This window comes from Chenopodium album, chromosome 3, assembly GCF_948465745.1.
Source record: "Chenopodium album chromosome 3, dcCheAlbu1.1, whole genome shotgun sequence".
Lineage (NCBI taxonomy): Eukaryota > Viridiplantae > Streptophyta > Magnoliopsida > Caryophyllales > Amaranthaceae > Chenopodium > Chenopodium album.
In genome coordinates, this window is record NC_137836.1 from 64,505,711 (window position 1) to 64,615,886 (window position 110,176).

Sequence of the window (110,176 nt, forward strand, 5' to 3'; positions counted from 1 at the left end):
CCGGTCAGGGGTTACTTGGTACGATCGGGGGATATTTGGGGGTTACTTAAATGAAGTTACTTGGGGGTTACTTAAGGGGTTACTTTGGAGGTTACTTGGGGGGTTACTTAAGTGGGGTTACTTGGGGGGTTATTTGAGAGGTTACTTTGGAGGTTACTAGAGGGGTTACTTGGGGGGTTACTTAAGGGGTTACTTTTAGGACACCCTGCCGGCCAGACGCACCAGAAACGCACTGCCCAAATAAAGATGGAAAGATACAAAATGTATTATTAGATAACAGACTTCTCACAAATACAGCCACCCAATAACCAAATTCTGGCCAAATGATTTCAACCATACACTCTATGCCAAGTTTGAAATGACAAGATAGGGACTATAAATAACATAATATCAGGGTATGCATTCTAGAAATTCCAGGACTTACAACATGTTATGCATAAACTCTCCTTTTTGGAGGGTGAACTTCTTTATGTTGTCAGCAGAGGCAGATGCAAACATATTCCTGCATTGCCACAAAGCATAGCAAGGTTAAAGAAGCAAACAAAAAACAAAAAAATCATGTTCAATTACCCACAAGACAATGAAGAGCCAGAATTCACAGCAAAAAGAAATAGATACTTTAAGTAAAAGAAACAAATATTAGGAACGCACTCTTTAGGATGCAACGCCATTGCTCGTACAGACTTCTTATGATGCTTGAGTGTTGTCATTGTTTTTCTTGCATGTCTCTAGTCCCAAAATTTTATGGTTGAATCATGTGAACCCGTCACCTAGCCAGTTGAGGGTCCTAGCAAAAAGAGCTTCTTCATAAGATTCAAATAGCAATATAAGCCTTAAAAAATCTGAAGGGAATATAACAACAAAAAGGAAAAACTTACACTGTGTAAGGGTGAATAAGCATTTCAGAGACTTTCATGATACAGGACTTCCTCCACGTCCCCAACAACTCAACGTCGTCCACAGAACCTAAGTCATCAATAAGAAGCAATAATACATTTTTCTAGCTGTAAAGTCCAACTTGTTGAACTCATAGTGTGTTAGTGATATACCTAAACATTGCCAGAAACCTCAAGAATAATCAAAACTGTAATAAACAGGCGTGGATGTCTTGCCAGGAACACTACCAAAAGAACACTTGATATGGATCTCACTCATTTCAGTCACAACTAAAAGACCCATGTTGATGAAGCACACAGAGTTTACCTCCAACCAGTCAATGCAAGCATAAAGGTAACCTCTAACAAAGTAACAAATATCAGAAGCCAGAAGGCTGTGCAGCCTGTGCTTACAGATTCCTTATCTCATTTTACTTTTCTGGTTATTCTGCTCTCTGTCCTCTTCTGAACCTCTCTCAAACACTTGTATCATATACACTGCTATGTAAGAGAGAAATAACCCAAACTCACACATTGAAGGCACTAGGGCAGTGGGACCAGGTTTTTTGCATACAGGTTTACATGGAGGATCAGGACATAGAGACAAGGAAAGTTATAAAACTACCAATTCAGGACAAATCATATATTTTAGCAAGGAAAGAAGTCAAGTCGATATTGCTACCCCCTATATCCCTTGAGATTAAAAAAAAAAATCACTGTCTCATTAGACCTTCCACTAATTTCTTTATTAAAATAACAATTGGTAACTAAAAAGCTTATCACCTAAAACTATCTGCCATGTTAAGTGAAACAATATGGGAGTATTAGGATGGAGTATATCTGAATTATACTTTGAATTATACTTCGCTCTCAGCTAAGTTTGAACAAAACTATTGTGATAATACCATTTTTTCAATCAAAAAATAATAATTTACCCAAACATCAGCTAAAATCAGTCCCAAAGTCACAAGCTCAATGAAAAATATACTTTACCCAAACATCAGCTAGAAATTGAACTTGCAATTTTTTTATGAAAAAAAAAAAAGCAAAATCTATCCCTTAAACGCAACATTCATCCTTGCATAAATTAATCAGAAATTAAATTCATGATATATAAAAACATTAGAGCTAAAGGATTTCAAATTGTATCACAACACAAATATTTGCATATTTTTCAATTGTAATCCATTTTTATCAAAAGTTTTACAAAAAGTATATACTAATACTCAAACAGTCAAACAATTTGAAAATGGTTTACTACATTGTACCAAAACATATTATGCCACATAAAGAGGTAAAATTAGAGAAAAAATGTAACAGCAAGTATCTACTACAATAAAGATTTCTTACAAAATTGTTCATTATTCATTACTAATATGCCATTCCAACTACATGTGTCATACTGTCATGCCACAAGCATTCCAACAACAATATACGAGTGTTGGCAAAAACTATATACAATTGACACTCATACTCCATTACTCCATATACTGCATACTATTATATCAAAACTTCTCTGTTCATCTCTATATTATATACCATATACTCTAGTATTATATACCATTTACTATGTACTCTTACCATATAGCATATACTAATAAGCACATGCTCCATACACTACACTAATATGTTGTATACCATATACTCCGTACACTACTATATACCAAGCACGCATGCTCCATATACTAATGTGCCGTATAATTCTCCTAGGTATGAAGAATACTCCATATACCATATACTATATACTTTTGTACCTCTGCTATCATGCTATGAATCCTCAAACAAATCAGGAGATTATGAACATCTCTAAGGGGCCAAACATAAAAAAAAGATTAAGAGTTTCAGCAGCAGATAAGATTTCCCCGACCAATGCAGCATCGTCGATGTTATTATCCATGATCAACGACTTGGCGAAACCTCTGCGAGCTACTTTACGCGCCATAAGAAGTGTTTCCTTACTCTCAATAGGCAGAGTAGAATATGCACAAGCTTTTTCAACCAAACAATTGTACATATTCATCACCATTGCCTTTAAATTGACTGCAACATTAAGCATCTTCTTCAATTCGGTCCGAGAAACGCAAGAAATTCTAGAAATCTTTTTGTTCCACGATTTCATATAATTGAGCCGCTTCTTGAACAAGCCTCTCACAATTGCAAGCTTTTTCACGGAAAAGCATTTAGTCCGCCGAATCTCTTTCTTGATTGATTTGATAAGCTTGTCAAACTATGTAATTAGACCAAAATTTACGCTCATGTCGCGCATCACTTCAATTGCAGACCAACTTTGGATTTTGTTTTCAAAAACATTAGTAGTTCGAACGATCAATTCCGAATTCTCATCAACAGTGTTCTTCATCATAGTCTTAAACAATCTTTTTGGCTTTCCTCTAATGCCTTTAACCCTGATTATATATTTATAGAAATAAAATCAACATTTTCCACCATCAAAATTACAATTGAAAAACTACTTTCAACAAAATTACAATTGAAAAACTACTTTCAACGATTTATTACAACAAAAAAACAAATTAGAAGTTTAGATTTTTTGTTCTTACCCTAGATTCCTGGAATTGTTCGCCATTTCTTTCCTCTTCAGTTTCCTTTCTCTTCAATTTTTTTTCTATTGCTTAGTTTCTCACTCTGATTAGATTTTTTTTTTTTTTTTTTTTTAAGCTTGTGAATAATAACCCTCTTTTGCTCCTATATATAGAGAACTAATATTCAAGTGTAGAAAACCCGCGTATTCAGTATTTTAAAAGAGCTAAAAGTAGTTAAAATGGTGTGAGTCTAAATTTGTGTTAAAAGTGCAAAAATTTTCATTTGTGTTAAAAGAGTAGCTAGTTTCTAAATAGGTTTGACGGATTACAGCTGGAGTGGAGGTTTTATTTTTTTATTACTAGTTGTTGGAGCTAGAGCTGTCAATTCGGGTAAACGGGTCGGGTTTAAGTCGGGTTAGTGTGAGTCAGATCATCTCGGGTCGGGTCAATACGGGGTAATGTCATAACATATGCGGGTTGGGTTCGGGTTGGTTCATGCTTGAGTTGGGTCACGTCGGGTCATACATCTTATCAAGTTTGGGTCGGGTTTAGGTCGGGTTAGTAAAAGGTCGGGTTACATCCGGGTCGGGTGAAAGATAGGTCGGGTTAAATTCGGATCTTTACGGGTTTAAACGAGTTAGGGTCGTTCTCGGGTTTGAGTCGGGTTTGGTTCAAGTCAATTATTTACGGGTTATAATCAGATTGGGTCATTCTCGGGTTCAAGTTGAGTTCGGTTCAAGTCAATAATTTGCGGATTATAATTAAGTCGGGTCATTTTCGGGTTCGAGTCGGGTTCGGTTCAAGTCAATAATTTGCGGAAAACATGTTTCGTCCCTAAAAACATTTTGTGAAACTAACCTCTTAAAATTCAAAGTGAAATATTGAAGAAATAGAGTTAGGATTCAATTTCCATTCCAATACCAACATGAGATAACGACCTATACATATCGATTCAATAACAAGTCGGGTTGAATTTGGGTCGGGTCAATAACAAGTCGAGTTGATTCGGGTCCGGTTTGTAACAGGTCGGGTTGAAATTCAAATCGGGTTTGTAGCAGGTCGGGTTAAATCCGGGTCGGGTTGAATCCGGGTCGGGTTAGGAATAGGTCGGGTTGAATTCGGGTTTTGACGGGTTAAAACGGGTTTGGGTCTATTTCGGTTCAGGTCGGGTTCGGTTCAGATTAATAATTTACGGGTTACATTCGGGTCGGTTCGTCTCTAGGTCGATTAATGTTCGGGTTCGAGTCTCAAATACTCGGGTCAACTTAAGTCAACTCGGGTCTAGGGTTGGTTTTAGGTCGGGTTAGGTCGGGTTCGGGTCACCATTTTTTTCGGGTTAGGGTGGTATTTCGGGTCGGGTCAGCTTTTGACAGCTCTAATTAAGGCTGACTTCAAGTCTTCAAAAGCTTTTTGAGCTTGTTCAGTCCATGCAAAACCATTCTTCGTGAGTTAATCTGTCAGTGGTTTTCAAATAATGGAATAACTCATGACAAACTTCCTGTAGTATCTAGTTAAGCTTAGGAAACTCCTCAATTCCTTGACGTTAGTTGATACAGGCCAATTGCTTACTGCAGAAACCTTCTTAGGATCAGTCTCCATTCCCTCCTGAGTGATGTAGTGACCCAAATACTCCACCTTAGAAGTAGCAAAAATGCACTTGCTCTCTTTTACAAACATGCTATTCTCTTACATTAGCTCAAAAACTTCAGCTAAATTCTTCCAATGCTCCTACAATGATGATGTGCTATACAACAAAATGTCATAAAAAAAAACACAAGCACACACTTCCTAAGCAATGGTCTGAACACATTGTTCATCCAGCCTGAAAAGAGGCAGGAGCATTAGTTAAGCCAAAAGGCATGCTTAACTAAGAACTCATAGTGCCCTGTATTAGTTTTAAAAGTTGTGTTGTACACATCACTTGCACTAAGTCTGTAAGGTCCAGCTTACTGAAAACACAAGCACCAACTAACTCATTAATGAGTTCTTAATTAATGAGGAAAATATTCTTGACTATACTATTGTTGAGTTCCCTATAATCAACACATAACCTCCAAGTCCCATCTTTCTTCCCCACCAAAACCACTGAAAAAGCAAAAGGGCTTGAACTATTCTAAATGTCCAGCATCTCTTGAAATAGTTGTTCAATAATGTCTCTCTACTTCAAAGGGTATCTGTATATCCTGGTATTGACTAGAGTGCTGCCGGGTTTTGACTGGAGTGCTGCCAGGTATCCCTCTTTCTAAAGGCAAATCAGTAGGCTCATCAAAAACCACCTTTTATTGATGCTTGAGACTAACAAACTCAAGACATAACAAGATATCTTTGTTATCCTGTTCCAACTACATCAAGGAAGTTGTACTCCCAGTCACTTGTAAGAGACATAGTTGAATAACAGAATTCAACATCTTAACAGTTGGATTACCATCTGTAACTAATAGCTTCCTAAAAGGTAATCCCTTAAGAACAAAATATTTACCCTGCAGAGTAAACTCCATTCTCAGTTTCAAGAAATCCCAGTGAATAGGCCCGAATTGTATCAACCATTAGATTCCCAATACCATGTCACAACTTCCCAAGGGAATTAATAGGACATCTGCATCAAAGTTATGTCCACTCATTTCCCAAGTAAAACCCTTGCACATATGTTGACAGGGAATTGAATATGATTCCCATCAGCAACTGAAATAGACTGAAAAGGAATTTGATCTAATTGACACCCTAGCTTGTTTGCTATATTCACATCCACAAAATCGTGAGTGCTACCAAAATCAATCAGAATATGCAAATCTTTGACATTGACCCTTCCTATAACCCTTATAGTTTATAAATACTGGCTCCCAGCAAGAGCATTGACAAAAATTTAAGGTTCAGAACCAGATTCAGCAACTAAATCATGGTCCTCCTCTTCATCATCAGAATCCAAGGACCTTGGTAATTCTACTGTAAATAATTGAGGCTTATTAAACCGACACTGATGCTCTCCAGAGTAGGGTTGATCACAATAGTAACATAAACCCTTAGTAATTTTCTCCTGTCTAACATCAACTAGAATGTGCCTATAGTTTCTTGTATTGTAAGGTAGGGTTAAAGCTGGTAAGGTGGGTTTAGTTTTGGGAGTTGGTAATAGGGGAGGTAAAGTGTTTGGGGTTAATGTGTTTGTGGTTAATGTGTTTTGGGTTTATGTTTTTAAGGATAGGAATAGGGTTAATTTTTCTTATAGTTGACAAAAGTTGAACTCAGTGATTCTTCTTGCAGTCTTTCATACTCCACTGCCTGAGCAATTATCATAGGTTTAAAGGCTTTGAAAAATGGTTTAACAGCTGGTTTAAGGCCACCCACAAAGCTTTCAAGAAAATATGAGTCTGGTAATATGTGATTATTCATCAACATTATAGACCTCAAATTCTCAAAACCATCAATATAATCCTCAATTGATCCCAATTGTTGCAATCGATTAAATTGCTCAACAACATCTAGCACATAATTATCTTTAAATCGAGCATACAAATCTACCACAAAATCATTCCAATCAACAACAACAGACCTCCTTATAGACAAGTAATTCATAACCCAATTCTCAACCGTATTAGTCATATTCCATGAAGCTAAAAATCAACCTTCTGATCATCAGCAATTTTGCATAGATTGAAATATTTGCAACATTTCTTAACCCATATTCTCGGATTAGACCCATTAAACTTAGAAAATTCGAGTTTAGGGTTCATACCTAAGGTCATAGTAGGATTGGACCTGGATAAACTATTGAGTGAAGAAGTTGGAAAATAAGGTTCAGAAGGCGAGCTCGAAGCAACCGTAACCTTTTCAGCTTGTAACGCCTGCATCATCTTCAACATCTTATCAAATTTTTGATCTAATTTCGAATTATGATCATCAATTCGTTTCTCCAAATTCTTGAATTAAGTTTCCATTGCAACTACTCTTCTCGTAACAAGAGGAGCGGCCAAAATTGCTTACTGAAGAAGAACAGTAAGTAATGCTCTGATTCCAATGATAAGGGAGAGCTTGAAGCTCCTTTAATGGCGAAAGATTCCAGAAGAAAGAGAAGGAAGAAGAAGGAGATAGAAATCAAAGGAGAAGAGGGAAATCAGAGAGGAAGAGAGAAAAATAGGATTGGTATTAGTTGTTGGTTCAAGTAACAATTATTACAATATTTATAATAGTGGATTCCACGTCAGAATTCCACTTGCAACTTGGCTAGCTAACTAACTCTTCCACTAGCTAACTAACACCTCCACTAACGGGTTTGTAAACAACTAATTAATTTTGTAACAAACTCTTTTTTTTTTGACATAATTTTGTAACAAACTCTTAACATGACAAATGTGTGATTAATTCCAAATTAATCTACCTATATTAGAATGAGGGGAGGTTGTAGGGAAGGGATTCGGCAAGGGCAGGGGTGGCTGGACAGGGAGGTGCAGCAGGGAGGGGGAAAGAGAAAGGAAGAAGAAAGAATTATGGAGGGGGAAAGAGAAATGATGAAGAAGGAATTGGTTATATAAGGGGTAGTTAGGTCTTTTTGTAGTGCAATAGTTAACCATAGTTAAGGAATTAAGAAATTGTTTAACTTACGTTATCATTGGCTTAGTAATATTAATTCATTATTACCATTGATAATAAAAATATTCAGACTTTACCACTGAGAAAAAATTAAAGTTCGTGATTAGCGGAGAGAATTTTCCTATAAATTTTCACTTCATATTCTATTCAACTAAAAAAACTGTCTTAAACTTTTTTTTACCCGCCAACTCTGCCCCTAGCCTTGACTAATTCTCTTGTAAAGTAGTTATTCTATTCTCATTAGGTTTCCTTACTTGTACTATGTATAAATCGATATGTCGATCAATAATATTCATTCAAGATATAAAAAACATATCTTTTCTTCACCTTTCCTAATTTTTTTCCTCAATCTCGCTATCTTCAATCCTCATGGCCATGCCTTATTGCCAACCCTTCCGATTCTTCGAAACCCTTCACTCTAATACAAATTCCCAATGCCATCAAACTCACTTCAAAAAATTACGTTGCCTGGAAATTAAAACTCAACTTTAGGCTACACTTCTTGGATACAATCTTTGGAAATTTGTGGATGGTTCCCATCCATCTCCCCCTACATCGATTGTTCAAGACAGACGAACAATTTGTCACAAACCCCCATGCTTTGCCATTGCTTCACCAAGATTTTTTGGTCTTCGGTACTATTGTTGGCACTCTCTCATAGGACATCGTTCCTCTTATTTTTCAAACTGTATCATCTAAAGATGCATGGAATGTGTAGGCTAGCTAAGACTTACGCCAATCCCTCTCGAGGCCACCTTAAATATATTAAAAATAACCTTGCTAATATCACTCACACAAGTCAGTCCATTTCTTCCAACATGCAATCGATAAAGGCTTGTACTAATTGAGTTGCTACAATCGATATATTTATGTAGGACCGGGTTATAATGAGAACCTATTCTAGAATAGGAACTAGGAACAAATCTGGACCGTCAGATGTAAGAGAAGAGGCGCGCGATCTGAAGGCCCATATTTGTCCAGACAAATTAAATGAGAATTCAATTCAAGCGCGGTTTTCTCTCTCCTCTCTCTCTCTCTCTCTCCGCGATTTTCTCTCTCTTCGAAAAACCTTCGAAAACCGCCATTTTCAACTGCCTAAACCTTTGAAAAACCGCCATAACCGTCAATTCAACTCCTCAATTTTGCTATATAATCAAACATTTAAGTTCCATAATCTTCATTTTTCAATTTCGGAACAAAAATTTTCAAAAATTGGCGAAAATTGACGAATATTAGGTATTATATCACAACTTCGAAGTTCATACTATTTTGTTCATTTTTGTTGCAATTTTTTTTACTTATATTTATGTTTTTTACTTGATTATGTTAGAATTGAAGTAGCAGAACTTGAATCGGAGTAATTCGAAGTTTAATTTTAGTGTTTTCAGTTGGATTTCTTCATAATCAGGTATTTTCGCATATTAGTTGATTTTTGTTCAAATTATGTTTAATTTACTTATCGTTTCTTTGCTAATTCGTTGTAATTTAGGCTAAAATCGACATGCATGAGACAATTATTCGAAGTTTTATATAAATTAATATTAGGTTTTTCATAAATTTTGGTATAAAACTTTAGATCTGTTTATATATATGAACTTAAGTAATTTTACTTCAGTTAATACTAATTTAGAATAATTTTGGTTAATTTAGGAGTAATTTTTGAGTGCATTATTGTTGCTATGGTACTTCTGCTCTGCTATTTGCTGTTGAAAATGTTGCTACGGAGTTCTAGAAATTTGCTAAAAGTAGATAGAAATTTGCTAAAAGTAGATAGAAATTAACTAAAAGTAACTTAAATAGTTTGTTTTGACTTTCTATAGTTTTGAGTGCATAATTTTTTAAAAGTAGATAACATTTTTACAATTAGATAGAAATTAACTAAAAGTAGCTTTAAATTGATTCAATGTTACTGAATTACTATGAGATCTATAGAAATTGTGGCTTATGTATAAATCAATAAACTGATGTGACTTTTGTATTATGGCTTTTTTTATAGCATATCAAACAAGATGATAATCCTTGCTCATTACATTACCCTATACATTATCCTTGCTCATTTCATTTTTGTTTTGAATTGCAGACAGATTAAAATGACCAAAACTACAAAGAAAAAACCTCCAACACAATCAGATCCAGCAAAGGAAATTCCTGCAGCAAAGAAGGCTGCTGCAAGTAAAAAAGTTACTGCAACCAAGAAATCTCCTGCAGCCAAAATGACTCTTGCAGCCAAGAAAGTCCCTGCAAATACAAAGCAATATCCAATTAAAGGTATACAATATTGAAATACAATGATTATTTGATAAAGTAAATCATTTATCTGTATAAGTCTGTGTTACAAATTTAAAGATGCATACTATTACATAATTGAATATAAAAGTAAATGGTTAGTTTAGTAAAGTAAATAAAAAAAGCTTATAAAGTAAATATATATGTTTTAAAAGTTCTTTAACATGTCTATAGTTATAAACAGATTGTGCAAACTAAATGTATTAGGTGCTAAGCTTCAAAGGATTTCAAAAAAGCAAATATTGATAAAGAGAAGGATTAAGGAACTAGAAGAATCAAAAGGTTCATAAAAGTTTATTAAATTAAATTCATATGTTATGTATTAAATTTATATAGTAAAGAATCTATTACACCAAGGTATTAATCTGTTATAAAGTAAATGGAGATTATTATAAAGTAAATAGGAATTGTTATAAAGTAAATAGAAACTTTTATAAAGTAAATAGAAACTGTTATAAAGTAAATTGTTATAAAGTAAATGGAGACTGTTATAAAGTAAATAGGAATTGTTATAAAGTAAATAGAAACTCTTATAAAATAAATAGAAATTGTTATAAAGTAAACTAGTTACTATTATATGTCTATGATGTCTATTGATAAGTTTAATAAAGTTAATAAAAATGCTTATAAAGTAAATATAAATTATTTTCTAAGTTAGTTAACATGTTTTAACAAATTATAGGAACAAAGAAAAGGATAAAATCTGAAGTGAAAGATAGCAATTATGAACCAGAAGAAGATCAGAATGAGGATTCTGATGGATCATCAGAAGAAGACAGAAAAAAGGAAAAAGGTCATTTAAAGAAAAAAATGAAGCTTGACAATTCTGACCTTGATGTACATGAAGTTATTGATGTTAATGATGATGATGATGGTAATTTGGAAATCAAGAAACCACACTGCAGACCCAATGCAGTTGTTGATTTGATCAAGGATTTTAGTGAGCAGCAAAAAAAAGATGTCATACGTATTGGTTTTGGAGGGCTGCTTGAACTAAAGTTAACAAGAATTTCGACAAAGATGCTTCCATGGCTTTGTCACCATTTCAATGAAAGCAGCTGCATGTTCAAGATTGACATGATGAAGGAATTTTTAGTTAGTTCCTATGATGTTGAAGATATTCTTGCTTCCACATGTAAATGAGAACAAGGTCAGTTTTTAGTTAAGGGCGCAACCTTTATCAAACTTGTTGATTCAAAATGAATGGAAGAAGAAGCTAGGATTTCCAGAAGATGATGAGATAATTGTGGATAATTTAGAGAACAAATTAAAGACTCTGAAGGAAGGAGGGGATCGGAGGATTTTAAAAGATTCTTTGTGATGTATGTTTGCAGCACATTCTTTGCCCCTGTTGCAAACAGAGTGATTGATTACAAGATAATCAACTATGGAGACAATGTGAAAGAGATACATAAGCTAGATTGGTGTGGTTATGTGATGAATAACCTGTGGAAAGCAGTGGGAAGCTTCAAGAACAACAAAAACAAGGAATCAAGATCAGGAATCAGTGGATGTGTCCTGATTCTTCAGCTTGTTTACTTTCATCATCTGGCATACAGAGGGCAGCCTGAACCTACAACACTGCCATTGATCCAACATTGGTCAGATGAGAAAGTCAAAGAAAGAATTGCAAATGAGGCAAAGGCATCTTTTGGTCAAGGAGAACTCCAAAAGGATGATTATCCAGTTTGTAGAAGAAAAGGAAAGCAAGCATTCTTGGGAGATGTAATTGAGAATGCTTATAGAAACTTTGCTGATAGAGAGAGAAGATTGGTGTCATTAAACCTACTAGAAGGTGTCATGATAGATAATGAAATACATGAAGCTGGAGAAGATGTGAGTAAATTTTTTTATAAGTTACAATGATTTCTTGTATTTACGTTAAAATGAAATGTGTTTACCTTAATCTCATATTTGTTTACTTTTATTATATTGAATTGATCTGCTTCTAGTAGTAATAATATATAGTAAATGATACACATAAAGTAAATAATGTAGACTTAAAAGTAAACAAATTAACTTAAAAAGTAAATAGTATTTCTGTTAAAAAATAATGTATTAATAAATTGTTATTTATTTTGAAGGAAATTGAATAAGAACTACATTTGTTGACTACAGATTCACAACTCTTTGCAATGATACATGCTGAGCGTATAGCTACCTTAGGAGAGAAGATGAAACAACAACAAATGAATGTGTCTACATCAAATTCTCAACACGTTTCTGAAACACAAAGGCTAATGGAAGATCCTAAAGTACAAATGGCTATGGATGAAATAGTCAGGCTTTATGATGATTTAAGATATGTATTTAGTGTGTTTCTGTCAACATGGGAGGAGCAACATAAAAATTCTGAAACAGATCCTAAAACTAATCAAGAAGATGATGCATTTGATCTTAAAACTGTCAATTCGAATGATGATGATGAAGATTTGAAAATAGAGGATCTGGATGATGAAAAAAAAGAGGAAGATGAAAAAAAGAGGAGAATGACAACAAAGAGCAGGATGAGGAAGAAGAGGAGGATGAGGAAGAAGAGGAGGATGAAAAGGAGAAAAAGAAGGATGAGGAAGAAAAGAAGGATGAGGAAGAAAAGGAACAAAAGAAGGATGAGGAAGAAGAGGAGGATGAGAAAAGGAGAAAAAGAAGGATGAGGAAGAAGAGGAGGATGAGAAAGAAGAGGAAGAGGGGGAAGAAAAGGATAAAAAGAAGGATGAGGAAGAAAAGGAACAAAAGGAGAAGGATGAAAACAAAGAAAAGGAGCAGGAAGAAGACAACAAAGAGCAGGAACAAGTGAATGAACCAGAGAAGGAACAAGAGAAAAAGGAAGATGAGAAGCAGAAAGAGAAAACTGAAAAGAAAGAAGAGAAGAAGGATGTTGATAACCAGAAAATTGATGCTGATATTAGTAGTGTAGTACACTCAGTCAATGAGAATATGCTAAATCAGCCAACACTTACAAAGAAAGAAACACAAAAAACAATTGAAAGTAAGTTGTTAACTTTAGTAAATATTTAATCAATCCATAGTCAATAGTGTATGATTGTTTTAAAGCTATATCTGCTATTTTATTTCAGGTGATGCTGAAAAACAACTCCAGGCAGAGTCAACCATTGAGCTTAATGACATTCACCGGGAGATAGTTTCAAAAGTTAAAATCAATTTGGATTGTGGAGAAAAAGACGTTGGAATTGATTTTGTTTCAAAGACAATGAAAGGAAACAAATCAAGAATGCATGAAATGCCAGAGCTTTATCAATTAGTGGCTAATTACTGCTTTGTGAAGTACATCCCATTCAAACAATAAGTAATGTATTATTTAATTTCAAACATATTATATCTACTTTAGATAATATTTTGTTTACTTTAAATAATATTTTATTTACTATAAATATTTAATTTTGCATAGTGAAGAGATTGTGAAATTTGAAGGTCCTCTCATGATAACAAGAGATGACACAACATCCCTAGCTCCAACAGCCCCTGCTCAAATGATGAAATCTAATATAGTTCAATGTTGGTCATTTCTTATGAATGACTCTCGATTGAAAGAAGATCCTTCATGCTTTTTCTTTGGCATTGACCACAGTGTAAGAGTTAAATTATGACATACCAACTGAGTTGTCATAAGACTTACCAACTGAGTTGTCTATTTTATATAGTATTTTACCCCCGTCTCTTAGTCATAATTAGTAGTGTTTTTGGCTCTTTAGAGCCACTTTTATTACTAATTGGTGTTTTCTAGTGTTTTCGTAGATTTGGTTGACTTTTGCAGGGATTTGCACTTTTGGAGAATTTTCCCGAGATATTATGGAGCAATTACGAGCATTGGAGAAGCACGACCAGATTCTATAGCCCAGGGCCGGTTAGAGCCATCGAACCGGTGATTAAGGGCTCAGTGTATGTGATACCGGGGTATTTGGACCAAGTATTCAAGACCCGAAGAGGAAACCCAGATTGGCCCGAATAATTGGAGCCCAATCGAAGTCCAAATAGTGGCCCAAGAGAGCCGCCCGGCCGGGCTAGGGAAGCAAGGCTGGCGCCCGAACTCGCGCCCGACCGGGCACGAGAAATGTACCTGATGGAGAAAAGGCGCGCTAGATCGGGTGGTGCCTCACCCGATCGGGCGCGTGTTACTATTAGATGTTAATTATTCGTCGTTTAAGTTTGTTTTAGTTTAGGATTCTTGCTTAGTATAAACAGTTTTCCGTTAAGCGAGTTTAGGATCTTCTCTTTAATCTTTCTTAATTCTTTCTTAGATTTCTCTCTCTACTTAGCTTTTAGATTAGTTTTCTCTCTCTCATATACTTTGTTCTTAACTTTATTCTTAATTTCAGATTTCTTTGGTAACGATTTCTCTTCTCTTAATCTTAGTTATTTATTTTATTCCTTTGATCATGTCTTGTTTTATTGCTTTGATTAGTTTAGTTTTTATTATGTGTGAGTAGTTCTATTTCTAGGGTTTATGGGGATCCATAAATAATATGAAGGGGTAATTTATGGTTGTTGATTATCAATGCTACATTAATTTCCTATTGAATGATTTAATGCTCTGTGACTAGATTTGCGCAGATCTTTTATGCATGAGTTTAACAATATTGATTCGAGATTCGACAGATGAGAATTGATGTTTAGGTCTAGTTTCAATAGGCAGGTTAATTTATAAATGGTTTAGTCGAGATTCGAGAGATGAGATTTGATACCGGTAAATTAATTGTGTGATTGTAATACGTAGCGAAAGCCCTTTATGATCTGGTTAATGTATGCATTGATGTTTGATTATTATGTTTTACCCTAGAATATTATTTATTGGTGAACCTATGCCCTATGCCTTTTATTCATTGTTTTCTCCTTATTCTTAATCTCCGTAGTTTAGTTTCATATCCAAATTTACATATTGGTTACTTTATAATTTAGATTATATTAATTAATTAGGAATAGAAAGACTCGTTTCTTTGTGGATTCGACCCTACTTCCCTATATACATTAGTTAGAGGATTTAGGAATTACTTTTGATTGGGGGGTACGACTTTTGATTGGGCAAAGGCTGCTTGGTCCCAGTCCTAATACACCAGTGGGGTGTCTGCTCACTATCCGGTCGTACCCACCCCAACTCCTCAAAATACCTAGCAGTCATATAGGTATCCGGTGGGGTGGGTACGACCGGATAGTGAGCAGACACCCCACTGGTGTATTAGGACTGGGACCAAGCAGCCTTTTCCCAATCAAAAGTCGTATCCCTTAATCATAAGTAATTCCTAAATCCTCTAACTAATGTAGATAGGGAAGTAGGGTCGAATCCACAGAGAAACGAGCCTTTCTATTCCTAATTAATTAATATAATCTAAATTATAAAGTAACCAATATGTAAATTTGGATATAAAACTAAACTACGGAGATTAAGAATAAGGAGAAAACAATGAATAAAAGGCCTAGGGCATAGGTTCACCAATAAATAATATACCAGGGTAAAACATAATAATCAAACATCAATGCATACATTAACCAGATCATAAAGGGCTTTCGATACATATTACAATCACACAATTAATTTACCGGTATCAAATCTCATCTCTCGAATCTCGACTTAACCATTTATAAATTAACCTCCCTATTGAAACTAGACCTAAACATCAATTCTTATTTGTCGAATCTCGAATCAATATTGTTAAACTCATGCATAAAAGATTTGCGCAAATCTAGTCACAGAGCATTAAATCAATCAATAGGAAATTAATCTAGCATTGATAATCAACAACCATAAATTACCCCTTTATATTATTTATGGATCCCCATAAACCCTAGAAATAGAACTACTCACACATAATAAAAACTAAATTAATCAAAGCAATAAAACAAGACATGATCAAAGAAATAAAATAAATAACTAAGATTAAGAGAAGAGAAATCGTTACCAAAGAAATCTGAAATGAAGAATAAAGTTAAGAACAAAGTATATGAGAGAGAGAAAACTAATCTAAAAGCTAAGTAGAGAGAGAAATCTAAGAAAGAATTAAGAAAGAGTAAAGAGAAGATCCTAAACTCGCTTAACGGAAAACTATTTATACTAAGCAAGAATCCTAAACTAAAACAAACTTAAACGACGAATAATTAACATCTAATAATAACACGCGCTCGATCGGGCTAGGCACTGCCCGATTGGGCGCGCCTTTTCTCCATCAGGTACATTTCTCGCGCCCGGCCGGGCGCGAGTTCGGGCGCCCAGCCTCTTTGGCCGGGCGGCTCTCTTGGGCCACTATTTGGACTTCGATTGGGCTCCAATTATTCGGGCCAATCTGGGTTTCCTCTTCGGGTCTTGAATACTTGGTCCAAATGCCCCGGTATCACATACACCGAGCCCTTAATCACCGGTTCGATGGCTCTGTCCGGCCCTGGGCTATAGAATCTGGTCGTGCTTCTCCAATGCTCGTAATTGCTCCATAATATCTCGGGAAAATGCTCCAAAAGTGTAAATCCCTGCAAAAGTCAACCAAATCTACGAAAACACTAGAACCCCAATAAGTAATAAAAGTGGCTCTAAAGAGCCAAAAACAATACTAATTATGACCAAGGGACGGGGGTAAAATACTATATAAAATAGACACATCAAACTCCCCCAAGCCAAACCTTTGCTTGTCCCTAAGCAAAGATCTCATCAATGAATAAATAAATATGCTTCACCCCAAAAAGTAAAAAGCAAGCACAAACAATTCAGGGTAAATCCAATAAACATGCTTCAAAGTCAACCAATCAAATCCATCTAATTGCCCTTCTTCCCTAACAATTGTCAAATAGAGCAAACCACAAGAGCATATAGAATTCAAGACTAGTGCTCACACATTCAACTCTCATTTATGTGGCGAGTAAAAGATGTACTCGATCGCTCTCCAACCAACCCCTTTATGTGAACAATGCCCTCCCAACTCACACTCTCGTGTGTATAAAAAGATGTACGCTCAACCTACTAGTCGACTCGAAATACGTCAAATCATAACTTGCATTGATAAACAACACTTTCACATTCATACAACTTTATGCACAAAGGTCAGAAGGTCTTTAAAGCTTGTAATGTAAGGCTAGGGTAAAGGGTAGGAATCATTTGGGAACAAGTGAGAGAAAAGCTATGCTTAAGGGAGCAAATCCTAGTAAAACCCATGATCAAAATAAATAATGATCAACATCTCCTACATAACCAACTCTAACATCCACCAAATATACTCCAAACAATATAAATAATCCCAACTCTTACAATTTCACTCATAAGATATAATAATGAAGAAGTGGAGTGAATAAACAACTTTATTTCCAAACTTAACTTTTTCATTGAAGCTCAATTTTTCCTTCCTTTTGATCAACCTCTAACTAGAAAATTTGAACATTGAACACTTTTTTTTTTCTTTTTGCTTTTTCTATAGAAGTTCACTTTTTTTTCATAACATCATACTTTATTTTTTCTAAGAAAATCTAACTTTCAAACTCATCAAAAATAAACACGATCAAGAATAAAATAACTTCTCAAAACCCACCCAAATTGTGCAAATAATAAGCACACTACAAACTCCCTCGCCTCACTCACTAATAGCTCCCCCAAGCCTAGCTTGGGACTAGTAACCAATGGGGCAAATCGGCTTGTAATGTGGCTAATAAACAACAAAAAGTCAAGGCAACAACATGGGTAGCAAGAAGGGAACAAAAGTATCTACAATAATCTGGAGGCAACCTAAATGAATGAACGCTTTCGTCCTCCTCAATGTGCATAATAATGAGTCATACAAACATTACTTATAGTTGCAAACCAATACTCAAATTCATTGACATACCAGGAACTAACACACATTCCTAACCAAATCAACTAGTCAAGAACTATATTCACAAGTAGTTGGGCATAATTGACGCATGTTAAGGTTCCAAGGCAATCAAACATCAAAAGGGAATATGTAATTGAAAATCACGCCTAATAAGATAATTTGGACAGCCGGTTTAGGTTCCTTTTTAATCTTGTTGTTTAATCAAGTGATCACAATATTTTAGAATTATATGTCGCATTAATATTCAACTAATTTAGCTTGATAATAGTTTGGAGCAAATTGAATATTTTATTTGCATGCCTTTGAGATCGCATGAATCACTTTTCACTATAGGAATCGAGTAGAGGCCAATACGGGCGAATCTAACTCCATGACTCACTTCGTACCATCATCCCCGATCCTCCTTTCGTGGTTCCGAACCATATGGAGTTAGTAATCTCATGGATTATGAATGGGGTGTAACCTTCACGGGTCAATCGTTTTTGCCTATCGTTGTCCCTTAATTGTGGTTGCCTTTTATGATCCGTGAACGGTTTACAAGTTCCTTAAAAACTTGGTGGCGGCTCCCTACTTTGCTTTATCCCTAATCGTATTATGTCAATTTCCAACTTCCTATGAGTGCCAAGCATATTCACACATGCTTAATGTAGGCGCACTTCAAACGACGCCTACAACTATGTTTAAAGTAAAAGAAAAAAGTTATAAAAAAAATCTTTCTGAAATATGATGGTCGATTTTAAAGTAAAGGAAAATACTGTTAAAGTAATAGAAAATGTATCTAAAGTAGAGGTGGAGATGGAAAAAAGTATAAAAGTCAAAACAAGAAAAAAATTCAAGTAAAAAACATGTTATTTGATTATAAGTAAATAAAAATAGTGTTAAAGTAAATAACACTATGTTTAAAGTAAAAGAAAAAAAGTTTTAAAAAAAATCTTTCTAAAATATGGTGTTCGATTTTAATGTAAGGAAAAAATACTGTTAAAGTAATAGAAAATGGATCAAAAGTAGAGGTAAAAATGGGAAAAAGTATTCAAGTCAAAACAAGAAAAGAATTCAAGTCAAAAACATGTTATTCGATTATAAGTAAAGGGAATAATTAATTCTATTATAAAGGCGGGGCGAAGTGAATGTTGATGTAAGGAGGGTGATCCCATCGTAAGGGGTACTCTCCTTAAATGCCCATGGACACTTAAAAGCCTAGGACTTTACACTTTTTAGGGTGTAGTAGGATTTGAATTCCTGACTGTTTGGGGGACCTTTAATTAGAATTGATTCTATCATTACGCTTTTTTTGTAAGAAACAAGTAGGAGTCGCCAATGAGTTTTAGGAAAAACTCATAAACCTCGTTCATGCCTTTCTTCCATGTGGAGTTCATGGAATAATTAGCACAAATCATAAGTTTACCCATGCCCAAATTGGTCTATAAACCAGAATTGAGTTCGGGAGCGAGGGTACTAAAATAACATTCCTTTTAGAGGGGAATCGTTATCCTAGCCCTAGTGTGGCCTCTACTAGATCTTCTTTTTTTTACAGTTTCATCACCAAACAATATATGCAACACGACACCTAAAACTATGTTAGTTGATTTTATTTACAAGCATTAATTCACGTAGGAATTACATCGTAATGTCTTTATTCTTATTTAATCAAATTCGTGAAAAGGACAAGAAAATAAACAATATTCGCCTTGGCTTAAGTGATCAACCAACAATTATTTAATTCAATTCTAATCTTTATTTAACGCAAGATACTATGTGGAATTGATTAATTAATTATTTTAAAGGTGATCAAACAACACTAATTAATTAATTAAAGTCCTTTTAAATAAGAAAATAAATGTGATTTAACTAAGTACTCGGGAATTTACCACTTCTCTTTGCTAGATCTCCGTTTAGAACACTTATGGACTCCTTCTTGTTGGGGAACCTCCACCGTAGTAACAAAGTATCAAAAGGGTGAATGTTTAGGACAAGAGGGCGGGGCTAGGTTGCACAAGTTCACAAGTATTTCGCCAGAGTTTTAGGTTAATTTCTGTCTATTTAAGCCTCGGTCTAAGCTCGTAGTTATAGGGAATGATTATGTTTAGGGTTTCGAGCATTCTGCCGCAACAGGTGTCGCGCGCAACAGAATGAGTTGCGCGCGGCATCCCAGCGCAAGTGATTGGGTTGCACTGCTATGGGCAGCGTAACTAGTTGTCTTACGCGCGGCTTTATGGTAAGATTCGATTTTATATTTTCCGTATAATTCTGAATCTTCCGCAGCGCAACTCTTGGGGTTGCGTAGGGTGTCGCGCGCGGCAGCCCAGAGCGACTCTTTGAGATGCGTGCGGCTTTTTCTGCGGCAGCACTAAGATTTAACCTAGGCGCTCCTAAATTTGTCATGATTAGGTTTTAAGCACGGGCTTAAGCCTAATTATGATCCAGTTTAGTTAATTGGACCTTTGTTTTGGCTTTTTTTTTTTAATTTGGGCTAGTCTTTTGTGTTTTGTGGCTTAACTAGTTATCCATAAGTATTCTTCACTTTGATCCAACACGAAGGATGGTTTTATTTATCGTCATTGCACTTCCTCCGTGTAGAATTAGTTGATCCAACACGAAGATGATTCGCAAGCGCTCCACGATGATGGTTTTTTTTTTATCGTCATTGCACTTCACTTTGATCCAACACGAAGATGGTTTTATTAAAAGCGAAGTGTATACTTAGTCTTTTTTTTCCATATTCAAACTTCAAGATTGTTTGGTAGACGATAATTATGTTTATATTACTGTTATTCGTCTAGAATTAGTTGATTCTTTGAGATTTTGGAATACAATCCCTTGAATACTTAGTTGAAACTGGTATAGGATGGCTTTTGTGGGTGTTAGAAGCCCCCATTTACTGAATTTAATTGCAGGTATCGTAGCCCCCAAGTATGGGTGGCATTCTATTTTCGTGTTTTGCCCTCTCAGCAGTCGTTATGCTGCCGAAATGGGTCTAGAATACGTATATTAGTTTAGTTTAGGAAATAAAGTAAACTAATTAAGGAAACTTTATCCATCATAGCATGGACTCGCCTTTATTTGTCGATGCGGAGGAGATTCTCTATGGTCCGGACGAGGCGGTTCGCCCTCGGAAGAGGGTGACCCGTCCTCGAGAGGAGGTTCGAGAGCGACGCGTCGCTGCCGATTGACGTCGCCAGGAGGATGTGGTTTGGGAGGCTCCTCCCAACTGGGACCCTAGGGTCCTTAAGTGGGACCCAGACCATCACGTTTCAATCAGAGGGTGGCGCGGCATCGTGAGTTTTTCGCGCCTTTGTTTCTTTCTTTTTGTCTTTTGTTTCTTCTCCTTTTTAAACCATAACCGTTTTTTTTATTCTTTTATTTAGAGTGATTCTAGCATGCGTTTGTATGGCTCTGGTGACCTGCGAGCCCGTTTTGAGAGTTGGCCCGAGGTGGCAAAGGAGATTGTAGCACTTTCTGGGATTGACTCCCAGCTGGCGGCTCTTCGAAATTTATCGAGTCAGCCTGCATCGTTAGCTTTCCTCCGTGGATTGCTGGATTTTTGGTGGGATTCCACCAACAATTTCCACTTTCCATGGGGAGAGATGACGGTTACCCCTTTCGACTTCTCTATGATCACGGGTTTTCCTTTCGGAGGCGAGCCTATAGTCATAGAGTTCGTTAAGGGGTCAAACGAGAGATTACGTGACCTTGTGGGGGACCGTCTTGCGTCGGCCCTTCACGTGTACGCGCAATCTTGTCCATACTCAGTTCTTGCCGACGAGTTGTAGGCTGACAAGCTTGACCAGCAGTGTACACCTGAGAAGCTGGCTCGGATATACATTGCCCATGTTCTTTCCGTCACTATCTTGAGTGATCTAGGAGAGCGTTTCTCTATTGGGTTACTTATTTGCCTCAGCGATTTGGGGCAAGTAGGTGACCTGAGTTGGGCGGAGGTGTCGTATGCCCGTATGCTTACAGCTATGGGCAAGGCGACCCAGGTGATAGATTCCGCGACAGCTACTGAGGTGCCTCGGATCTCGCTTACGTGGCACGGTCGAATCCTTGAGGTACGTGTTTTAAGCTTCTTTCGGTTATTACTTTCGCCTTTTCTTTTAGGCTTATTTTTTCGATTTCAGGCTTAGGGATACTCGTACCTGCCTTTCTAAGCCCCCAGGGTGCTTGGGGCTGCTCGTTTTCCTATTGGCCATTGATTGGTCACGATTAAGAAGAGGCGAGCTACTTCTGCCGGCGACTTTCGCAAGAGGATCCTTTCGGCGACTCGTGCGTCGGTGAGTATTCCAACTACATGTGCTCTTTTTGTTTTTTTATTTTATTCCTTATCTAACGAATTTTCATGTGGTTGTGTTTTATAGGTCGATCTCCATCCTTGGAGTTTGATCGTTTGAGTCCCTGAGGCTATACGGTCTGGCATGGTTCGTTGTCGTTTCCGGGCCCTCTATTTGGGACTCTCGGTGTTCCAGAGGACAGACGCTTGGTTTCTAGGCGAGCGTGTTCTCTAGTAGATTTCGTCCGAGGAGCCTTTGGTTCCGGCGGATCCCCCGATCCGGATGCTGCGTCCGGACTTGCTGTCTACCGAGGATCGAGCTCAGGCGATCCTTGGTTATCCAGCGCAGCAGCTGGTGCTGCCGGATATTTCTTATCCGGCTTTTATAGCATCCAGGCTGACTCCTTTTCCGGCTTTTGTTCCGGTTAGTACTCTAACTCTCTTTTTTCCTTGTTTCTATTTATTTATTTTTTTTCGGAACTTTGACCCTTTTATCGTTTTTTGTCATATATATTTTAGCGGGTCGAGCTAGGTGGTTGGGTTCCTCCTACAGCGGAGATCACGTATACCGATGCTGTCGGATCAGTAATTAGTGAGACCCTTCCAGCATCAGACGATGACGAGGGGATACCATTTGTACCTAAGACGGTTGAGTCGGTATGTCTTTTATGTATATGTACTTAAATATATCTATTTTTTTGTTTCATATACATTTGTTTACTAACTGTCCTTGTATTCTTGGAACGGGTTCTGCGGGAAACCATGAACGGCATGGTGAGAACTTTATGTGCTTTCCGAGTTGCTTAGCGGAGAGCCCTCGTGACTTTATCATGCCGTGATCATCGGATGATCGCGGTAAGTTTTATTTCTTTTCTTTTCAACGAAGTTATTACATTTTATGTATTAATCTTCGTTTTGGATTTTGTGGGATGTACACATTTTATTATATTTTTTTTAGGAAACCGATGTGTATATATATATATATATATTTGCCTTTTTTGTACATATGACACATTTGTATATTTGTCATCATTATTTTTTGTTTCCATGTGTACATTATTATTAATGCGAAAAATTTTCGAGGGAGGGAAAGGGTTCCCGACTTACCCCCCTCGAAAAAATAACCAAACTCAAAAAAGAAGGCGAAAAGAAAAAAAAAGAAAATAATAATAAAAAAAAAAAGAAAATAAGGAAGTAGGAAAATAATAATAATAAAGAAAATAAAAAGAAAAAGAAAGTAGGAAAATAATAAGAAAAAAGAAAATAAAAAGAAAATAAGAAAATAATAAATAATAAAAAGAAAATAAGAAAGTAGGTAAGAAAAGAGACACAAATTGTTAGAAGGCAAGCGTATGATTCGTCTTAAGATTTTATGAAGATTCCGTCATTATATGAGCCAAAATACGGATTTAAACCCAACTCACATGTCGCGTCAGGGGAGACGCACGCAACTGCGTGAGTTGCGCGCGGCTGGCGCGCGCATGTAAATCAGTTGCACGCGGATGTCGCGCGCAACTCATGAGTTGCACGGGGATGTCGCGCGTAACTCATGAGTTGCGCGCGCCACCTGTTAGTGAACTTTCCTTTAAGCCGAATTTGTCGAAAAATTGCCCCTCTTAGGTCTATTTAAACGTGGTTTCATGTAGGCTTTTGATCATCTCACATTCATTCGCTTAGTAATATAAGAAACTAAAAAGAATTAATCTCTCTAAATTCTCATTCTCTCTCTTGTTTGAACAATGGTGGAGACCTTTGAACATTGTTTGAAGCAATGGGTCACTTCCCTTTCAACCGAGGACAAACTAGCTTTCAAAATTTACCACTTAATCCCTCTATTGAATTATATGCAACTAGTGGTTAACTTTGATTTTCTTCATGCCGCAGTCAACCATTGGGACTCTAACCACCATCTTTTCTTGTTTAAAGGAGACGAAATTGTCCCCCTTCCCGGTGAACTTGAGGCCTTGCTAGGTTTCACTACAAATACTTTCCCTGTGACTTATTTGCCTACCTTGTCGGATCCCAAACCTATATTCCAAAGATTTTTTGGCTTGTCCGACAATTATATGACCAACATTGGAACTGAAGAAGGCGTGAACTTGATTCAATTTATTGACCATTTTGTCGCCCCTCGCGATAACATGACTAAACAACGCTTTAAAATTCGTGCTTTATGTTATTATCTTGTTGTTAATTGTTTACTTAGGACAGGCAAAGAATACAGAGATTATTCCATGGTGTCTATAGTATAGCAAATAGAGGGATGTCATTCACCCGCTCCTTTGGTTTTGGCGGAAACCGTTTTGTGCTTGAATCTCCTTAGAGGAGATCCTAATGAAAACGGTTTCACGGGAAGTCCACTCCTATTACACGTACGTTTTTTTTGTGTTTATTTGTGCAAGTCACGAAGTTGCGCCGGCACGACCAGCGCAATCTTCTTTGCTGCGCGCAACTGGTTTGGTTGCGCGCGCCACCTGCTTGTGTAGAGAAGCGAAGGTGGAACATGCTGTAAGTTTGCGTAGACTTGACACTTCATACATTTCTTGACGTATTCGTGACAATCTCTCTCCATAGTAGTCCAATAGTAACCTTGTCGTTGAATCTTTTGGACTAACATCTTTGCATTCATGTGCGTTCCACATATACCGGCATGAAGGTTTTCCATGGTTTTATGTGCTTCTTTCTTGGCTATGCATAAGAGATTTCTTCCCATTGCAGTTCTCTTGTGGAGTTCTCCCCTGATGAGCACATACTGTGAGGCCAGGAGCCTCAAAGCACGGCGTGCCCTTTTATCAGTATTAGGAGGGTATTCTCCTCTTGTCACATAATTAAGGATGTCTGTATACCATGGCTCTTCATCTTCTTCATGTGGTTCTTGTTTGTCGTCAAGCGCGTGAACATAAGCCGGCTCATATCTTCTTTCTTTGGTCAGTGGCATTCTGATTGTATCAGTTGGAATACGCACCATTGATGCTAATTTAGCTAGTGCGTCGGCGAATTGGTTTTCTTCTCTTGGCAAATACATGTATTCCACTTCATCTAGTTGCTCCGTGAGAGTTTCTAAATGAGCTTGATACGTAGCGAGACTTTCACTTCTCACTTTCCATCTCTTGGAGATTTGATTAATGATTAGTGAAGAATCACCATAGATTCTGAGTTTCTTAATTCCCAAGGCGACAACTGTTTCTAACCCCAGAATGCATGCTTCATATTCTGCGGCATTGTTGGTGACATCAAATCGAGCTTCATGGAAATTGGGATGTGCTCTTCATTGGGTGATACGAGCAAAACTCCTACAACACATCCTTTTTGGTTTGAAGCTCCATCGAAATAGAGTGTCCAGCTATCATCTTCAGTCATGAGTAAATCTTCGTCAGGGAAATCGTACTCATCTTCTTCCTTTTCAACTTCTTCTAGCGGGAAGTCTGCTAAGAAGTCAGAAACTGCAGAACCTTTGATGGCTTTTTGTGGCACAAATCTCAAGTCAAACTGAGCAAGATTGACTATCCACCTTGATAATCTGCCATTGAGTGTTGCTTTTTCGAACAAGTATTTGAGAGGATCCATCTTGGACACGACATGCACTGTATGAGTGAGCATGTAATGTCTTAGTTTCTGTGCGGCCCATACAAGTGCGAGACACAACTTCTCAAGTGGTTTGTATCGCGTCTCATATCCTTGAAGTTTCTTGCTCAAGTAATAGATTGCATTCTCCTTGCTTTCGATCTCTTGTGCTAGCATTGCCCCCATCGTTTCTCTTGTGACCGTAAGGTAGAGTCAAAGAGGAAAGTCAGGTATTGCTGGCGCTAGCACGGGTGGGTTTGCCAAATACTCTTTGATTTTGTCGAAAGCCTTTTGGCAATCGTCATCCCATGTGACTGGGACATTTTTCTTGAGCTTCTTGAATATAGGTTCACATATCGCTGTGAGCTTTGATATGAACTTACTTATATACTGCAACCTTCCAATGAAACCTCGAATCTCCTTCTCATTTTTGGGTGGTGGCATGGCCATGATCGCCTTTACTTTTGTAGGATCTATTTCAATCCCTCGAGAAATGATCACGTATCCAAGTAATTTGCCTGACGTGACTCCGAATGCGCATTTTGCTGGATTTAATCTCATGTTGTACTTGCGAAGTCTTTCAAAGAACTTGCGAAGTGCAATAATATGGCCTGGGCGATCTTTAGACTTAATGATCATATCATCGACATAGACCTCCACCTCTTTGTGTATCATGTCATGTAACAATGCTGTAGCTGCTCTTTGGTAGGTGGCACCCGCGTTTTTTAACCCGAATGACATTACCGTATAGCAATATGTACCCCATTGCGTGATGAATGTGGTTTTCTCCATGTCTTCTTCGGCCATCAATACCTGATTATATTCGGCGTAACCGTCCATAAATGATAGGAGCGCATGGTTTGCTGTGTTATCGACCAGAATGTCAATGTGAGGTAGAGGGAACCCATCTTTTGGGCTTGCTTTATTGAGATCCCTGTAATCAACACACATTCTGACCCTTCCATCTTTCTTTGGAACTGGAACCACATTTGTTATCCATTCTGGATATTTGGATACTCTGATGAAACCTGCGGCCAACTGCTTCCTGATTTCTTCCTTGATTTTGAGAGCCACATCGGGCTTCATACGGCGCAGCTTTTGTTTGATAGGCTTCATACCTGGAATGAGTGGTATCGTATGCTGAGCTATATCCCTGTCAATTCCTGGCATGTCTTGGTACGACCAAGCAAATACATCAACAAATTCACTAAGCAAGTTAATTAGCTCTTTGCGTTCATCTTGACTTAGTGTTAATCCAATTTTTCTTCTTTAACAGTCGTATCATTGGAAATGTTAACTGTTTATGTATCTTCGATGACTGCTGTTTTATTTTCGTGTTCTTCCATTGCTTTTATTATTTCTTTGTCATTTTTATCATTAGCAAAGCAATATTGATCAGGGCTAGGGGAATGACACGCATCGTAAGCAAAGGTACTCATTTTATTGAATTCATTGGCTAATACATCAAGAGAGGCAAGGTCGGCTGCGACCTCACCAGAATCATTAGGACTAGAAATAGAGGACTCAACAAGAGACTCAGGGTTGAACTCTATATCAGAAAGAGGTTCAGCCTCAGACTCTAAGGACTCGTCTACAGACTTAGACTCAGACTCGGACTCGGACCCAGACGACTCAGACTCATCAAACATAGGACCCTCGCCAGCGGTTATTTCCAACTTCTCTCCACTTGGCGTAATGATCCTCAATGTCTTGCGCTATCCCCTTGAAATGTTGTCAGCTTGGACGATCAACTCGGAGGGGTCAAAATCCTTGTTTGCTATGACAGCTTGAACGATCTCGGAGTTATCATTGCGGACCGGCTTGGACTCATTCTTCTCCATTCCAAAAAGGAGGTTGATTCCTAGATCATCAGAGTTCGGGCTAGCTGGCTTCTCGGTTGTGAAGAGCTCTTCGTCTTCATTAACAAAGTCACAATCGAGGAATACCTCGAATCCTCGTTCACGGATCAAATCATGGACGAATGGCTCAGGGAATTCATAGCATGGGAAGTCTTCCCCTTCTTTGATGTACTGGCCATTGAGGGTGAACGGATATGGATCCATGGCCATTTCCGTCTTCGTGATTCGAGCATTATTGCGAGCCTTCATCTTCAATAAAGCTTGTTTCAGATCTTCTTTTGTTGGCTTGAATCCCAAGCTAAAAGTATCCTTCTTAAGTGCACTAGGATGGCCCCAAGATTCAGCCAGCTTCTTCTTGAGCCCAAGGGTCATTCTAGGGAAATGACCTTGCTTCTTCAGAATGGCATTGATATTGGTGTTTGAATAGGGATCGAAGTCGAGATGGCACTTTTCCTCCTCTTCAATCACGAGAACATCATCTAGTGAAAACCCCCAAAGATCTTCATCTTCTTCGTCATGTTCAACATGGACGATAGGAGTATCAATAACTTGAATAGGCATAGGAGAAGCATCAATAGTAATCGGAACCCCTCCAACTATGGCTTTCACTTTCTGGTGCAGCGATGATGGAATCGCCTTTAGCTCATGAAGCCAAGGGCGTCCTAACAACAGATTGAAAGAGGCCTTAATGTCCACCACCTGAAATTTGGTGCGACGTTCAATGGCCCCAGTAGTTATATTCAGTATGATATTACCCACGGCTTGACGGCGAGTATTATCATAAGCACGAATCCCTTGAGTAGAGGGAGTCAATTCTTCATTCTTTATGCCCAACTTCTTTGCAGTACGGAGTGGGCACACATTGATTGCGGAGCCATTATCAACCAGGCTCATAGGAACATTCATCTGCCTACACACCACAGTGAGGTGTAAGGCCTTGTTATGTTGGTCCCCTTCCGAGGGAAGATCCTTATCAGAAAACGAAATCAGATTGCTAGTACTTGGCAGCTCAGTAGTGAGAAAGTTGACCAGTCCTTGAGGAGTCATGTCATCATCAACTCCTATTTTCACCAGAGCATTCATCACAGCCTTTCGATGCTCGTGGGAAGTGGCCAAAAGCTTCCATACATTCATCTCCCCCTTGGTCTTTTACAGTTGTTTGACCACATCGCTATTCACAGGGTCGATGGGATCAACTATCGGATGTGATTGTGGTGGAGGTGGAGGCGGGTTAGGTTGTTGCAACCGTCCACTTCTGGTGAGGACCTTGACCTCAAAGTCCCCCCAAACATCTTCACTGGTGCCAAGAGATGAACAGGCTATATCCTTGAGATAGACGTCTTCATCATCACTATCCCAAATTCCATTCACTTCTTCAGTACTTGAGATAAATACAACTTCCGGCAGAGGTTCATTCACAGGTTGAATGAGTATCGACAGATCAAAGGAGACTTCATCTCCCATGATAGCCAAAGCATCAGAAAGAGGACCTGTTTGAATGTTAGGCTTCTTGCCCCCTGGAGGGACAGGAAGTTGATTAGCATCGATCAAGTCTTGAATTGCATCCTTCAGCCTCCAACACTTCTCAGTGTTATGACCCTTGCCTTGATGAAACTTGCAATAAGCATTGGGGTCATAGCTAGCGGTCCTATTCTCAGGTCGAGGTTCTGGAAATGGTCCGATTGGCATAATCAGTCCCTGACCATGAAAACGGTTCATAAGCAGCATCATAAGTTATTCCCAAAGGCGTGTAAACCCTCCTTTGCCTTTGGAATCTTTGAGGAGGAGCATTGAGGGCCAGCACATCATTGATGTTGATATTGTTGGTAGCATTATTGGGCTTAGAAGACGAAGAAGAAGGAGTGTCGTTCTTCTTGTTTTTCCAAGTGCTGTTGTTATTGTTGCTACCAACAGACTTCATTAGCTCATCCTCGATATTGATTCCAATATCGTATACAGCTTCAAAGGTACTCAGAGGCAGAAACTTCAAGTGTTGCTTGTACTTAAGAGTCAGATTGGCAATGAACAAGCGAACCATTTCTTTCTCCATGGGGGGATCCACCAGGAGCGCAGCTGTTTCCCTCCACCTGCTTAAGTAAGTGGTGAAGCCTTCATTCTCTTTTTGTTTGAGAATGGAGAGTTCACGTTCAGAAGTCTTGGCCTGGATGTTACACTTGTAACGATTCATAAAGCTTTCAGCAACATCCTCCCAGGTCGCGACATGTTTGGATTCCAATGAATAAAACCACTGTTGACATGCATGGTCTAAAGAAAGAGGGAACACCGTAGGGAAGAGTGTCACATCTACTCCCTTAAGAGCCATAGTTGCAGAAAAAGCCTTCAAATGGAAAAGCGGATTATCAGTAGGCTTGAATTTGGGAATGTAAGCAGTGGAAAACTTCTTAGGAAGCTTGTCTCTCATGGACGAAGAGGTGACAGGCTGTTCCACATAAGTGAACTCTTGAGAAATCTTGCTCATCTGTTCCTTAATCTTGTCCATTACAGCAGTAGTGACATTGTTTTGATTGTCTTGTTCTACAGTGCTGACTCTAGTGGTGAGTGTCTGCATCATGTCAGACAATCTTTCAATTGTCCTGTTGAGGTTCTCGATGTCTTACTTAGTGGCCATTGGTTGAAAGTAGACTGGAGATGGATCTTGTGGAGATGATTGAGGTGGTTTCCTTGTACGCCTCTTTGGTATAAGAGGTTGTTGAGGTATGGACTCGAACCGTAACAATCTACCCCTGCTTCTTGACCAAGTGCTGTGACACCGAAACAAACACACCTTTAATGACCAAACTTAACCTTGACCCATCCGGATTAAAAAGAAAAAAGGAAAAGGAAATTTTTTTTTTTTTATTAAAAATCTATAATTTTGAAATTCTACTTGTTTATTTTAAAAAAAAAAAAACATTTGGGAGGATACCATCCGACTTACTCCGAAAAAAAAAACGACACAAAAACAAGACTTCCCTAAAATACGGTCAAAAAAGTGGTGCACGACTTAAAGAAAAAAGTGTGTGAACACGATATGTAAGTGATTAAGTGAGGTTATAGACGCGTGTTTTGACCGTATAGATAGACACGACACAAAACTGGATACAACATTCGCAAAAAAAAATCGAAAAAAAGACTGACGGGACACTTTCCTGGGCACCGTGTCACGGTGCAGACTGTCGTGACACGGTGCAGTCTACCGTCAGACGGTAGACAGTCCTGTGTCACGGCACTGTTCACCGTGGCACGGCAGAACATGCCATGACACGGTGCGCAGTTCCAGGTCAGTTTTGTGATTTTTCCAGATTTTAACCGATTTTAGGTCCGTACTAATTACCATGTGAGAATAAAAACCCTCGGTCATGGGTTAAACAAAAGAGAAAACACATGAAGGTTAGCACCAAACAACCACATAGCATTTAGGCACGATGATGTAAAAAATGTTCGCAACCTAGAGTCAAGATCTATGTTCAACTATTGGTCAGGCTTTGGGTGTCAAAAGGGTACCATGGTTAAGAGTTTGGACGCGTTCGCAAGGCAGCCTCCCTTGAGGGTGTATGCCAACGGGCGGCTCCGCGAGTTCGTGATGAAATCGAACTCGACTCCATGATTTGGGTGGATTTAATAACTCGGGTGAACCCTTATTGCCATGAGCGTTTTTGGGTCGATAGAGCTTAAATCCCCCGGGGCTAAGACGCATGTAGAACACATACGTTTTTTCAGAAAAATCGAAGGAAGTCGACTGTGAGGAAAGAAAATAAGCCACCGGACTGATTTTAGGACTGCCGTGACACGGCGAAAATTCCCGTGTCACGGTACTGTGCACCGTCAGACGGTGCACTGTACCGTGACACGGCAGATTCTGCCGTGGCACGGCAGACAGAAGATCTGACTGGTGCCCGGTTTTCCTTCGCGCGCAACCAAGTTATCCAATTTTTCCTACGGGACAGACCTGAATGCGACGTTAAAACGTCTATGCAGATGCAAAAATGCCAAATTAATCACAGGAATATTTTTTCAAGAATATTTCAAATCTCATCCACTCATCTTAATTAAATATCGATCACTCAAATCGATAAATAATTAAGAATCCTCCCCAGTGGAGTCGCCAAATTGTAGGCGTCGCTCGAAGTGCGCCTACGTTAAAAGCATGTGTGAATATGCTTGGCACTCATAGGAAGTGGGAATTGACATATACGGTAAGGGACACGATTAGGGACAAGGAAAGTAGGGAGCCGCCAACAAGTTTTTAAGGAACTTGTAAACCGTTCACGGATCATAAAAGGCAACCACGATAAAGGGACAACGAAGGCAACAACGATTGACCCGTGAAGGTTACACCCCATTCATAATCCATTAGATTACTAACTCCATATGGTTCGGAACCACGAAAGGAGGATCGGGGATGATGGTACGAAGTGAGTCATGGAGTCACATTCGCCCGTATTGGCCTCTACTCGATTCTTATAGTGAAAAGTGATTCCTGCGATCTCAAAGGCATACAAACAAAATATTCAATTTGCTCCAAACTATTATTAGGCTAAATTGGTTTAATATTAATGCAACATATAATTCTAAAATATTGTGATCACGTGATTAAACAACAAGATTAAAAAGGATCCTAAACCGGTTGTCCAAATCATCTTATTAGGCGTGATTTTCAATTACATATTCCCTTTAACATGCAATATGGTGATCATAAAAAATATAATAGAATAAATATTAATATTGGAAGCAATTTAATCACAATTCCAACAACATAAAATCGTTAGAAAAATAATAAAAATAAAAGGAGCATGACTCTTACTTTGATTCTGTTTGTTTGCAACTACAAAATAATAAACGAGTTAGTAACTTCAAGGAAATAATAAAGCAATAATCAAATTAAATTAAATAAAGTAAAGTTGATTTTGGGGCCAAACCCTCAAACAATTCTACCTTTCACGCCTTGGCTTAAGGATAGAACCACGAGTAAAGTATGGACTCCTTTGAGTACTTGAAGAAGGAATTTTGAAGTAGAAAAGGGTAGGCTAGTGTTTAGGCTAAAGCATAGAAGAGAGAAAATAAAATCAGAGAATTACTCGGTGCCCCGTACATCAGAAATGAGGGGGTATTTATAGGGAAAATGTGCTGAGGGAGCACACGGAACCCTAAAATGATAAAAACCCTAAAAAAGTATCCCGTGACACGGCAAACTGTACCGCGACACGGGAAGCTCCACCGTCAGACGGCATACTTTCCCGTGACACAGTACATTTTTGGTGTGACGCGGGAAATTTTCAGAAAATGGGATAGAAAACACGTTAAAGTGACGAGTGGAAAACTAGGTCGTTATCTAATCTTCCCTCTGTCAAACTAAATTTATAAACAGTTAACAAACCTAAATACGAGTATAGAGGCAAGTCAAGGGTCGAACCCAAAGGAACGGTAATGTTCAAGCACTTTCAATTGTGTGCCTAAGCTAGGTCGAAGACGAAGGTAAGAGAGAATACTAACAACTAACAAAACAAGTAACCAAGGAAATAAAACACTAGGAATGGGGATCAACAAGTAATCATGTCAATTGCAACAACTTGGGAAGAGCATGCCAATCAAAGGTTGTGAGGACTAAATGATAAGAGCAATCAATAGGAATCAAAGAGCTATCTCCTAATTGTTAAGCTAGGGTTCACTATGAATAACAAACTAAGAGAATCACAATCAAAACCAATTGATAATTGCAATTCCTAAATCAATTGTTCATGTCATTAGCAATTAAAATGCAATCTAGCATAATTCTCAAGGCCTAATTGAATTACACACATGCAAACCTTCATTAATCACTTTAATCTCAACAATTAATCAACACAATTCCAAAATTAATCACAATTAATCAATCATACAAGTTTCACCCAATTCCTAGCCAACAACTACTCAAACAACATCATCATATCAACTATAGAGAACAAGAATCAACAAAATATTAAGAACAATTACTCTAATCAAACATCAAATATCAAAATAAAACAAAACAAACATCAAATTAAACAAAGCAATTGAATGAGATAGAGTTTAGAAATGCTCATTGATAATCAAGAAGATCTCCAACACAATTGTCACACTTGCATCTTCAATCTCTCAATCACCATTGAAATTCCTCACTTTCTCTCTCTAAAACTACTCCTAATCTAGCCTAATCTAGAGAGAGAAGCTCTCAACCTAAGAGAGAGAAAACTATTCTAAAACTAAAGAATTACATGAATGAAGAATAAAGGAAAGCAAAAACTATATAAACAAAAGGAGAAAAGAAGCTTAAAATCGTAAAAGACCCAGAAACCCGCGCCCGCGGAGAAATCGGCCGCGCCCGCGGAGGGGAACGGACACCTCGATAGCCGCGCCCGCGGCCCAAGACTGCGCCCGCGGGACCAAGGCCCGCGCCCTCGGGGAGCCCTCGGGACAACCGCGGGTGCTTACTGCCCAAATACGGCGGTTTTAGAGCTGCAGCAACCCCGCGCCCGCGGGTACTGTAGCCCGCGCCCGCGGCAGTTTTCCAGGACCAACTTCAGAAGGCTGTAACTTCCGATCTAAGAATTTTATGAAGGCGTGCGACCTATCATTAGAAAGCTCTTCAAGTCTAGTTTCTAACCCAACTTGAATCACCCTAATCCGATCTGTAGAACTTGAGATATGACTAAAACAATGCACAAAGGTCCTATTTGATACTTTGCAATCCTTCGTTTTCCTTTGTTTCAAACTCAAATTCAATTCCGAAAAGTGCATATTGATCCTAGTGGGTGCTATTTTCAATTCCCATGCATATAGCCCGCGACGTACCTACAAAACAAGACAAAGAAACGGAGAAGCAAGAGAAATAGCTGAGAAATGAATAAAATGATAAGGAAGCCATTAAAAGCATGCATTTCTCTAAACTAACACAAAAACACGCAAATCGAGCATTATTCTCTAAAAATACGACATAAACGACTACAAAGGAGCATAGAAATATAAAGAAAACATAGCCTAAAGGTGCCATAAATGGCACGGATCATAAGGGTTTACGCGGAAAAGACACGGAATGTCCCGTGTCACGGCAGACCTCCCGTGTCACGGGAAATCCCACCATCAGACGGGAAGGATTCCCGTGACACGGTAGATACCTGCCGTGGCGCGGGAAATTCCAGCCTGTTTTTCCGTCTAAATACATTTTTAACCCTAATTTCCTTCGGCATTTTAAGTGTCGATTGATAATTTCGGGCCTTTTCTGACTTATTATTATTTGGGCTAAAATAAGAAAATATATAAATAAAAATAAATAAAAGGTTTGGGCCAAAAATAAACAATAAAATAAAAAGGTTTGGGCTAAAATTAAAACTATGCTTTTACCAAACCTCAAGACTAGTCCATGGACTGTTCAAAAACATGAATTTAATCAAATACGATTTTTCAAGCACTCTAGGGATTAAATACTGAACCCGACCAATAGTGGCGGTGAAAGGTTGTTCATCATCGGGTTTGGTTTTGGGGAGACATTTTTAGGTGTCTACAGGCGGATAAGGGCGAATTAAACAAGGCTCGATCTCAACTTCAAGCCGCCACCGCTCGTAATCCACCTAAGCCTTTAATGCATTCAACCACTACTACTACTCCTCCGAGTGGCCAAAACAAAGGACTGAAAAGAAAATTAGACTTCTCATCCCATAAGGCTCATTCGAAGGAAACCAAAAGGAAAGCTCCCTCCATACCCGCGCAAAAAGGTGTGAAAATCAAAGAACCTTCACCAAATACTCGCAAGAAAGCTCCAATAGTCAAAGGAAAAGGAAAACAGGTTGCAAAGGCCCCAATCCCTAAATTGAAGAACAATGTTTGGGTGAAAAAGAAGAGTGTAAGGGAGAGCTCCAAGGCTTCTGAAAATACTGCGATGGAAACTACTCCTCCATCATATGTGATAATCGAGGACATAGTAAAACCTTAGACTGTTACACAATTTTATTATTAGTTTATTTTGAATAAAGTGTAATCACTACTATGTTTTTTTTTCGTTTACTATCTAGTTCAACAATGTCTCACTTTTGAATTTTGAATGAAATAAAATGAGCCTTATATTTTTATATTTTGATATGACCGAATCATAAAGATTGCCTACGTATTTGCATTACGAAATCAGGTCTTTGCGTAGTTATAATTTTTTTGTATGTATTTTTTTATTTTTCTTTAGTCTCTTAGATAGAAATTAAATGAAAAATTAATCAAACCTTGTTTAAAAGAATTAAATCAAAGTTTAATTTTATTTTCCGAGTGTATGTTATATTTAAGAGACACCCTCTTTTTGCCGCAAGTAGAAATCGCAACTTCATTCAAACGCAAAAATTCGGGTTCGCAGTTCGTCATAAGGTGGCGTGCGCAACATCTGTAGTTGTGCGAGCCTGTCGCGCGCGACGAAATCTATTGCGCGTGACATCCGCGCGCAACTCTTCCAGTTGCGCGCGACACCTGTGCTACAAATGTTTCGAAAAAATTGTTTTTAAAATTTTGTATTATTACCCCCCCCCCCAAGTGTGAAGATTTTTTCGTGATGTTCGAAAAAATTTAAACACTTAGAACGGTTTATTATTTCTAAATTATCCCCCCAAGTGTTATGTATTTTACCGTGTTATTCGGTAAAATGCATAACACTTAGAATCTTTCAATTGAATGCTAATTAAAAATTGGTTGTAGAAGTGAACGATTTTATCCGGATTTCATATGTAATATTTCTTAAGGCGATCAATGTTTATTAATTGGCGAATTTCATCTCCTCCAATATCCATTTATCTGACGGCTCCTCCTGTTAGGATTTCAATTACGCGGTTAGGACCTATCCAATCAGGTTTGAATTTCCCTCTTGGATCGGTTGGTGGACCCCTTAACCTCCTTTAGTACAAAGTCACCTTCTTTTATATTTCGAGGTTTGACTCTTTTATTGAAATGACAAGCAATGCGACTTTGGTAGACTTGTACATGATGCAAAGCTCTTAATCGTCGTTCATCGAGGAATAAAATCTCTTCATACCTCGCTCTTACCCGTTCAGCTTCCGGTAGCTTACTTTCAAGTACGATGCGTAGGGATGGTATTTCCAGTTCGACTTGTTGAACTGCGTCCATTCCGAAAACTAAGGAGTATGGAGTTACTCCTATTGATGTTCGTATAGACGTTCTATAACCCCATAATGCGAAGTGTAGTTTATTCGGTCAGTCTTTATAATTTTCTGCCATTTTCTTAATGATAATTGTTATATTTTTATTTGCCGACTCTACAGCTCCATTCATTTGAGGTCTGTATGGGGATGAATGATGATGTTTTACTTTATAACAAGTTAAGAGGGTCTCGGCTTCAACTTTGAATTGAGATCCTGATCACTAATTAGTTCATGTGGAACTCCATATCTACAAAATATGTTTCATTCGAGAAACTTTGCGACATGTTTAGAAGTGATATTCACATAAGAAGCAGCCTCAATCCACTTAGTGAAGTAATGGATGGCTACTAATACGTACTCGTGACCTCATTTTCCAGTTGGAGAGACTTTTCCAATTATGTTAATTCCCCAAGTCGAAAAAGGCCAAGGGGAAGTGAGATTGTATAGTTCAGATGGTGGAAGGTGTTGTAAATTAGCAAACATTTGGCACCCTGGACATTTTTTTACATATTGTATGCAATCATATTCCATAGTGGACCAATATTACCCTTGTCGTGAAATTATTTTTGAAAGCATTTTACCATTCATGTGAGGTCTGCAAACACCTTTGTGAGTATTTTCCATAAGGCGTGTGGCTTCCGGTTGGCCTATACATAATAAACTTTGACCATTAGGTCCTTTTTTGCATAATTGACCATTTACTATACCATATTGGGCCGCAAGTGTTCGTAAGGCTCGTTGGTCTTTCGATGAAGTATTTTCAGTATATGTGCCATGAGTAATATATTGGAGGATATGATCATACCAAGGACTGTCTCCATCGATGTCATTTATTTCCTCTATTGCGTTGCAATACGCTGGTTCTTCTCTTCTATCAACGCATAATGGCATCATATTTAAGTGATCTGGAATGTTGATCATTGAGGCTAATTTTGCTAGCGCATCGGCAAATTGATTGTCGTCCCTTGGGAGATATTTAAAATCAATATGTTCAAAATGCTTAATGAGTTGCACTAGGTGTGCTTGGTATAATATCATTGTGGAGTTCTTTATTTTCCATTTTTTTAGTATATGATTTATAATAGAACTAGAGTCTCCATATACCTTTAATTTTTGCACACCTATGCTAGTTGCTGCTTCTAATCCAATAATGCATGCTTCACATTCTGCGACATCATTAGTAACCTCAAAGTCTAGTTTAACAGAGATTGAAGTATGTGCTCCCTCTGGACTTATGAGTAATACTCCCACGCCACATCCTTTTTTATTGGACGCACCGTCGAAGTACATTACCCATTTGTCATCTTGTGTCATGAGAATCTCTTCATCCGAAAGATGAGTAGTTTCTGCACGACTTGTTTGAATTGGATGTTGTGCCAGAAAGTCAAAAATTACTTTTCCTTTTATTGATTTTTCAGGAATATATTTTAGCTCAAATTCGGCCAACATCACCAACCACTTAGATATCCTTCCTTGTATGGGTGGTTGTTCAAATAAATACTTATCGGATTTTGTTGAGAAATCATATGAGTAGTGTGTGGTAACATATAATGTTGTAATTTTTTGGTTGCCCACACTAATTCTAGGCTTGTCTTTTCCAAGGTTCTATATTTTGTTTCATATTGGATGAATTATTTACTTATGTAATATATTGCACGCTCGACTTTTTCTACCTCTTGTGCTAACATGGCACCTGTGGCTGTATCTGTAAGTGTAATGTATAGCCTAAGAGGTAGTGTGGGTATTGGTGGTGCTAAAATTGGTGGACTTTTGAGATAATCCTTTATTTTCTCGAAGGCCTTTTGGCATTGATCGTCCCATTCATGTTTCTCCTCTTATTTTAATATTTTAAATATTGGCTCGCAATTCATAGTCGATTTGTTAATAAATTGACTAATGTATTGTAGTTTGCCAAGGAATCCCCTAATTTCTTTTTCTGTTTGAGGGGGAGGCATGTCAACAATTGCCTTTATTTTAGAGGGATCGATCTTGATACCACGTGTGCTTACTACGTATCCGAGTAATTTACCAAAAGTTACTCAGAAGGCGCATTTTTGTGGATTCAATCACATTTTGTATTCTTTTATGCGAGTGAAAACTTTGCGTAAAGCTTTTATATGTCCCATTCTATCTTTGGACTTTACGATCATATCATCCACATAAACTTCTATTTCTTTATTCAGCATATCATGCAAGAGAGCCGTAGCCGTTCTTTAGTACGTAGCTCTTGCATTCTTTAAACCGAATGGCATGACTGTGTAGTAATACATACCCAAAGGGGTAATAAAGCATGTCTTTTCTTCGTCTTCTTCCATTAAAATTTGGTTGTAACCTGCGTATCCATCCATAAAGGATAACATCACAAGTTATGTCGTGTTATCTGCTAATATATCAATATGTGGTAGAAGAAAATCGTCTTTAGGGCTAGCTTTATTAAGATCCCTAAAGTCGACACACATGCAAACTCGTCCATCCTTTTTAGGAACTGGGCGATGTTCGCTACCCATTATGGGTAATTACATACGCGAATAAAACCGGCGTCCAACTGTTTTTTTACTTCTTCTTTTATTTTTAATGCAACATCAGGTTTCATTCGTCGAAGTTTTTGTTTTACTGGTTTAGGGGTAGGGTTCAAGGGAATTGTATGTTCCGCAATTTCCCTATCTATTCCAAGCATGTCCTTATATGACCAAGCAAACACGTCTTCAAATTCTTTGAGCGTCGATATGAGGGTCGATCGCTCTTCCGGATTTAGAGTTAAGCCAATTTTGACTTCTCTTTTATTTTTGTTAGTTCCTATAATAACTATTTCAGTTTCTTCAATGATAGGGTTCTTTTGTTCTAATCCATTAATTAGTTCAACCAATTTATTAATGTTATCATCTTCATTAGATTAATTTTTATAGCATTCGAAAGATTCAAGAGAAGGCATATACTCGAAAATAGAGCTTATATTATTAAAATCAAAAGAGAGTACATCAAGAGAAGAATCCTTTTTGGGATCTTCATCCTTAGAACTAGAAAATAAAGACTTAGAAATGGCCACAAGGCCTAGATTTTCAGCTTCCCTAGAGTCTATAATAGATTCATCGTCCGATTCTTCAAACATCTTCCCTTCGCCTGTGACGACTTTCAGCTTATCGCCTTTGTGATTGGTCCATTTGAAAGATTTCCTCTATCCATGCTCAAAAGTTTCGTTTGAAAGGGTGATCAACGAGGTTGGCTCAAAAGCTTCATCTTGAATGGCGTTTTGATTGGTCATTGTAGCGACATGATTTTGCTCTAGTCCATATAGCAAGTTAAATTCTTGCCCATCATAGCAACCTGGAATTGGGTGTTTTGATTTAACGATACTAAGATCGTCATCCAAGAAGTAGCAATCATGAAATATTTTAAATCCAGGCTTCTTGATTCCTTCCAGAACTAAGGGTGCTGGAAAGTCGTAGCATAGGTAATCTTCTCCCTCCCTAATGAATTGTCCATTAAGGGTTTGTTGATATGATGGGAGTAAGGTGATTATCCCTTTCTTATTATTGTCTGTACGTGGTTTTTTTTTTTTTTTTTTTTTTTTTTTTTTTTTTTTTTTTTGCATCGTAAGACTCTAATTCTTCTTTGGTTGGTTTATATCCCAATCTAAAGGAGAAGCTTTTCTTTGGGATAGGAAGTAAGAGTGATTTCTTCATTCCTATTCCCAAAGGCATCCCAGGAAAGTAACTACTCTTGAGTAAGATGTTGTTTACTATCCGAGTGGAATATGGATCAAGCTTTAAGGGTTCTTCAAAGTCTTCTTCCATTTCAAATGTGAAGATTGGATCCACGGCGAATCCCCACATGTCCTCATCATCATTATCATGGTTTATTTCTAATAGTGATTGATCATCTATTGCTATTTTGAGTGGAGAAGCATGTATAGTCATAAGAAGCCCTTGATAGTTCAACCTAATCATTTGATGAAGTGAGGATGGTATTGCACCAAGCTCATGTATCCAAGGACGTCCAAGTAAAAGGTTGAATGTAGGTTTTATGTCCATAACATGGAATTCAACCATCTTTTGGATTGGGCCTATGGTAATTGGTAGCTTAACAGTTCCACACACCGATCTTCTTGAATTGCCATAGGCCCTAATGCTTTGTGTTGTTGATTGGAAATCCTATTCTGGATTTAGGCCTAAGTATTTTGACATTCGTAATGGGCATACGTTTACCGCCGACCCATTGTCTACCAAAGTTAGAGGGATGTTGTATCCCTTGCATCCCATAGTAAAGTATAATGCATTGTTGTGGGTAGTATCTTTTGAAGGCAAATCATCATTAGTAAAAATGATTGATTTGTCGGATTTCTTGCTAGTAAGCAAGCTAACGAGATCCTGAGGGGTTGTGTCTGTGCTTACAGACAAAGTCGTTAGAGCGTTCATGAGAGAATTCCTATGTTCTTTAGAAGTACTTAGAAGTTCCCAAATGCTAACATTCGCCTTGGATTGGCGAAGTTGTTTGACCAATGGATCTTCCACCTCAAGTGGAGGTGGTATTGGATTTTGTACTTGACCTTGAGTTTAATTTTGTGTGGTCGAAGATCCATTTGGTGGTGGTGCTTGGTAGACTCACCCAGAACGAGTTAAATGATCTATCTCATTTGGGTTAGTTGTAGAACTCACAAACCAACTTTCTTCTAGAGGCTTTAGATATGCCTCCATTTTAAGATGTTCCATGAGTTGTGCTTGATGCTATTGTTCATCCAAGGAGAGATTTGATAAGTCTTGCGACTTCCCCAAGAAATGATCCCAATCAAGCGCTCCATTTGTTTCATTTTGTAAACAAGATGGAGGTGGGACGACGGCATACTTAGAGACATATAAGTCTTGAAAGTCGTCGTCCCATAGTCCACATACTTCATTAGTTGCCCCTATGAGTATTGTGGATAGAGGTTCTCCTATAGGTGTGATATAGTTCATGCTTTTAAAACCAATTCCAAAAATTAATCCAATAAATTCAAAACTCATGATTCAAAACTAATTCTCAATATTCTAATATCAATAATCAATAAAACCAATACCAATTATTTTAAAAACCAATTCCTCATAATAAACCATTAAAACCAATTCCTCTCCCAAGTGTGCACACCCCTCAAGCTAGTCTCCTTATATTATAAGGCTATTCTTGAGGAAAGACCCGGTCATACAAAGTCCAAGGCCTTATCAATAAACCAAATCCGCATAGTGGGATTACTAACATGCTTATAAAGCATTAATAATAATAATTCAATGGTTCAATAAATCCTTTTATTATCCAATAGTTCCAATATAATTCAAAAATCATTTTTAATTAATTCCACATGCTTTTAAAATCAAACCTTGTAAATAAATACTTGAGAATAAAATCTCATATTAATAGTTGTTCAAAATCAATAAATCTTATGTAACACCCCAATAATTCTCTCTTAAAAACCTGTGAGAAACCTGTATATAACCTGAACAATTTCAAGAGAATTACTGGCGTGCTACCGCCACGTGTTCAAACGTTAAGGCTATCTCAGAAATTAGCAGCGGAAAACCAAAACAGTTATAAATAAACTTCAAAACAAAAGAATTAAATCAAATAAGTATTACAAGTTGGAACCATTAAGGCCCTTATTCAAAACCCAATAAAAGTAGTAAGTGATTAAATCCAATGTTCAAATAAATTCAAACCCAAAAGAATTAGTGTCAAATAAAATCGAATTAAAATAAATTCAAACTTGCAAAAGAAATAAAATGCAAACAACCAACTCTCACTCAAGATCCCACAACCCTGATGAATGATGCATGTGTAAGAACCTGTGGTTATTCTGCTCCCCAATATTACAAGTGTAAAAATTGGATCGTCACAGGGTCATTGAAAGGCGAAAGACACACACAAAAGCACGCAGTCAACAAAGCTGAGTACATACAAGCTGCGAAATAAATTAAGAAAATACCTAACATGCTACTAATAATCAAGCACAAGCATCATTAAATACAGACTCAATTCATGACTCGATTATCAAATTTATTAAGACCTCACTAATTAATATTAATTGACTCATTTATTTATTTCATTGGATTTAGCAATAGACAAGGTTGTCCAACCCATGTCCCATTTGGAACATCAATAAAGAAAAACCCCATGCCTCCTTTCGGAAACATCAATAAACATCCAACGACCACGGGCGCGACTCCGTGACCGTAGTTAGTATGAGATCTCACCTAACTCCTAGTTTTAGAAAAATAATATTTGAAATAGGAGACTCGTAGATCAGACGGCCTCGATAAAAGTACACGGCTAATACCCCATGTACCCCAACCCCTGATTGTCATTAATCCAAATGTGCACCATTCCAGAGTTTTATTGCTCATCCATCTTGTACTTTACGTGATTTACAGGTTTAGACTTGGTGATGACTCATATACATTTCAATACAAACATCCCAAAGACAATTCAATCAAACATGGCAAATTCTCAATTTAGATTCTTGATTTATTAGTGATAAACAACATTTTTTTTAATTATTCCATTACTACCTCGGTGTATAAACACCTTGAGTGCATAAGGCACCCCAAAACCTTAACATCGTCTTACAAGACTTGAATTTCTCCTTTACTCATCCTGTTTACATAATCATGAATGAGTAATAATTTGATCTTTACACCAATCACATACCTTTGCCTTTAAGCGCACCTTGCATAATTAAAGCACAAATAATACTTGCATTATAAACTAGTGCACATCATTTGAAATTCACAATGTATAACCAGACAATTTAACCCAGTCAATCCTATACATGATACTAAGTTCTCGATCCGTCCTTAAACATGCACCTACAAGCAAGGTTTCGTAACTTGTACGTACCTTGTGTAAACAATCCGGTTGGCCACTTTAAAACTAGAAGTCGCCTTCTACAAAGTCTTCTCCTAAACCAAACAATTAGAAATAAATCAATACCAAAGCAATTAAAATTACAACAATACTAAACTACTTTAAAACCTCTTAATCATCAAAATAAAGCCCTTAAATTGTCCCCAATAATCAAAGTTAGTAATATAACATCTCAACTTTAAGTTTATATGTTAGAATTATAAAAATATAGTATTTTATATCAAATTACAGCAACTTTAAAGTGGGTAAATAAATCTGGAATTTTGTTTTAAGTATATAAAATAACCCCGTAAGCATAATTACTTGAAATAGTCATTATATAGCAAGTTAGTGTGTTAAAAACCCAAGAATATATCAATTCAATGCAATTAGAGGCTTCAAAATAACAAGTATGAAATCTGAAAAATAAAATTAAACAAAGATTGCAACTTTAGATCAATTTAATAAAATAACAAGAAATAAAGAAAAGGGAAGAAGAAGGGGCGAACTGCAGGGTGGTCGGCGGCCGGTGAGGGGCGGCGAGCAGAGGTGGTCGGCGGCTGGAAGGGTGGTGCGTCGACCTGGAAGCGGCAGCAAGCTAGGCTTCCGAATTTTTTTTTTTAGTGTGTTCGTGAAAGCAGGGAGAAGGAGGAGGAAGTGAAAGCTGTTCTCTTTTTTTTTTTTTTTACATGAGAAGGAGGAGAAGGGTAAGGGTTTTTGAGGGTTTTATTTGGGCTTTGGGTTTCCTAATTAGATTAGGAGTAATATTTGGGTTTTGGGCTATAATGTTAAAATTGTTTGTAAATTAGTAAAAACATATTAGTTTACTTAAATCTTTTCATAAAAAATAATTTATTTAATGAAACTGACATAAAAATATTTGTAAGAATAATATATAAATAAATTATAATTAAGTTCAAAATATGGGGGATTACATCTTCCTTGAAAACCCTTTATATAAATTCAACAAACCTTTTAAAATCAATTCCTTTATTTAAACACGAAAACATGATTTAAAAATCAATCATTCAAAATACTTTTATTAAAACAAATTAAATATTAAAATCAACACCTCAAAATATAATTCAAATCAATTTAATTCAATCTCCAATAAAATCATATAAAACATGTTATTCAAACCAATCACTTTCAAAGGTATCTAGCCACCTAAACGTACCTTGATCCTTGCTAGAAAAAACACAAAAAAAAAAAAAAAAGAACCTCAAGAACCTTATTGAACACACCCTACAAATACATATAATCTTAATCAATATAAAGTTAACAAATAATTAAAAACCCCCCAACTATATGTACATTAACCTTTTAAATAAATTTCTCATAAACATCATTAAAAAAAAAATTTTGATTTTATATAATTAAAACTACTCATAATAATTATATATAAATCCCCCATAATAATAGTAATAATAATTGAATAAGAGAAGAGAATAAGAAAATATAAGAAACCAAGGAAAAAAGAAGAATTGGATTTGCGTTGGAAAAAGTAGGCAGAACTTGCAGAGGCTATAACTCCTTCTATATAACTCCGAATTGGGTAATTCTTGAGCCTAAACTCAAGGATTTTTTGAGAGAAACAATCTTCTTTGAAACGTCAATTCCCCAAAACTGACCAGAAGTGCCCTAAAATTGGCTTCAAAGATAAATGGGATGATTTGTGTAAAATTGAGGAGAAGAAAAGAAGAGAATTGGTGTGAAGAATGTGAGAGGTATGAAGGGGTATTTAATTATTTATAGGCTAGCTCATGCAAGAATTATGGAAAGATAATTTGGTAAAAATTATGGTAAGTAGGGTTTAAGAGATTTCTTGGAGAAGTGAGTAAAAGAATTAAGGAAAGTTTGGATATTAAGGTGATTGTGTATACTTGAATATGGAAGGTATATGTATGTCATGAAAAATAATAAAGAAATTAGAATTACTTGGAGAATAATTAAAAAGAATGAATGGCAAGAAAATATGATGATTAGATATTAAAAAGATGGAGAATTAGAATTAAGGAAAATAAGAGATTTTGGGAGATAATTAAAAATATAATTTTACCAATTAAATTCCCCCAAAATAATTCAATAGGGCCAAAAATATTGAGCTTACCATAGCTCAAATTTTCGGAATCCTATAAATATATTTAGGAAGATTTTGCTCGGTTTTTAAGGAATAAAATAATTGTATAAATAATATAGAATAAATAAATAAATAATTAATTAATTAATTAACAATTATTCACCAATAAATAATCAAGAAAAATTAGATTTTCCATTCATGGAAAATCCGAAAATCCTAGCTATTATTGGAAAATTTCAGCCATAATTTATATAATTAATAAAATATTATTTTGCTTTAATTAAAATATTTGAAATATGTAAATAATCCGGTTTTTAAAATAGGATAAATGGATAATATATCTTATCCAAAAAAAATGATTAATTTTCAAAATACTTTTGGCGCCAAAATTCAAATATTATTTTGGCTCCAAATAATAAATTTACTAAAATACCCTTTTTATAAAATAATTCTTAATTAATTAATTAGAAAATACGTATGAAAATACGGGGTATTACAATACTTGGTTTCCTAATCATAAGAAGTTGTATGGTCTGACTCCCAATGTTCTATCGTTTAATCTTACTTTCTTTACTTAGTTTAGGTTGTAATTTTGTTTTTCATTAATAGAATTCTTTGTCAAAAAAAAAAAAAAAAGAGAGATTCACATACGACATCATCATATCAAAGCCTGACTATCTTGACTGCATAAGATTGTTTATCAATATTGTTTCGGACTAGAATCACACATCCATACCCACCAAAACTGAGGGGCTCCACTTATTTGAAATCAGTCTTGAGACAACTCCTCTAGGTCCGGTTTTTATTTCTTGAACAACTTTATTGGTCATAGGATCTAGAATCTCCATCATTAGAAAATTTTGAACGGAAAGAAGAATGAGAGATATGATGAACAATCAACAAATGATTGGTAATCGAATTAGTATATTCGCAGCTACTGCAAAGAATCATTTGCAAGATTTTATTCAAGTAGCTAGATAGCTAATCAACCTTCTATAAATAAATATTAATAAAGTAACAACTGCTTGTATCATCATTGTCTAGGTGTCATTCTCTTATTAATTTTTTTTCCGCCTAAATGCAAGGATGATGTTATTTTTTAAAAAAAAATTTAAGCTATCCTATTTAACATTAATTGCATTGAATATTATTAAGCTTCTACCATATGAAATTACAAATATTATTAATTACAAATATTATTAATCTATCTATACTATATATATTAAAAGGCGTTCCTAAAGGAACGGTGCCACGTGGCACTCTTCATAGTATGTGTGTCATGTCACAATGTCACGTCACCAATCAAAGTATATGTGCCACGTAAGCCAGCTACTTCATTTAGCAAAATAAAATATGCTTTGTATAAGATTCAAACCCTTAACCTTTGATATATACAAGTGATACATTTACCATCTTAACCAACTTATATTAATGTTTCTAATTTCAATTTTATATATTCCTTTCATTTATTAAGTAAAGAAGTAATATAATTAATTTATTTTTCATAAGATTAGAATATATAATACATATAATGTAAAAAAAGTGACACTCGAGACAATGCTTAAGCCACTATACACACTAACTATACAAATAGTCGAACATAATTATTAAATTAAAGAACTAAACAAACTAGCAACCCGGGGCATCGCCCGGGGTACACACTAGTTTATTATGTTAAAATCATGCATCGCACGGGGCTAACTTAGTACTTTATATTAAAGTAATGACTAGGATTATCCTAGAAGTACACGTTTCGTGTTCAAATTAAATATTTTCACGCCATTTTTTTTTATTTCCTGAAAAAATAATAAGATAATGGGTAAATATAAAAAATAAAGAGAGAATATACAACCTAAATAATAGAAAAATAACAACAACTTTAAACAAATAAAATGTTAAATGTATACACAATCTTTAACAAATACAAACTTATAGTAATATATAAATATAATTTTTTTTTTCTTGTAAATATTCGAGCTTTGCTCGGGGAAAAACTAATCAACCATTAAAGTAGTCATTAACAAATATCAATTAATTACCAAGATATTTATTCACTAAAAACTGTAGAGGCCCATACTAATGAAGTCAATGTTATTGCCTTATTAGGCAGTTGTTAATGGCTGAGGTCGACCTCAGCTAGTGTTGGGTGAGGTTGCTGTCAAAATGAACATTTACTATAGTAAACATGAACATTTTCTAACTGAACATATTTTATATTAATTTCGTATTCCTCAATAATCACATGTTCATTTTCATGCAGTATGATGTTCATTCATTCTTATAAAATAAATGTTCATTTTCATGCCGTATGATATGCTCATTCTTATAAAAATAAATATAATGTTCATTTTATTTTTAAATTAATACAAATTTTTGTGTTTGTTCAGTTGTATATATAAAATGTTTGTTTTTTTATAATAAAGGATGTTCAATTAACATAAGCATTTTGTTCATTATTAAAAAACATATTGTTGATTTATTTAAGGAATTTGGACCTTTTATTTTTCTCCTCTCAATAATCCCTCATTTGTCCAAAAAAAACAAAAATGTGATTTTAATGACATGGGTAAAATCTTCATCAATACTTTAGTTTCTCTCTCCTCCCAAAAATGGTGTTTTTGATTCAACTCCACTCTTTCTCTCTCTACCCTCCACTTTCCTTCCCAAACCTCCTTCTTTCAAACACACATTTTCTCTCTCTTTGAAGATGAAGACCAAGCCACAATTTACAGCTCAAACCAACAACAATGGCGGCGCTGCTGTTGTCTGGTTCAAGCATGACCTTCGTTTCGACGAGGCGACGATTATCCCGACATTGTTTCAGTCGCTTCCAACTACTCCAATGTTGTCCTTATCTACGTCTTCGATCCTCGTATTTTATATTGTTAAGTCTATTTCTCTCTCTTTTTCTACTTGATTTTTGATTTCTTTGATAAAATGAACATTTACTATAACAATTGAAATGATCATAGTCTCTTTATTTTACTCTTATATTATAAATGTTCATTTTTATATAATGCAATGTTCAGAAATAAATGTTCATTTTTTCATTGTAAATGTCATTTTTTTCAAGTAAATGTTCATTTGTTGGGCGCGACCTTGGCCAAAAATTTGCTCTTATTAGCAATGAACAAACCCAAAACAACTCCAAGGCTGATAAGCACAAAAGACAATTTTTTAACTTGGGAAGGACTATTGATGAGCATTTTGGTAGGGTCAGTACCTGAGGGGTTATTGCACCAATAGATCCAACTAAAAATTCAACACTAGAGAAAGATCCAAAAGGTGAAATACAAACATGTGCTTCAAGCATGCAAGTACCATTAAGACAACGACTATATTACTAATGCATGCTATGTTCAAAGTTACATGCTTCAAGACCTTGACGATGTTGTCTTACTTCCAGACCCACCCGGTGCCAAGCCTAGCATTCAAGATAATTCATTGGGTTAATTTGACCTCTTGGCCCAATCGAAAATTATTAAGGTAATTTTTGTACACCATTTATAAGTCCAATAGGTTGAGTTGCAGAGTCCATTCCCTAGCCCCCCCCCCCCCCCCCCACCCCTTTTTTTGAAACAAATCAATTCATTAATAAAAAGTCATCCGGCATCTACAAATGAAATCTAAATAAACAAATACATAAAACTGAATAAAATTAGGGTTTCTTTCATCAGAGCTACGATGGTTAAAAGATCTTGTATTGTGGTACACTTCTCGCACACATCGCTGGAATATACAGCCTTTGCGGAAAGACGGTCTAACAATGTGTTGTAGTTGTAAGGATGATTCTCATCTGATTCACCTGAACGCATTTGAAAATTTGACAAGCGTTGCCATCTCGAACAAATCTTTACCAAAGAACTGACAATAGGGCAAAAGATGATTACTTTTTTTACATAATTTTGACAATTACCACCTTCTGTTATGTCCATTTTAACAATTACCACATTCTTTTTTTTTTGAAAATTACCACCTTCTATTTTCAAAAAATCAAAAGTTACCACCTTCTTGCCTCCCAACTACCACATGACATCATTTTGGGCTCATTCTTTCCCTTTCCTCCCTATTTCCCTCACATTTCTCATTCATAACGCGATTCTCATCCTCCCTTTCACTTTTTTCCCCCAAACAATAAAAAACACTTCAATTCATTCCTCCAAATCAAAATTGACGAACAATTATTGGTGGTTTGGGTGAAAAAAGTGAAAGGGGGACGAGAATCCACATAGGAATGAGAAATGTGAGGGAAATAGGGAAGGGAAAGAATGAGCCCAAAATGACGTCACGTGGTAATTAAGGGGCAAGAAGGTGGTAACTTTTGATGTTTTTGAAAATAGAAGGTGGTAATTTTCAAAAAAAAAAAAAAAAATAAAAGGTGGTAATTGCTAAAATGGATATAACAAAAGGTGGTAATAGTCAAAATTTCCCTTTTTTTATAAACCCTAACACACAAACAAGTCCTAAACATAAACAAACAACTAAATTAACAAAAACTAACGACTCCATCATAGGGAGATGGACGAATATCTACACTATTTGTGTAGATTTATTGAAATCTAAATTGCAAAACTAAATAAAGTTAAGGGAAAAAGGTCGAAAATAGTCTAATTTCCAAAGAAATTAGACTATTTTCGGCCTAAACGATCAAGATTTTGGAGTAACCTTGGAAGAGAGGAGGGGAGGAGAGGAGAAGCGAGAGATATGAACTACCAAATGTCTGTCCATTCCCTAGCTTTCATTCACTTGAACTATTTTTAGTTTTTTACACCATTTTACATAATTAACTAATTTAAGGTATGTTTATTTTACCTAATTTTTCTCTAATGGAGTATTTAAACTTACTTGAACTAATCTTAACTTATAACTCATCTTGTGTGTGGCTGGCCACACTGTATAACCGCTACTAAGATGACAAAGTAACTCTTATATTACACTAGCCAAGTAACCCCAGTAATATTGACCGAGTAACTCCTTTAATATTAATCGCACCCCTGTAACACTGACCAAGTAGCTCTTGTAACACTAACCAAGTAATTCAGCCTTTAAATGATTTTATTTTTCTAAACTTATCTAATCTATCTATATTTATTTTATTTTAAATCTAATCTATACTCTTTGTTAATTAGTAATTTTATGTTTAACATTTATGCATAACATACATAATGGATGATAATATATTTCATAAATAAACAATTTAATCAAAGTGGTAATCCGGTGCAACGCCCGGGCCGCACACTAGTTTTATATTTTAAAAGGTGTTCTTAAACAAGTTAAGGTGCCACATGGCGCAATCCTTAGTTAATCGAGTTTTTTACTCCATATTTAAGCCATGATGTGACGCTCCCTCATTTAATTCGATTTTCACTCCACGTTTAAAAATATGGTTCTTACAAGACTTGAACCCACAACTTTTAGTTTAAAGTCTAATGTGTTAACCATTAGTCTATTACCATATTACATGTCTTTCTATAAAAGTTAAATATTAATAAGAATTTTTATCATGGAAAAATACAATTACTCGGGACATTGCCCAGGCCTGAGTTTTCATATTGAAATAAGTGAAAATGATGATAACAAAATAGAGTTTTTTTTTTAAACAAACAAAATAGAGTTTTGCATGCTTAATTAAGACATAAATGATTTGAGGCCTACATGGCAATAGATTTGGATAACCGACCACTCGACCACCCTCCTAAAAGCTTACTTTCCTATTTAAACAATGAGCTAAACTTATCCAGGGCCACTTAGATTTTTTTTTATTTTTTATTTTTACATAACACTTAGATTCTTAGTACAACACTATTTATTTTAACATAAAATTGAATATATTCCTTTCTTCATAAACATTATCTTAAATGTATTCTTTACACATCCCCTTTTAGGGAAATATAATTTACATTGTTATAAGAAAAAATATTGTAAGATGCAAAGGGTATAAGATTTGGTTAATAACATTAGTTTTTTTACTAAGAATTTTACTTTTTTAATTAAAAAAAAATTCTATTTTACATAATTTACTTGCACTCCAATTTACATAGGTAACATAGCTTTTTTTTTTTTTTTTTTTTTTTTTGCTTTTTTAGTAAATTACTTTTGAAAAAAGTCAATAATAAGTTGAATAAATATTTCGTCATAAGTTTAAAAATAAACTTGATTATACTATATTATGCACACGAAACAACTAACAAATTAGTTATAGTACTATGATCGTGATACAACCGATTGTACAATTAACAACGATCTTTTTACCCATAACAATTATGAGAAAATAAACATATCTATACAATATCACAAGATGCAATCTTATATATTGATCGAGAGGCATAGCATGCAGATTCATTGTACTATAAAATCTTCCTTGTCCATGACCAAATACAAATACAAGTATTATTAATTATAATCCATTGGAATATCATTTCTTCCCTTATATTCTTATCCAATAAAACTCCATTTTATTTAATTAAATTATCATTTCCCTTTACACTTTTTTGCAATAATCAAAGTCAATCCTCTACCTTTCCCACCCTATAAATAACCAATCTTATTGTTTATATCATCTCATTAACTAATACTACACTAATATATAGTATTAAGTATATATTAACCTTTACTTAAGAGAAAATCTTATTAATTAAGCTATAATACAATGGAAAGAGTGAATGAGTTAGCAAAATCAAAGGCAGTTGTTATACTTGTCAAAAGCTCAGACTGTATGTGTCATAGCATCAAGACACTACTCTATGACATGGGTGCAAGTCCTGCAGTGTACGAGATTGATCGTGATCCTAGAGGTCGGGAGCTCGAATCTGCATTGCAGAAGTTAGGGTGTAAGCCTATTGTCCCTGCAGTGTTCATTGGTGGCCGATTCGTCGGTTCTACTAAGGATGTTCTTGCATCCCATCTTACAGGCTCCCTCAAAGAAATGCTTATTGCTGCTAAGGCTATTTGGCTCTAACTATATTACTTGTTCCTAAAACTCAAACGCCTTTTTTTTTTTTTTTTTTTTTAATTGCAGCATTGTTCATAGGGCTTTTCTTTTTGTAAGCTCTTGATATAGCTGCATATATACTAAGATGAGCTAGAAATGTAACTAGGTATAATAATATCATCCGTTACGTTTATATAACATTTAAAATATTTACTACTCCCTCTGTCCCAATTTACTTGCAACATTTTGACTGGACACGCTTGTCGATGCACATGTTTGACCGTTGATATCTTTTATTATATATTTATATAAGTTATAAAAAGTTTATATTAAGAAATTATACATTAAAATAGACCCAACAACATCTTACATGATTACATTGACTTTCATATACTAGTTAAAAAAGATGGTCAAAGAGAGATGTATGAATAGTGCAAAAAGTCAAACCGTTGCGAGTAATTTGGGACGGAGGGAGTATCTCCGATCCTAAATTTATTTGACTATTTTTGAAGGGGCAAAATAGTCATTAAATTGGGTTCAATCCTAGATATATTTCGGTGATAGAGTCTTTTGAGTTGAGTTAATAATCGATTTCTATGTAAAGTCTAATCTCAACTTTTTATAATATAAGTGAGTTGATCGTGTCAACGCTATCAAATCTATATACTACGTAAAAGCATTCAATTAAACCAATAAACACTAGGTAAATTCTCATACGTTAAAAGATTATGCTTTGTACAATGGTAAAAAAAAGAATAAAAAAAATCTTCTTATAATAAGTGGAGAACAATACATTTATCAATTGAGCTCATCAGATAATACATATAGTCATTAAAAAGTATTCCCTTAAATCGATTTTGTTCTTCCAACTAAGGATCGGAGGGAGTACTTCATAATTCCATTGCTAAGTTAATTAGATATGGAGTACTACATACTTACAAATATTATAAGCTAATGTTTTATGAAAATTGAACTTCATTTTCTTTGGTGACTTGTAAATTGGAAGTCGCCAAAATTTATCGTCATTGATGAAAGAATCTGTAATGTGGGAGAATTTGGACGTAAACATCAACCAGTTAAACGTAGACTTTCTGCCACTTAGAATCACTTCACTAGAAGAAAATAAACATTATGGACCAACATATATATATATTTCTTATTGAAAGTAGCTGCAATAACAAAGTTGTTTTTCTAATATAGAAGAATCCACTTGATGATGTGTGATGATATGGATTAGGAGGCCAAAGGAGAGATTCTCTATTTTGAATAAAGGAATTTAGAGTTTTGACTATGTGTGTGATTCATGGCTTGTATACTTGTAAGTTTGTCTAACTTGTTATTACTAGCTAGATATTTTCCGAACTTTTTCAAATTAATAGTAATTGAAATATAAAAGTTTCTAGAGAAAAGTATTTAAATAATAAATAGTTAAGCATAATAATAAATACGGAGCATGAAGTAAATACACGTAGTATAATGAAGTTTTTTGGCAAATTAATGATCCTTCCCACAAAAAAAAAAAAAAAAAAACTTAAACAAATACGGAGTATAAAATTCCCCCCAAATAAACAACTACTTCGTATTTAGTATATGTAATTACAATTATTGAGTGCTTAATCTGTGGTAAGAACTTTTAAATTTTGATCATCTGTACTTTGTGGTAAGGTTACAGGATCAATGCCCACAACAATAAAGCGACTTGGGAGTAGTTATTTCCTTACCATTCCCCCCCCCCCCCACCCACCACCCGCCACCCGCTTGCCCCCCATCCCTCTTCCGATTCAAGTAACCTCGGCCGAGCTAATCTTATAGAGACTCTAGTCTAATAAGATCGACTCCTTATCTGATTTATTAGGAGATGACCTAGTAACTCTATTATATCTAGCTATTACAAAGTGTAATCACATAATTAATTCGACTTAGTTTTAGATAATTCTAAAACTATCTCTTAATAATAAGTTGAATAACCCATTGCCATATTATATATAATTATTATCTTTCTTTTTTTTCGTCCTAACACTTAAATAAACTAAAAATATATATATTTTTAATTATAATTATCAATTAATATATAACTCAGTATATAGCTAAATAAAATTTTAGCATGTTTACGAGCTTTTCAAGTCGAGCTCTAGTGCTAAAATTCCTACCCGATCTCAAATACTTCACGAGTCAGCTTGGCTAGTTTACCCCCCTAGATATGGTACAATTAAATAAAGGTGAATGTAGCTTCTGAATTGCAATTTAGAGCTTGGAATTTATGAGTCACAATGAATGGGTTGACATTCCTTTCCTTTATACTCCAATAAGCTTGCTTTTACCCCCCGCCACAAATCCATTTATATGCTAACATTATCACAAAGTCTTCCATGCTTTATATGAGCTTCTTTTAGAACTTAAAACCTCTCCTCAATCTTTTTACAACATTTGGCAAGAAAAAAATAGGGAAATTTAGAGAATATACATGGATAAAAATTGGACAAGATCGAATCTCTTAACGTGTGTACCCATGTTTTTGGTTGATATTAAAGGTTGTACCTTATCCAATTGACCATTTTGACAAACATTCTTGTGTAAGAAATTACAACTACACGTCAATCGATCCTACCCTCGAATGGTAAAGATTAATTAGATTCTCTAGCCCGAAATATATATCAATATATGAATGCATACTTTAATTTCGTTTAATTAATTGTTACATGCAAGAGATACATGATATTTTAGACGCACATCTATACATGATATGTGATGAGAACAAACACGGATATAGAGAAATAAAGAGAGACATACATGTGATAGATAAGTGAGGGATTTAGAGTGACAGAGATAAAGAGAGGAAATATGGGAAAAAAGACATGTTCTAGTATATATGAATATAATTAATCGGCAAATATAAGTTTATCTATCAGATTAACGAATTTTTGTTAATCTGACAATTCTGTAAATATATTGAAAAGGCGTGGTCATTTATCCATTAATTTTGGCGAGCTATTAAAATAAATGTTTGCAACTTGTATTTACTGTTTGGTGAGAAAATTACACACGTACCCCTCTATTAGTACATGAAAAAACGCATGTACACCTCCACTGGTATTTAAAAAGACGATTATACCCCATATAAAGGGAATTAATTAGGCACAGTTCATAATAATCAATTAACCTATACTAAAAGCGAACCTAAAGTGACACTTGTCACGATATTATAAAAAATTTTCCCGCCTTTTTATCTTTCCCTTTTTTTTTTTTTTTTTTTTTTTTGCCAAATTTTAATGACTTCCATTTTATAACCTACCATAATACTTATTTCTATTTTGACAACACATTTAATCCAATCATACTCAATTTAATTTTTTTTTTATTATTTTTCAACATATATTTTATATACTATAAATCTTTTAGTTACAAATATAATAACATAGTTTAAAATTAAGGTATTGACATATATCATCATGGAAGATTATCATAATATTATTATAATTTTTTTTCCTCCGACTTAAAATTTATTTTAATTAAAAATAGGAATAATAATTTTGGTAGGGTACTTTGTATAAATCTTACAAATATACATAACGTTTCTAAGAACAACTGAACAAAATCATTTTATTACATTATGCTCCTCCGTTTTTTATAAGTTATGGTTGAATTTGCACATTTGTTGAGACACAACTTTGACCATCAATATATTTAATTAGAGACTATTATTTTGTTACAAATATTTTTTTTTGAATTAATTTGTTGAATTAATATCATTCTTTATAAATTTTGTTGTACGAGTAAAGTTTAATTATGATCGTGCATGGCACGGGATTTAACCTAGTTAATTTCATAAACAGAAATCGTTATAATAAGATTCAAAGAACGAACATGTATCATATATGTTAGAAGCAAATTGCGATAATGAGTATGTAATTTTTGACTCTAAGCACTACATTAATATGTTAAATGGTCAATAGCAAGACTACAGGAGTAAAAGATTAGATTTTAATTTGCTTTTCCCAAGAATTTTATGCACCTCACATGTTGCAGAACAATATATATCATGCTAAATTAGCAAACCTTTAAGCATGATATTTTTGCTTTACATATAATTTATTGGTATATGGTAATATTCCTGTCATTTAGCAAGATAATGTTGCATTAAGAAGATCCTTCTTAACTAATTTTATAGTGAACAATACAGATTTCATATCTAATCACTTTGAAAAGACTAATCCATTAAAGAAAGGAATATATCCCTACTAATCCACTCGTAATATTCCGGTAAAAGGCTCACTAATTAATCTAATCATAACTAACTTAACCGATTTTTGGATTTTGTATATCTTCATTAAGACTTTAAGAGTAGTTAATATCTTCAAAAGGATCAATTATTAATTGTATGGATGTTTTGAAACATCCTACTAAGGTGTCTTTCACTTCACCTTATTTTTGTTGAAATGAAATTATTTTTACAGAACTGAAATTATTTTTCCTAATTTTTTTAATTATATTTCTTCTTATAGTTACTAAATTTTACTGAACTGAATTATTTATACCGAACTGAATTTATTTTTACTGAAATGAAATTATTTTAAATTAATATTATTTTTTTAAGGTGAAATGAACAGAGCCTAAATGTATTGATATTTGATATGATTACTTATATAAACCTTTGACCTTTCGCTAGTGTCAGTCCAATAAGTTTATCTTGTTTTGAGGATGAGTTGATGATTGTTATGAAATAAATTCAAAATAAGTAGATTTTTAAAGACAAAAGTAATATTCCCTATATATTATTTTATAAATAAATAGTATATCTGATTTTTGTGGTTAAAGTACTTTATAAACTTTAGACATTTTTTTTCTTCTGGTTATACAACATTATAATATCTATAATACATGTATTGTCTAAATTGAATATAAATTATATATATTTATAACTTCATAATAAATATACTCAATATATATACTACATTATTACCTATAATTTTTGTAAGCAATTAATAAAAAACCTTTTATGTTACAATCTATAAACACAAATGTTAGCTATTATGAAAAGACCTAACAAATATGGTATCCAAGATGCTCATGTATGTAAGTCAAAGGGCTGGGGTCATATTCAACCAAATAAAGCAATTCTATACCTTATCTTGAATCATCCTTTGCTTTTATCAACATGCATATGACCTTTTTCAACCCTTATAAATTCATGTCAACTACAAAGCAAAAATAGTCAACAAGCTAAGAAAACAAGAAGTAGAAGAGAAATAAAAAAAAACACTAATTTTATTCTAGATTGTTTCTTTAATACACAAGAAAATTAATTAAGTGTTATACATACATCAATGGATAGAGTGAGTGAGTTGGCAAGATCAAAGGCAGCAGTGATATTCACCAAAAGTTCATGTTGTATGTGTCATAGTATTAAGACACTATTCTATGATCTTGGTGCAAGCCCTGCGGTCTATGAACTAGATAGGGATCCAAGAGGTAGGGAAATGGAGTCGGCGCTACAGAAGCTAGGGTGCAACCCTACCGTTCCAGCCGTGTTCATTGGTGGCACGTACGTTGGGTCCGCTAAGGATGTGCTAGGTGCTCACCTTAATGGCTCTCTAAGGGATATGCTTATTGAAGCAAAAGCTATATGGTTTTAGTATGTAGTAATGTGTGTGAAATTGGTAACGTATGTACGTAACTTTTGATGTATGATGTCACTGATGTATGTCATGACATCAAAGCTCAAAAGCTTGTGTTTTTTTTGTATATGAGCTTTTGGTAATGCTTAGCCGCAATAGTAGTTTTATGGTATGTATGATCAATTTTGCAAGTTGCTCGTACTCTTCATTATCTTTATTTTTATGAGGTTCTACTATAGTACTAGTAAATGAAGCAATGGTATGAAAACATTGAAGAAATTCTTTACCTCAAATAATTATATTTATAACTTTAATTATTAGAGATAGAGAAATGCTAAAAAATTGATTGATGAAAGTCTTGAATTGAACTCTTGATACTATATGTAGGATTTATCAGACAAATAAAACGACTGCATGAATATTATTTTTCTAGAACCACTAATATATTCAACGTACTACCTTTATTAAAAAATAAAGTCCTAATTTCTTGTAAAAAAAAAAAAAAAACCTTATTCTACCCTATCCAATGCACAAGTCAAAGATATAGTATGGAATAGGGATATCATACCATGTAACCTTTTGTTTTACTATTTCCGTTAAATGTTATGTGCAACTTTAGAGGGGGTTGCGGTTACCTAATAAGCAAAATTTGAGGGGCAAAGATTAGCTTGTGTAATGAGAAGTAATTAAAGAAAAGGGAGAGAGAAGATGGGACCATCCCACTTAAAAAAGGTGGGGAAATATGATTTTATTACGAGGGAGAGAGAAAATGGGACCATTCCACTCAAAAAAGGGAGAGAAATAGGATCACCCCACTTAGGGTTTGTTTGACATTGCTGTGATTTTCTGTTTTTTGGTTTTTTGTTGTATAAAAGTATATGATATATGTCACATAATAGATCAAAAATTATTTAAACTTATTAAAATCATAATAATTTTGAAAACTAAAAACAAAAAAGTGGAAACACCTTTTTCTTGTTTCCTGTTTTTGATTTTTAGTTTTTAAAAAACAGAAAACTGAAAACAAAAAATGATGCCAAACGACCCCTTAATTATTCAAATTTGATTTTTTAAGTAAGGGTACATAAGTCTTTTTAAGCCTTTTTGTTTACTAAAATACGAAAAAAAAAATAGAAAGTTGTACATAACCTTGATCATCCATTTTTGGCAAAAGTTGCATATAACAATTAACAGAGGTAATATATGTTTTTCTTATGTAACCCTAACTTTTACACTATTGCCTGAGGTAACCCTAAACTTGCAAAATTTCATTAAATTGGATGGAAAAGATAACTGTTAATAATTTTCAATTTATAATGGTCATCAAAATGAAAAGAAGAGAAGAAAATTTACTCTTTGGACGTAAAATGTTAGGTTTAATTAAAGTTGAGTTTTTAAATTGTAAAGTAGAAGAAGGAGGTGATGAGAGTGTATATCGTTTGGATCCACCATTAATGGAGAGAGTGGGTTCAAATAGTGAGATTGAACTCATTGAAGTAAGGAAAAAAGAAATATCCATCCAATTTAATAATGTTTTACAAGTTTAGGGTTACTTCATGAAGTAGGGTAAAAGACATGGTTATATAGGAAAATCATGTATAACATAAGATTACCCGGTATAATTTCCGTATGGAGTGTTGGAGTAGTATAAAACTAATTAATTAAATGTTTTTTTTTTTTTTTTTTTTTTTTAGAGAGCCACAATAACGAGTTATGAAAATCGATCTCAGGATCACCTGAATTGGAAGGAGAACTCTAACCACTTGAGCTAATACTTCACTCTCATGTAGGTAAATGATATATACTTGTATTTATTTATTTTTCTTATGGCATCGGAGCAACCACTCAATCCCCTTTTAGGAATCCAATCGCCACCTAAAGTAAATTAAAGACTCGAATGATTCAATCTGTGACTCGAATTAGCTTGAAAATGACTTGAAATTGACCCAAAACCAAAGATCTACGCGACCAAGTCAGAAGTGAAGTTGACTCGATCTTGACTTGATACCCCAATGAGACCCAACCGGAATGTACCCCAACCCAAAATTAACTCGATAGACCAAATTACTTGACCTAAACCCGATTAGATTATATGCTGACCCTCACCTGGCCTAAAATAACCCAACCCGTAACGACCTAAAAGACCCGAGTCTAAAAACCCATAGGGCCTCAATATGACTCGGTTGTTGATTGTCAACTACGGAGTACCAAATTAAAATACACGGTTTCTAAACACAACCTTCACTTACTTTACACCCCCCCCCCAAAAAAAAACCCAATTATGCCCTTACCTTCTCATATTCTAATTCTTTTGTCTCTTCCCTCTCTTTCACCCTAAAATCCCAAAACATTCAGTTAAATCATACACCCAATTCATATAATGCCAATGGAATTTCATAAATTCTTTTCAAGCTAATTATCAGAAATTCGTGACTTCGTCATCTTCGCTACGAATCTTTCATTGTTGTGGTAAAGGTAACTTCACAATCTCCCTCATTTTTTCAATTAATTTTAGGGTTTATTTTTCTGGGTTTTCTGCGCTCGAGTTTGACAATTTTGGGGCTTTAAGTGTTCAATTGCATATGGAGTGTTAGTTTTTGTAATAAAGATCAAGCCAAGTTGATAGCAATTTAAGTTAAACAAAGTGAGTCGGAAAAAGAGTTTGTTCATAAGGGTATAACTGATTTCTAGGTCGGGGTTTAACACTTCTAATTAATATTAATCAGTTTCAATGGGTTCAGTTGAGTTTAAGGTTTTAATCAAATTACATATTGATTTTCAATTAGGTACGGCAAAAGCAGCAGGTGAATGTTGATGCACATGTCATGGCTGGTAATGGTGTAAGCTTTGGGGTGGTTATAAGAGGAGCAGCAGGTGAACTGATTGCGGCTGCTGTCAAGAAGATGGATGTGTGCTGGTCTTCTGATCTAGCAGAAGCAGGAGCTGCAGCATATGGGGTGAATATCGCCACCAGACTGGGGTACAATGACGTGGAGCTAGAATGTGACGCGCTAAATGTTGTTTGAGCTGTTAACAATAAGCATAGAGGAGTTGCCCCAATCTACTTGTTTTATGAGGATTTTATCAGAGTTAGTCTTGCTTTTAATTATTTTAGTTGTAAGCATGTTAAACGGGGGGAAATGTGGTTGCTCATAGTGTGGCTCGTTGGGAAACTACTTTTCATACAGAACGTATTTGTATGTCTGTTTTCCCCCAAAGCCTAGTTGCTTTGGCGGAGCTTGATCTGATTTAATAATATATTAATATTCCACCTTGTTTGCTTCAAAAAAAAAAAAGGCAAGGCAAGAAGAGAACTTAATTTATTATAGACATGCATACTAGTCAGAAGTACTGAAATTAATTCTACTATGGAGATAATTACCATTACAATATCTATTCTATATAATCACTTAGCACTTAAATATAAATTCCTAAATAGTGCAAAACAAAATACTAAATGAAAGTAATAAAATATAATTCCTGAAATCAATCAATAATGTTATAGTTGAAGCACAAAACAAACTTTTTCAAACAAGCTAAGCTACTGTTTAACGTCCTCGAACGTTTGCAACTTTGTGCCACTGATTAATTCTTGATTGCAAAGGTTTGTCCCATCCATTGACACTAGGATGATGATGGCGCCAGTATGGATATATGGGTGGAAGTGGAGAATCCTCTTTCATCTCAATCTGTTCAATAAATAAAGTTAATTAGATGCAAAGTAACATTGAATTAAATTAAATATACAACCAACACATACCATTATAAAGTGCTCAGATGACTTTAAAAACCCAAGTGTTATAATCCGTTCTGGAGAGCTTTTTCCGTATTCAGCAATTAAGGGTAGAAAGGTTAAAGATTGGTCCACTGCCCAACTAACAACTACAACATTATATTTAGTGGCAATGGTGAAACCCATATCAATCATACTCATCCAGTGAAATTTTGGTGCTGGTCCCACGTAATGTTGAACGGAATGCAAAGTCCTCTTATAGTCACGTTCCCCTAATACATCAAAATACAAGGTATATCTATTTTCAATTTCAATAGCTAGTTCATGCCTCACGGTTGGCCATCGATGTTCATCCTCGTACATCCATCAAGCAATGGCTCTATACCCACAATTTCCATCTCCAATAACATTATGGATATACTGAACGAAAGGCAGAATGGGCAAAGGTAGATCATCAGCAAATGGAGCAACATTCATAGACAGACCTTGGAAATTCTTTGAGGATTTAACACTTTTATTAGAAGAGACGTGTGTAGGAGATTTTCCACAACCACAAGAAGAAGACATACCACGTCCAGGAACAAAGGCAGATGAAGAAGATTGTCCACGACCACAACCTGTGACTGTCGTTTTAGAATATTTAGAGCACATTTGTTCAGTGTACTCCCAATTGCATGGGTCTCTTTTTGTAGAATTATTCTTTGTTGATGGACGACCTCTGTTATTTTCATTACACTCTGGCTCTTTCAAACTTGTGAATTCAGGATAAATCATTTTTTCTAATTCAGCTGCCAATTTTTTCTTCCTATCTTCAGGTTGATTCAAAATCTCCATAAAATATGAATGTAATACTTTATCAATATCATGTTGACACTCAAATTCAAATTTATCTGATGGCATATCTTGTGAAGAAGCATCATCTATATTAAGCAATTTCCAAAAAGGGTGAATATCAGAAAGTTGAATGCTCCTACCTTCACGTTCCATTGTCATCATCTCATGCACGCATGGAAGACCATGTGTCTTTCTCAAGTAACACCCACAAATAGTATCATCCACACCAACAGATTCCATCCGTTTATACTCATTGTCAAGTAAGCGTAAAGCTTTATGAGTAATTTTGCCTCTTAAAAACATAAAGAGTCGTAAGACAGTGACATGGGGATCTCTGTTTTGCAACCTTTGAAAAGTTGCCTTGATTTCGTGTGTTTGTGACTCTAAAAATGAGTGAATTTTAGGCCATATGGTATCCAAACTCCCAGTCGAGGTCTTCAACCAACATTTTAATGATGCATGCCCACTTTCCGCCCTATATAGTAAGAGAAAAATGATTAAAAAAATATTAATCTACTAGTTTCATGTATTTTCATTAAAAAAAAAAAAAAAAAAAAAAAAAAAGCAAATATAGATTTCTTATAAAATTAATTAAGTACCTGTTACTTGTTCTGCTTCCAAAATGTAGAACATTCATCGTATATGATCGAACAAATCTGTTTCTATATGGAATAATCCATGATTTATTCACATATTTGAGGATAACAGGCATTTTAGCAAAAGCGGTAGTCATTTCTTTGAACCTTTTCTCATACATAGCAATAGTGTTAGCTTCTACTACTCTTTGCCACCTTTTCACATAAGCATTCACAATAAGTCGATTTTTTGTCAACTTGCACACATAATTCTCCACATTTTTCTGAATATGCCTTGTACATAAAAGATGGGAAGAATTGGGAAATACAATGGCAATAGCATTCATAAGAGCCAATTCCCTATCAGTTACAATTGCACCTGGTAATTTATCTGGATCAAATAATTGTTTCACACAACTAAGAGCCCATTCATAACTCCCTCTTTGTTCATCTTTTAACCAAGCAAATCCAATAGCAAAATTTTTACCAGTGGGAACCATGCCAACTATTTCTAAAAAAGGCATTTTATATTTATTTGTCTTGTAGGTGCAATCAACTATCAAAACGTAGTGAAATAAACGCAGCATACTAATTACATTAGGATGTGCAAAAAATATATCCCTTACCACATCTGTGCCTACTTCTTCCCGATGCCACTGAATGTAGCCATTATCAACAATTAGTTTCATAAGTTGTTGCATCACAGATAGACCTCCCAGTGACTCTGTTTTAAACTTTTGACGGGCATTGTATATGTGCTTCACTGTAATCAGAGTCTTTTTATTCACTGTTTTCAAAATATTCATAATTTGATGTGGTTGCACATGAGACTTTGAAAGCTCATGTACTAATGATAGCTAGGTCATCTTTACTCAACTTGCCGATAATTGCACGACCCTCATTATAGTCTGGAAGTTTATGATTGTGTATACCATGGCGGACAAACACACTCCATTCACCACCAACATGCTCTTTTGCTTGAAGTCTGAAAGGACACATCATTTTTTTTGTTCCAGTAAATTTTTCCACATCCACGGGACCTCCAGACTTGCTGAGTCTATATTTTTCGGCTCTCTCACAAGTTAAGGTAGCTTTTGCCGTACCTAATCCATGACCTTCTCCATATTGTGAACGAGCAATGATAATGACCATATTGTGCATTTTACCAACTTCTATTACCCAATCAAGCATGACTTTTCTAGTAGAAAATATAGTTGTGGTTGTAAAATATTCACTATAGTCAATTGCATTCTCACATACTTTTTCAATGTATGCATCATCCTATCAAAGTTAAACAATTTAAAAAATAGTGTTATATATATGGTAAAAATTAAAAAGCCTTTTATTCATGTATGATCTCAAAATTAAAGCATATCATTTCATTAAAAGCATATAACATGCCACAACAGATAATCATGCAACTTGTGTCACAACAGATAATCATGCAACTTGTGTTAAAAGAGTACTCATCATAGTTGTTATTCGTCCATAATCTTGATATTTTGGTAATGCATATGGAACAGACAACATGACTTTGTTCAACATGTGCGAAATAAAGTATTATATATTGTTAAATTTATACGAAATTCAGTCAACGGTTTTGATTATCATTCACAATAATTGCTGCTTTATTTAGATTATCATTCACCATAATCTACTCTCACATACCAATCGTACAACTGAAGTCAAACTTGTAACACAAATTTGTTATTAGGTGATCCAAGAGCTTTCTTAATTGGTCTACATAAACATGTGAAAGTTTAATTTGTACAGTTGTGTAATTGAAAACAGAGTTAGTGTAACCGAAATAGAGCAATTGTTACACTTATATAGAATAAAGTGTACTCGAAAAAAAATTATTAAAAATCGATAAACTTACATTAATTCCAAGATCTTCTAGAATCAAATTCATCATCCATTGTAATCCCAATGAGTATTATAAATTGATTTTGGTACTCTTGTGACAAAGAAGGAGAAAAGATAACTTTTTTTTTTTTTTTTGAAGGGGAAGAGAAAAAGATAACTTTAATACTTCTATTAGGGTTAAAAAATAAGGAAAAAAGGGTGAGGAGAAAGATAACTTTTATATTTCTATTAGGATTAAAAAATAAGAAAAAAAGGGTTGCGTCAAGTAAACCTAGGTTGCGTTTAGCACCCCCTTAAAATATTACCGTTTGAGGTACCCAACTCATGCTCAACCAGTCAAACCCCCTATTGGGACAGTACAGTACAGATCAATTTTGGTGGATCATTCCGCAAATCCTAATTCAACACCGTCTCTTAAAATATTACCATTTTAAGGATATTATAACTACTGCTAAACTCAACCCAGTCAACCAAAACCTCTAACCTTCATCAATGGCGGAACAATCCTCTATTCCCGAAAACCCCCAAGATACCTCTGTTCCCGAAAATCCCCAAGATACCTCTGTTCCTGAAAATCCCCTAGATTTTGGGAAGCTTGAATTCGGGTAATTTCAATTTTATATACTTCATTTTTTCTAAAATTTTCAACTCTTCTGCAAATATCCCCAATTATTTTTTCGAATTTGTTATGCAGCTGCGAGCATTACAGGAGACGATGCCGAATTCGAGCACCATGTTGCAATCGTATTTTCACCTGTCGGCATTGTCACAACGAAGCTATAGTACGCTTCAACAAATTCTCGTTCTTAATTATTTGTATTTGTTTTTCGAATTTTGATAAATTAATGATTTGGGATTTTGTTGATTGAAATTAGAACTCTTTGACCAATGTTAAGGAGCATCATGAGATTAATCGGCGTGATATCAAGCAAGTAAAATTTCCCACCTTTTTATTTTATTTTATTTTTATAATTTCTTAACTACGTAGTATTTATTTTTGGATTGAGGGTTTGATTGTTTGGGGATTTATTGCAGGTTGTTTGTGCAGTTTGTGAATTTGAACAACCGGTTAGTTTTTCAGTCTCTTTTGAGTGCTTATTTAATAGGAAGGTTTAACAAGAAATGAGCAACTATGGTTGGCAAAACAAAGATTATTCCAATTTGCAATTATGATTTGTATACTGATGGGAAGAAATCAATATGATTTGTAACGATTTTTGAGCCGGGGTTTGTATTAATTGGTGTGTTATAAGATGAGGGATATATAGAGAAATAAAGACATAGCCGAATTTGATGAGTGGAGAGATAGAGATAAAGGATGTACAAAAAAAGAAATGTTGCCATATAGGTAAAACATCTTAAAATAGTAATGGTTGCAAACTTGCAATATTAGGTGAATGGAAGAAATATATTTCCTCCGTTCCTTTTTAGTTGACACGTTTTTTAGTCACATTTTCTAATGCACAAATTCAACCGTGAATATTTTTAATTACTGAAAAACAAAAATTATGAAAAGTTGATATGGAGTTTTGAAAATGTATATCGTTATGAATTTAACAAAATCCCACTGACTATAATTTTCATTACGTATAAATCACAAAACACGGTCAAAGGGAATTGTGTAAAAAAAAATGGAAGTATTATTATATTAACTATAAATAAGAAGGTTATTATAACATAATTTTATGAATTCGATAATTAGTTTTTCATTTCTTTTTTTTTTGACAATAGCAAAACATAGTTTTTCATTTCTATCGTATTGGTAAAAAACAGAAAAAAAAAAAAGATACAAATTGTTTGTTTTCTGCTGTATTGGTGTACAGGTAGCAAAGGTCTGCTGTAGTTGTGGGGTTAACATGGGTGAGTATTTTTGTGAGGTGTGCAACTTTTATGATGATGAGGTATGAACTAGTTGCTTTTCACCCTCTTCCTCATCTTCTTTTTGTTTATTTATGGCAAAAGCTTTGAAATAGTGATCTACATTGCCTTTCTATAAATGATTTATCTTTTCACAGATTGAAAAAAAACAATTTCATTGCACCGAGTGTGGAATTTGTAGGTCAGCATCGTTAGCTAGCTCAAAATTTTTTTTTCTCTGTTTCTGTGCTGTTTTTAACTTTTGACTGTTATTGTCAACCGCAATGCTCATTCAAATTTCAGGGTTGGTGGTCGTGAGAACTTCTTTCACTGTCCAAAGTGTGGTATGCCTTAATAGCCCTTTTTGGTAAATTCTGACATTTAGTGTCTTACCATATTATTGCTCGTGCGTTGAGTGCATTTCTACTTTTCCTTGCTTTGTTCATTCACACTGTTATTTTTCTTATTTGTTATCTTCTTTATTTTTAGTGCAAAATTATACCACTCCCGATGGTTTAAGCTGGTATAGGGCCCTTAGCTTACTGATTGGTCATGAAGCATGTTGGGGAGCACATACACCATACAAGCTTTGGTGATACGATGCTTGTGTTCTAATAAGTATTAACTTAACTAATACTCTCTTTGCTTTGTAATAATCACAACAATTCTCTTTACGTTTGTTTCATAATAATTGCAACACTTGCTTATTTGGTATGGACCACTCCATCTAGTTTTCTTAGTTGATAGTTCCAAGCATTATTCATAAACTTATAAGTTTTAATTATATTAAACTCTATTGATAATCACAAAGAAAACAAGCACTGGCTGTTCACTTCACTGGTTGAGTGCTTTGGCTTTTGCCTTTTGTTTGTCCATGTACCAGACAATCAATGTGGTGGTGCACTGGTTGTTCGTGTTCAAAGTGTTTTCCCTACCTTATTTGAAGTTTAACCAAACACTTATGAATAGTGTATGCCAATTATATCCCTGAAAATGTCTATTTACATATATACCCCAATTTATGTATGTGAATCACATGTGTGGCATTTTTTTCCCTTCCTTCTTATTTGCCCTTATTAATGTTAGTTGAGTCTTCTATTGAACTCTAAGAAATAGTGTGCAGACAATTATACCTTTTAAAAAATTTTGTTTACATATTTTTCCTAATTATTGTTACCAACAACTAAAGTTATGCATGATTAAATTGATTATAACATAAACCAAACTGAGATTCCGAACATGGCTAGCTATGTGAGCACATCGCGCGCATTAGCTACCTTAGTAAATATACAGTTTAGGAAGAATGTGTTCTGTGGGATGGATTAGTTGAGGGGATCTATACACATATATTTATTAATCTATTATAAACATCAATATACTGCAAGAGTGCAAGTAGCATGCTTCCTTAGACAATTCTATTGGGTTACATATGAGTATCAATTAAAGCTCCTTTATTGGTGGGCACACACATGATCAAACTGTGGCAAGAGATGACAACTTAGATCAACTAGTAGGAAGAGTTTTCTTCTCTCTTTCTATTTTATATTAAATTTGAAATAAAATTACAAGTATATATTTACTGATTTTATTTCTACACTAAACACATTAATTAAGGAAATTCTAGACAAAGTCTTTCTTTTCTTATCTTCCTCCTTTGGCCCGCCATCATGGAGCTACATTCCCAACTTGGACTATGCTTGAGGTGGTTTACCAGTCAACCTCGCTTTGAGCTCGGCTCATGTTTGTGGTTTGGTTCAACCCATGCTTATGTGTGCGACCCTATAAGGTTACTTCACACTTCCTCCATTTTTCTTTAGTTGCGCCATTTGGGTTGGACACAAAGATTAAGAAAGGAATTAAATAACCAAAATACCCATCTGATTACAAACAAAGGAAAGAGAGTAAAGTGAGGTAACAAAGGTAATTATCAAACGTAAGGGTAAGATGAGTATTTGGTATGTGAACACAAACAAATAGTATTATGTGAGCATACCTAAAATAGAATTAGTGCAGCTTTATAAAGAGGAAAATGATGAATTAAAAATAAGGAAGAACTATTTAGTTGCAAGCCCATTTACACTAAACTGGCTAATCGATAGCGACTCCTAGCTAAACCTGTTGATTACTTAATATAAATGATTAATTGTCATTTGTAATTGATCCTATAAACATTCATTTAGAGTAATGCACATTGTTTTAAGGACACACTTCCAAAAACTTTTAACTGATATGATGATTTTTAAAGCTTGATGATGACACTTGGATCATCAGTTGATGCTGTTTCTTTTTTTCCTTTACCACTAAAAGGCTGATCATTCAAATTCCTTTGAAGGTAAAAGTAGTATAATTTCGAGAAATGGCCATGACCATGTTTTCATTATTGTGGCCACTTTAAAGTAATGATTATAACCTTGATGATTGACTATGAGTTGTAATATGTAAATTAGGTCCATGCCTTAAATGTTATCCCCCCCCCCACAATTAATGATCACTCATATTAATCTGTAAGAGAGAGAATTCTGTATCATCAAGTGAGGTTTAGTTATATAGATTTTCCTTATTTAGTGTTAAGCTAGTGCTTTTGGTCCTTTACTAGCTGGTCTTTGGATCCATAAGCTTATTTTATGACCTTTCTAGTCAAACTTTAGTTGCATTAGAGATTCTCAGATTCATATAACTTGGATTTCTTCCTAATTAATTTATCCTCTCTTTATTCTTCTTCTTTTCTTTCCCATCTAACTCAGAGTAGAGCTCCACTGGTCTCTTAGTGCCAAATAGTACTTGGGGGTTTAGTGTCTTGGAGAGGGTGGTAAAGCAATCAGGTGCAACTTTAGGCTTCAAAACCTCTGGATTATGTGACCATTACTCTTGTATGGTAGTGAGGGGACATGAAGGTCTGTTTGTTTGTGTTTAAAGCAATTCGTAAATTTCTTAAGTTGCCTTCCCCAAAATAATTTTTGCCAAGTGAAATGTCTTTCTTAAGCCTTTAGTGAAGCTTGCATGTATTTTTATTTTTATTTTATTTTTTTTCATGAAATTTCATTTTGTTCCTGTGAGTTCAATTTCAGTGTGTTATAATTTTGTTTTTGAACAAGTGTATTGGTTATCTCTTCTCACTTTTCCTAATTGTCAAGGTCCCCATCAGTTGCTATACTTCTGAGATTTGAATAGCGTTCCATTACTTTTCTTTAACTTGCATATTTTCTATAGCTGCTATTTCTCGCAACATTCATAATTCAATCTTTAAGAAATCAGAATTTTAACACCATGTTTCTTGCATGCAAGGCATTCTTTTTCTTGTCCTCATCTCTCTTCCATGGCTTGCTTTGTAATTAACTCCCTACCCCTAACTTTTGTTTTATCATTTTGGCTATCACTATATTGTAAATATGTGATAGCCAATTACTTGTCATATGTGTTATAAATGTAAATGCTTGTTGAGATGACTGATCATTAGGTTATAGAAGAGTGACATGGGTGGAATGTTGGTACTAATTTGGGTTATTTGCATTGGTGCCATTTCAATTGGTTTGGCAAGGTGAGAGATTTACTCCCTTTTTTTTTTTTTTTTTTTTTTTTTTTTTACTGCAATTGCAGGTTCTTGCTATACTGTGAGCCTGCGTGACAACCATGAGTGTGTGGAAGACTCTATGAAGAACTCTTGCCCTATCTGCTATGAGGTCTGATACCCAGTTGTTAAATATGTATAGTTAAGGAAAATAAGTATTTGTTGTGTTGTCCTGATCATGTTGCATCGTGTTGACACTTGACAGTACCTTTTTGACTCAACCAAAAGCACACTAGTTATGAGATGTGGACATACAATACACAGGGGTTGCTATGAAGAGATGTTGAATCAGCAGCAGTAAGCCCATTGCATCTTCTTTATTCCCATGTCATTTGCTAAAATTTTTTCCTTTTCCCAGTGTAAGAATGTCATCCCACCCTCCTCTTCTGAATGAAGTTTGTCATAAGTTGGTAACTTTAATTTTTCATGATATCGATTTGAGACATCGCTGCAGTAATTTTGTTCCAAGTAGATCTAGGAGAGTAGAGATTTGAGGAGTACAAACTATAAAGAAAATAAGCAAAAGGCTACTAAATGATTGGTCTGATGACAACTAGTTCAGCAGGGCTGTTACTTTGCTTGTTTATCATAAGCTATTAGCATGTCTCCAAGAAAGACTTCTAAGTGCTGCTTCACAGCCGCCTTGCTCTGATGAATATTTGTAAATTCTCTGTACTATGTAGTAAAAAATTTATCTATATTGTAAAAATTTCTTGCCAAAAGCCCAAAACTTAAGCTCATTAAATTTTTATATACCATATTACCATGACACAAGCTTTTTCTTTGTTACTTTAAAGATGGACCATGGTCTTTCATTGTTGAAGTGAGAAGCCTTACTGCGTTAGTGGGAAGACTATTAGCATTTATGTCAAGTCCAGATACATTAATAGGAGATCATAAAATATGCCATATTTTCCTTTAATTGTTATTCTGAAAATAACTGCAGCTTTCTTGTAATATCCAATGAATGTCATGGCTTTTCAATCCATTCTGTATTGCCTTTTGTGAATAGTGACTGCCTATTTGTAAATTATGGTGCAAATAGAACTTTGAAGTTCATTTAGTTGATATAAATGCTATTTATAATTTACCAAAATCAATTATTTGTAATCAATATAGTGTGTAGATGTGTTTCTGCTTGTCTTTCAGGAAAGATAAATGAAGAACAAACATGAACACATAGGATTTTTTGGCTCACTAACAATGTGTTAGTTATGTCATGGATAGGTGTAAGAAAGTTTTTATTAATCTCAAGGAAAAATGGGTTAACTTAAATCCTACGGATTTAATATATTAGTCCCAGAAGCAGGAACAGAATATGCCCTCTTTAATAGGCCAAAATAGAAACATAATGGATAATGTTGTTCGTATGACTGTATGAGGCAAATATATTGAAGGCGTATATTGAAAGAACAGAATATACCCTCTTTTAGATGGAGCAGAGACTTGATCTGCCTTCACTTATCTATTTTTCTTCCCGTCCATATTTTAATATTTTTTTGTCGAAAATGATGGGATCTTTACACATTGGTTGAATTGAAATTGTTTTCCTGTCTTTTGCATTCCTTCTTTTTAAATAGATTTTGATTATATGTATCATTTTCTTTATTTTGATGATAGTATCCTATATGGATCAGGTATCGATGCCCCTTATGCTCCAAGTCAAGTATGGACATGGCACTGAACTGGGAAAAATTGGATGAGGAGGTCGCAAGTTATTTAATTTGTTTAATTTTCATATTTCATTTTCTTCCTTGAAATTTGAAATTCTATTAACTTGATTCTGCTGTTGTTGAAATTAATGTGCATACATATCTATCTACTGAAAGCATATACATGAACATGCACTGTATTGGTATTTGAAGTGGAGCCAGAATACGGTATAAGAAAATAGAATATTGGTCCTTTATTATTGTGCTTGTTAGTAACAATATTAGATGCGAAACTGTGTAAGTATACAATCTCAGAGATAGTAACGTAAAAGAGACATTGGCAGATAGATAATGAAGTGACGTAAGAATTACTCTGTGTTTTCTAGGGCACCTTTATACTGATTTCATGGTGTAGTTATAATTGCATCTGTCATTTTGTAAGCTTATTTCTGCTGTAATGGCATGGTTGAACTTGTGATTGGTGCTGTTTTCTTCTCAAAGGGAATATTTGTATCCTGATAGAGATGTTTAAGGTCTCTTTCAAGTTCAAGGCTATAAAGCTTGCTACTAGGAAAATTGATTTTACTGGAAGAATTATCCGGAATGATAGTTTTAAAGAGTGTCTTAAGTTGCTATGAGTAGTTCCCCACTCCCCCCCCCCTCCCCCGATATCAGCTTTTAAGCTGCTGTGAGTAATTCCCCACTCCCCCCCCCCCTTTAAACTCTTTATTGGTTCTGGCCAATGCAATCTGCTGATTGCTACTGCTCATTGCACTGCTAATTGTTGGTTGTTGTTGACCTCATGTGTATAACTGTTAACATTTTAGCAGATAGGTCTGAAAATTCCATATTTAGTGATAATATCCATAGAAATGGGGCTTGAGGTTTTGGTCGCTCGATTGTAAAAAGCTATCATTATGATGTGGTGTGCGGTTTAAGGGATGGTTAATCTCCATTCATTTTTTAATTTTCTTGAAAACATGGCTTGTAAAACAATATAATACGCCACCGTTTTATTTTAGTGGTATCTTGAAAAGACTACAGTAATGTGACATGTTCATCATGATTTATCTAAAGGTTTTGGCCAGTTGATCGCTGCATGACACTTTATTTTACTGGTGCATTTCCAAGCTACCAGCCATGGCTGAATCATTCTTCAATTGCACTTCTCAATCATTTTTTTTTTTTGGGTCTGTTTTTTGTGGATGGATTCTTCATAAACAATTTCTCTGCCTATTTATCCAAATTAGAGGAAAGGTATATATGTCAATTGTGGATCTTCTCTGTTGGATTCTTGTTCATAGCTAATTCTTACTGGATGCATTTTGTTGTCATTATCTTGTTATTGTGTACTGGTGCTTCTCTGGTGGTTAGTTCCTGTAGGCCTGCAGCAGCAGCTGCTGCTGTACTTGTCTGTTCTCTTTGCTTGTTGTAGCATCGATTTTCAGCTTCAACCTGACCAATATGGTCACTGTGAAAGTTATGATGGATTTTCTAGTTGACTCTTAGATGCTTGTCTTCTTTATGTACTTTCTTATCTAGGAGGATGTGTGCTATAAGAGATATAGTTATGTTAATGTCAATTTCTCTTTATGAGATAGATATGTTAACTTGGTTCACTAAATATTTCATATGGATTGCAGATTGAAGTTACTATCATGCCTGATGAGTATCGATATGAGGTACCACTTTACTTATTCTGGTTTTGTTGTGATTATTTCCCTTGAACTTTTTGACCCTTCAAGCCCTCTATTTCAAAGGCAACTAGAGTAACGATCCGGAGGAAGGTTAATCCAAGCCCTCCACTATAATTATTTAATGAACAACTGTAGTGAGGTTGAGGCGTGGAGCCAATCTTGATGGTATATGCTCCATGGCTCACTACTCTGAATCTGCATTTGTAATCTATCTTGAAGTTGCTAGTGAACAGTTCCACTGCAGGGACTGTTCACTAGCAACTAGAGTAACAATCCGGAGGAAGGTTAATCCAAGCCCTCCACTATAATTATTTAATGAACAACTGTAGTGAGGCTGAGGCGTGGAGCCAATCTTGATGGTATATGCTCCATGGCTCACTACTCTGAATCTGCATTTGTAATCTATCTTGAAGTTGCTAGTGAACAGTTCCACTGCAGGGACGTTTCTGCTATACCTATAGAGGACTAGTCTTTAGAATAAAACTTTAGGTAGGTAGATCACTTGTGAGATTTCCTTGACATTTTAGTCTCGTTGATTCTACCAATCTTCCTACAATTATCTTTGAGGTTGAAATGAGAAATAATAGAATAAAAGATCTACCCAACAACAAATACTAAAAGGTCAGTTTGGAGAGAAGGGATGGGTTAAATAATAATTATCATAAAAATTCACAAAGTGATTTTCCAATTGCATATGGACTTGGTAATTGGTTTGGTTTTGAAAATTTGCTCTCAAGTGTTAGATTTGACGAATTTATGAAAGGTTTCGTTTTTATAGACTTATGAATTCAAAATGGCTCATAAACATGTCAGTGTGTCATGTATCTAACATAGGTACGCTTGAGGTGAAACAACAAAACCAAGTAGCATAGCAGGGCTTCATCTGTTACCCATTTTTGGATACTGTAAAACATGCTCTTCATTGGCAACTTTGTTAAGCGAAGGCTTTCATATTCTCATTGTCTTAGTAAGATTTGCAGAAGTTCTATATTATAAAATGACCAAAAATACTTTGTAGTTGAATGTTTTGAAACTCTCTGAACTTCGCACATTTCAAAACTGAGAAATTGAATCCCTTATTTCATTCTATTGGGTTCCTCACCAACATGTCACATGTGTAGTTGAATAAGTAGTATTATTTTTTATATGCTATTGCTAAAAATCGTTTGGATCAATAGCCATAGAAATATACTAATATCATAAATATTCATAATCCTCTTGCTGCCACATTGATGATCGGCCCTTTTTGTAAAAGACTAAAATTGTTGGATTAATCTGACATTTCTGAACTCTCAATCTCACAAAGACTATTTTGAATAAATGTACCACATGCTATTACTATTTTTAAATAATGTGTTGGAACTGAGGAATTTTTCTGAACACCAAATTGAGAATACTGCTACTTTGTTCTCAATTGAGTGAACAAGATATTGATACAGGAAGAAATTTTGGCAGGTATCAATCCTCTGCAATGATTGCAGTGTTACAAGCATAGTGAAATTCCACATATTTGGGCACAAGTGCAGTAATTGCAATTCATATAATACTCGTGTAACGCAGAAGCAAAGTCCTCAGCAGGAATCGACATCAGATAACTGATTCAATTGTCCACCTCAATTTTGTAGCAGACATTAAAACACTGCTATTAAACAAGCATTCAAATTGGTTTTTGTTTGTAATATTCTAGCTTTGAGTTTCTTGGATGGTTGGGTTCTGCAGTGGTTGTTAGTATTATTGATCATTGTTCGCTGTAAAGTATTCAGAAGCTAGAAACTAGTCAATATACCAAAAGGCACAGGTTTTGTTATGTATGAAATACATTTTGTTCTTGTTGAACAGATAGGCTGTTTATTTATTTATTTTTTTTAATACATTAACATTTTGCAAAAGATGAAAAAATGTCACTCACATTGTTTGCTTATATGATACACTATTATCTACATATCACAAATAAGTATCCCTATCCCGTCATGCTATTTTTTTAAATGACTAGTTGTTGGCCCACGCGCCGCGCCCCCAATTTGGTGATTTCGCCTCTGTGATTAGTGTGTAATTAGTCGTTGTTTATGTGATAATGTAATTGGTTGCATTTTAATTGTTGATTTCATTTGCTTTGATTGGTTAGTGTATAATGATCACTTTAGCTATAGTTAATAAATAAGTGCACAGAACTAATGCTTCAACTAAAATTGGAGCAGTTTATAACGTAATGTCAAAGAATTGTGTTTAAATTATACGAACTTTGCATAACATGTAGCATTTCAGAGTGTATTGAACCAAATTAAGTAATGATGGAAAGTAATACATATAACTTTATTATAAGTAAACAAATAAGTAATGTTACGGAGGGAAAAGATGAGAGCGCGCGATCCCCTTATATGGTGATCTACTCGGTACGCGCGCGGTCCCTCAATTTGGTGATCTATACTCGGTGATAAATGTGTAATTAGTCGTTGATGTATGTGTAGATTATTTTAATTTTGTTTTGGTAATAGAGTCAGGTAATTTGATTCGTCTTTAGTAAAACTCCCTATTTACTATAACATCTCTTCGTTCTCGTTAATTTTGTCATTTGAGAAATATATATATGATGATAAGAGTACATAAATAATGTTTATTTATTAATTAATAATCTATAATAAAAGTTTTTTTATCAAAATATTTTCATTTTTTGTAAATATCAAATTATAGGAAGGATTTCGAGCTTTTTATGAGCTTTCGAGTCAAGTAATGAGCAATTCGACTCGTTAACATTTCAAGTCAATCTCGAGTTCGAGTCGAGTTTTGACCCCGTTAACATATCGAGCCAATTTCGAGTTCGAGTCGAGTTTTGACCGAGTCAAACTCGAGTAGCTCGCGAGTTGTCTCGTCTCATAAGCACCCCTATGAATTAGAATCGAACTTAAGATCTTTGCTTTAAATGAATTTAAATAAATAACTTGGGGCATCAAATGTTAAAAGGATACTTTTAACTCAAATGGAAAACTATATAAATACAAGATGTATTTGTTAACAAATTTGCATCATCATAAATAATGGCGCGCAATCCCACAATTTGATGATCTCTAATTGATTATTATCACTTTTTTTTTTTTTTTTTTTAGGGAGTTATTATCATTATTTAATTAGCTTATGTTTTATGTTACATTATTTTATATGTTTACTTATAATAAAGTTATGTGTATTTATAAGTGTGACAATTTTGATTAGCTTTATTTTATGTTAATCATTGAACATATAATTCTGGATACTGTGAGTGGTATTCAATGTGTGTGTGTTTGTGTGTGTATATATATATATGTGTAACTTTGGGGTATTATTTGTGAGATATAAAATATTTTAAAGTTGCACATAACATTTAACGGAGGTAGTGTATATATATATGAAGTTGCACATAACTTTGGGGTAGTATATATATATAGGGGAAGACTCTCGTGAGAATTTTTCTTATATGAGAATTTTTCTTATGTGAGAACACTCTTTATGTTCTAAATTTTTACTCGTATGTTCTAAATTTTAAATATGATGTTCTAAACTTTTCCTTAGGTGTTCTAATTTAAATCAAATGTTCTAATTTAGTATTCACATGTTCTAAACCATAAATTAGTTAAGTTTGATGTCATAAATTTTAAATAACTTGTTCCAAAATTTTAATTTATATGTTCTAAATTTTAAAACGTGTGTTCTAAGATTTTTAATTATATGTTCCAGATTTTAAAGCGTATGTTCTATTTTTTTACACGTATGTTCTAAATTCCTTACTCACACTTTCTATATTCTATATCAGTTTGTTCTACATTTTTATTCACATGTTCATAATCTTAAATCAGATGTTCTAAATTTTACTCATATGTTTAAAATTTCATAAAACAAATTTTATAAATTTTTAATCACTTGTTCTAATTCTTAAATCAGATGTTCTAAACATATTACTCACACAAATGTTCTAAATTATTACTCATATGTTCAGAATTTTAGTTTGAGTCACATGTTCTAAATTTTAACTCGCATGTTCTAAATTTTTACTCACATGTTCTAAATTTTTACTCATATGTTCTAAATTTTAAATCAGTTCTCATATAAGTATGAATTCTCACATATGAACCTATTCTCACCGGATCCCTCCCCTATCTATATATATATATATATATATATATATATATATATACGATTATACAATACAGTTATGTAGACATAAACTTCATTGTCTATATTTTTTAAACAATTAGTCCTGCATAATAAAAGTATTAATTCCGCAATCCTTTCATAATGAAGAATGCTACTTCGATTTCAATACGTTAACGAATTTCTTATAACCATACAGAAGGGAATAAAGGGAAAATTAATGAAAAATTGCACATGTCCAAATGTAATTGCTACTTAAGCTGTAAATTATAAGATTTGATAGCAGCACACCCTACAAAAGAGTGAAGAGTCTGAACTCTTTCATATATTCAGAAATTTTTTGAGCTTAAATTCGGTAAAGAGCCTCCTCGATCTCCTCCTCAGTTGCCGTAAAATTAATCAAAGTAGACAAAGAACAAGAAGTATGATCATTCTCATACTCGGCTATAAACCTATCGAAATCAGCTGTCCTTACCCCGGGATCAAATCTCATGCCTGAATCATTTACTTTATTTTGTTTCAAAATGTCAGCTAACATGAAGCCAAACTCATCTTTCCAATACACCACCTAATTTTATAAAGGAGAAACCCATAATCAGAACAGATTATTTATTTTAATGCCCACATTAATTATCTTTAATCAAAATATAAAGTAGCAAAAATCCTACAAAATCAGAAAAGTATAAGCAAATAAAGTAGCAGCTCAAAATCCTCGGATATTGTTTGAAGCCACACGTACCCACACTGGAATTAACCTAAAAAATTAGTGTTGACACTTGAGAGTAATAAATCATCTTAAAATACTTCTTATTACTACCATTTCCCTTAAAGAAACTCAAGACTAATCACACAAAGTATTGATTTTAGTGACATCTTTCACATTGATAAGCTAGTGATAAGCTTGTGGGAGATCATTTCACTATTGCTGAAAGAAGACAAAGCTAAGAAACTTTTCCTACTTAACATAAATTTAGCCTCTAAATAGTCCTCCAAGTGCTTTAAAATGAACATCAAACACGGCAAATTAAAATGAATTTAGCAGCATAAATCTGAATTATAAGGATTATAGATGCAAGCATAATCTCATAATTCCATTATTTTTTGAGATATATGTTATTATTATGGACATAGTATAATCTAAGAATATAATTATAAGGCTGAATTCCCTCTTGATGTATATAATAGCTCCTACATCAACATCAAACATGATCTCTAACTCTCATAATTCAAGAATACGTTGTTCCAATTCCAAAATCAAATAATATGACAAATCAGACAAACATTCAACAAATAATTCTTCTCAATTATAATTTAAATCAGCAAAAGAACTAAAAAAGAAAGAATATTTACGTACCTGCAATAGTTGCGCTGTCCCACCTTTGCAACTACCCATTGTAGCAGCTTATGCTGCAAATACATCCCCTCTCATCTTGCTAGATATAATTTACCACCCTATAACCTAAATTATTTCATCACATCGGAATCATAATTAAATATTGCTAATCATACTTTCAAAATTTGAAAATAACATCTTTCAGCATCAAATAACTTAAAACCTTAATTCAACGTCAATCCATCAATAACGATAGCTAAATATTCCTCCCATTACAAAATTTCATTCATAGTATAATTTTACTTTAAATTCCAAATCAAATTTTATACATTACAATAAATTACCACCAGCCAAGTTTTTTTAGTGGGGTAATACCACAAATCAAAGTTACACATACAACTAAACACACTACAGAATAAACATATTAATAGACCTCATATGTCATATCCAATCAAATAAAGATCTAAACAAATAAATAAATTAATAAAAGTTACCTTTTGCAAATATTGCAATAGGCAAATCAACACCCTAAAAAAAACAGAAATCAAGTCTTTCATTATTGCCAAGAGATCTAATTTCAATCTATACAAAAAAGTTTTGCATGACCCCTAATTATAAGCATAATTCTATAAACAGATTGAATATTGAAAGCAAGATTAATGGTAGCTTAATAGTCACGGGCAAACCTCAATGATTTTGCAAAAAAAAAAAAAAAAAAAAAAAAAATGAAGAGTTTCTAAATACTAATTAGGCAAAGTACCTATATATGATAATATGTTTGGGCTTCTTCTTTTTTTTTTTTTCGAGAACTGACATAGAAATCAAGCAGAGCCTCCCTGATGAAATATAATGACCCATATTAGAACTGCTTAAGCTTAAGACAACATGTACACAACATCATCCTCAAACATACCTCATGATACCTTCATCTTATACACATATTTGAACAAATTGTCAATCATTTTGACCTTAGGAGACCGAGTCCTTACTGATGCCTTGTATCGTGAAATCATTGGAAAAATCAGAATACTAACATCAAAAAAATCATATAATTTGTGAAAAATGAGCAACAAAATGAACTAAAAAAAAGAAAGAAAATGGAGCTTGCCGTTGCTACTTGCTTGTGACATTTCAGACTGACATTGCTCCTTCTCTCTTTCCCTTCTTTCTCTTGCATCGTTACTGTCACATTTTCCCTATCTCCCTCTAACCCTTTTGTTTCCTCATCATCAACTCCTCTCTTACCTCCTCTTGCTCTTATTCTTTTCTCCTTTTCATTCTTCTATTGTGGTCTTGATAATTCAATTTGTCCTACTTGCTCCCTCAGTCTTCGTCACTCCTTTTTTTTCTATTGCTCCTCTCATTTGTCTTATAATTATATAGTCATGGTTATTAAGATATTCTCTTTTTAATAATTTATATTTCTGTCATGTCATTGAAAAGATATTGGCCTTGTTTGGGAGAAAGCTGAAAGCTGAAACTGATTGAGTTAGCTGATTTTGACTAGCTGATTTTATTAACTGATTTGACTAACTTATTGTATTAACTGATTATATAAAAGTGTTTGGTAAATAGCTGATAGGTTAAAGGTGATTGAGTATGTGAAATGACCAATAAGCTAGTTGTGGGGTAGGTAGTTTAGATAGGATTTTAAATTAAATGAGGTTATAAATGTCATTTCACAATAATTAATGAATAAGCTAATTGAAAAAGCTCCTAAAATGAGCTTTTTCAAAAAGAGCTTATTTAGTGGAATAAGCTCTTTCAATAAGCTTACTACCAAACACTTGTATTAGCTTGTTTGACTAGTCAATCAGCTAAAGTTAGTCAAATAAGCTAATATGCCCCCAATAAGCTTACTACCAAACAAGGCCATTATGTTTGTAACGGTCTCCTAAAAGAGCTGTAATTTTCTTGACTCTTCTTTGCCTTGTGACAGGGTAAAGTCGTATCCCCTAATAAAAAATAATTACCTAAATCACTAGCTACAATAGATAGGGAAGTAGGGTCGAACTCCACAGGGAAACAAGTCTTTTTAATTCTAATTAATTATTATAATCTAAATTATCTAAGTAACCAATATTTTAAATATGAATTCTATACTACGAAGGATGAGTTTAAGGATAAAAGAATCAATAATAAGGAAACCTAGGGTCACAGGTTCACCAATAATTAATATTTCGAGATAGAACGAAGCAATTAATAATCAACAATGCATAAATAACATGATTAACAGGCTCTCGCAATTTATTAACCAACATGGATCTAACAGGCTCTCGCAATTTATTAGACCTAAGTTCCTATTAAAAATTAACCTTTAATATTAAATCAACATCTGCTCGATTCATCAATTCAATATTGCTAAACATTCACAATCAAATTACATCTGCTCGATTCATAATCTAATTGCAAAGAATTAAAACGATTCAATAGGAAATTATCATGCAATATCAACAATCAATAATTACAAACTATCCCTTCATATTAATTATGGATCCCCATAAACCCTAGAATTAAACTACTCACTAATCATCATAATTAAACCAAACAAATAAATAAATAAGAACATGATCAAGAAAGCAATTAAAAATAACTGAAATTAAAAAGGGAAGAAATTGTACCAAACTAAATCTGGAATTAAATGAATGAATTAAGAACAAGAGTTAGATAGAATTTAAGAGAGAGAAAAATACTAAGTAGAGAGAGAAAGTCTAAGAGAAAGAAGATACGTAATTAATCCGTACAAAACGAATATATACTTCTCTTAAAACAAGAATTAACTAAACTTAATCAGGTTCTAGAAAAACACGCGCCCGATCGGGCAAAGGGGGCGCCCGATCGGGCCCGTCTTTTTCTCATTGCCCAGCCTAAAGTGCCGCGCCCGATCGAGCTAGCAGCTCACCCGATCGGGTGCGCCTTCCCTTGATGGCACTCCCACGCGCATCCGCCCGATCGGGCCCGGTCTTTATCTTCAAGGCTTTGGACTTCGATTGGGCTAGATTTCTCGGCCCAATCCATATTTCCTCTCGGGTCTCGAATACGTGGTCCAAATTGCCTCGTGATCCAAATAACCGAGCCCTTAATCACCGGCTCGATGGCTCTAACCGGCCTTGGGCTCCATAAGTGGTCGTGTTCTTCCAATGCTCGTAGTTGCTTCATAAAAAATCCCGGGAAAATGCTCCAAAGGTGCAATTCCCTGCAAAACTCAACCAAAACTACGAAAACACTAGAAAACACATATTAGTAATACAAGTGGCCCGAAAGAGCCAAAAACACTACTAATTATGACCAAGGGACGGGGGTAAAACATTATATAAAATAGACATATCAAACTCCCCCAAGCCAAACCTTTGCTTGTCCCTAAGCAAAGAGCTCATCAATGAACATATAAAACATACTTCACCCCAATCAACAAATCAAAAGCCAACGATTCAAGGTAAAATTAAACAAACATGCTTCAACGTCAATCAATCTTATTCATCTAATCACCCTTCCTCCCCAAAAATTGTCAAGTAGAGCAAACCACAAGAGCATATAGAATTCAAGACTAGTGCTCACACACTCGACTCTCATTTATGTGGCAAGTAAAGAATGTACTCGATCGCTCTTCACCCAACCCCTTTAAAGTGAACAATGCCCTCCCAACTCACACTCTCATGTGTATAAAAACATTGAACGCTCATCCTACTAGTCGACTCGAAATATGTCAAGTCATAACTTGCATTGAAAAACAACACTTTCACATTTACATAACTTCTATGCACAAGGTCGGAAGGTCTTTTAAGCTTGTAATGTAAGGCTAGGGTAAAGGTAGGATAAATTTGGGATTATGTGAGAGAAAAGCTATGCATTAAGGGAGCCAAATCCTAATAAATCCATGATAAAAAATAATGATCATACACATCTCCAACATAACCAACTCCCACAACAATCCACCAAATATACTCCAAACAATAAAACAATCCCAACACTCACAATTTCACTCATAAAAATATGGTAATGTAGAACAAGAGTGAATAACAAACTTTGAACTCATAACTTGAAATATTTACATTGAAACTCGACTTTTTTTTTCTTTCTTTTGATTAACCTTCACTTAGAACATTTGAACATCAAGCATTTTTTTCTCTTTTTTTTTTTCTTAGAAGTTCACTTTCTTTTTCTTTTCATATTTCTCACTTTTTTTCCTTGAACTTCTTTTTTCATCACACTTTTATTTTTTTCTCAAATATATACAACTTTCAAACTCATAAAAAATAAAAATATGATCAAGAACAAATTACTTCTCAAAACCCACCCAAATTGTGCAAATAAAGTGCACACTACAAAACTCCCTCACCTCACTCACTAATAGCTCCCCCAAGCCAAGCTTGGGACTAGTAACCAATGGGGCAATTAAGGCTTGTAATGTGGCTATAAACAATAAAAGGGCACAAGCAACAACATGGGTGACAAGAAGGGAACAAATGTATCTAAATACTCTGAAGGCTACCTAAAGAATGAACGCCTTCGTCCTCCTCATGTGCATAATAAAAAGTCATGAAACACTACTCATAGTTGTAAATCAATACTCAAATTCATTGGCATGCCAGGAATTATGGAACTATCACACATTTCCTAACCAAATCAACTAGTCAAGCACTATATTCACAAGTAGTTGGGCAAAATTGACGCAAGTTAAGGAATCCAAACAATTAGACTTCAAATCATGACCAACAAATCCACAATATTCATCATCAAATACCAAGAATCAAAACAATTTTCTCAAGTATGGGGCACAGGGAAGCATGATTTACAATTCATTGGAACGTATTTTTGAATTTTTTTATTTTTTTCAATTTTTTTATTTTTTATTTTTCATATATAAGAAAGCAATAAAAACTGCACTAGGAAAGCAAATAAAAACTATACTAGAAAGCAAATAAAGGGAGAGAAGGAAGAGAATTTCCAAGTGAAAGAACACCCCCCAAGCCAAATCAAGCAATGCCCTCATTGACTTGGGAGAGTAGCCTACTCCTCATCCTCATCCATCCTAGAGTACCCCCCACCGTGGCTAGAGCCGGCCCCTCCATGGCTAGAGCCACCACCACCATACCCCGAACCACCGGCATAGTAGTTAGGGTCTACATTCCCACCCATACCCCCATATCCGTGGACCGAAGAGTAGTCCACATAAGTACCATAAGCACCGGGGTGAGAATACCCTCCTTGGGGGTATTGGAACCAATCGGGAGTAAGGGAATCGGGAGGAATAGCCCCCCGACGGGCATAATCATCATACATGGGGTAAAGGCCCCTCCCTAGGTTCCTCTCAATAAGACCAACCCTCCCATATAGAGTGCTTAACCTAGAGTCTAGGTTTTGCATCATACCCTCTACCCTTCCTTGCCCCGTCTCAATGCGGTCTAGTTGGCTCCTAAAAGCCGAAAAGTCATATGGGGCATTTGGGTCGACATTGTAATCGACCGAGGAAGTGGGCATGCCGTAGGTGAAAGGTGGGGGTGGTTGGTAGTGGGGTGAGTGATTTTTAGCTCACTTACGCGCCCGATCGGGCAACGTCGCCCGATCGGGCGAAATTGCTGCTGAATTCTAGATAGCTTGCGTGCCCGATCGGGCGAGCCTCGCCTGATCGGGCCCGAGAGAGCCTTATTCTCCGATTTCGTTTCTTCTTCAAATTTTTTCTGAGTCTTTATACCTGTCAAATTCATACCTGTACAACAACACTTAAAACTGGTGAAATTTCACTCTCCTCGCCTCTCTAAAAAAATAAAAATAAAAATAAAATAAGAAAAATTAAGGAAAAGGAAATCTAGCCTAGAAAGCATAAAATACGGGTTGCCTCCCGCAAAGCGCTGGTTTATCTAGGTCCCGCGCGACCTTCTCACCACCTTGAAACTCATGTTGGAAGTGGAGTTAGGAGAGTCTCCTCCACATCTCTAATGGTAGCACCTTCATGATACACTTTCAACCTTTGGCCATTCACCTTGAATTCTTCACCTTTATCATTCACCAACTCTACCGAACCAAATTTGTTTACCTTTGTGACAGTGAAGGGACCGGACCATCTAGACTTCAACTTTCCTGGGAAAATCTTCAATCTAGAATTAAAGAGAAGAACCTTATCGCCCGGTGCAAACTCTCTTGGTAGGATCCTCTTGTCGTGCCACTTCTTGGTCTTCTCCTTGTAGATCCGCGCACTATCATATGCCGAAAATCTAAACTCATCCAACTCATTGAGTTGAAGGAGTCTCTTCTTACCCGCGGCCTTAGAATCCATATTAAGCTCTTTGATTGCCCAAAAAGATTTGTACTCCAATTCTACGGGAAGATGACATGCCTTATCATAAACCAATCTATAAGGTGAAGTACCGATCGGTGTTTTAAATGTTGTCCGGTATGCCCAAAGTGTGTCATCAAGCTTCATGCTCCAATCTTTTCTTGACTTGGCTACTACCTTTTCTAGGATCGCCTTGATTTCCCTATTAGAGACCTCAACTTGACCACTAGTTTGAGGGTGGTAACTAAGCCCTGTTCTGTGATATACGTCATACTTCTTGAGGAGGTTATCCAATTGTCTTTCATGGAAGTGGGTACCCCCATCACTAATAATAGCTCGTGGAACACCAAACCTGGGAAATATGATCTTCTTGAAGAGCTTAATGACTACCTTGGAATCATTCGTTGATGAAGCTATGGCTTCAACCCACTTGGACACATAATCGACGGCTACAAGTATGTAACAATTCCCATTGGAAGATGGGAACGGCCCCATATAATCGATACCCCAAACATCGAATATTTCAACTTCTAGAATCCCAGTTTGGGGCATCTCATGCCTCCGCAAAATGTTGTCAGTCCTCTGGCAAGAGTCACAAGCCTGCACAAAAGTGTTAGCATCTTTAAACATAGTAGGCCAAAAGAAGCCTGATTCATTAATCTTGGCCACCGTTTTAGTGGGGCCATGATGTCCACCATAGGGTGAAGTATGACAACTGGTAAGGACGCTGTGAACCTCCCATTCGGGAACACACCTGCGAAATAATCCATCTGCACACTCACGAAACAAAAAAGGGTCATCCCAAAAATAATGTTTAACATCATAAAGGAATTTCTTTTTCTGTTGGTAGGACAAGTCAGGAGGTAGAGTACCACCCACTATATAATTAGCAAAATCGGCGTACCAAGGGTGATGCTCTACAACTGCATACAGGTTGTCATCAGGGAAAGAATCATCTATAGGTAAAGAATCCTTACCCTCATCACACCTGATACGTGACAAGTGGTCTGCCACTACGTTCTCTGCTCCCTTTTTATCTTTTATTTCAATATTGAAATCTTGGAGCAAGAGAACCCAACGGAGTAGCCTTGGCTTTGATTCCGCCTTGGCTATCAAGTATTTCAATGCTGCATGATCAGTAAAAACAATAACTTTAGAACCAACTAGATATGATCTAAATTTTTCCAAAGCATAAATAACAGCAAGAAACTCCTTTTCTGTGGTGGCATAGTTGACTTGGGCTTCATCTAAGGTTTTGCTAGCATAATAAATAGCATGCAAAACCTTATCCTTTCTCTGTCCGAGCACGGCTCCTAGTGCAAAGTCACTTGCGTCACACATGATCTCGAAAGGGAGGTTCCAATCGGGAGCACATATGATGGGTGCCGATATCAAAGCTTGCTTAATCCTGTGAAAAGCCTCAAGACACTCGTCAGTAAAAATAAATGGGGCATCCTTGAGCGGAAGCTGTGTCAGTGGTTTAGCAATTTTAGAAAAATCTTTGATAAAGCGGCGATAAAACCCCGCATGACTCAAGAAGCTTCTAACTCCCTTGACATTGACTGGAGGAGGTAATTGCTCAATCACTGATATTTTAGCTTTGTCTACTTGTATGCCCTTATCAGATATAATATGACCAAGGACTACTCCCTCTGTCACCATAAAGTGACATTTCTCCCAATTAAGTACTAAGTTGCACTCCTCACATCTTTTCAAAATTTTAGCGAGATTAATTAAGCATGAATCAAATGAAGAACCATATACGCTAAAATCATCCATAAAGACCTCCATAATAGACTCTATGAAATCAGAAAAAATGCTCATCATGCAACGTTGAAAGGTAGCAGGTGCATTACATAAACCAAAGGGCATTCTACGATATGCAAAAGTGTCATAAGGGCATGTAAAGGTGGTCTTTTCCTGATCTTCAGGGTGAATCGGAATTTGGAAAAATCTCGAATACCCTTCCAAATAGCAAAAGAATTTGTGATTAGCTAACCTCTCAAGCATTTGATCAATAAAGGGGAGAGGGAAGTGATCCTTTTTAGTGGCGATATTAAGTCTACGATAGTCTATGCACATACGCCACCCTGTTACAGTTCTAGTGGGAATTAGTTCATTTTTATCATTAGTTATCACAGTCATCCCACCTTTCTTCGGTACTACCTGCACAGGACTTACCCACTTGGAGTCAGAAATAGGATAGATGATACCTGCATCGAGTAATTTCATCACCTCTTTCTTGACTACTTCCTGCATGTTTGGATTTAATCTTCGTTGGGGTTGAATGCAGGGCTTGTAATTTTCCTCTAGATGAATCCTGTGCATGAAAAAGTCAGGGCTAATACCCTTGAGATCATCAATACTGTACCCTATAGCCTTCTTATGGGTTTTGAGGACCCCTAGAAGTTGGGAAGATTGTAGGTCAGTGAGTGCAGTACTGATGATCACGGGGTGTAGTTCCTGCTCATCTAGAAAAACATACTTTAAATGAGAAGGGAGAGGTTTTAGCTCAGGTTTCTTGACCTCTGCAGGTTTTGATTCTTGAACTAAATTTACTACCTTCATTGTCTCTTTGGGGCTTAACTCTTCTAAGGAAAGAGCTTTTTCAATACTTTGTACCTCATTACCCCAAATGCTTGCATTATCGCTAGATAAATTCCCGCAGAGAACTTCCTCCAAGGGATCCTTCGCAAGAACCTGTGGCAAGCTATCAACACAAATATTGTCCATTATATCAATTGTATCAATATAATAACAATTTTCCTCCAACATAGGCCCTTTCAAAACCTTCCCTAAATTAAAGGTAACGTTATCGTCACCTACAGAAAGGGTCAGTTTACCATTTTTCACATCAATAATAGCTCCTGCAGTGTGGAGGAAAGGCCTACCTAATATAATGGGTATTTGTGTGTCCTCTGCCATATCCAAAACAACAAAATCGACAGGAATAAAAAATTTACCAACTCTGACAGGTACGTCCTCTAAAATACCTAAAGGATATTTTACCGAACGATGTGCCATTTGCAAAGTTATATTAGTAATTTTTAATTCCCCCATATTTAATTTAGCACATATAGATGATGGCATGACACTGACACTAGCACCCAGATCACATAAAGCTTTATCAATAAAAACATTCCCAATGTGAAAAGGGATAGAAAAACTACCGGGATCCTTTAATTTAGGAGGTGATTTATTTTGCAAATAAGCGCTACACTCCTCTGTGAAAGCTACAGTTTCTACTTCATTAAAGGCCCTTTTCCTAGTCAGAATGTCTTTCATGAATTTAGCATAAGCAGGTACTTGAGTGATTAAATCAGTGAAGGGAACTGTTACCTGCAGGTTTTTCACAACCTCTAAAAACTTACCGAATTGTTTATCAAGCTTACTCTTCAGTTGTCTATTAGGGAATGGAAGCTTGATAACTGGGCTCTGCACAACTCCTCCCTTATCCTGCAATTTACCCTGCACAGAAACATTAGTAGGGTTAGTATCTTTTTGTAGCCCTGCAGGGCTAGCAGGATTACCGTTTGGTATAGAGGAATATAGATCAGAAACTGGTCCATCTTCCTGTGGCATAGGAGGTCCATCATAATGTGAACCACTCCTTAGAGTGATTGCATTAGCATGATCTGTAGGATGGATAGGTTGTGACGGTAGAACTCCCTGCTGACGGGATTGTAGGGTAGATGAAAGTTGTGCAATTTGATTGTCCATGATTTTATTATGGGCTAGAATATAATCAATTTGCGCATCCCTACTCTCCATGTGCTTTTGCATATTAGCTAGCATCGCTCTAATTTCTGTCATGGCAGGGTCGAAAGATGATGAGGGTGATACTTGGCTTTTCTGGCCGGCATTGGGATGATAATATTTTTGCTGTGGCGGGGGTTGCTGTTGTGGTTGTTGTGGAGATGGAGGGTTTTGTACATTGGTACTCCGGTATGAAAGATAAGGATGGTTTTTATAACCGGCATTGTAGGAATTGGAATAGGGGTTATTTTGCCTATAGGTTTGGAAGGCATTAACTTGTTCCATAGAGCTCCTACAATCTTGCTCCCAATGACCTACAATTCCACAATTTTCACAAAAAACTTCATGGTTAGCTACAGCAGAAACATTAGCTACAGAGTTAGGAGCAGTAGTAAGATTATCTAATTTTTGGCAAATAGATGTTAATTGAGCTTGCAAAAAGGATACGGAATCGACATTATGTTTTCCCTTATTTGCAAACCCCCTCGGATTCCCATATTGGGAATTGTGTATTTCCATGTCTTCGATAACCTGTCCTGTATCATCCACATTTAAATTCATAAACCTCCCACTAGCTGCCGAATCTAGTACTGATCTAGAAGAATTTCCAAGTCCATTATAGAATGCTTGGATCAATTGCCATTGTGCTAGATTGTGGTGGGGGCACTCTCTCTGTAGATCCTTGAACCTCTCCCAAGCCTCATATAATGATTCGTCGGCCTCTTGAGCGAAGTTCTGAATAGCACTTCTTAGCACCGCTGTTCTCTCTGCAGGATAATATTTATTATAGAAATTCAAAGCAAGAGTTTCCCAGTCAGTAATACCAAGTGTAATTCTATTCAAACCATTAAACCATAATTTTGCTTTGCCACATAATGAAAAGGGGAAAAGAATCTCCCTGATTTGGTCCTGCGTAACCCCGGCTTGTCTAATGGTGTTACAATATTGGCAGAAATCTGCGATGTGAAGATTAGGATCTTCACCCTTAGCTCCGCTGAACTGCTTCCTCTCTATCATAGTGATAAATTGGGGCTTGATCTCAAATTGAACTCCATCTAGGGCCGGAGTAGGAGTAAGGTGTGGGAAGTCTGCAAGCTTCGGTTGCGAATAATCGTTGAGTTTCTTCTGGGCCATCATCTCTGATTCTGAATCTGAAGGAATATCTGTATCACTAGAATCAGGGGGAGAATCTCTTCGATCGTTGTCCTCCTCAGAACCCGCCAGAATTTGTCTATAGAGTCTCCTTTGCCTATGAAAAGAACGCTCGATCTCAGGATCAAAAGGGATATCACCTGATCTAGAACACCTGGGCATAAACAAAGAACTAGAGACAAATATGAGATTTGCCTCAAAGAACTAATGTTCTCTGAGGCAAAAGTGGGATAATCTAGACTACAAAAATATAATCAGAAAATAAAAATAAAACTGTTTCCCCGGCAACGGCGCCAAATTTTGACAGGGTAAAGTCGTATCCCCTAATAAAAAATAATTACCTAAATCACTAGCTACAGTATATAGGAAAGTAGGGTCGAACTCCACAGGGAAACAAGTCTTTTTAATTCTAATTAATTATTATAATCTAAATTATCTAAGTAACCAATATTTTAAATATGAATTCTATACTACGAAGGATGAGTTTAACGAGAAAAGAATCAATAATAAGGAAACCTAAGGTCACAGGTTTACCAATAATTAATATTTCGAGATAGAACGAAGCAATTAATAATCAACAATGCATAAATAACATGATTAACAGGCTCTCGCAATTTATTAACCAACATGGATCTAACAGGCTCTCGCAATTTATTAGACCTAAGTTCCTATTAAAAATAACCTTTAATATTAAATCAACATCTGCTCGATTCATCAATTCAATATTGCTAAACATTCACAATCAAATTACATCTGCTCGATTCATAATCTAATTGCAAAGAATTAAAACGATTCAATAGGAAATTATCATGCAATATCAACAATCAATAATTACAAACTATCCCTTCATATTAATTATGGATCCCCATAAACCCTAGAATTAAACTACTCACTAATCATCATAATTAAACCAAACAAATAAATAAATAAGAACATGATCAAGAAAGCAATTAAAAATAACTGAAATTAAAAAGGGAAGAAATTGTACCAAACTAAATCTGGAATTAAATGAATGAATTAAGAACAAGAGTTAGAGAGAATTTAAGAGAGAGAAAAATACTAAGTAGAGAGAGAAAGTCTAAGAGAAAGAAGATACGTAATAAATCCGTACAAAACGAATATATACTTCTCTTAAAACAAGAATTAACTAAACTTAATCAGGTTCTAGAAAAACACGCGCCCGATCGGGCCCGTCTTTTTCTCATTGCCCAGCCTAAAGTGCCGCGCCCGATCGAGCTAGCAGCTCACCCGATCGGGTGCGCCTTCCCTTGATGGCACTCCCACGCGCATCCGCCCGATCGGGCGATTGCTTGCCCGATCGGGCCCGGTCTTTATCTTCAAGGCTTTGGACTTCGATTGGGCTAGATTTCTCGGTCCAATCCATATTTCCTCTCGGGTCTCGAATACGTGGTCCAAATTGCCTCGTGATCCAAATAACCGAGCCCTTAATCACCGGCTCGATGGCTCTAACCGGCCTTGGGCTCCATAAGTGGTCGTGTTCTTCCAATGCTCGTAGTTGCTTCATAAAAAATCCCGGGAAAATGCTCCAAAGGTGCAATTCCCTGCAAAACTCAACCAAAACTACGAAAACACTAGAAAACACATATTAGTAATAAAAGTGGCCCGAAAGAGCCAAAAACACTACTAATTATGACCAAGGGACGGGGGTAAAACATTATATAAAATAGACATATCACCTTGTATTCTTGAGGACCTCAATCTTTCTATATCATCTTAGCCATCACCTAGTAACCCTTCTCTCTCAATCTCTTCCTTATCCCCCTCTCATTCCTTCATTCACCCCCTTTCCCCTTTCTCTTGCTTCTTATGCTTCTCTACCACCCCTCTCTCTCTTTAATGGTTTTAACAATTTTAGTAATCATAGTCTTACGTCCCTAAAGATTAATACAAAATCGATCCTAAAAATTAACAATAATTAATAAATTGAAAATATAAATCACAAGAAATGCAAATTCATAAATACCAAAACAAAGAAAATAGAATAAACACACACACAAAAATAAAAATAAAAAAAAACAAAAAAATTAAATCAATCTTGTAAATTAACACCAATAAATAAAACTGAGAACATAAATCACATACAATGCAAATTCATAGAAATCAAAGCAATTAAAAAGGAGAGAAAGCGAACTAAAGACAGGTAGTCAAAGCAGGTATACATTATACTTTTAAAAAGGAAAAATTAGAATACTAACATAAAAAAAAAACATATAATTTGTGAAAAATGAGCAACAAAATGGACTAAAAAAAAAGAAAGAAAATGGAGCTTGCCGTTGCTACTTGCTTGTGACATTTCAGACTGACAATACAGACTTATTACTTTAGTTAACCACTCTACCGACTCCATACTTTTTTCACGAAACTCCTCACTTATTGCATAAATTTATTTTGAACGTCCTCACTCAAATCAACCCACTAAATATTGGTTTGTTTCTTTTGCTTCATATTACACTAAGTTATAAAATCATCCATTTAGAAATTGTAATTTAACCTTCACTCATCAAGTCATAACAAATTAACAAGAACATAGTTGTCATTGTCACGTAAAAGATAAATAACTTAAATATATATATATATATTTTTAAAAAAATAATAAAAAAACTCTATCATGTCACTATATCATTCACTCCAAGTCTAGGGGCAATCATAAGATCAACATAAATAGAGTATAAATTCCATATACCTTCCATCCAAGCCAACCACAATGACAGTGTTGTGGGATCCAAATGCAACAATGCATCGGGCATTCTCAGGTAAGTGAAAACGCGCAAATGATCATTCAGAACTAATATATTTTGGTAGTACTCCTGCCAAAAGAAAAACAAGGGATATAAAAGTGTTGGTCAATGAAGGCAACTTACTAAAGCACATCCTTTAATAGCTTAATTCATGATGCACTAAAAACTCTCTTCTGAAACACAAACAGACTGCTATCATGGAAAGCTTTTTTCTCCCTATTTCTGCTATAACATTACTCTTTCCTATTTTAAAACAAGTGAGTACTAAATTATCAATATACTTATAGTAGTTTGATACTATAGAACTTTTCAGATAGTTGCGTGGATAGAGTTAGACAAACGTTAGAATTTTCTTTAATTATATTTAGTTCTTTTGTAACAGTACATAGTTCTACAAAAGGGATAAAGGATTCGCCTTCTTTGAATGCTCAATTGCGTTCACAACCAACTGGCCAACAAACCCATACTCCCTCCCCAACCTACCCCTACCCCCACCCCCCCACTCCCCCCCCCCCCCCCCCCCCCCCCTCCCAAGAAACAATCTACAGAATTTTTTCTATTAATATCTACCACATAATATAGCAGGTATACTATTAATCATACTTTTTACAAGAGGAAGAGATAAACTCGGATTAGCACCGACACTAACATTCTGAGGATTGAGGGAATCAAGAGAAGATGAAGAATTCTGATGCTGCAATTCGGGAGTAGAATAAGGTCGAGCTACTCAACATCACCAAATACACGGACTCTAAAACTGAATATATGGATAGTGCCTCTATCATTTGATACAATTAACCATTGAATGTTTTGAAAGAAGGCAAGATCGTATATATCAGCCTTTCCAGTCCCTCTATGAACCTATAAAGAATCAGACAAAATCACTAAAAGCTACTTGATCTACATAGTATCAAATCTTGATCGGCAACTAACTATAACAAGTTCCACTTGGTCTTGAAACCTTAGAGAGGCAAATTGAGTTGACCTCAAACACGACTCAAGAAACTAATGAGCAACTCCATATCTTTTCATTAATTTAGAAAATATATTTTGTTATTTTGTATACTTTATAAAATGTATACCTAGCTTTAATATTAAATGAAAATACATATTACTTTAAGAAAATAAAAAAGAGGGGGGGGGGGGGGGGGGGGGGGGGGGTGGGGGGGGGGGGGGATGGTAAGATGGAATTTGAACTATTTATGGCTTGAAAAATATGGAGTGTACTGCAAACTAAAGATTTACAGTATTACATGCAATTTTATGCTTTAAAATTATGTGCTTACAGAGATGATTTGTAAATTTAGATTTCTACCGAATCCAATATGAATAAAGACTCCCATTCATCACATTGTCACAACAAACATTGGTTCTCCTGCAGGACTCCAACTACTTTTAGTACGTAAAGATAAATTGCAACTTCAAAAAGAGAATCTCCCCTGAGCACAAGCCCTAGATGGAAAAAGGAAATTATAATGTAGTACAATGCTAAAACCCCAGCACAATGCAAAAACCCATCAAAATTACCGTGAAACAAAAATGGCCCAGCAAATTATCATGAAAATCAAAGCAAAACCATCAAAATTATCAAAAAAAAAAAAAAAACAAAATAACCCAGAAATTTAAAACACCATATATTGCAATTGGCAAAATCATGTATTTTCAGCACAAAGCAATGTTCATTGAAAGAAATCAACATTCAATTAGCAATCTCAATTACTAACAACTGAAAGCCAAAAAAAATAAAAGAAATAAAAAAAATAAAAAAAAAACCAACAAACCTTAATCCTAAACTTGGTTTCTGGAGCATCTGTAATTTCAGGTCCGACTTCATGGTAATAATCTGCAGGTTGAATCCTACACGTGATTATCAATCAAATTAAGATTTTATATAAATAATAATAATAATAATAATAATAAATTTGATCTTTAACACTTAAAATCCAGAAAGTTATTATCCTTTACACCCAAAATCAGAAATTCTGCTGAAACAAATTTCAATGGACGCAAAAACACCCCAAGCTTGGAATCCCCAACAATCAGAAGCAAAAAAACTTCAAATCCGACAAAAGGGTTCACAAAATTAGGGGAACCCAGAATCCCAAGAGTTAGGTTATAACAACAAACTGAAAATAATAACAATCAATAAAGAACAAAAAAAAATGTTCTGTGCTCCATGAACAAAACTATATTGAAAAAAAAAAAATCAATCTTCATAAATAATCAATTAAAATAAAAAAATATTGAATTTAACACCAATTAAACCAGGGAAAATTACAAATTTAAATCCACACACCTTACAGCATGCAACAACCAGACCCAAAGCTACAGCACCACAAGCTCCATGAAACGACCCAATTGAACTAACCGCTGCAACACCCTTACAAAATCAGAAAGGACCGATTAAGAAAGAAAAAAGAAAAAGAAGGGAAAAAATTAAAATGAACACACAAAAAAAAAAAAAAAAAAAAAAACAAAAAAAACAAACAAGACTCAGCTAACCAGGAACGAAAGAGAGAGAATGAGTTACGCTTCCCTCTTTGCCTCCTCGTCATCGCTTTCATAAAACCAGAATCAACCAAAAACTGAAATTCCAAATTGAGCGATCAACAACAATCAATTACGATAAACAAGAATCCCTAATTAAAACTAAAAATTCAAGAATCAAATCAACAAACCTTCTTCAATTCCAGAGTCTTCCGCAAATCAACAGTAGAAGGTCCCGCCATAGAAATCGGCTTCGTCACTCCAAGTTGCTTCACCAATCCTTCTGTACTCCCCATTCTTCTTCACTCAACAAAATCCTCTCAAATTTTCACCCAAATTCCCAAGAAAACCCTAAATTCACAATGATCTATCCTCAAAACTAAGAAATAAATCCGAATTTCACAATTAATTGAAACCCTGATGATCAAAACTCAATCACGATCAGGATTCAATTGAGGAGAGAGAAAGTGAATAAAGAGAGAGCAGGCAAATGCACACCAAGCAACGACGCGTCAACATACAAGTAACAGCTAGAATGCAAAAATTAGAAAGACCAAAATAGCCCTGGTCAATCTGGTCAATCTGGTCAATCAGGGAAGGGTGCTAAGGGCAGGAGAGGGCAAAACCGTCAATCTCCTGTTCATAAGGAACAATTAAATTGCTACAGTCTTGGTGCTTGGGGCTTTTAGAAGGGTTATAGATTTAAGATAATCCCCACAATCTTTCTCGAATAATTATATACTACCTCCGTTAATTGTTATCAACAACTTTGGGGTATTATTTGTGAGATGCAAAATATTTCAAAGTTGTAGATAACAATTAACGGAGGTGGTAAAACAAAAAATGGGCAACTTTTAATGGACTGAGAGTGTAGAATGGTGTATCCGATCCTAGCATTGCCTTTGCGTAGGAGGCGAGTCCATATGCCCTAATTGCACAATCAATCAAGCTCCCTAGTCACTAATACTCTTAAAATTATAAGCAGACCTAGCATTACAGGACTCAACACCTCTTTACAAGCATTCCTCTTATTATTCTTCTATTACTTATTTATATGCATTTATATTATAGTCTGCCTCATGAACTAATTTGATTATTTTTATTACAGTATGTAGATATGGTGAATTAGTACATTAACATTTTTGCTACAAATGAAAGAAAAATATTTGAATATTATAATATTCAGTTAAAGGAGAAAGAGTTAGTGAAGGATCTCACATCACATGAGATAACAAAGAAAGAGAATGAAAGTAAGATAGTGGTAAGATTCACACCGCCTAGGTAGATGAGTTGAATACAGAAGATTAAGGTAACATGACAATTTTTCGAGGAATTGTCAAAATAAAAAAGACAAATATTTGAGGACGGATGGAGTATGGGGAACATTAAAGTTTAGGAACCGATAAGAAAGTCATGTAGAAAAAGATATGTTGTGGATTGTAACTTTACATAACTTTGGCAAACATAAGACACGCGGAGTAGACTTTGCAATATGATATCCAACCAAAGCTCTTTAATTCGCATCAGAAACGATGCATTCTTACTTGTTATATGTATATGTTACTAGTATATATATGTAGTTATGTACACCCTTTCATTTCCATATATTCCATTTTGTTATCCATATATGCTTTCTTTCTTCAATTGTAAAAGGAGTTACTTGTGTTGAACGTGATCAACTCGGATTCGAGTATTGACCCTTCGTATCTTGTAAAGCCGTTTACATGTTGTAATAGAGGTTTTCTTAGGTAATGTTCAGTTCACTTTATTTTTTTATTTAAATAAAATTGTAAGAAATTGATTATAGACAACGAATATAAGTAACTATTCAAGGATTATGATAGAACTTGTAAGACTTATACAAAGTGGTTGAATATAAGGATGTATGCATTCGAACCTCATAATTCCAGGCTTTAAAAAACTCTAGCTTTGAAATGGAGGGAGGAGAGAAATTCATCACATAAATGTCGAGGTCTGTATCATGATCATCCAAATATGGCACCAAACAAAAGCTAGGTTAATAAAAATCCTAAAACCAACCTACAGACAAAATGTGAAATCGATACTACACACTACTAGTACTATAAACGTGTAACATGTTTGATATGGTGTTACATTTACTCTCTCCGTCCTACTGAAATTGCCTTATTTTATCATTTGAAGTACCATAATCCGTAAAATGCGTGCTTTTTTTTTCTTTTTTTTTTCTTTTTTTTTTGCTACGGTAATAATATTGGAGATAATAATAATCTTAAGACAAGACTTGATAATCTAATTGTCAAAGGCATCATATCAGAATCATTAAAAAGCTCCTTTTGCCTAGGTTCACAATTTCGAGAATAGCATCCCTCTCATATATTTTTTTATTTTAACCTTGACAATGATATTGTAACAACAACCCTTTTTCAACTCCTATATATATTATTATGCACATATATATATCCAAGGTGCCCTAATCCAAGTAAATATCACTAATACTTCAAACAAAGAAAGAGATCGATCGAGGTGAGGCATCGACATAATTCGATCATTGTGATAGTCATGGACACCTTAAGGCCGTTAGTAGATGAAAAGCCGGTGGTTATTTTTAGTAAGAATAGTACAGATCCAGTGAGCCATTCTATGAAGCATCTATTTATAAGCTATGGTGCAAATCCCATAGTGTACGAGCTAAACGAGCTATTGAATAGTCAAGAAGTTGAAACTGCCTTAGGAACGATGGGGCACGTACCAAGTGTTCCGGCCATCTTCATAGGAGGGAACTTTATTGGTGGTGTAAACGACGTTATTAGTCTACAAGTTCGCGGAGAACTAGCCCAAAGGTTGATTGATGCTCGAGCCATTTGGGTTTGGAATGGGGATCGGTAATTATTAGTGGTTGTTGGTTTAATTAGCTTCTAACCAATTACATATATAATTATAAATTATGTACCTATTAGGCTATTATATGATGTATTATTAGTACTAATTAATCATACATAATGCTGCATGCATTTGCATTATTATGGTGAGGCATATGTATAATACTATAATAGTACCTTTTATTTTTTGAAAACATGTATAATAGACTAATAGTACCTAATATTCGAGCTTAGTAACTTATAACGTTCTCGTCAAAAAAAAAAAAAAAAAAAAAAAAAAAAAAAAAAAAAAAACTATAATGTTAAATTTGCACTGTTTAGTAATTATTATGTTTACGAGTTAACTTATGCGACATGCAATATAATTTCTTTAAAAGTGTTCTTAATTAGGATGTGATACGACGACAAATATCTACTTTGTGATACCACGATAAATATCTACTTTTTTATATAAATGAGACATCTAGTTGGGTAATTTCATGTTAAAAGTGTTCTTAATTTGGATGTGATACAACGACAAATATCTACTTTTTTAATGTATGTAAACAGATGGAAACTAGATGCTTGGATTGAGGTTGTTGACATAAAAATATATGTTTGCGGATTTCTCAACATAATTATCTTTGTGATGGTTGCATCTATGAGGATCCTTGAGTACATTATACTTCCTCCGTTCTATTAATATTATAATAATGAAATTTTTACACTATTTATCACTTTAGTTGAACCATATAAGATGATTTATACGTTAAACAAAACATTGTCATATGAGATCTTGTTGGATTCGTCTTATAAAATACTTTCACAATATCAACTTTTATAATTTTAACTCTTACACAATTATAGATATTTAACATATAAAATGTGCTTTGAAATGCGTACGTAATTTCATCCTTGTTGCAATATTAATAGAACGAAGGAAGTATTATTATTGTGGGATGGATGTGAGTTTAAAACAATGGAAGGCATTGGTGTACCAAGTGTCAACAATTCGTGAACAAACTCGGTCAAAGCTTGTTCAAATCATTAATACACAAATATGGTCAAACAATAATTTGAAGCTTGTTTTGTCAACGAGCATATATATTGCATCTCAAACAACTTAATACTCGAATTATTAAGGCTCGCGTATAACTCGTTTAGGTTCATTTAATTTATATATTTTTGTTTTTCAAAAAAAAAAAAAACCTATTTATTAAAAAAAAAAACCGCCTGCATATACAAATGAAGTATAAATTTATTCAACAAATGATACATAAAAACAAGGAAAAATTGACAAGAATAATCTCAACTTTGCTACATTCGCCCAAAATAATCCCAACATTGATTATTTTTAAATAATCCAAACTTTAATATGAATTTGCTTTCAATGGTCCTAAGTGAGCGGTAACTTATTGATTAGGTAATTTTTTTAAAAAAAGAAATTAATTTTGCAATAATGATTATTATGTTATTTAATAACACTTAATTAATAATTAATTTAAAACTAACTTTTTTTAAAAATAATTACTTTAAAAAAAATTTTAAAAAAGAAATAGAAACCATAAAGATGCAAACCACCCTACCCACCACCAACACCAACACCAACACCAACCCAGCTACCTCCACCTCCCTACATCCCCTGAGCCACCAGCCCCACACCCACCCCCTACCACAACCACAGCAACCAAAACACCAACCCTACCACAACCAGTCTGACCCGCAAGCTCCGACCCTTCAACCACCAAACATGAGGCACCATTACAACCACCAGAACCTGAAGGGAAGACATGTCGAAATAATGATGGGGAAGGGGATGAGGGCGGAATCAGCGGGACGGGGAAAGGGAACGAGCCGGGATCGGGACTAAAAATACGTGGGGAAGTCTAGGGAATATTTCAAGCATTACCCCTAGCTTGAACCCCACTGTGATCATACACTAAAGTACGGTGGCGTCCAAAGGGAAAGAAGATAGAGCAAAAGAATAGCCAACAATTTTTAGGAACATGTAAACCGTTCACAGGGTGAAGGTTACACCCCTTAACGATTCAGGAGATCGTCAACTCCAATAGGTCTGGAACCATGACTGGTAGTTCGGGGATAAAGGTACAAATCCAACCTAAAAGAGATTGAACCTGCCCTAATAATAGACCTCTATTTTATTCTAATCGTATCCATGTGCGCTTTCTAACTAACATGCAATCAATAGGCTTAACCCTAAACCTGTTTATCTATGTTGGTTGAATATTAATGCACAAATAAAACTATTATTGGCGATCACTTGAATTATAATCATATTAACCCTAAACAAGATTATTAATTATCTTATTAAGCATGATTACAAATACCAATTCCCTTTAAACATGCATAAAAGGTGTGACCAAGCAATAACAATAAATAATCAAGCAACATAACCATCATAATAATCATAATAATTAAATTAATCATAAAAGCATAATAATAGCAAGATCCTAGGCATGATACTAACAAGATTAATAACAAACCCTAGCATGTCACTAAATATTAAAAATAAAATATTTAGCCCTAACATGATACTAACATGCTATTAGGAAAGAAAATAGGAAGCATCATATAAATCATAATTGACATTATATTCTTTACCCTAAACATGATACTACGAACTTATTGTTGTCACCCTAAACATCAAATTAAGAAAAGCATCCCAACATGATACTAGGAATCAGAATAGCAACCTAAACATGATTTATATATCATAATATTAATAAAACAATTAAAGCACTTACTTGGATGCCTTGTATCTCTTTCTAATAACAAAATACACGCGTTAGTAACTTCAAGGAAAATAATAATCAAAACAATTAAATTAAATAATTGAAAGAAAGAATTAAGAAAGTTTAGACTAGATTTGGGACCAAACCCTCAGAAATTAAAACCTTTCACGTCGAAGACAACTTCGAACTTGGCTAGGCGTGTCTAGTACTAATGTATGAGGAATTGTGTTTGTAAAAGGCTAGGCTAGAAAGAGAGAGAAAATCAAGAAATTCTTGATGAGAGTTGATGGAAATTGATGAAAGAGGGAATTAGAGAATTGATGAAAATTGATGATTAAAAACAGAATTTTAAGAGACTATTTATAGAGAAAATCAATCGGATGGATAAAAAAACGAATCAGAGTTTCAACGAGAATAAAACACGATTAGCGCCAGGCGCCAAGCCTTAGCGCCAGACGCTAATGCTTGCGTTAGGCGTTAATAATCAGTTTCACATGTTTTGTTTTTATCATATCTTTTGATCCGGAAGTCCAAATAAGGCATATAATATGTCGTTGGAAAGATCTTGAAGTCTACTTTCCAACCTAATTATAATCAGATTAAAATCTTGTGTAGATAAAAATATATGGCCGAAATAGTGAAAGGGTATCAGTTTTGGATAGAGTTTCATATCTAATTCTTATCTTTTTCGTTATAGCTCGGATTTAATATTATAATATATCAATGGAAAGATAATTTCAAGATCTATCCAACCATATAAATTTTGGATAAAGATTATAAGGCACGAAAATAAAATCTTAACATATTCCACTTCGTACAAAATAAGGATTCTAAAAAGGAGTAGTTTTATTCAATTTCAAACTCTTTGAAACATAATTATCAATCCTAACTCCATTAGGATTTAAAAGAACCTTCTAGAGTATTCTAGAAGACTATAATCAATCCTAATAGCTTTAGGAATGATAATTAATACTTCCTCCGTTCTGTTAATATTGCAACAAGGAGGAAATTACGCATCCCGAAACACCTTTTATATGCTAAATATCTATAATTGTGTAAGAGTAAAAATTATAAAAAATTGATATTGTGAAAGTATTTTATGAGACGAATCCAACAAGATCCCACTTGACTATATTTTGCTTAACGTATAACTCATATTATATGGTCAAACAAGAGTGATGAATAGTGCAAAAAATCCATTGTTGCAATATTAATAGAACGGAGGAAGTAATAGACTCTCCTCTAGATTATTGGGCCGCATATAAAAACCAAATCGGGCCCAGTTTAGTATTTTGGCCATAAGTTCCTCATTATTCATCGGAATTGGGCTTATAATATATCGTTGGAAAGGTCTTTTCAAACCCCATCCAAATACACCATTATTGTACCCTTATCATGGACCAAACTAAACTGGAATGCTCGTTTTTCATAAATAAGGTAAGAAAAAAATATTTTCAAAAACAGAAAGAAGAGATATTTTAATAAAAACATCCTCATCACTAGACTTTTCACACTTTCGCTTTGTTCGATAATCAAATGACATTAAAGGTATTCATCACTGGGTTTGGTTTTGGGGAGACACAAATGGGTGTCTACAGGAAGGGGGTTTGAATCTTGGCGACTTGGCAGAGCGTCGGCGCGGTGGGTAAGGGGTCTGGGATCGGCCGAAGTAAGGGGGCAGGGGTTCGGCTGGCGTGGTGGGCGGTGGGAAGGTGGTTTGGTTAGTGGCGGTGGTTTTAATTTCTTTTTAAGGTGGTTTTTAATTAATTCTTATAGTTTTTTATTTTTTCTTTAAAAAAATTAAACTTTTTTTGAATCAATTAGGTTTAGGTTCCGAAACGTGTCAAATAACTTGTTATAACAAGTTAGGTGACCAATTGGGACCATTAGAAGCAAATTCATATCAAAGTTCGGATTATTAAAAAATAATCGAAAGTTGGGATTATTTTGGGCGAAAGGGGCAAAGTTGAGATTATTCTTGTAAATTTTTCCTAAAATTAAATCAAACAAAAGTATTCGTCATTGAAGCCATGATGGTTGAATATTTCTTGGATTGTATTACGTCTCTTGCACACTTCACTAGAATATACAATAATTTTTAGAGAGATGGTCTAATGATACTACATGATTTCTTACCAACAAATTAAATCAATTATTATAGGGTAGAAGAAGATAGAAATTTTTTTTTAGACTCTAACCCACAATAATTACTTAAGTAGAACAAAACACTACAATAACAACCAACAACCCATCATATATAGACTGGCACATACGTCTACACTATTCCTGTTAATTTATTGAAATTAACATTGAAAATTTGAAGAAAAACAAAGAAAATCGGTTAGAAATAGTCTAATTCCAAAGAAAGCAATGGCCTATTTCTTGCCTAATGGCCAAAATATTAAACCCTAAACAAAGAGTCGAATAGATAGTTTTCTTATTTTCTTTTTTTTACAAATAAAATATAATATATAGGTTGTTTCTTGGAATTTGAGGAATTATGATTTGAATCGTTGTGGTTAAAAGTTGACAAAATAAACTATGAAATCATTATATAGATGACCGTCTTTTCATTGCTTTAAGTTTTGCACAAAAAAAAAATTTACTTGTGAAAAGTTATCAATTATTACTAAAGTCAGGTCTCTTCGTCTTTAACTTTCTTTAGCCACTACTGAATTTAAAACTATACTATTTTTTTTTTTATTTAGTGGTGGTTGTTTTGTTACTTAAGCGGGTCTCTTCGTCTTTTATTTAGTGGTTGTTGTTTTGTTAGTGATCTTTGTTAAAACTATACTAGTATACTATGATTTTAAGTTGAACCAAAAGTATATACTATTTTTTAAAACTATAGATTGATTCCCACTAAAGCTTAATGTGGACTAATGTCCTTAGTCAAACGAGCTAAAGGCGAGCTCGATACAAAAGTCTCTAGGCCGAGCATTTTCTTCACGTACAAGAGAGTGTATTAACTGGCCTCGAGGGTTTGCTGAGGAATGCCCCTCTGATGGGTAAGTCAATATTTTTATACTAGGTTAGATCCCGTGCAATAATGCACGGTTGTTAAAGTTCCAATATATGTCATATAATTATAAAATAAACTCTTGATATATTGATTTAGTACAATTAAAGCAATTTACATTTTAGCCAATCTTTATTTATCTTATTAAAAATTTAAATTAAATAAATTTTAACCAAAAAAAAAAAAAATCAAAACTAAAAGACACACTAGGAGACGACACGTGTCATTGTTGGTGTGTCTTTTAGTATATAGTTATTGATTGATAATGAGAGAGTATTAAATACTATGCAATTTAGTGCTTAAGAATAATAATGAATACCTTAATAAGGTGGAAATTGGACTAATTATACTCATGGGGGTAGTAAATAATGCAGGCTATGACGCTTAGCAGGCTTTTATCTCTTTAGGTAGAGTTCCTCACTCCCTCCCTAAACTACGTCGTTTCAACGTTTTTATAGTTTATGGCTTTCTTTTTTTTTTCAGCTTTTTTGTTTTTTTTCTTTCCTTCTTATTACTCTTGTTTCTTACTCTCCAATTCACACATATATATATATGATTTATAATCTAATTTTCTGGTTTTTCATTTGTTTTTCAGAAATTTCTCTCTTTAGTTCAGTACTAATCTCTCATTCATGTGTGCTTTTTTTTTTCTTTCTCATTCATGGAGGAATCGTTGATTGGAGTTATTGATTGTGATTGTGAAATTCTGCATTCTTCGATTGGCGATTTTGATCATGATTGTCGATTGATTTTACCTTCTTGTATTGGTTTGCTTGACTACTTTGTTCATCAATTAATGTGAGTTGTTTTCATTAGTTTTTTTTTTTTTTTTTTTTTTTTAATATTTAATTTTTGTCTCTGTTATTTATTGTTATTTTCCAGTACTAGAATTTCTGTATTTTTTGATACTCCGTATTTTCTAATTCGATTTTTAATTTTGATTGTTATTGCTTGTTTGTTTGAATTTTTTTGATTTTATTATACGTTTATTTTTATTTTTGAGTTTTTATTATATTAGTTAATTTAACAAATGTTTTGGGTGATTATAATTTATTGTTATGAAAAACAATTTGGTTCTTATCATGTTCGGTAAATTTTCTAGATACCTTTTTTGGTTTTTAGTTGTTGTTTATTATTTTGATTTGATCAATTTGATAGTTCTAAATGATCATTTATATATATATATATATATATATATATATATATATATATATATATATATATATATATATATATATATATATATGCTAGTGTTCTTGTTTAATTATTTATATAATATTGTCTTATGATCAGTAATTTATTTTATTGTAATTATTATAATTAGATGTGCATCATTTTGATCAATTTGATAATGTTAAATGATCATTTATATTTATACTAGTGTTCATGTATAATTGTTTATATTATATTATTTGATAATCTGTAATTTATTTTGTTGTAATTATTATAATTAGTTGTTCATCATTTTGATCAAATTTATAATGCTAAGTGATCATTTACATTATCGTTTTTGTGTGCGTGTTTTTTTTTTTAATAATTTTCATGATTTTGATCAATTTGATAATGCTAAATAATCATTTATATTTATCATGTTCATTTATTCTTTTATAAATGTACATGTATATATATGTATGCTTTTGATAATGATCTATAAATTTTGTATATATGAGAAGAAATTGAATGTTTCTAGAAATAATCAATGTATTCTTACGTTACTGTTCAAGTTAATTCAAGTACGAGTAGTTCAAATGCTAATGGAGTTTCCGCTGGTGTCCAAGAAATGTTCATATTCATGTCAATAATTCAATATTTTTAGAAATAGAAGTATTAGGTAATGTTGGAGTTCTTCCCAGTGTTCCTAAAAATGTTCAAGGTTCTGAACTTGTTTCAAGAAATGTTCAAGCTCCTTCAAGTGTTTCAAGAAATGTTCAAGCTGCTTTAAGTGTTTCAAGAAACATTCTAGCTCCTTCAACTGTTTCAAAAAATGTTCAAGGTCTTTCAAGTGTTTCAAAAATGCTCAAGTTCCACCAATTGTTTCTAGAAATGTTGAAGTTGCTCCAAATGTTCCAAGAAATGATCAACTTCCTCCCACATCTTCTAGAAATGTTGAAATTACTTCAAGTGTTTCAAGAAATTATAAACTTCATTCGAATGTTCCAAGAGATGTCTAAGGAATTCGACATGGAGGTCACTATGTTTCTTTTAAGTACGATAGGTTTTTAGCTTTTTTAATACTAATGTAAATAAGAGGTTGGCAAACTATAGCAAGTAAGAATTTGTTCTTTCTTTTAGAAATAATATATATACTTTAGGAGTTTTTGTTGATTTTAATATTTTCTGATAAGTTATGTAAATGAACATATATGATTTTGATAATGATTATATATCCTTATGATAATGAACATTTTAAAAAGTTCAGGTATTGTTCAAGTAGGAATTCGTGTATTATTGAACATTTGTGCTTCTATATTTGATCATTTCATTGTACAAAATTAACAAAGTTATTAAATATAACACTTAATATAAAAACAGACAATTATTATATATAATAAAAAGTTTCATTATTTAAAAACATAAAATCTATCAAAATGTAAAGATAATACTTAAAAATAAAACATAGATCAGTAATTTTGTAAACAAATATTATCTACAATATTTATCTCCCAAATATGAATATAATCTATGCATAGGTGGACATTGAATAGTATGCTTTTGCGAATCTTCTGCTTGCTGCTCTTCTATTATCCTTAGACTAAGGGCCTGTTCTGATACGATTATTTTCAGTTCAGTTCAGCTCTAATAAGTTCAGTTCAGTTCAGTTCAGCTCTAATAAGCTCAGTTCAGTTCAGTTCAGCTCTAATAAGTTCAGTTCAATTCAATTCAGCTCTAATAAGTTCAGTTCAGTTCAGTTTAGCTCTAATAAGTTCAGTTCAGTTCAGTTTAGCTCCTAATTTCCTTCTCTTATAAAATATTCATTTCAGTTTAGTTTAGCTCTAATAAGTTCAGTCTAGTTCAGCTCAGTTCAACTCTAATAAGTTCAGTTCAGTTCAGTTCAAGTCCTACTTTCCTTCTTTTATAAAATATTCATTTCAGTTCAGCTCTAATAAGTTCAGTTTATTTTAGTTTAGTTCAATTCAGCTCTAATAAGTCCAGTTCAGTCAGTTCAGCTCTGATAAGTTCAGTTCGGTTTAGTTCAGCTCAGTTCAGTTCAGCTCAGTTGATTCAATGAGAACAGACGACCCTAAGTATTTTCTTCAAATAGTATTAGTTGGATAGTGTATTGTATCCTTAATTTTCTGATGTGGTCAATTTATTAATGAAAATTACATATTATTAAATTGAACAATAGTTGCTATATAAATGAACATTATATTATATGTAATTGAACATTAATCAATTCAATATCAGGAACATCATATGCAAAAGATGTTTTGAATCATCTATCAATATAGGAGTGAATTCATAACTTAGAAATAAGCTTTTCTTTAGCTCCAATTCCAAAATGTAAATTTTGTCTATTAAAATGAACATATTGTCTCTTTTAAATTGTAGTATTAATATTCAAAAAGCATTTTACATCATATAATAAAATGAACAATTATTAAAACTTGAATGAATATATTTAAATGTGCAATTGTACATTAGTATAATTTGAATAAACATCTATCAAAATAAAAATGGGCATGTATTGCTAATAAACATATATTTATATGGAAATGAACATTTATTAATATGATCATGAAAATGAACATAGTATCCATATAAATATAAACTTCAATTACAACTGTAACAAATTCTTATACTTATACACATAATAGTTCGTAAGCTTAAAAGTGAAATTATTAAATTTCTAATATGTACATATGCATATTTCAAAATGACATCGCCATTTAATACGTTTGGTGTAAATAAATGGTACCAGTATGAAAGCATTTTTCTTGCTGTAAGGTTGTACCCTTTTCAAGCCTTACAATGACTTGTGCTTTCTTTGGTAAATATCATATCTCATTATAGACATCAATGTCTTCAACATTCTTATATAATTATCCTGTGTTATAAGAGATCAAATTTATTAAAATAAAACTTAACAAACATTTTTAAATACATATATAAACACATTATTATAAAATGAACATGTATGGCTCAATATATATGGTAATGAGCAAGTATTATCATATAAATGAACATTTTTCAATATGAAAATGAACAAGTATTATTAAAAGTCAAACGAACATTTTTTTGTACGAGAATGAATAAATATAAAAATTTAATACTAACCATGGTTCATATTATATGCAACTTTGGAATTTTTAACTCTCACAAATTATACGCCGAAATTGCATGTAATATGAACCATATGCAGTAGATAAATGAACATTTATGTAAATGAAAATGAACATTCGTTAAAAAGTATTTTCACTACGAACTAAATCAAAATGGAGAGAGAATAGGAATATCATCATCATCATCATCTTTGTTTTTATGAATTTTAAATGTTTTTTTTTAAATTTTTTTTTTTCAGAAATTAGTAAATTATGTGTAAACATATTTAAAATGTAACTAACTGAATTTAAACTAAAATTTATAAATTAACAACCTCAAATTAACTAAATAAAACTTACAAAATGTAGATCTAGAATCCTGTTTAGGACTCTCTAGAACTTCCTTCAAATAGTTTGCAAAACAAGTTGAACAAATTACTACTTTGTTATACATGTTGTTGAGCAATATTTAGCAATTTTACACTTAATTTTTTAATGATAAACACAAGTTCGTAAAAATAATTTAAAAAATCAGGTTAATCATGTAAATAAACAAAATAAACTTACGATTGTGATTTTTGTTGATTCTTTGATGATTTTTTTTTTTCGACATTACAATTTCATCCCTTAAATAAGACATTTTTCTTGATTATCATAGCGTTTTAAAAGATTTTTTTCCTGAATTGTAGCAATTTTGAATATTTGAAAAAAGTGAATATGGTGTTGAAGAGATAGGGAATTAACTGCAAGTTCTAACTAAGCTAGTGCGGTTAGTGGGATGCGGTTAGTGGGGTGAGGTTAGGGCTATTCTGGTAATTATGGGAGGGGGGAATAGGTTTGATCACCTAACCTCATGGAACAAATATCACATGCCTAACCATCTTAACAAGCAATAATTTATGATCCATTCATTCACATAAATGTATGTAAATGTAGAAAAAACACATATTACTCTTTAAATTCTTTTCAATATTTTAACATTATATTCTAAATTACTAATACTAAAAAAAATTCAAACTCTTTATTAAAAAAAAAAAAAAAACACTTTCAGTAATATCTCAGGGCAACGTCTGGGGGCAACACACTAGTTAATTATTAATCGACGTAATTATATAATTAAAGAAGTTTTTAAATTTTATTATATATACTTCAATAAGTAAGTCAATTTATTTAACTAGAAATGTATTTAATTACCAATAA

General features: G+C 34.6%; 4 protein-coding genes, 1 long non-coding RNA gene and 2 pseudogenes across 13 annotated transcripts; 4 read left to right on the forward strand and 3 right to left on the reverse strand.

Annotated features, from left to right (window-relative positions):
* Window positions 1-6,622: 6,622 nt before the first annotated feature.
* Window positions 6,623-7,012, reverse strand: LOC145625211 (uncharacterized). Its single transcript, XM_081678286.1, has one exon. The coding sequence runs from the start codon at window positions 7,010-7,012 to the stop codon at window positions 6,623-6,625; it is 390 nt and encodes a 129-aa protein (XP_081534412.1).
* Window positions 7,013-52,534: 45,522 nt separating this feature from the next.
* LOC145614709 (glutaredoxin-C11 pseudogene) lies at window positions 52,535-53,232 on the forward strand (annotated as a pseudogene).
* Window positions 53,233-58,140: 4,908 nt separating this feature from the next.
* Window positions 58,141-58,449, forward strand: LOC145625212 (glutaredoxin-C11 pseudogene; annotated as a pseudogene).
* Window positions 58,450-60,672: 2,223 nt separating this feature from the next.
* LOC145614721 (uncharacterized) lies at window positions 60,673-61,704 on the forward strand. The gene is made up of 2 exons (XR_014107140.1): window positions 60,673-60,906; window positions 61,218-61,704. It is a non-coding gene; the product is annotated as an uncharacterized LOC145614721 (long non-coding RNA).
* An 826-nt stretch (window positions 61,705-62,530) lies between these two features.
* Window positions 62,531-64,725, reverse strand: LOC145625213 (PKS-NRPS hybrid synthetase cheA-like). Its single transcript, XM_081678287.1, has 3 exons — window positions 64,455-64,725; window positions 63,598-64,360; window positions 62,531-63,473 (listed from the first exon to the last, which is right to left on the reverse strand). The coding sequence occupies exons 1-3, from the start codon at window positions 64,723-64,725 to the stop codon at window positions 62,531-62,533; spliced, it is 1,977 nt and encodes a 658-aa protein (XP_081534413.1).
* Window positions 64,726-65,796: 1,071 nt separating this feature from the next.
* LOC145624037 (E3 ubiquitin-protein ligase MIEL1-like) lies at window positions 65,797-76,086 on the forward strand. The gene is made up of 12 exons (XM_081676965.1): window positions 65,797-66,044; window positions 66,134-66,221; window positions 66,315-66,371; window positions 66,475-66,507; window positions 67,263-67,340; window positions 67,455-67,498; window positions 67,600-67,640; window positions 70,894-70,976; window positions 71,070-71,161; window positions 72,502-72,571; window positions 74,160-74,198; window positions 75,669-76,086. Exons 1-12 carry the CDS (start codon window positions 65,932-65,934, stop codon window positions 75,810-75,812), a joined length of 882 nt encoding a protein of 293 aa, XP_081533091.1. The 5' UTR covers window positions 65,797-65,931; the 3' UTR covers window positions 75,813-76,086.
* Window positions 76,087-78,559: 2,473 nt separating this feature from the next.
* LOC145624039 (nuclear poly(A) polymerase 4-like) lies at window positions 78,560-96,623 on the reverse strand. Of its 9 annotated transcripts, none has more exons than XR_014110364.1 (7): window positions 96,294-96,623; window positions 96,118-96,200; window positions 95,912-95,985; window positions 95,397-95,458; window positions 93,561-93,684; window positions 79,693-79,797; window positions 78,560-78,906 (listed from the first exon to the last, which is right to left on the reverse strand). XR_014110364.1 is itself a non-coding variant. In XM_081676967.1 (6 exons), exons 5-6 carry the CDS (start codon window positions 79,729-79,731, stop codon window positions 78,685-78,687), a joined length of 261 nt encoding a protein of 86 aa, XP_081533093.1. In that variant the 5' UTR covers window positions 79,732-79,797; window positions 80,166-80,199; window positions 80,432-80,507; window positions 80,585-80,659; window positions 80,780-81,075; the 3' UTR covers window positions 78,560-78,684. The 9 variants fall into 9 exon arrangements, 6 of the variants coding, with proteins under 6 accessions (XP_081533093.1, XP_081533092.1, XP_081533095.1 ...); XR_014110362.1 differs by having other exon boundaries at window positions 95,397-95,472; window positions 96,294-96,617; XM_081676967.1 differs by lacking the exons at window positions 93,561-93,684; window positions 95,397-95,458; window positions 95,912-95,985; window positions 96,118-96,200; window positions 96,294-96,623 and adding exons at window positions 80,166-80,199; window positions 80,432-80,507; window positions 80,585-80,659; window positions 80,780-81,075.
* Window positions 96,624-110,176: the final 13,553 nt, after the last annotated feature.

Coding starts and splice junctions, on each gene's coding strand:
- LOC145624037 (XM_081676965.1), top strand. CDS start 65,932: ATGGCGGAACAATCCTCTATTCCCGAAAACCCCCAAGATACCTCTGTT. Junction 67,341..67,454: donor GCAACTTTTATGATGATGAG/GTATGAACTAGT, acceptor ATCTTTTCACAG/ATTGAAAAAAAACAATTTCA. Junction 72,572..74,159: donor GGGAAAAATTGGATGAGGAG/GTCGCAAGTTAT, acceptor TATGGATTGCAG/ATTGAAGTTACTATCATGCC.
- LOC145624039 (XM_081676967.1), bottom strand. CDS start 79,731: ATGGGTAGTTGCAAAGGTGGGACAGCGCAACTATTGCAG. Junction 78,907..79,692: donor GGACAGCGCAACTATTGCAG/GTACGTAAATAT, acceptor TTATAAAATTAG/GTGGTGTATTGGAAAGATGA.
- LOC145625213 (XM_081678287.1), bottom strand. CDS start 64,725: ATGGTCATTATCATTGCTCGTTCACAATATGGAGAAGGTCATGGATTA. Junction 64,361..64,454: donor TGAGGGTCGTGCAATTATCG/GCAAGTTGAGTA, acceptor TTTTGAAAACAG/TGAATAAAAAGACTCTGATT. Junction 63,474..63,597: donor GGAAGCAGAACAAGTAACAG/GTACTTAATTAA, acceptor CTTACTATATAG/GGCGGAAAGTGGGCATGCAT.
- LOC145625211 (XM_081678286.1), bottom strand. CDS start 7,012: ATGACTAATACGGTTGAGAATTGGGTTATGAATTACTTGTCTATAAGG.